The sequence below is a fragment of the Martes martes genome, assembly GCF_963455335.1.
Source record: "Martes martes genome assembly, chromosome: 11".
NCBI classification, from domain to species: Eukaryota; Metazoa; Chordata; class Mammalia; order Carnivora; family Mustelidae; genus Martes; species Martes martes.
In genome coordinates, this window is record NC_137899.1 from 19383836 (window position 1) to 19528014 (window position 144179).

At 44.2% G+C, this 144179-nt stretch overlaps 1 protein-coding gene across 1 annotated transcript; it reads left to right on the forward strand.

The window, feature by feature from the left end:
• Positions 1 to 40355: 40355 nt before the first annotated feature.
• On the forward strand, positions 40356 to 113265 carry NRCAM (neuronal cell adhesion molecule; the record flags this gene model as incomplete). The annotated part of the gene is made up of 30 exons (XM_080818182.1): positions 40356 to 40461; positions 42585 to 42602; positions 45357 to 45462; positions 47573 to 47769; positions 48887 to 49009; positions 53718 to 53888; positions 54396 to 54452; positions 56263 to 56374; positions 58994 to 59178; positions 60583 to 60714; positions 67391 to 67534; positions 69932 to 70043; positions 71534 to 71700; positions 71793 to 71940; positions 73935 to 74059; positions 74510 to 74539; positions 76100 to 76201; positions 80264 to 80461; positions 80561 to 80631; positions 82246 to 82471; positions 82850 to 82965; positions 84339 to 84543; positions 86778 to 86900; positions 87751 to 87927; positions 88758 to 88793; positions 94707 to 94826; positions 97881 to 98009; positions 100744 to 100875; positions 101622 to 101700; positions 110784 to 113265. 30 exons carry the CDS (start codon positions 40356 to 40358, stop codon positions 111019 to 111021), a joined length of 3885 nt encoding a protein of 1294 aa, XP_080674308.1. The 3' UTR covers positions 111022 to 113265.
• Between the last annotated feature and the right edge of the window lie 30914 nt (positions 113266 to 144179).

A 144179-nucleotide genomic window follows, 5' to 3' on the forward strand; every position in this document is an offset into this window, starting at 1 on the left:
GAAAATGTGAGATACGCAACCCCTCTACACCTAGCCCCCCACACTGGAATATTACTCAGCCATGAAAAAGAATGAAGTCTTACCATTTATAACAACCATAAGAGTATTATGATAAGTGAAAGGAATCAGGGAGAGAAAGACAAACGCTTTGCAGTTTCACTTATATGTAGAATCTAAAACCAAACAAAAAGCCAAAACAAAATGAAAACACCCAAGCTCACAGATAAAACGGAGAATAGACTGGTAGTTGTCAGAGGCAGAGGGCAGGTGGGGTGGGTCAAAATGGGGGAAGAGAGTCAAAAGGTACATACTTCCAAGTATAAAATAAATAAATCATGAGGATATAATGTACAGCATGGCAACTCTAGTTAATAATACTGTATTGCTTATTTTAAGGTTACTAAGAGAGTAGGTCTTAAAAGTTCTCATTACAAGAAGAAACTCTGGAACTAAGTGTGGTCACAGATGTTAACTAGACTTATTGTGGTGATCATTTTGCAATATATAAAGATATTAAATCATATGTTGTACACCTGAAACTCCTATAATACTGTATGTCAATTACATCTTAGTGAAAAAAAGACGAAACCAAAAACTCACCAAAAACAAGATACCACTCCACACCTATCAGAATGGCCAAACTCCAGAACATTGACAACATCAAATGCAGAAGAACATATGGAGGAAGAGGAATGCTCATGTGTTGCTGTTGGGAATACAAAATGGTACAGCTGCATCAAAAGACAGTTTGGAGGTTTTTAGAAAACTAAATATACCGTTACCATATGATCTGGCATATTCTGGTCTTTGGTATTTGCCCAAATAAGCTGAAAATTTATGTGCACACCAAAACCTCTCCACGGATGTTTATAGCAACTTATTCGTGATTGCCAAAACTTGGAAGCAACCAAGATGTCCTTCAGTAGGTGAATGGGTAAATAAACCATGGTCCATCCGGACAATGGAATATGATTCAGGGCTAAAAAGAAATGAGCTATGAAGTCATGAAAAGACATGAAGAAACCTTACATGTGTATTACTAAGTGAAAGAAGCCAATCTGAAGAAGCTATGTAGTGTATGATTCCAAGGATTCTGGGAAAGGCAGAACTATGGAGAGGTAAAAAGATCTGTGGTTGCCAAACGTTAGTATTGGTGGTGAGGAGGAGGAATGAACAGAGCACAGAAGACTTCTAGGGCAGTGAAAATACTCAGTTTATTATAATAATAGATACATCTTACTATCACATGTCCAGACCTCTAGAATGCACAACACTAAGAGCAAAGCCTAAGATGAACTATGAACTTCGCATGATTGTGATGTGTCGTTGTAGGTTCATCAGTGGTAACAAATGTTCCCTTCTGGTGGGGAATGTTCATAATGGGGGAGTCTGTGCATGTGTGGGGGCAGGGTGTACATGGAAAATCACTGTACCTTCCTCTGAATTTTGTTTTACTCTTAAAACTACTCTAAAAAAATATATAGCATTCGGGGGCACCTGGTTGGCTCAGTGGGTTGAGCATCTGCCTTCAGCTCAGGTCATGATCCCGGGGTCCTGTGATACAGCTGGGCATCAGGCTTCCTGCTCAGCGGGGATTCTGCTTCTCCCTCTCCCTCTGCTTCTCCCTCGTGCTAGTGTCTGAGCACACACACACACTTTCTCTCTCAAATAAATAAAATTTTAAAAAATCTTTTAAAAAAACATAGTGTTCAAAATTTAAAAAAAAAAATGACACTGGTGTTACTGTCATTTTCTAGTCCTTATGACTTAACTGTCAAAAAGACACAGTTGAGAAAGACAAACTATTTAGAATTGACTCGTCTTTCTCTATGTTGTTGTGCCAATCATTAGGTTGTATTAATTTCTGCTTTTCAAGTTGTGTATCATTGGCCTTATGACCTATGAGCATTTGCTTGCTATCTGGCTGTTTTTAATTCAAAAGTAAATTGCATAATGAAACTAATTCTATTTTCCATTGAGATAATGCATTTTTAATTACTCAGAAGGGACTCAAATTAAGTAGTATTTACCCCAAGTAAATGCAGGAGATAATAAAATATTTCCATGGCATGTTGAATTCCAAACACTCATGTATACAAATGAACTTGGTGTTGGATTAAAGGTATATGGAGAAAGGAGTTGCCCAGAAACACAGTTCTTCTCTTTTGACCTTGTGTATCCTTGTGTATCCGCCAGTCGCTAAGTGACTAGACTCGATTTACCAGTTTTCTCCGTGGAACCACTGGAAATGCGACTCATCCCGGGCGTTTTGCTCACACTCGAGTACAGATTGCTCTCTGAGAGTGCCCAGATGTGAGCACTGTAACTCCAGCTTTGTGATGTGGCTTATCTGGCACCAGGAGCCCCATTTGCAGTAGTTAACTATCTTGGCTACATTTGCTGTGGTCCAGTGGTATTGTAGAGCTTTGTGGCTTCTGTTGCGCATTGACAACAATCAGCAGATTTTTAAAGCCTTTTCAGAACGCTGAGAGAATAGATAATGATCACTCACAATGCTGAAATGACGAAAGGAATAATGGATATTCAGATGTTGATGCCATCGAGCTTCCAGAAAAACGATTACAGTTCATTTTCTTTGATTAGCTTTTTCAAGTTTCCAGTTTCATTCTTTATTGTTTAACTTCTGTAAGATGACATTCAGGAAAACATTACCACATGAAGTCTGTCAGAAATGTTTAGACAGTTTTAATCACAAAGGGTAGAGACGCCTGCTTTGTTCCGTGCTGTTGACCCTGCTCTGTCCTGAGCTGATTGTTGCTGATGCAACTTTTTGAGGCTAGAAATGATTGCTTTCTACATGTTTTTTGCTTCTGTCTCAGATAGGAACGGTGTTCAGCTGACGGAAACTTGGAAAAGAGTGATTTAAATGAAGTATAATGTGATTTTTACTCAGGACAAAGAAGTCTGACGGTTCGCGACTTGGGGAAATAATGGCACTCCATAGATTAGGTTCAAGATTTAACATCCTTCCTGCTCTCTGGTCTTCCCTCCTGAGATGGTGCCCCTTGTCCTCCCTCTTTCAGTATGACTGCTGGTGATGCCCGTGTTTTATGCCACAAGATGGGGAAGAGCAAAAAGGATACATACTGGGGCACTTGGGTGGCTCAGTCAGTTAAGCGGCTGCCTTCAGCTAGGTTCAGGATCCCAGGGTCATGGGATCGAGCCCCATATGGGTTCCCTGCTCAGCAGGGAGCCTGCTCCTCCCTCTTCAGCTCCCCTGTGCTTGTGTTCCCTCTCTCGCTCGCTCTCTGTCCTAAATAAATAAAATCTTTAAAAAAAAAAAAAAAGGATACTTACCTCCTGATAGTATTATTGTTCCATCTGATAAATTTGTTGGGTTCAGCACTGAATGTTGACCTTTGAGACAAAATAGAGCCCTTAAAATGTGAGGAGATTAATGAGTACATCTACGTATTACCTAAAATCTTCCACATTTATGTTTAGTAACGTTGTAAATTGACCCCGGATGTGGGAAATGCATCTCTCCTTCTTCACGGGCTTATTTTCAGGAAAGGAGGAATCCCACAATACTGTTTCTCACGAGGTCACAGTGGTTCACAGATTTCGCTGTGTTTCAGCGTCACCTGCAAGGTCATTGTGCTGCGCAGTCTTATCCTACCTCCGGGGTTTCTCATGTGCTGGGGCTGGGGTTGGACCCGAGTCGGTCTTTCTAACAAGTTCCCAGGTGACGCTGATGCTGCTGGTCTGGAAACCACTCAGGTAGAGTGGAGAACCACTCAGGCAGAAGACTTTTATCTATAATAGGTCAAAATTCCTGCTAGTGAGGAATTTTCAGATAAGGCTCTGAAGCCTTAACTTCTGGGAGGTAGCTATTGATTTGATGTAATTCAACAGTCATTTCTTGGGTGTTGCTGGCCTGGTCCTGACAGGCACTGCTGATCACCAGAAGAGAACCAAAGATGGGTTAGACCAAGCTTCGAAGCATGTGTCTGGTACCCAAATGCACCGAGAAGCAGGGAATCTGTACTTTGTCTGTGTATATGGTTGGCAGCCTGTATAGGATTTTTGGTGGATTGCCGACTTTCTTGGATCATGGCATTCCACTTACTGCTGTGGTTATCCTGCACTTTTATTTGGAACCGGGGATTCTGTCCTATAACCACCCTGAGTTCTAGATAACCTTTGTTTGGAGGACGTCCTAGCCTGATTCACTGCCCGTGCTGTTCCAAGCAAGCTGATCTCCCCTGCTGCACACCCATCATGCCCCACAAAAAAATAGAATTGGAGAAAAGCCATTGCAAGGAAAGAGAGAGACCCAAGGTCTGTGTCATGAACTTGGCTGAAGAGACAACTCCTGTCTTCTCCCGCAGAAGGCAAATTATGCCTGCATCAGAGATAAACATAAACAAATTCAGTAGTGATGGTCCATCCGGTGAGTTATGCGGCATCCTTTGGGAGAGAGAAACACTTTCCTTACTGCTACTGGGAACACTGATGGAGAGCTCTTCCTGGCTCCCCCTGGATGCTAAGTTGCCCCGAGAAGCATTTAGAGGCTGAGGTAGGAGTAGGGGACAGTTTCTAGTGTAATCTCAGCTGCCTACCAATGTGAGAAAGAATTCATGTCTCCGGTGAAATACGCTGTTGAGGGGCGCCTGGGTGGCTCAGTCTGCCTTCAGCTCAGGTCAGGATCCCAGGGTCCTAGGATACAGCCCCATATCAGGCTCCCTGCTTGGCAGGGGGCCTGCTTTTCCCTCTCCCTCTGCTGCTCCCCCTGCTTGTGCTCACTCTCTCTGTCTCTCTGTCAAATAAATAAATAAAATCTTTAAAAAATACATCTATGCTATTGAGCAGAGATAGGAGAATACAATAAACATGTGAATTTATGTAATGTAAGCTAAAAGTTAAAGTTTCTTATTGAACCTAAACTAATTGGCATATAGAGACCCACTTACATTAACTTACTTAGGGTTCTCAAATACTATACTGAGAAACATTCTCCGTGTGCCATTGAGCGCCCGCTGCTAATAAATGAATTTCAATGTCAGGAAACATATTTAGCAGAGATTTTGAATGAACAAACCCTTTTTCCTGTGGCTACAAAAATTTCCTATTTAGGATTTCTTAAGATTTAAAAACTCAGTGTCCTGGAACTTCACTATTTAAGACGTGCATAAAAATAATAGAAATGACATATCTGATTCTATAGACACCGGAGTGGAACGGAGGTGCGGGCCGCGGAGTGACACAGACCTGGCTTCGAAGCATTATCCTGCCATTTACAAATAACTCAGTGTTCGTAAAATGGGAGGAGTAAAGCCTACTTCACAGGATTTGGGAGGATGAAATAAAAGAAGGTACAGAGAGTGCTTAGGAGAATGTTTGATACATATTAACCACTCAATAAATACTTTCCCTTCTGCCTCCAGACTTTCTGTTTTTCCTCTTCCATCTCGTCCTCCTGCTCCTCTCCCTCCTCTTTCTTCTTCTGTCCCTTCTCCTGTTCTTTCCTGCTCTGCTTCTCCCTGTTCTCCCCATCCTCCTTCCTCCTCCCTTCCTTCTTCTACCCCCATGGCTTTCTTTGTCTCAGTGAATATTGTCCAGCTCAGAGGAGTCATCTCCCTGAACCCCTGTCATCGTTTTCACCAGTGAGGTTGAATTCGATTTCTGAAATGGTCCAGCGTCCTTCACAACCAACACTACACCCTGGGTAAGGCTGGCGGGCGCCACTATGAAACAGGGCTCTGGAAACGGTGGCTGCAAATCCGGCCCTCTCTTTGTATGCCCCCCAAATGGTTTTTACACTTCTGGTTTTTTTTATATATATATTTTATTCATTTGTTGGGGGGAGAGCACAAATGGAGAGGGGGAAGCAGACTCCTGCTGAGCACAGAGCCTGACATGGGACTCGATCCCAGGACTCCGGGATCATGACCTGAGCCAAGGGCAGACGCTTAACTGACTGACCTCTGTTCCGAAGGAGTGGACCATGCATGAACTTTAATGTCTGTGAAGCCAGCTCTGAAAGGGGAGCCTCAAAGCTGGACTGCCATTGCAGGGCTGGGATGAGTGTCGGGCTTCCCTAGCTGACTGGGTGGAAGAGGGAACAGGAGGAGACGGACGGGGAGTTCCCGAAGTTGTTTCTGGAGATTACCTGCACACGCAGAAGAAACCCATCTCTCTGCTCTTCTCATCGTGCCATTAACTCCTGGCAAAATTTAGTGAATGATAACTGTATACAAAAGGAGTTTTGTTCCTAACCCCTGATGCCTTTAGACAGGTGTATCTAAGAGGCCATCGGGGTGCTGGTACCTGGGAGAGATTGATACAGTAAGTTTCAGTGAAACAGCCCCCGGGAACAGCTTGGACCTGCATTTCGGAGGATATCTAATAACGATGTGAATTCCCCTCCTTCTCCCAGTTAGTCCATTATCCTTGGGAAATCCATTGTTTTCTCTGAGCAAGCTGGGAATTTTGTTGTATCTCTTTAGGAGGAGGACCGATCAGATCAAGTATCCACCTTGAAATCCGTTGTGAACTTTGTTTTTTTTAGAAACAGATTGAAACTGATTGACTGAAACTCATTCCTTGATAAGTAACCCCTGATGGAGCCAGTGCTGCCATTTGTGGACAAATGCACATTGTTTTTTCCAATTAAATGCAAACAGCTCTTCCTGGGAGGATTCATGGTATAGTGTTTTGCTCTAAAGGAACGGAACGGGGTGAATAGGAAAGGGTGGGAGGTTGGGGTGCTTCTGAAGCCACGTGATCAGGTATCCAGTGACTGGGACTCAGAGAAAAGGCAGAGGACTAAAGCCATTGGGTGGACTTAAGCTCAGGTGGTCCAGCCAGACAAACCAGTTCTTTTAATAATTTAATGAAACCCTCATCCACTGTACCAGCGCTTCTGGCTCCAGAGAAGCATCTAGATAGACCTCGGAGTCTGAATCTGAGTCTCCCCCTGCCCGTTGCTCGCACTGCTGCGTCGGTCCCAGGGAGCCCTTCCGCCAGCCACTCAGCCTCTCGAGCGCTAATTACGTGCCAGGCGCCGCGCTCACTGCCAGAGACACAAAGCAGAACGGGAAGTGTCGCCTGCCCTCCCCAGCGAGGCTCTTACAGGCTCCCAGCGAGAAGGACTTGTAAACAAGAGGAGCGATGTATGGACGGCTCCCAGTCGATGTCTGTCTGTGCGAGTCTGCATGTCCTCCTGGGGACAGACCGTGAACTAGCAGTTGCTGTTCTGTGTGAACCATGAGTTGAGCACCGAGGAAGGACGTCTGGACTCAGCAGGGGGTCTCCAAAGGGTTCCGGGAGGAATGACAAGGGCAGAGCGTGAGCCAGGCAGGAGAGACCAGGTGTAGGGTAGGCGCGAAGACCCCAGACAGCAGGAGGCCGCAACGGCGAGAACCCGGAGTATGTGCGGGTGGGGATCAGTTCGGAATTCGAGCAAGTGTTCCACCAGAAGGGGCCAGATGTGCTAAGTAGAGAGTCTGGACATTAACCTGGACCCCCTCCCACCGCCCCCCTCCCCGGGGCCAGAGCAGGACAGTCGCATGATCAGGATTTTGCAACAAAGCACAGAAAGCCATGTGGAAAGCGGAGAGGGAGATATTGATGTCGGAGGCAGGGAGCCTCAGCACAGCCAGCAGGGTACCCAGGCGGGTAGGTCCACCTGGAGAAGGTGAGCATTAGAGGGAGTTTAGAGACAGAGACCCACTGAACTTGATGCCTTCCTAAGGTGGTGGAGAAGGAGAAAGAACGGCAGGTGTCCCTAGGCTGCCCCTTGGAGTTCAGGCACGTGAAAGCTGTTCAGAACTGCACTGCTGTCCCGTGAGAAAGGAAGACAGGGTAGAGTGGAACTCTGGGACAGGAGGTGTTTACGAACTGTGAGAGAATTTTGGGAGCGAGAGACATGCAGGATGAGTGGAAGAAGGGAAGTCTAAAGGGGCTGCAAAGGGCATCAGGGGGTGGGACAGTGAAGGGCGGTGTCGGTCCTGAGGGAGGAGAGGGCAGGGAGGGACAGTGGGCCACACACTGCAGAACGGTCCAGAGAAACTCTCATTCCACATCCCGGAACCACATGTAGGCATGCAAGATCCTCCCAGACGTGGCCCCAATCTCCTTTTCCAACTGTATCACTTTTTACTTCATTTTGCTTCAGCCACATGGAACTGTTCTGTTTGCCATGGGCACCCCTCAATTTCTGTTTCCTGCTCCGCTTCCTTTCCTGGAATGAACACTTCCAAGACCACATCAAATGCCCTGACCTTCCACTTGGACTGAACTGGCTTCGATGTCCCTGTTCTCCCAGCAAGCACGGTTCTCTAGCTGTGCGTCTCGGTGTCACTAGTCACCTTTTGCCTACTGCTGTAATTACTCATGTAGTTGTCCTCTCTTTCCTCGGTTGCAAAGCACACACATCATAGTTGCAGGACACCTTGGGATTCGCTTATTGGGTCATACTACAGATATGTAATCGTCTTTCACTCATGAGTTAAAGAATCCTAAAATCCTAACTCCCCACCACCAAAATGTAGCTCTTCCCAGAAATGGAATGGTTTGTGTTCTAAAACCAGCAAAGCGGACTTCCTTGCAGTGTTTTTACATTGTTTGTTCGTTTTTACGGACAATTGTATGTTTGATTACAAAAGGACAACATATTTAGAGAGCAGGGTACAGAGAACCATTTTGAAGCATGGGCTCTCCGTCTCGTCTGCGGGCTGGAAACGCCTGGGGAGGTTTCTAAGCCACTGACGCTGAAGCCTGGTTTCCAGCCCCAGAGCTTCTGACGTCCTGGAGCGGGGAGAGGGAGGAGGGAAGTGGTCTTCAGATCATCTCAGGTGCTCTGATGTCCAGTGAGTTTGACAACCAGTCTTTCAACCTGGTTTGCGTTTGAACAGCTCATCTTTTGCTGGCGAGAACTAAAATTGTTCTGAGTTGGAATCACATATAGTTACAAAGAAGAAATTTGTCTTTAACTCTAAGAATTTCTTTCTCTCCCTCTCTTTCTCCTTTTCCCTTCTGCCCCCAACCCATGAGAGAGGAGTCCTCAAAGCATGACTGATGGGGTTCTTCTCTCTGCCAGGAGAAAAAAAAAAAAGATCTCGTCTCTGAATGCGTTGCCCTGGACCGTTGCCAACAAACAACAAAACCTTGACTATATAAACATGTTCGTGTCTAACTTGATAGAAAATACAGTTGATTTTTTATGGGAATTTTGAGGTGCGTAAAATGTCTTTAGCTGTACTAAGTCCCCCTGTTAGCATTATTCTTAACAAGTTCCAGCTAAAATTCCTCATAAAAATAGGTTGGTGAACGCTACCAATATATATTTCAATCTGTAACATGTAATCATGTCTCCAGGGGAAAAAAAAAGTATATAAAAAGATTTCTTCCCTTCAAGACAAATGAAGGAACACAAGAGAGAAACATTTAGGTATTGATCAGTCCATCTCAGGCATTAGTTAAGTCCTCCAGCTTGTTTCATGGCAGAAATGATTTCCTGATTATTTTCGCTGTTAAAAATCTCAATTTTGGTCATTTCACCGTATAGTAACATCTTTTGTTCCTCGTGCCATACCTTCTTACAGTATCAGTTTGAACTGATGAAGAGCCAGGTGTATTTAAACCACATCAATGATCGGCTGCTTGTTAATGAAGATATCTCCATAGTTAGGTGACAGTTAGGTCGCAGAAGCATGATTACGGTGATGTGACAGCTTGAATTTTCCCTGCGGATGTCCCTGCTCTCCTGCTTTATGGGGTCTTTTTTTCTCCTCCTGCAAGAGACCCCCAGATTTAGCCACTCACTTGTTTAATCAAAAGTTTTCCAGACACTCGAATCCCGGAAACACTGTCAGATCTGTCATTATTAGGTTCAGTTTACTTTATTCATCAAACCTGCCAACTTTATTCGAAACCCAGGCTCTGCTCTTTCCCCAGCTCCAGGCTGCCAGTGGGCAGAGTAGCCCCCGGCTGGGCAGCCCTGGCCTACGGATCTCCCCTGAGCTCCCTGCAGATGCCCCCCTCCCTCCTCCCAGCTGTCCCCCACTTACCTGCATTTTCTGGTGGGCGGATTACCTACCCCCTTCTGCAACCCCTCAGGGAGGCCAGCAGACACCTCCAGCATCCTTTCGAATCCTTGCCAATGTCCAATTCAAATAATTCCTACCCCATGAAGTCTTTTTGATTCGTTCATAATTCCCAAATACTGCCTTTGTCAGAAATCCCATGGCATGTCCTGCCATTCTGGGACCCCATACACTCTATGTCTTGTAGTTGAGCTTCCTGTCTTATCTCCCCGGCTAGACTTGGAGTTCGAGAAGGCCCATCATTCATTTTTATATTGCCCACCATGTGCAGGATGAAAAAATAAAATATTAACATTTAATGCAAGCATTCGTCAAATGTGAAGCTAGGCCATCATCATATATGAAGTTAGTACTCTATCTGTAAACAAGCGTGTCGTCGACAATGTGAGCAAATTGTTAACGAGTTTCTTTCGTTTTGTTCAGTCCATCAGGTTAAGGAGAAAAAGCGGATCTATGTTTTTTATAGTTTTCCACATATTTTAAAGTGGAAACATAGGCAGCCATTTAAAGCAATTTATCTAAAATAATTGAAGTTGTTCCATGAAATAATTATCATATTTATTGTGTTACACCAACAAGGAAGCAACAAATCACATCTTTTTCCTTAGCAAGGAACCCATTGCTAAAGATGGCTGAGATTTTAGGACAGGTTTTTCATCATTTACTTTTTAAGTATATTTAATGCCTCCATTTTAAGAGCTTTTAGCATAATAGACCCCTTGCTTTGCTGTCTACCTTCCCTGTCTTCATGCAGAGGATAATTTATTATTTCGTTATCTTTTTTTGACCTGATGTTAGTGAGCATACAGACCAGACTGAAACGCAGCTTATTAAATATTTAAGAAATCATATTAAGGTGGCATTTGTGTCTTCTTTATAACAGCTGCTAGCTGGATCGCCAGACCCTTGATTTCATTATGTAAAATACTGCATTGTTTGTCCCATCAATCTAGTCATGAATGGACAGGGGTCAAACTATTTCCAGTAGCACCAAAGGGACTCAACGTAGGAGTTCTAGATCAACCTCCCCATGACTTTTGAGACAGTTCAGTGAAAACCAGTGAGATAGAGAGCTGCGTATTTGTTATTGCTCTGTGGAAGGGCTCCATTTCAGCTCTTAACCTCTTGTGATTTCAGGACTTGTTTTTAAAAGGAGGTCGCAGCATAGCTACATGGGATAGGCGGATGGCATCCTGGGTATGCTGGTAGCTCTGGGCATCCCGCTAATTCTCCGTGGCAAGAAAAAAAAAAGGATTTTACACCTCCTACTAAATGTCTCATTTATGTCTGCTACGTGAAGCTGTGGCCTCCTCCCGTCTTTTGCAGATCGCCCTTCATCCTGCCGAAAGCAGCCCGAGCTGCTGGAACTTGAAAGCTTATTAGCCAAGTAGGAGGAATCATTGTATTTTGAGACACCAAAGGAGAGAGGTAATGCTGCATCCACTGACATCGAGGGAAGGTTTCACCCAGAAGGTTCCATGGCTGTCCTTTCATTCTGGTCTTTTATTATATTATTATTATTATTATTACTGCTACTACTACTACTATATTTGCTCTTAAGTTGTTTGACTATCAGAATTACCTGGACAGAAATAAGACTTTTGTTTTTGAGAGCAAATGTTTGCGTTCTCACTGCTGAGTGTGCAGCTAAAGATGCGAGACGTGTTCCATTCTATGTTGATGCTGGCGAAGCCCTCTTTAAAACACTCTCTGCCCAGCCATCCTGCTGCTGCATCCCAAATAAAACTCGTCTCCTTTAGGAGGCATAGAATGGCAGTGCGTAAGTCTCCCCCACCCCCAAATTCCCAGACAGAAAAAAACCAGAATGTTTTCTACATTTACTTATAAATACATGTATTTTTACCTTCTGGAAATAGAAGTATTTAAAAGAACGGGAAGCAAACTACAGCGCTTATGAAACAGAAGTCAGGGCTCTGTTCGATTTGTGAGTGTGGAAAATTTTCATCTTTTTTCATGAAGATAGGACATGCAAAGGAAATAAAATTGATCAAAACTATGATTGAGCTCAAGGAAAATCGTCACACTAGCACACTCAAGTCACCTGTGTCTGTCCAGATTTTTCAGTCATGCAACACTTAAGCCAGGAAGCCCAGCCCGTTACCTTCCGTTCCCTGTTCACATAGGTACTCACCTGTCGTCTGGGGTGGTGGCGGGCATACAGGCACTAGAAGCCCAGAGCCCTTAATACCTCTGCATCTTGCTCTAAGGCTGTGGCAAGATACTGCTATTCTCCAAAGCTCTGTTTCTTCCTTTGTAAAATGGGAATGCAAGTCTGTGATTCATTTCCTGGAATCTTGGGGCCAGGTGAGTTTTAGAATTTGGGACTTTCTTAGAATTTTTATTTTATTTTATAGGTTTCATTTATTCCTTTGAGAGAGAGAGTGAGTGAGAGAGAACATAACCCCGGGGAGGGGCAGAAGGAGAGGGAGGAGCAGACTCCCCGCTGAGCAGGGAGCTGGACAGACTCAGTACTCTATCCCAGGACCCCGGGATCATGACCTGAGCTGAAGGCAGGCACTTAACTGAGTCACCCAGGTGCCTTGGAATTTTTATCTTAGAACGATAACAGTACATATGCCAATGTAATGTGGCAGCCCCCAGTAATCAAACAGATTCATAATTCTGCAGTGAAACACGCACAGTCACACTTAATAGGATAAAGTGTATAAACTTGCATTTTTCAGAAGGATTTTAGATAAATGAACTTATGTTAAGCCCTACTTTGAAGATGTATTTTTTCAACAGACAGCAGCTGCTCCCCCCTTGATAGGTGTTTTTTATTTGAATCCATGGCAGATAATGTGACTCTCACATCTCACACACAACAGAATGTGAATAAAGGAATTTTGCTCAACCTACTTTCGGATCCCCATTGGATTTTTATAAAAGGCTATTACAGTATTTTTATAAAAAATGGTGACAAACTTCACTCTTCAGAAAATATTCACAGGACAGCATGAAGACATTCTTGGGTAATTTTAGATCCAGATATGCGACCCTGCTCAGAGGTTGATTGATAAGATCAGAATTATAGATATGGAACAGGAAATGAGATTTCCATGACGTACAGTTAAAATTAGCACCAGGACATTTTTAGCTTTTTCTCTCTTTTTTCTTTTTTGCCATCATTCTTACTTGAGGGGATACGATCGATCACCGCACCAGCTCAGCTCCTGTCTGAACATTCTGAAGTGATTTATGTTTATCTATGCTCAATTTTGCTGGCCAGCCTGTCTGTGCCTGATGCCACCCGAGCCCTGAAGCCTTCAGCTTTCGGGTGTGTCAGAATCAGTGTGTGGGGCAACTCACAAAAAGTTTTTCCAGCAGTTGGGTGCCACAGTTTGTAGGTCACCTGATTAAAAAGTGTATGTGTGATTATTTCAGACTGCCCTATGATAATCTCCCTGTCACTTTCTTAAACGGAAGAGGAGCAGAGGGCACTGTGCGTGAGTGCTTGCAGGAGAATGTTTTTTTCTTTTGCAAAACTCTTTTCAAGTGTCTCTGCCTGTTAATCAAAGTATGTAGATTTTCACCTTTTTTTATCTTTTATTTTTATTTATTTATTTTTATTTTATATTTTAAATAAATTTTATTTATTTAATTTATTTTTATTTATTTATTTATTATTTATTTTGGAGAAAGAGGACGAGTGCATGTGAGCGTGAGCAGTGTGGGGAGAGGCAGAGAGGCAGGGAGAATCTGAAGCAGACTCCTTGCTCAGCGTGGAGCCCCGTGTGGGGTTGGATCGCAAGACCCTGAGATCAAGAACTTGAGCTGAGACTTGAGCTGAAAATCAGGCAACCCCTGATTTTCATCTTTTTGAAGTATGTGTTTTATGTTACATTCGGAAAGAGTGATTTTTCAAAATTCTTACCAGTAACTGCTTGATGTTTTTCTTGTGGACTGTAAGTAACAAAGTTTGTCATTTTAACCATTTTTGAGTGGAGAGTTCTGTAGCATTCAGTACCATCCATCACCAGAACGATGACATCTTCCCCAACTGAAACTGCATACCCCCTCTTTTATTTTAGATTTGATTTATTTATTTGAGAGAGAGAGGGAGAGAGAGTACAAGTGAGCAAGCAGAGGGAGAGGGAGGGGGATGAGCAGACTTGCACTGACCTCCAGCCCAACACGAGGCTCCCTCTCACAACCCAGAGATCATGACCTGTGTTGAAGTCAAGGGTTGATTGCTGGACTGACTGAGCCACCCAGTTGCCCCTTAAACACTAACCCCCTAGTCCTCCCTCCTCCAGCCCCTGGCAACCACCATTCTACTTTCTGTCTCTAAGAATTTGACTCCTTGAGGTGCTGCCTATAAGCAGAACCACACAGCATTTGTCCTTTCGTGACTGGTTTGTTTCACTAAACCTCTAATATCTTCAAGAGGTATCCATGTCGTAGCATCTGTCAGGATTTCCTTCTGTTTAAGACTGAATACCTTTCCGATGTATGCATATATCCCCATTTTGTTTGTCCATTCATTCATTAACGAACATGTTCATTTCTTCCATTTTTCAGCTATTGTGAAGAGCATTGCTAAGAACATGGGTGTAGATAATGGCAGAGATGCTTGTTTCTTAAAAATACTTATTTCTTAGATAAAGATACTTAGATAAAAGATACTTATCTTTTATCTTATACTTATAGTATATAATTATATACTTTTATATATATATAAATGATACTTATCTTTTAATAAGTCTGTTAACATGCTAACTTATCTGTTTAGATTCTCAATAGCAGAAATTCAGCATAAATAGCAGTTTAAGATTTCATGGCCAAACCCTGATGTTTAACCTATTGTCTACCTGTGAATTATGAAGTCGCCAGCCTCTATGTGAAAAAGACCCTTACAAAGCGGGTGCTTGGTCTTTTCCAACAAAGGGGCCATTCTAGAGCATCACCACATAGTTCTCTTACGGCGGGTCCTGGAAGCCGGTTCTAACCTCGGAATCCGGGACCTACTGGGAAGAAATCTGTTGGTTTTCCTATTGCATTACGTTTGGGTCTCAAACTATCGCTCTTCTTATCTTGCTGTCTTTTTCCCTGTGACGATCCTTCAAGTAACTGACCAAACAGTCTCCTTGCAAGATAGGAATAGCGGAGATTTACAAAATAGGGAAAACTGTTATTCTCCAAGCTCATGACAGGTTGCAGAAATAAGGGAAGCCCTATCTGCTGAAACATTTTGAGCTCGGACGAACACAGAGTAGAGAACCAATGCCTCGCTCAGATGTAAAATCAGAAAACACAGTTAAGTCGAATGTGGTTGCTATCTCAGGAAAACTTGCAAAGATTTCCAGTGTGCTCCAAACCTTTATATGCCTACAGATGCTTATTGTTCCTTCCTACTCCTACAAAGGGTATAGTGATCCTGCAGGGTCCTATATATACAGGATCCTGTATCCTTAGCTATGGGATGAAATAACATGTGGGTCAGATTTTCACTTTTAATAAAAATGACCATTTGCTTTTAGCCTTATTTATTTTCAGCTGAATTTTTTTTTTTTAATGATTTGGGCACATAGGCCTTTGCTTATTTTACCTGACTGATTAATGGAATGTGTTATTACTCATTACAGTTCTGTCTAGCTTGGTATTCATGATGGTTTGGGTGGGTTCTTCCTGTCGGATACGTGATTGGGTCATGTCTGAGTGCGTGACCTGTAGGAGGTGTGTCCTTGCCTTCCTAGGACATCCAGACAGTCCCCCATCACACACTCCTAGTGCTCCGGTGAGATCCTTCCTACGGTCTGTCTGGGATAGAACAGTGACTCGAGACAGGCCCCTGCTCTGACGTTTGCCAACTTCTAAAGGGCAGAGGGACAAACAAGCACACAACGCTTGTGCAGTCTCAAGCTGAAATCAGAGCCATGAAGACAAAGGTGATGTTTCGAAAGAAAGTTGTAGACCATATAGTTTCAAACAGACCCTAAAAGCCATGTGGCGCCATGTTGGAGGCCGAGGCAATGGAGGAAATTGGTACTACTCATCCTGTGCTTACTGAAACTTTTGATACTTGTTTTGCCTTCGTTTGTTTTTGCAAACACTATATGAAGGTGTTGTGTGTCTGGGTAGCCGAGCGTGGGCGCCCCTTCAATCTTACACCAAAGCCACCGCCTCACTCCAGTCCCTGCCCTACTACCTGACCTTGAGCCCTGGTTTTTCCGCTTACTAGCTGCTTATACCATGTGCCTCAGTCTCTTCATCTGGAGAGTGGGGAGAATAGCAGTACTTCCAGAAGGTTGTTATAAGGATTGAAATAAATCCATATTTGTAAACCAGGGAAGCAATCCCTGGCACAAAGTGCTGTGTGTATTGAAGACGTATAATAAAAGAAGATGCCTCTAGGCTATTTCAGGGACCGAAGGAGTCATTATGAGTGGATCCCATATGGCTTCACCAGGCTGTCCTCAGCGAGTTTTCCCCTCTGCCATTTTGACCACATTTACACAGATACTCATGGAACAGTCTTGTCACTAACCTGGTGATAGACTTTAAAGGCGAAGCACTCACAAATAACCAGGAAGTTGTGGTCCACCATCAACCTCAGGCAACCGCATCTCTCAGTCACTTTCAGGAACATAGAACACCACATGAGTGTGTGTTTTTCTCCCTGCAAAGCCATGGCAGCCATCTTTGCACGGTTGCTGCTGAATCGAGTACAACCTTCAGATTCCTCCGCTCACTTACTGACGGATCTCTGTGTGGGCTTCTCGGAGGACTGTACACGAATGCACAGGCCGGTCCATTACCAGGATCCTCCCTCATAAAATCCACTGCTTCTGTTCCTGTCTGTGGGGAAATGCGCAGCTTTCTGCTAGCATTTATTTCTAGTGTCATTTAAAATTCCACTCATGGAGATTCTACAAAACCTAATATGCTTCTTTTTTTATTTGTATAAAAGCACTTTTTTAAAGACAATCGTGCACCCTTATTTCCTACAGCAAGGGTCTTGTGTTCACACTTTAACAGTAGGAGTAAGCAGGGAAAAAATTCCTAATTCAAAAAGTTAAAAAAAATGCAGTGTGGATTAATTTTACTTATTCAAGATATTAACGTGAACATGGCTAAATACAAGTTTTAATTAAAAAAAAAACTCTGATGTGCGCTAATTTATTCCATAAGACTGGGGCAATTGTGTGTGATAAGCAGGAATTTAATTATCTGTACAGATTTCTGGTTAAACAGGTAATATTTGTTCTCAAGTAGATTCTATGTGTGAATATAATAACTGCCCTAGGGAAAATAATGTTATACCATGGGAGAAACGAGCTTTATCTCAGAGTGAGTAAATGGATTCTTTCTTATTTTACCCTCAAGCTTTGAATTAACAATTTATAGAAAGAGGGCCACTGGGTTGGAGCTAGTATTCTCCTTTGATGAGTTTTTTTCATATTCTTTCTGAGAGTTTATGCAAATGTAAGTATCTTTCCATCTCCTACAAAGAACCCAAATAAGCTAAACTTTCAGTGCAGTATGCCAATTCAAATAATAAAACATCATGAAATGAAAATCTTTCCCCTTAAGGATGTATGTTTTGTGGTCACACTTACCAAATTTGGTTAAATTTAGAGCATTTGTAGTGAAACCCTATATTACCTTTTAAAGTAGCAAACTTTTGTATGGACAAATGTAACCAATAGTCATGATTTACATTTAACACTCTCTTTGGAAGCCATGGGAGCCTCGGGACCCAAAGCCAAGAGCCTTGCCTGAAAGCATGCGGGTGCCTGTGAAAGACTATTGCTAGTTACATGGCCACCCAATATGCCTTTCTGCCACATGAAGTAGCAGCAAATTACAGGGATTGCTGGGAGAAAATTTTCTGTTGCTCCCATATACATCTTGCAAGCAGAGGCTCAAGTGACCCTTTGTTCTAGCCTCTTTTTGATGATGTTCATACAATGAACAGCCCCAGAAGGCAGAGAAAGTGTTTCCCTCTAGAGCAAAGAGCACTCATGCTTACTGCCCATTATAAAAGATTTGGGTTCCCTAAGCTCAGAATTCCTCTCCTGTAGGGTACAAGTGTCCCCTGGCCTTCTTCCTATTACCCTGTAGGAACTGGGATGTTGGGAATGATGGTAAGAAAATGCTGGTACTCTGGATACTCTACTCTTGCTACTGCCACATGTAATAAAGTCTTTGCCTTTGACCGAGGAGTTGCATGTCCTCTGCCGGTATCTGTAAAATGGTAGCAAGCTATCTTGTTAGCTGGTGAATGAGGTGAACTCTCAGAACCATCACACTTACTGATAAGAATGTCTCTTAAAGGACCCGTAAAGATGATAGCGTTTTTCTTCTCTGTACATGATCTCAAGTGGATGGTGGTGGGTTTTAGGATAGCATGGTCTAAAGTGTAACATGTGGCTAGTGCACTGCATGGGATGGCCAGACAGCCAGTTCTAAACATAAAGGTGGTGTGAATCCCACACAAAAATTGATATTTCTCAAAGAGTATAGGAGATTATTTTTTTACGGGGACTTGGTGCACCTGGGGACAGAAAAGATGCTGGATCTGATTTGGGCTTTGCCTCTTTTGGCTCAGATTCTCAAGAAAAACATTATTTAAGTTTCCCTAGAGCACATGCCATGTGCAGTGACTCTTAGAGACAGCAGAAAACCCTAAGCCTCGTCTTGTAATGACAGCGCATTCTAGCCTTGTCCCCCACACCTTCCACCCCATGCCAGGATGCCAAAGTCAACATTGCGACAAGTGAAAGGATGGCAGCCTGTCTTCATATCCACCTTCCTAGTGTGGACGTGCTTTGAAGAAGTGACACCACTGCACTAGACAGAAACGTTTTGCTCTTCACACAGAATGGTTCAGTTGAGGCCATGCCATATGCTTAGAGGAGTCCCATGTGGCCTTGACGTGTAGCTTAAGAATTTTTACATGCCATTCAGGGAAAGGCCCAAACTGTCCATTTCTATGTCTTTTGCCAGAACAAATAATGGTAGAGACAAAGGGAACTCACGTCGGAGAGATACAAATGAAAAACATACAGGAGCCTTCATGATTTTGTTCTTTGCAAGCAGCCAAAGAGGTTTTCTCTTGCTACGGATGGCTTTGGCCAGCCTGTGAGGCTTAAGCTGCCACTGCCCCAACCCATCCTACCTGGAGAGTGAGAATAGCTTTTCTCCCCCTAAAAACCCATAGAATTAAAAACCTAGAAACTGAATGAGGGCCTGGTCCAATGAGTCAGATTTCAGACTCGGATTTCTGATTAAGAGAAGACAACCCAGAGAAAGAGAGATAGACATGTTTGTTACGGGAACAGAGATTTGGCATTTGTTTTTACTCCTGACTCTGGGGAAGACCTTAAGAAGCAATGGGTTGCCATTAGGATACTAACATGAACTTACTGTATAAACCATTTATGTCAGTTACAGTTAGACATATCATTCAGTATGGAGCATGAATGTCTCCAAAATGTCAGTTTATTACTGCCTTTGGGCCATTTTTGGAGTGATCATTTCAAGCAAAAGTAGAAGAATAATGCTGGTTCTGTCACACCTAAAAACCTTAAGGTCCTTGGGGTGCCTGGGTGGCTCAGTCGGTTGGGCAGCCGACTCTTGATTTCGGCTCAGATCATGATCTCGGGTTCCTGGGATTGAGCTCTGCATGGGGCTCTGCGCTCAGTGGGGTGTCTGCTCGAGGATTCTCCTTCCCCGTCCCTTCTACCCTTCCCCCATTCATGTGCTTGCTCTCTAAAATAAATAAATAAATCTTTAAAAAAAAAAAAAAAGACCTCAGGGGAGTGTGCCTGGGTGGCTCAGTCATTAGGCATCTGCCCTCAGCTCAGGTCATGATCTCGGGGTCGTGGGATCAAGCCCCACATCGGGCTCCCTGCTGGGCGGGAAGCCTGCTTCTCCCTCTCCTACTCCTCCTGTTTGTGTTCCTTCTCTCGCTGTGTCTCTTTCCATCAAATAAATAAATAAAATCTTAAAAAAAAAAAAGACCTTAAGGTCCTTGTGATTTTCCCAAGAGTCACGATTGTGTTTTATCTTTCTAAATTAAATGAAAAAAAAACCCACGTCAGTCAGTTTGTACAGAATATAAGCATAATTAGAAAGGAAAGAATGCAGCATTAAATGTGTCTTCCTAGATAAATGAAAGGAGAGCTTTACATAGACAGTAGAAAAGATGCTAAGCCATATCATATTTTCATAAACATAGCATTAAATGCAGTAGTAATATTATGATATGTTTGAGAAACAGCAGGCAACGCAATATGGAAAGACCACTTAAGCCCGCATGTCTTAAGAGGTAAATAAAGTTCAGGAACTCTTCAAACTGCCAGGCTGATATGAGGTCTGGCCCAGGTCACTTTCAGCTGTCTAACATGTGTTCCTCACTGATGGCACCCACCCAACACGAAAATGAGCTTTCCTGATTAAGTCATCCCATAAGCCCGGGAGCCGAGCTCTGTGGAGTAGGTCATTTGCCGAGATGAATGACTTCTAGCTTCCTAAGAGGTTTCTGTGCGACAGTTGTGCTCATGGCAGGGGTAAGGACTTCAGAGAAACACCCCAGGATTGGAGGCAATTACACAGCCCGGTTCACGGCTGGGAAATGCTGGCACCTGGCAGATGGTGCTGGCAGGAAGTGGGCACCGGGCAGGCCCCGTTTCAGCACCGCCTGAGGGAGGTTCAGAGTTGGGGCGAGGCACTGCACTTGGCTCCTCGGCCACTTTGCACCTGTTAGTGAGGAGGTCACACGATCTTGTCACCCAGGCGCCAGGGATTTGTCTTTCTCTAACCTTCGGAGTTAGTGTTATTGTCTTGTCCCTACACTTGAGGAGAAAGGACATCAGTTCTCATTTCCACCACACACACGCACACACACACACACACACACAAAAGCAAACAAAGTGATAAAATTCTTTTCTGTGAAGAAGTTGAGTGAACAGAATGCAATGAGATAAAAGAATATCATTTAGTTATTCCTCCTGGAGTGTAGAGTCTGAGAAAAAATTTGGGGTTTGGTGCCACAGGGCACCAAGGTTGCTCCTGAGAGGGCCCGAGAGAAGAGGTGTTTGCTCTAACTGAGCACCTTGGAAGATGAGAGCTCATTCTGTGGTCCACACAGGCTGTGTTATGTTCACCTTCCTTCCAGGCTTCTGGTAGCTGAGCCTGAGGGACAGTTGAAGATGGCTAAGAAATGCCTCTCCAAGCTGTGACTCATGCACCAGGGGAGTCTGCGGTTGTGTTTCCAGTGAGGCAAAGGAGAATAAGAAGCTAAGGCAGGAAGCTTCATGGTGAAAGAATGTGAAGAAGAAGAAAAGGGGAGAAAATTCTAGGCAGTGAAGCAAAAAGACTCTTTACACTGGGAGGGTCAGGAACTACGACTGAGCGGACATCTTGTGCTCCCTGACGTGATGGAAAGCCAGATATAGCTTTGTGTAAAGAGGATAAATAAGGAAACCCCAGCAAGTCTGGGCACACAAGTGTCAAGGGCACAGCTGTGCCTGTTTCTGCTGTTGGCTTTGGGAAGAAGACAAAAATTACTGCACTTGAGGGGCCCTGTGTAGACCAAGGTGTTGCGCTCCTGGAGTGAAAATCCTGTGTGTGAGACTTTGCAAATCCAATCTAAGGCTGCCACCCAGTTGTCTTCACGTAGGGTCCCCCAAAAGCTGAGCCAGACACCAAAACTTGTGCAGAGGTAGTTTGTATAGAAATGTCATCTCAGGGAGCAGAAGGCAGGACGGGAGAGTGACATGGAGAAAGAGGAAAAGTCAACACAAGAATGCACGATGGCATCGTCTCTTTGATTCCCCTGGAACCTTTGAGGGAGTTTACAAAGTGCATCTCAGAACCGTCTGCCCCGGGTGACATGGGGAGGCATTTATGCACTGGTTCCAGATTCCCGTTGGTCAAGAGGGACCCCGTAGCACTAACTCCCGAGCCCTGCTGGGCTGTGCATGTCCGAGTGCACAGTGGATTCCTGGGACGGTTGATCCAGAGATCTGAGATGCCCAGGGCAGGAAGCAAGGGATCCCTTTTGAAGGGCAAGTTGAGGCCACATCCAGGTGCACCTGTGTAGATCTTCTCCCAGCCTGCGGGGAACAGGATCCGAGCAGCTGGGGCTGAAAACTGAGGAGCAGCTGAGAGGGTTTGGGTGTGAGTCAGGAGACGGGTGAATACGCCAGCTCTTACCGGAAGGCCTTTTGTGCCCTTCTGCCTAGAAGGAAAGTGATGAAATAATGTCTTGGGGTGTCTTTGGCCTTTCATGTCTATGGTTCTTGAAGAGGAACAAAAAACTTGCTGAAACTGTCTGGATTAATTAAACCTGAATGGACACAGCAAATCACAATAAGAGCGTTTTTCTCCAGAAGACATCTGCCAGCTGTAGACAAGGTGGAGAGCAAAACAGAGCTACTCCTGGTGTCTCCTTCGAGAAAAACAGACCTAACGTGGGTGGTTGTGATATACTCTGAAAACAAAGAAATCGATGCTTGGGCTCTGAGGAAAGTCTGGTGAAGAGTCAAGTTTACCGATCCTTAGTACCGAGACCATTGTCGAGGTCTGTGATAGTTTTTGGGATGACTTAGGAGATCTTATTAAGAATGAAACTCCAGAGGGGCTGCCTGCGCCGCTTTCTTAGCTTGAGAATCAGAACCCAGGAGAAGACGTGGGGAATCTTTCAAAGGAGACTTGGCTTCGGACAAAATGTTGAGGTGGGTCAGGTTTTCTTAGCCCTTCTCTGCCCCCAGTCCCTGCTGACATCCCCACACTCACTCCTCCTGCATCACATTCCACCTCCGGGGACCCAGGACCCTAGCCCAAATGGCTCAGGTGCCCCTAGGCTGTCCTCTGGGCAGTTTTTAGTGATGCTTACCGTGTTCCTAGACGCTAGGCAGGAATCGCGTGTGAGAACACCCCACTCTGTAAATCTTCCCCTCCTGTCACCCTCTGGGGTCCAGGACGCACCATGAGGGCTGGATGATTTGAAAGTGTAACTTCCATCCATTGTACCAGACGCCTCTTATGTTCTGCTTCAGGGCCTGTCAGCTTCCTGGTGTCCTGCTCTGGGTCCCCATGGGCTCTGACCAGCTCCCAGCCAGGCTCCTGTGTCGACACCACTGCGGGACCCACGAGGTGCCCACGCTTTGGAATGCACAACCCGCAAACGCAGGAGGCGAGCCTTTGACTGAGTGGAGCCTGCGATAAATTCTTCCTGCCTTCCCGGCTCCGTCCCAGGCCTGGTTCTGAGCTGGTTCGTCCAGCTTCTCGGAGGAGCGGTCTGTGGGTCCAACGGTCACACCCCGCTGCAAAACGGTCTTGTCCATGTTGGCTCTTGTCCTCCTCAGCCTCATTCCCCTTGTACCTCATGCCTTCCTGTGATTGTGTTTCATGATAAAATAATGGCTCATTCATTCTTTCAACGAAGATTTCCATAAGCTACCTACTGTGTCAGGAACTGCCGAAGACACTACAGATAGGAAGATATTTTATTTTCGGTGACTTAGCCCGCGTCCAGTATTTTCCCAGAAGCCCTGAGGCTTCATACCCATTCTTGGAGGCCAAGAAATCCTGGCCCCCGTGGTCTAGAGCTGGGCTTGCCGGAGCTGGGCATTGGGGGGTGCGTACCCAGAGGGGCTGGAAGCAAATCAGTCCCACCAAAGAGCACAGTGAAGAGACAGGGGAGGGAAGCCAGGGACAGAGCTCCACGAGCAGGAGACAGCCGCCAGCGTGGGAAGAGACACGTCTGAGAGGAGGAAACAGGTCACGTCAAGAAGGTCGGGAACTGGATTAAGAAGGATTAGCGTGGATTGAGACATGGAAAAGGAGGCAAAACAAGGCAAAAAACATTCAGGACCAACTCTGGAAATGGTATCAGGAGCTCCTTCCTCGTGGGTCCGGGGCCTCCAGAAAATTAAAAGATTTTATTTTAAGGCTTTGTCATCCCTCAGTAATTCATTTAGCACGCTATTATGGATTGGGGTTGGAACTTCAGAAAACTCACAGTTCTTGGAGGAAAACAAAGACTCCACACCAACATGTGAAGCGACGAGAGCGTTCACATGTGGGCTGGCCAAGATGCTTTCCCCCAGAGCCGCTGCGTCCGGCCGCACTTGCTGTGGTGAGGAGAGCAGCCTGTCCCGCTGCCACAGCCAGCCACATGTGGCTGCTGGGCGCTCGACATGTGGTTAGCGTGACTGGGGGACTGGATTTTTAATTATAGCTCGTTCTACTTAATTTCAATCTAAATAACCATATGTGGCTGGTGGCTAATGTTTCAGACGGTGCAGTCCTAGAGGACCCACGAGCCGAGTCTCCGGGAAGGAGAAGGCGCCGTCCAGGCCATGAGGACGGTGGACAAAGGGTCCGGGGCGAACAACAGCAGAGGCGTGGAGATCGGTGTGTCTGTTCATTAGGCTTGTGGTAGAGCAAGTGACACAGAAAGAGGCTAGAAATGCATGCGAGGCTGTGTGTGACAGGCCCTGTCCCACGTACTTGTCACCATCTACGAAGGGTGCACTAAGGTCCTGGCAGGTTGCCGTGCACACTACCTGCTTATCTCACCGGTCCCCTCGACAGCCCCGGGGCTAGGTGAATTCACCCCAGGTGCAGTGACTAAGGCACAGAGAGTTTACTTAACATAACCAGCGAAACACAACTTCTAAGCGGCACAGTCAGGATTCGAACCAGGGGCTGCCTCCACTTTGTCCCTTTACCCCACTTGTGTGCACAACACAGGGAATCCTGCTTTATGTCACTGTAGGCAAGACTGCTGGATCGGGCTTATTCCTGGGAGAAAGGAGTTGAGAGGACAGACCAGGAAAATGAAGGGAAGGGTGACCCGTGGGACCTAGGCTGGAAAGAGAGGGAAGTAACCATAAGGGAGTTCTTGGTGGGGGGATAGGTAGAGAGAGCAGGAATAATTGAGACCGAGAGCTGCAGGCAGAGAGAACATGGTGAGCAGAGGGGATTAAGGCTGTTTCAGCCGGCTCTTGGCCAGAGGACCGCCGTGAGCATTTTCAGCCCTGGAGCGGAGGGTGCTAATTGGTGGAGAGAACCTCTTGGAAGAGCTCCCATCCAGCACACAGACGACCTCCTGCTTCTCCAGCAGCCAGAGGCCCGGGGCTCCTCCTCCGGGTAAGGAAATGGATTTCTTGGAGACTGAGTCTGCATTTGAGCAGTTCTATTTTTTTAATCTCTGCTGTTGGTGCCTTATTTTTGCTCAGCGAGATAGAAATAAACGCCACTGACATTTAAAAGTGTTGGTAAAAAAAAAAAAAAGTGTTGGTAATCCTCAGGCTGAGCCACATGGAGACGAGGAGGAGGAGGGATGGCGGCGCGTGAAGAAGGCGGACTGCGCCTTCATCTGAGACTCCCGACGAGACCTCTCTCGGCCTCCCGGGAGATGAAGTGCACGTGAGACCAAAGTAATTCTGATGTGAAATCAAAGTTACGTACAAGTGAGTCTTATATCCTAAACACAGTCCTGAGAAATGCTGGAAGTTGTCCTGAGCTCTTGTTAAGGAAACTGATTTACATATGGTGATAGAAATACCATTTTCAGGGTACCTGGATGGCTCAGTCCTTAAGCATCTGCCTTTGGCTCAAGTCATGATCCCAGGGTCCTGGGATCGAGTCCCGCATCCGGCTCCCTGCTCAGTGGGGAGCCTGCTTCTCCCTCTCCCACTCCCCCTGCTTGTGTTCCCTTGCTCACGCTCACTGTGTCTCTCTCTGTCTAATAAAATAAATAAATAAAATGAATGAATGAATGAATGAATAAATAAATAATAAACCAAAAAGGAAAGAAAGAAAGAAAGAAATACCATTTTGATGAAAATGACCAGTGTAGCTTCTTTCCTCTGGCCTTGTCTAATTTAGTCAGGATCGTCCCCTCTACATTTCTCTCTACATTCCTCCTCTTGAAATCACCCCTTCAATAATTCAGTTAGCCTCATAAACTAACATATTGTTTGTCATCCCTCTCAGTCTTGCTTAGTTTTCTTTATTCGCAAGTAGACGTTTTTAACTCGTACAGGGCCTAGTGAGAGAATTATCCATGAGAGCACATGCCAGGGGAGAATAGACCCCTGGAATGGGTCTTTATTTGGAAAACACAGATGTTCGCGTTATTTTTCTCTTTTTATAGCTTTTTTGAGATACTATTTACATCCCACAAAATTTACTCATTTTAAATGTAGTTTGGTGAGTTGTAGTAAATTAATACAGTTGTGCGAACTGCACTCCAGCCTAGTTTAGAATACTACCATCACCTCCCCGCAAATCCCTTTCTACCCCGCCTCATCCCCCACCCCACGGCCTCAGGCAGCCTCCGATCTGTTTTCTGATTCTATCGCTTTACCCTTCTGGAAAGTTCATAGAAATGGAATTGTATATAGATTTTTTTGTGTCTGGCTTCTTTCTTTCATGTAGCATGATTTCAAGGTTTTACCCCTGTCATGCATCTATCAGCTGCACATTCTTTGTTATTACTGAGTTCTCTATTATGTAAATACACCTCATTGTGTTTATCTTTTCACCAGTTGGTGGGTTGTTTCAGATTGCTGATTATCATAGGAAAGGCTGCCGTGTACCTTTGCATGCAAGTCTTTTTTGTAGTTATATTTCATTAGTCTTAGGTGAATACCTTGAGATAGAATTGCTGGGTTGGTGATTAAGTGTGCATTTGTCTTTTTTTTTTTTTAAGATTTTATTTATTATTTGTCAGAGAGAGAGAGAGAAAGAGCCAGTGAACACAAGCAGGGGGAGCAGCAGGTTCCCCACTGAGCACGGAGCCAGATGTGGGACTTGATCCCAGGACCCTGGGATCACTACCTGAGCCAAAGGCAGAAACTTAACAGACTGAGCCACCCAGGCATCCCAAGTATGCATTTATCTTTTAAGAAATTGCCAAACTTTTTTTCCAAAGTGGCAATACCGTTGCACATTCCCATAGCAATGTACAAAAATTTCAGTCACTCCCCGTCTTCACTGACCCTTGATATGATCAGCCTTTTTTAATATAGCTTTTCAGGTGGGTGCGTGGTGGTATCTTGTTTGTAATTTTCATTTCCCTAATGATAAATTGTATCGGACATCTTTTCATATGTTTATCAGGCATGTGTATATCTTTGGGAAAGTGTCTATCCATATCTTTTGCCCATATTTAAAGATTAAATTGTCTTCTTATTTTTGAGTTGTAAGAGCTTTCTGTATGTTGTGGATGCAAGTCTTTTATTAGATGTGTGATTGTAAGTATTTTTCTCCAAGTCTGTGGCCTGTCTTTGCATTTTCTTATTGCTGTCTTTTAAAGACCAAGTGTTTTTAATTTTGAAGATGTCCAATTTGTTATTTTTTTTCTCTCCTGGATCATATTTTTAGTATAATATTTAAGAAATCTACTTAATTAAGGTCAAAAAGCCATTCTCTTATTTTACATCAAGGGTAGAAAATTATTGACTTTTATTTCTTTAAAAATGACCAAGATTCATCCAGATGCCGCAGCTAGGGCCTGGCGGTCTGTTAGTTTTCCGGTTTGGTGGTTGTGGTAATGATGGGCTCAGGGGGCCAGGTGTATCATTGTCACTTTAAATAATTATAACTTGGCTTCATGCGCCTTCTATCATCCATTCTGCTGAGCACTGTACTCAAAACAGTGCTCCTGCTGTTTTGCACCCCCCTCCTCTCTGACCACCCCCAGGCAGCCATTGATCTGCACATAATTGATTCTCAGATTATTGAGTTAAATTTAATTGAATCCTCTAAAATTCTGTGCACTTGTTTTTTTGGGTTTTTTGTTTGTTTTGTTTTTTTTACTCTGTGCATGAGAAAATGGTGGTGTTTTTAATTGAGGTATAATTGACATACAACATTATATTAGTTTCAGGTGTACAACATGATTTGGTATTTGTATGTATTGTGAAGTGATATCACTGTAAGTCTAGATAACATTTGACACCATACGTGGTTATAGGATAGGTGTCTTGTGATGAGAACTTTTAAAATTGAGTCTCTTAGCGAATGTCAAATAGACAATACGGCATTATTAACTGCAGTCGTCATGTTGGATGTTATATCCCATGACTGATTTATTTTATAACTGGAAGTATGTACCTGTTAACTCCCTTCACTCATTTTGCCTGACCCACCACCCCCTGCCTCTGACAACTCTACTCTCTGTACTTAGGAGCTTGTTTGTTTGGTTTTGCTTTGCTTAGAGTCCACATATAATGAGATCATATGGTATTTGTCTTTCTCTGTCTGACTTATTTCACTTAGCATTATGCCCTCCAAGTCCATCCATGTTGTCACAAATGGCAAGATTTCATTTGTGAATGGCTGAATCGTATTCCAGTGTGTGTCTGTGTATGTGTGTATGTGTAAAATATCACATCTTGGCTGCACCTATTTATATGTGTGTGTGTGTGTGTATTTTTTGAAGTAATCTCTACTCCCAACATGGGGTTTGAACTCATGACCCTGAGACCATGAGTAGCATGCTCTTCCTCTGAGCCAGCCAGGTGCCACCCCACTTTTTAAGTAAATGGCTGCATCAGTTTACATTCTACCAACAGTGTATGAGGATTCCCTTTTCTCCTCATCCTCACAACACTTATTTCTTGTCTTTTTGGTAAGATTCATTCTGACAGTTGTGAGGTGATGTCTTACTGTGGTTTTGTTTTACATTTCCTCGATGATTAGTGATATTGAGCATCTCTTCATGTGTTTTTTGGCCACCTGTAGATCTTTATAGAAATGTGTATTCAGATCTTCTGTGTGTGGGTTTTGTTTTTTTTTTTTTAAATCGGGTTGTTTATTTGCTCTTAAGTTGTGTGAGCTCTTCATTTACTTTGGATACTAATCCCTTGTAAAATATATGATATGCAAATGTTTTTTACCTTTCAGTGGTTTGCCTTTTTATTTCATTGATGGTTTCCTTTGCTGTACAAAAGCTTTTTAGTTTGACATAGTCCCACTTGTTTATTTTGGCTTTTGTTGCCTTTGCTTTTGGTGTCAAATGTTTACCGGCTGAATACTGAGCCAGCTGACCAGGAGGGAGAAAGGACCTTCAGTGCTTCCTTCCCACCCACGCCTGAGAAATCCCTACACTCACACCGAATACCCTCTTGAAGCCATTTGCAGTTGTCCTTTTCAGCTCTGGGACTGTGTTTGGGTTCTGTCTCACATACATCCCTTGGTCTCAGACGTTCTTAATGGTCTCCCTTGGAATCCTTTCTGCTGCCTCTTGCTTTCTGCTGGCTTTGTTCTTCCCCCACCCTTTTCACTTCTAGGTTCTGTTGGCTGCTCTTCCAGACTTTTGAATCCCCTTCTCCACAGATGTTGCCTCTGTTTTTGCTCAAGTGGCATCTGTTGGACACAGAGATGCAGCAAGTGGTACCTGGATCCAGAAACCATGACTCAGCCACAGTTGGGAGCCTCACTCCTCCACTTCTCTGAGGAGCTGGGCACAGACTTGCCTCTCCTGCCCACATCATTCTGCCCATTGTTGAGATAGTTAACATGTGCCTGAGACTCATGTCTCCATCTCTACTTGCTGAGCCTCATCAGATGTAATAACCAGCAGCCTTGCAGAATCTGATGCTTGGTTTTATTTTTCTGTTATGGCAGCTCAGTGGCTGTCCTGTTGGTGGCTGCTTTACTTGGCTCAATTTACATTAAAGCAGGTGCAGCACTCATATCCCAAAACACAGGGCTGGAGGAGACCTTAGAGATGTAAGCATGAGCCCCTACAGATGTTTTCCTAGAAATCTTTGTGATTCTTTTCATAGGCTTAAAAATTTTATTTTTCACAGATACTTTTCTGCCCAATTTCTTGTTAATTGCCATAATTTCAAAACCAAAAAAAAAAGTGATAATAATAATGTAACTCAGAAATTTCTGACATCTATGGCATTTCTTCTTTCGTGGCTGTGCCTTTGTCCTCCTGTCTCACCTTTCCTTCTCATTTTCCAGTTCTCTTTCCAGAAAGGCAGGCACAGGTGTTTCTCTTTAGGAAATAAATGCTCAGATTACCCACAAACATTTTTCCATGAAAATGCAAGTGAAGAGATACAAAGAGGAAGTAATTCTAGGTATAATGTTCTTATCAACCCCTTTGTATAAAAACCAGAGGCTTGGGGCGCCTGGATGGCCCAGACAGTTAAGCATCTGCCTTCAGCTCAGGTCATGATCTGGGGTCCGAGCTCCAGCCCTGCTCGGCAGGGAGTCTGCTTCTCTCTCACTCTCCCTCTGTCCCTCCTCAGTGCTCATCCCACCCCCCTCTCTCAAATGAATAAATACAAAATGCTCAAAACAAAACAAAACAAAAAACAGAGGCTTTTCTGTCCTGACTTTCTCCCGGCAGCAGGACACTTGAACCAGAAATACTCTCCTCTTGCTGGCGTTCCTGATCAGCTCTTTGATTTACCATTTCTTTTGCCCCATCGCAGCAGAATATATTCTTTCTGGGGAGCCCATTTAAAAAATAAACAAACAAAAGAACAAATATTAGTACAAATAGAATGTGGCCTTCTCATAGAGTAAGTGGTTCCTGAGAAGTCAGTGTCTTTTAGCACACACAGCAGAGTATTCTAAAGCTTTGACTGATGGGTTGCTTAAATCTCAGGTCACCGAGAAAGTTGTCTCCAATATTCATGCTTTTGTGTGCTTAGTACAGAATATGGACTCCTGAGGAGCCAACTTTTTACATCCTGGGAACTGAATTATAGTCTAAATGCATAGGACAAGGATGCTCTTTGGAGTAAATCTGACATATTCGTTCAGCAGCAAATGGTCACTTACTGATTTATTTTTTTTATATAAATGCAGATTTCTACATGGCGTGTTTGCAGAAAATTAAATGCACTGGGAGTTAAATATTTCATGAGTGACTCCCCTGTTTTGCTGGTAAATCCTTTGTAGTGCAAAATGCATATCAGCAAGTAACTGAGATTTGTTCTTTACATGAAATCACCTCCAGCTGGAATGAAGGATTCCCAGCTATTTAGTTTATGATAATATACCTTACCCGGCACTGATAACAAGTGGAGAACACAATTCTTCATGTCACATTGGTCTCCATTTGTCATTTTCATGGTCCTGTTGTGATTATACAGAGCCTGGATACTTTAGCAAAATACATTTTAAATATTTCCTGTGTAGGTGATTGTCATCTGTGACATGGCAGGAGTTGATGTCCCTCGGATTGGATAAATCTGGGCCTTCTGCCTCCTCGCCCCCATACCCAGGCTCATGTTTGGGGAAGGCCCACGCTATAGGAAAGAGTGACTCAGAAATGCAGCAAGGAGGAAGGCAGAGGCGGCGGCTGTGGGCCTCCAGCACCCATCCCGGTGGTGGGCCTCACCTCCAGCCTCCTGCACCCTGGCTCGTCCCCGATATGAAACAATAAGACGGCCCTCCCATAGAATGTCGCTTTTGACAGTCCTCCCAGATCTGCTGTGCACCTTCAGATCGGCTGTGACTCACGCATGCTCTCTGCGGCAGAGCCCTTAGTGCTCACGAGGCTTCCCGGGAGTCGTTGACTACTTCTGGTTAATGGGTTAATGAGCAAGAGACACGTGTGTGTCACCTCTGAATGGAAGCAGTTCAGAGCAGGAGAATCCGGGAACTGTGGAAGTCACCTGCTGAGATGGCAACATCACAAAATGGTGGAGCAGAAGCCCCTGCAGGTCACCCTGGATATTAACACAAGTGAAGGATAAATTGTACTGTGCCAAGGACTGAGACCTCTGGGTTAGTTACTCCCTGAAGTCAGGCTAATTCTCTTTCCCATTCTTCTCCCAGACTCACCTCCAGGCCCGAGAGAAGGAGAGCACACACTGAAATTTTGACCCATGCCTTGCATCTCCACTCGGAATGGTTCTTACCATTTAACAAGAATTTCATTTTATAGAGGGCGCCTGGGTTAGGGTTAAGCCTCTGCCTTCGGCTCAGGTCATGATCTCAGGGTCCTGGGATCGAGCCCCGCATTGGGCTCTCTGCTCAGCAGGGAGCCTGCTTCCTCCTCTCTGCCTGCCTCTCTGCCTGCTTGTGATCTCTGTCTGTCAAATAAATAAACAAAATCTTAAAAAAAAAAAAAAGAATATTGTTTTATAAATCCTGGCTTCTTGTCTTTGAAATGTGACTTTTTTTTAAAAGCGAGTAGCCTGCCGGGCATCCAAAATGTTATTATCTACCATTAAATGGCTGCCATTTTGCCATGTGTTGTTTACTTGACAAATGGATAAGGCATAGCCCATTTAGAATACGAATATCCCATAAGGCCTTTTATGCTGTAGGTTTTAATGAACCGTTTCTGATCCTTACATCTTCTCAGTGATACTTGTAAAAAACCTCAGTTTACAAGAAGGTAAATAGAGCTGGAGCGTGTCTCAGCAGCTTGACGAATGTTGCCAAATAGATTACTGTCGAGACCTGTGTTCAGAATGAAATTTCCATTTCTCAGGCTTCACCTTTAGAACAGTTCCCTATTTTCAATTCTTTAAAATTGGAACTTTCTCTTTCCTAATCTGAAGGTAACCACCTGGGAGGAGAACCTTGCAGTGGAGGTGTAGACTTGTCTTGGCTTCCCTCTTTCTCCTCCCCGCTTTCCTCATGTTCCCTGTTTGCTAGGAGAGTGAGTGGATCCAAGCTGAAGCCACGACTGAGCTCAGAGTTCTGGTCTGATTCATGAAGATGGGAAGGTAGGAGGGATAGACTAAGAACATTGACTTCCTCTCACCCTGCTTGCTAGCTCCATTTTTGCTTTTCTGCATTAGAAATCAACGGATATATTGTCTAAGACCCTAAATTAGGCATAATCCACCATTACTGTAGTGTAAAGAAATTTGTTTGGTGTCAGTGGTAACCATCTTCAGTATAAGTGTGGCATGAGAAGTGGGCCTTTCGGCTGTACCAGTATGCATACAACTAAGCATATCCAGGAAAAGAGAGAACGCTAGATCATTTTAGGCGGAAAGCCTGCATACCAGACAATTCATTTAAAATTCCTGTGGTTGCAGCCATAATCTCATAAGGGGACATGTGCAATGGAATCATCAGTCCCTTAAATGTGCATATGAAGGTCTTTCTGGTTACAAGAAACAGCCTACCTCAGTTTACCCTATTGATTATTTCAGATATCTATGGCTGTGTAACAAATCGCCCCCAAATTTTGCCGCTTGAAACAACAATGTATTGGTTTTCATAATTCCGAGGGTTTGTTACCCCTCAGATGGTTAACATCTGGTTCTCTGTTCTCAGATGTTTCTTCTGCTACATGTGGTTTAAGAAGCCACTTGCTCAGCTTATCTGGGAGTTCGGTTGGGCCCAGCAAGTCCGGGATGGTTTTTCGTCTCCCTAGGGCCTCCTCCCACTGGTTTCCCATCATGCAGTAGCACAGCTCAAGCTTCCCAGAGGGAACTTACGAGCACCTGAGCCCCAGTGTGCAAATGCTCACCACACCTGTGGTTGTGTAATTCTTGCTAGAATCCCATTGGCCAAAGTACCTGACACGGCCAAACCCAGAGTCATCGTGAGAGGGGATGACGGGGTATGGATGCCATGAGGAGCGCCTCCCGTGGGCCACCCACGGAACAGTCCACCTAGCACACTAATGCAGGATTGTTTTAGTCCACAAGACGGAAGACGCTTCAACCACAACCACTATTCTGGTCAACCTCACGGAGAACTGGACCACTGCCTGGGATACTAGGAGTTGTAGAGGCCTGGTTAGCACAGTACAGGAGGAGTGGGTTCTCGTTCTCACCTGTCGGGTGTTCCATGATGCTGCAGTCACTGGGCAATAGTCTGTTCCTGTTTCTACTGGTTTTCTTGCTACGCACTGGCTTCCTTCTGCTCTTGACACCTCGTCTCCTCTGCTGACTCACGGTTCCTCAGGCCGCCTTGCTTCGGTGGTCTTCGGCCTTTGTTCTCACTCCAAATTATTGACTCACTCTCCCTCTCTGCCTCATATCTACCCTCTCCCTGAGAAACGAGTCTGTCACCACTCTGTGGGTCACTCCTCGGGCCTTTAAAACAGCCTCGTCATCTCAACAGGCTCAAACATGGCTGCTCCCTTGTTCACACACCCACCCCTGACTCTTCTCGCCTCCGTCAGGGTGATGGGGTCAGTGCAGAAGGGCATGCTGACCAGAGCAAGCATTCGGAGAGGAATGGTGCCCCCTCCATTCATAGTTCACTGTGATCGGATTTGGAGGTGGGAGCAGAAGCACGGTGTGAGAAGCGCGTGTCCCTTTGTCACTTACTGCACCCGTCCTTCCGTCCGCAGTCAGCTCTGTCACCCCTGGGGCTGAGCATGCCGGCTGTCGTCACAGTGTGGGACAGTTGCGTCCCTGGTCAGGGTCGCTGGTAGTCTCAGCCCTATGGACTTTGCATTAAGCGTGCTTTATCCTTTGTCTTAGGTCTTTCAATTAGATCATTGTCTACTACTTCTTTTCTGGTCATTGGCTGTGCTGAACAGAGGAAGTGTGAAAAAGCAAGTATCCAAATAATTCCATGTGATGCAAAAAGCTAGATCACGTTAAAAGGGGTTGGTATTTTTGATGCTCTAACTTCAGTGACTTATAAAGGTTTATAAAAGGCTTTTCTAAATTCAAGAGATCCTTAAAATATTGTTTTATATATGTCTATACTTCTTACGCATGTACTATCTCTAGAAGGATGTGCAAAACCTGGTAGTAATACTCCTCTCAGAGAGAAATGGGGTTGCTAGGGTTGCATATGTTGAATGTATGGTCTTTTGTACCTTACGAATGTTGTATGGGCACATAGTGGGCATATAGTGCCTGCTTTTAATTTAAAGTTAACTTTTAATTTAAAATTAATGAGCAGCTCCTTTGGAAGGCCAGGGCCGGCATGTGGTACAGTTCCAGCTGACAGTAGTCATGCAGGATGCCCCCTGAAGAGGCCCCTGAAGTCATGCTCTGAGCGACACCGTGAAGATCTTCTGTGGATATTCAGAATCCATTAGTGATGTGGTTTTTTCCAACATTAGTGGTAAACCCGGTGATTGTATTTGTTTATTAGCTACAGTGCCAGACAAGAACCTATGAGGGGGAGAGAAATGCTAGGGGCTCTTCAGGGTGTGGCAATATGAGAGGGCTGGAAGCTCCAGAACTTTCCAGAATGGGAACTCTGGGTATGGCACTTCACACACCGGTGTGTGCCCTTAAGCAGGTGACTTTACCATTCTGCATCTCATAAATTGGGAATCGTAATAGGATTTACCTTTTGGGGTTGTTGGTGAGATGAGATAAGGGAATGCATGGAGCCAACTCAGTGCCATTCCTGGTACCTGGACGGTGCTCAGTGAATAACAGCCATTGTGATTGGATTTCTCCCCCCTTCTCATCTACTAAATGGGCACAGTGCCTGCTTTCCTATCTTCTGAGGTTTTTATGAATATCAAAGAAGATGATCAGTTAAAGTGCTCTGAGGAATCAAGATTTGAACTATTACCAAGATGTGTTCTATCGTTGATTATTTGGATAAAAACACCTGCTAACTGTTCACCTTTCCTTACATACTATTCTAGGTTCTAGCTACCAGATTCCTTGTTGAAACTCTCTGGGACATCCCTCTGGGCTTGCGCCAAATTAGAAACATGTTCCTTGGTGTTCCATAAAGTTTGGCTTGTTATCTGAAGAGACACAATCCCAGACCACTTTTCCTGAAGTGTTTTCATGGTGATGTAGCTGTGTAGATTTAAGTGCGACTTCGCAGTTAAGCAAAGCCGTTGCCCATTTCTCACTGACCTTCCTTCCGTAGTCTCAGACTCGAAATCTGTGGTTGAGAAGCGAAAGCATGGGCTAGAATGGACATCATTCTGATGGCAAATATTTAACAAAATATAAAAAGTAACCATCCCCAAGTTGACAGCTGAAAAAAACGCCTTTCATAGCCAAAATAATGTCACACCCAGTTAGTGAGGCCAGACACTGATGGGTCACCAGAGCAATAATGAATGTGTCCAAGGGCATCCAGTCACATAAGCATATTTGTTTATTGGCTTAGAGAATAGATCGTGTTACAGTCGGCATCGAACCACCCATGTTGGGATGGGGAAAAGCACAAACAGACCAGAATGAAATTGTGAGTGGAGCATGGCCCTCCAGTTCTGGAAAAGAGCTGATATGTTTTCTTAATTAAAATAATTTTATCTTTTACTTGAGAGGAAAAAACAAAGATTTTGTCTTCTTTCGAATGACAAGACTTCATAAGTAAACAACAGGAGAGCTATGTTTTTTGGGTTTAATATGAAACCTTTGTCAAAACTTCACGTTTTTCTTTTTAAATGTATGGCAAATAATGCAGGGAAACATTTGCTCTGTGATTAATATGAGTTTTAGGCCAAAAGAAGTAAGGGAACCTTGACTTGTATTTCTTGTCTAATGAAGAAAAGTTTACCGAAGAAGAGAGATGTTCCTTTCCTTCTGTTTCGGAGATTCTGTAGGTAATTTGTAAAGAGTTGCTCTGAGTGGAGTTAAATGAAGGGAAATATTAAAAGGCCTTTCTGTTTATCAATACTCTGGGGTCTTTTTAACAATATATGTGGTTTTAAGTGTCAGCATGAATTATATTCTGAACTTGGACCTGCCATTTGTCTTGTTTGATCATGCTTTAAAATATCTGTGCAGAGGCATCTGGGTGGCACAGTTAGGCCTCTAGCCCTTGGTTTCAGCTCAGGTCATGATCTCAGGGTCCTGGGATCGAGCCCTGGGGGGGGGGGGGTCCCTGCTCAGTGGGGGGTCTCCTTGAGATTCTCTCTCTCCTTCTCCCTCGCCCCCTCCCGTTCATGTGCATGCTCTCTCTCTCTCTGAAATAGATAGATAAAATCTTTAAAAAGTAAAAATGTAAAAATAATAAAATGTCCATGCAAGTAGTTTTTGTAAATTTCAAGCTATGTGGCACTAACATACTCTTCAGCCCTGACTAAACACGAGGCTGCTATTTCAAATTGGGGTTTCATTCATTTAATGGACTTGCATAAACAGTTTGGTTTTAACTCATGATTCTCAGGTAAGAGAGAATGACCAGCATTTTGTGAGGCAAACCACCAGACAGATGGGCTCCTAGCTGGGCAGGGCGTTGACATCAATACTGAGAGCTTAGGAGCGGTGGTTTTTTTCTTTGTGAGACATGCATAGCACATCACTCTTACAGAGAGAGAGAGCTCAATTTTCTGTAGCTGTATTTGATTTTCACTTTGCCTGAGTGCTGGGGACCTAATGCTGTCCTTAGGCACTGAGTTTTTCACCTCTGATGGCATACGTAGGAGGAGTGGGTGATTTTCCACGGGCAGGAGTCAGAGGCTGGGCAGGACAGTCTCTCTGTCCTCCCCAAACAGAACCCACACTGGAGACAGATTTGTGGCTATCGGTGCAGTTAGCGCACGACTTCTGAAGAAAGACTACATTTAGTTCATGACCTCCTCTCGTTGTGAGGATTTACTCATGTCTCCTTAAGTAAGTACCTTCTCAATTTTTCTTAAAATTTGAATTTCTTTCTTTAGGCAACACTGAGATTTAATGGCAATATCTTATTCCCTATAGACTCTGAAAAGGTAAAGCAGGTGGAAGGATGCTTGTTTTTTAATGAAACTAACAGTTTTCTCTGTTGGGAGGATGGCTGGTTAAGGCATGCAGGCAAAGTAAATCATCAGTTAAGGACTTGGAAATTGTGGGTAGCTGCTTAAGATCTCATGGGCATTGCAATTTTTCCATACGTCTTTTAGAAAGTATTTCAGTTCTCCTGCACCCCTCCGGAGAGCTAGGCACATACATGGGATGCACTTGACTAGGTTGACAGAAATCAGGCAGGTGAGCCGTTCATTTACTCAGTGTTTGAGTCTGGAGTTCTGTCTCCATATGCCTCGTATGTAGCTTCAACCTGTCTTAGTGCCATTTATTTGCATTTTCCGTGAAGCTCATGTGTAAATTCAGAATTCACATTTCAACAGAAAAATCACGAGAGACCTAAATAAATCTGGTTAAATGATAGAGATACAGTTTGCACACATGGTTAAATGATAGAGGTATGGTTTGCACATATAGAAAGACTGCCTAGTGTATATTTTGGTTAGAAATAGTTAGATGAGGGATGCCAGGGTGGCTCAGTTGGTGAAGCGTCTGTCTTCAGCTCAGTCCATGATCTTGAGGTCCTGGGATTGAGCCCTGCATCAGGGCTTCCTGCTCGGCAGGGAGTCTGCTTCTCCCTCTGCCTGCTGCTCCCCCTACTTGTGCTCTCTCTCTGACAAATAAATAAACGAAATCTTTTTTTTTTTTTTTAAAGAGATAGTTAGAAGAGCTTCTGTATCAGCCTCTCGAAATTGTAATGGACATGATTGCTTTATATATTGTAATGTGAAAACACAAATTTCTTAGATCTTAAACAAAACCACAGAATATGGATGTTTCATTCAGAAAACAATATTTGTGTACGTGTAATGTCTATGTTTAGCTTAGTGTTAGTCCTTTTTTCTGTATTTGTTTACCAAGAAGTGTCCCAACTGTAGTTGTCATCAGGTTCAAATCAGAACCTCAATTGCTAGCAAAACACGTTATTAGCATTGTTTCCCTTTCCTTTTAAACATGTAAGCTCTCTTCCACACACAGACATGATATGATAGCTAATTTGACCATATAGACAAGGGTTTGGTTTTCAAACCCAGTAGTAAAATATAAACACAACTTTAGGTAGACTGTGCTCGGACAGCCTATCTGAATATAGCCTTGTCTTCAACAATCTTTAATCTCCATTTCTTTTCCCATTCCCCCTTTCTTCTTTTTTTTCTCCTATAAATATTTATGTACAGCCTACAGTGTGCCAGGCACTGCGATGGCCTCTGGGAAAACAATAAACAGTGAACAGTAAAGACCACCGTCCCTGCCTTTAGGAGGCTTTCAATTTAGTGGGAAAGATGGATATTATCAAACTACAAAATTGTACAAATAATAAAAATCACACAAATCATTCAGTAATTAAGCTGTGGGAGCAGCCCTCTGTCCTCTCGAGAGAGCCACTGGTCACCCCTACCTGTCTTCATAAATGAGAAGTCATGATTAGACGCTTCCTTCCAGGGAGGAGGTGGCCATGGGACAGAGGTCTACAGTTGGTTTGTGCTGATCCTCTTCTGTGTGGGGCAAACTACATTAGTGCTATGAAGGGATACATAAATGTAAGAGACATCACCTTCGCCTGAAGGAGTAGGGGAGAGAGCATGCATACCCCAAAAAAGAAAAAAAAAATCCTTTTATCTCTGTATCTGTCTATATATATACATCGTGATTAAAACTAGGAATTTAGGAATTCTTGGAGGGAGGGTAAAAGGACTTCTAGTTTGATTGGTCGGCTAGTGTTTCCGTTTAAACTGATCTGTAAAGAAATAAATTAGACTTTGATAGGGAAATATGGTGGAGAGGGCATTCCAGGTAAAAGGAACCGAGGAGACAAAAGCATGACGGTGGGAGAATTCAGGGCATTTTGAAGGCCTGACCCAAGAGAGAGAAGCAGAAACAGACCAGCAAACCGAAAAATAGCTTTATGCAAATAGGAGGGGATAAGGCTGTAGGATAAATTGAGGCCAGATCACTGAGGTTTTTCTATTATCTATTTAAAGATATACTGAATTTCATTGGATAGATCCCACTGCTTCGGAGGGTGACTGGTAAGAAAAGCCCAGAACTGGGCACCCCGGCATGTCTGCTCTCCTGGTCCAAGTGAGAGATAGGAAAGGCCTTCGTTGCTGGTGGTTCAGCTGGTAAACCAGTGTTTGGGGTTTGAAGCAAATGTGCAACAGCACCTTGGACTTTCCCAAAGACAGTTTCTAGAACGGAGAAGCCATTAGGCCTTCCCTAAACTCACACTTTCTAACCCATTTATATGCCAAGTTTTTCCTGCTGGGAATGACATGGTAACCTCTGGCATAGACGCCGATAGTTAAAATGGGAAAACCGTAAGGATGGCAGTGTGGACAGATTTTGCTTGACATCCCTACAAATACTTCTGACCTGATTTTAGCTGATTTATGAATAAATGATTATTCCAGTCTTGAGACTTAAATATTTAAAAAGTTAGCTCCGTTTTAGAGTTCATGTATAATAGAGAACTGATTTTCCGGGCAGCGGACTTCCTCTCATTTCCTTCTTTTTAATACGCTATAATTCTTATTCTCTCCTTTTTTCAGTTCCCTGCATGAAAACTATTTAAACGTTGCACGCAGATCTTTTGCGAAAGAAGAAAAGGAAATTCAGTTTGTGGGTCTCCGCAGGAGCTCAGCTAATGCAGCTTGAAATAATGCCGAGGAAGAAGCGCTTACCTGCAGGCAGAGCGCCCCTACTTCTCCTCCTGTGCCAGCTGGTGAGGGCGCTGGACGTCCCTCTTGATCGTAAGTATTAACGTTGTAGAGCCGTTGCGCCCGGGAGTCAAAGCCGCCCCAGCGGTCCCCATCCCTGTGAGCTGCGTGAATGGAGAAGGTGTCTGTGTGATGCGGGAAAGCTAATCACAATTAATTTGGCTTTTACCTACAGCACCTGGTGTTTCCAAAGAGTCTCGCCACAGAAATGGCCATTGAACCGGTCAGACCATTGTCCCCTCCCTGTCATTATCTTTCTTCCTCCTCAGGTGCCTTTTGTGTACCACAGGGTGGGGGGACGGTGGAGAAGGAGCGAACTGTGGGCTCCCCCGATCCTCCCAACGGGTGACTCTGGATAGAAGGGGTCCTGCAAGAAAACTGTATGAATCACTTTGAAACAGTCATGGAAACTTCCCCACTTGTCCCCTCCCCACTACTCCACACTCCCCCACCCCATCCCCCTCACGTGCTCAGAATGCTCTGGAAAGATTGGGGGATGGTTTCTCAGCCAACCTCACGCCCCTCTGTAGCCCCAGACTCCTCATAATTCATCTCTCTTGATTCCAAGGGCAAAATTCACTTGACATATGAGTCTGGATCTAGGACATGTATCTTAGTAAAGCCTAGAGAAAGATCTTTGGTTTAAAAAAACACAATTTAAAACGTAATGAGCAACAGCTACTGTATCAGAGCCCACCCCTTTTCCTAACAGGAATGATAATGCTGCACTCCGCCTGCCCTGGGTGGCCTGGTTGTGAGAAAGAAAGAGAATGCTGGGTTCCGACGGGTCGCTTCTCTTGCAGTGGAAAGCAGAATTTCAGATTTGGACAATGACTGTAATCCAGATTCATCCTTTATTCTTGATCTGCCTGACCCCTTTAGATCCATTAGCTTCCTGAATCGAACATCTGTTTGGCAGGCTTTCCAAGGTGCAAGGAGGATAGCACTTCCCTGGGGCTATTCGATTGTCGGGGATGTCATTTTTTGCCAAAGAAGGTTGCAAGTCCCAGTGGGAAGACATTAAGAAAAGATGTGGTTTACCCCACCCTCGGTTGACTTCCTTTGCTGTGCATCTACAGTCTAAAGGACCATAAAATGCAAGATTTTACTTCCTTTCAAAAAATATTCATTGACCTTAATTTCAATTAGAAAAAAAATGTATGTAACCAACCCGTTGGAGGCGGAATGCCCAAGTAAGCATCTGCCCCAGCAGATTACAGAAGAGAGACGAAAGCACTTGAGAGAAATGGGCTTTTGTTCTCTCTTGTGTTAAATATATTCTCCCTTAATCTGACGGCTCAATCTAACAATCAGGGGGAAACAGTCACCTACGGCTAACTCAATTATCGCTGCTAATGGAGAAGAGGCATAACCATGATGAAAAGAAAGTCACGGACAACCCAGGCGCTCCTGCATTAACCTTTACAAGTAATAATGACAGGCAGCGCTGCACAATCATTTGAATTGCATGCGAATGTAATTTCTTCCCCGCCCCTATTCCTTACACCCTGTCCATCTGAGCTGCTCCTTGGTGCCCCTACCAGCAACCCCTGGGTGAGGAGGAATTCTGAAGCAGAAGTAGGCTAACGGCCGAAAAGTTCAATTACTGACTTGCAGATGAACCACAGAAATGTAAGAACCTAAAACCAGTGTTGCATTTGGCTCTGAGGAAGCCCCGTCACTGTAGTGATGTCCCATTGTTAGGTATCATTACCGGGGGCCTAGTGATGTCTGGGATAATAGGATCAGACACGACACAGTATGTGACAACTCAGATTAATTGTAGATTTCAGCTATTTTTCAAATTGAACATAATTACTTGTCCAGCACATGTATGGAATGGAATTAGCCATTCCTAGTCCTGGAAGAATTTTTTTTTTTTTTTTTTTTTTTTTTTTTTTTTTTTTTTGCCGAAAGCCTTCCTTTTGTGCTTCCGTATGTAGGATGGCTGATGCAGGAGTAGACAAAACCATCATTGGGAGCGTCTTTCTTTTACAACCTCATGACTTCCACATTCACTGTTCTGGTTTTTTAGGTCAGACCAAATAGACAGAGATGCCCCTTTGATCTCCAGGGTTCTAACGTTCTCAGTACTAACATCTGGTTTTCTTTAATCCTGTTTGCCCACTCACCTGCTGATATTGATGGGGAAAAAGCAAAACTTCTTGAAGACTGTAAGTGTCTTTCTATAATCACTCGGCAGTGTGAGCACTTGACCGTGTCTTTGTTTTTGAATTAATACTGTGAATGGAACGCACAGCTTTAGGAATCGTGCCTAACGTCCTTTTGAGCATGTGCATTTCCTCTGGCTAAACGTTGCATTTAAATACCAAGAAGCAAGTTTAATAGATGCCTTGCATGAATTCCGAAGACTCCGGTGTTACTCTTTCTTTTACCGCAATGCCGCTTGACTAACTTCCAGGCTTTATTCGCATCTGATGTAACTCAATGAGAAAATTCACAAAATTTAAAGAAAATGGCTGTCTGGATCTACATGCCATTAAATGCTTGCTGGCCTCGAGGTGTGTCTTTCTCTATCTTTCAGAAGGCGAGCGCAAGCCAACGTTTTACCCACGTCAGCCGCGCTGTGCCTCACCATACTTCTTCGGGACCGTGTAGGCTCCCGTCCCAGCAACGCAACAGCCCCGTGAATCTGAATATTGTTTTGCAGCATGCAAAAGACAATTAAGCGGCCCCCACGTAACTCGTTTCTAAGCAAAAACCTCTGCAGTTGGACAGCTCCTAGATTCTACCTCGAACATAGTTTTCGGGCATTTGAAAAAATCCTGTGAGATTGGATTAACCAGGAAAATCACGTAAAATCAGCTTTCTCCCTATAAGTGTTTGTTAGTTGCCAGGTGACCTAAGCACTGTTCAAAGAGGACCTTACAGACCTTAGACTCCTGACAGTTGGGCGGGGGCGGGGGGGGGGGTGCATCTAACCAGCGCTGCGGCAGACTGTGAACAGAAGTGCTGGGTTTGAAGCCACCAGACTCGCACCTCTGTCACTCGCAGAAAAATACAAGGAATTGGATTGAGGCCCACCTCACAGTCCCTGCCCCCATCTGCCACCTAGGTATCTACTGTTGGGATATGAAATTCCAGGCTTCTTTCCATCATCCCAAACTCTATGCTCCCAGAGCATAAAGGACCACTCAAAGATGAAGCTGGTCCAAATAAAAATGATTATGACAATAATTTGCGCAGAGCTCACACTGAACCATTACGGTTGTGGCATGTACTAAGAACTTTACCCAGATTCTTTTACTTCCTCCTTCCAGTGACCCTAGGAGGTAGATACCAATTTTAAGCCCCATTTTCCCTCTAAGGAAAGTGAGGCTTACAGAAGGTAAGAAACTTGCTGGAAGTCTCACAGTTGGTAAGAAGGAATCAGACAGATTCTAGACCCCCAGCCCAAGGTGCTACCCAGCACGGGGAACTGAGATGGGGTTGACTCTCGCTAAAGGAAAGGGAAAATTTTACTGGTGAGTATCCAGCAGTTATTAGGTTCATAATAAATGATGACAGGAACGAGCTCTGCTTTTGATCTGGGCTTTAGCTGTTATTCGGATGGCCAGAGCCCGCATTTCAGTGTCCATTGTAGGGGACAGCAAGAAGACTGGAGACCAGACAAGAGAAGAGAACCATGTTGGCTGCTTCATAGGACATCAGACATGGAAATGATCAATTTAACCCTGGCAACTGCTAATCACAGTAAAGAAAGACAAGAGCAGAGAGGGCAATTAGTAGTAAGCTTTGGGAAACGCTTGGTTGGCTGGTGAAGGAGGTTTCACAAAGCATAGAGCATGGGTAGAAAGGGAAAAGCCAGAATATGAAAAGCTTAAATGATCTAGATAAGTCCCTGTGGAGGCAAAGGGGAGGGCTGTCCTGTAAGATGTTTAGCAGCATCTCTGGCTTCTGCCCAGCAGATGCCACTACCACCTCTGGCCCCAGGAGCCACAACGAGCGTTGTCTCCAGAAATGGCCTGACGTCCTCCAAGGGGACCCTAGGTGGAGAACCCCTCGTCTGTGTGAACCGTTCTCCCTGGAGTTGTACAAGGCAGTGGCTTCTACTGGGAGAGTTTGGATCTCTGCTTGTGTCTTCTTCCGTTGTGGGCAACAACGGAAGTGGAAATGGATGGTTTCTCCAGTTCCTGTTCTAACATTCTGTGATTCTGGTTTCACAAGAAGGACATGGTGATCTTTGAGTGGCTTGAGCACTGGATGTCCGGAAACCAGCTTCCTTCCGATTAAATTGTTCTGGGTCAGAGCGATTGCCCCATAGGATTTGAAAATAAATGATCAGATAGCACTTTGAAGAGCAAAACAGAAATGTTGTCTTCTGTAACCGAGCACTTCCCAGTTCCACTGATCTTTTAAACAAGACTGTTTTATCTTTGTTGCTCGTAGCCACCTACCTCCTGGCTCTAATAAGACTGCCAAGTCTCTAATTTACCCATATTTTTAACACTAACTTCTCAAATTGATTTGTTCCCAACATATATTAATTTACATTAGCACACTAATGAACTATAAGTCAGTTAGTCTTTCTAAAGAAGTGCCCATTTACCTCATAACTGAAATGTTATTGAAAAGCATCACTGGAACCAAAAAAATCACAAGAATTTCTCATTGTTACATCAGAAGAGAAATGGTCTTCATATTAAACTTGTGTTGGTAATTATCTTCCCGAACTGGTAGTGCTCTGCGAATCCCTATAAACTTACCAAAAGGAAGTTGTGCCTTGACTTCAAAGTTTTAGGAGACTTTTAGTTAAAAATCTAGTAACGTATGTGCTGCCACCGTAGAGATTGCTAAAAACATTTGGAGCATCGTTAGTCTAGGGCAAGTGATTTTGACATGGAAAGAGTGATTTTTATTATGATCTTAAATGACTTCTTTACATTGTTCTTCTTTCTACAATTAAGTGGTACAGCCTCCAACCATTACTCAGCAGTCTCCAAAAGATTACATTATTGACCCTCGAGAGAATATCGTAATCCAGTGTGAGGCCAAAGGGAAACCTCCTCCAAGGTGGGTGTGCGTTCTGCTCTGTTATAGAACCGAACATAAACATCGGTGTTAATATTAAGTCAATTTCAGGTCCTGCCTATGTCTGAAGTATCATGTATCAGTTCTTTCGTTTTGTCTTTCTGATGAATGGGAGTCGGATTGTTCCTCTCGGACACCCAGATAATTGCATTTCTGTACTCACACACTCCCTTCTGCAAAATGGGAGATGTGGAGGAAAGCGTTCTAAGGGCTCTACTGCCCTTATGGCGTGGGCAAACCTATTTTCTCTGGGCCTCAGTTTCTTCTTCTGTAAAATGAAGAAGCTGAATTTGATTGATGGCTTCAAAGATCCGTCCTTACCCGGTAGAGGTCTATAAAATAGTCGTGAGTGGGTTTTCAGACTTGGCAGGGCTCAGTACTCAGAGTCTCCATGTGGATCTTGGCATGAGCCCTGCACAGCGTTTCAGAGGTGGGAGAGGCATGAAAGGTTATCCGGTCCACCCAGCAGATGTTATAGATGGGAAACTGACGCCTGGCAGTGCTCCTCCAGTAGTCAAGTCCCGAAGCTGATCAGCAGATGCTCTGTCACCTGCAGTGATGTATGGGGAGTTTGGAGAGTTGGATGATTATTATTAAAACGTAATGTGGATTTTGGGGGCACCTGGGTGGCTCAGTCGTTAAGCGGCTGCCCTCGGCTCATGTCATGATCCCAGGGTGCTGAGATCGAGCCCCACCTCGGGCTCCCTGTTCAGCAGGAAGCCTGCTTCTCTCCCCCTGCTTGTGTTCCCTCTCTCGCTGTGTCTCTTCCTGTCAAATAAATAAATACAGTCTTTAAAAAAAAAAAAAAAAAAAAGGTATGTTCTGCCATATCGTTAGAAACCTCTAGCACCCAAGCCCGAAGATGTTGTCATTTCATGGAGTCCCCCTTCGGGTTCACACTGACATGCCACTTGCCGCCACTCTCTGTAGGGCAGGATTGCTATTTGGGGCCAGATAGTTTTTTGTTGTGGGAATGGGGATATTTACCAGCATCCCTGGCCTTTACCCCCTTCATCCATAGCTCCCACTTCACACCCCCTCCCACCCTGAGATGATGGGACCACGACTGCCGTAAGGGTAAGCAGTGGGAAGGGAAATCCCAGTGGGCCTGCAAAACAAGTGAGGTCCGGAGCTTTGTGGCTCCGTATGAGCCTGGCCACGGTTGATTTATGACTAGTTATAAAGTATTTAATTACAGGAGAACCACGACTTCTGTACAAGGCAATCTTTTCTATAAATAACACGGAAAAAGAAGAATTGCAGCTGACCATTTGAAATACCTCCTGAAAAATTTACAAAGTCATTCCGTCCTAGAATTGAAATCCCTCAAAATGTGTTTGAGAGAGAATTACCACTTTTAATAGCCAACATTTAAAACCCCTCTGAATTCGTTCTTGCCCCCTCACCCCAGCTTTGCATTTTGGTAACTTGAAGCCACTCTGACCCATTTCAGATGCACACATGTACCTGGGAAGGCCTTTCTGGTCACATTTCAGCCCAGGGCAAAATTTTATTGACAGGTTATCAACTCTGTGAACAGTGCAGTTTACAATAAAAATGCTAATAAAGCTCTAAAGGAACATGCCTCAGAGACCTACTTTCTGTGTTTTCTTTGAAAAATGAAAGCCAATTTGTGTGCCTGATTTCCTTGAGACAGTTTCCAGCTCATTCTAAATGAAGACAAGTGCCTTAAGACGTACTTATTCTAAGTCCCGATTCAATGAAACACTTTCGTGAGTCTGGAGCCTGTTGTTCTTTCACTGAGTATTAAAATGTAATCCTTGGGGTGCCTGGGTGGCTCAGTGGGTTAAGCCTCAGCCTTCAGCTCAGGTCATGATCCCGCGGTCCTGGGATCAAGCCCTGCATGGGGCTCTCTACTCAGCGGGGAGCCTGCTTCCCTCTCTCTCTCTGCCTGCCTCTCTGCCTACTTGTGATCTCTCTCTCTCTGTCAAATAAGTAAATATATAAATAAAATCTTTAAAATGTAATCCTTACTTCTAGAAACCTACAAAATGGCTAGGAATTTGTGAAAGAGGATGTAACGCTGTCTTTCTGGACCGTTAACAAGCTTAATCCTTTATGTGTTGGGCAGCTTCTCCTGGACCCGCAATGGGACGCATTTTGACATAGAAAAGGACCCTCTCGTCACCATGAAGCCAGGCTCAGGAACCCTCACGATCAACATCATGAGTGAAGGGAAGGCGGAGACCTACGAAGGGGTCTATCAGTGCACAGCCCGGAATGAGCGCGGAGCAGCAATTTCTAATAATATCGTTGTCCGTCCTTCCAGTAAGTGGGACTCGTCCGCCAAACAGGACCCGATTTTTAAGGTTGGCTCTAAGACCCAACATCTGTGAGCTCGATAGTATTACAAGAAGGCAATGCCGTTGCTTCCAGTGCTGTCATTTCGCTGTGCCTAAAAATTCTTGCTCCTTTCCACTCTACCCTGAGTGCTGTGCCAACCCCGTGTGTCTTTTATGCAAGTCCAGAATAAAACACTGGTTGTAAGAAAAGCACATCTTCCCAGAATTGATCAAACAATTAATTTCTCATGTATCTCATGTATGAGCGAACTTCCAACAGCCGGACGGAAATAAATTCAGTATGAAATGGATAGTGGGTAATTAACATTTTTGTTTCCCTGGAAATAGAGGGACATCACTACCTGCAGCTCTGTGGCTCTTCTGGCAGAACTCACTACCCCCGTTCTCTCAACTGCTTATATTTAAGAGCTTGTATTTAAAGAACGGTAGCCATTTGCAGTTATGGTCCTTTCAAAAACTCGTTCTTACCTGTGTTCATTCTTGGGAAAAAATTACAAATAACAAAAAAGAAATGGAAAAATGTACTCATGACTTTCCACTAGAGCGAGTAACCACCACTCTTTCCACCTTCTCTAGGCAGATAGGAACGTATGTGTGCCAGCCAAGCTCATTCTGAAGTACTATTTTGTAACCTTTTCTGACTTATCTACATATCACCCATATTCTCATATCAATCTTCTGCATAAGTATATGCTTCTTAATATATAATAGTGTATGACACTCTAAAGTGTGGGTGCACAATTATTTGTTTAAACAAGCTTTTTGACACCTAGTGCTTTCCATTCTTTCATGAAGAACATGCTTGTAGTGAAATTACGTATCTTTTTAACAATGTATTTAATAATACAGATTTTTTTTAGACATGGAATTGCTGAGTCAGCATTTATACTATTAATGGCAGTGAATGAAAATCATCACTTTTTTTATCTTTAACCTTGGATTTTAAAATTATTTTCTTGTTATCTTAGTGTACATGAACTCAGAGTTACTCTTCGCCCCCAAAGTGTATCTTGTCTACCTTTCTGTGCTCTTCTTATTGTCCAATGCAGAAATAACTTAGAAGTTATTACTTTATATCATAGGGTCACCGTTGTGGACCAAAGAAAAACTTGAGCCAATAACACTTCGAAATGGCCAGTCTCTGATCCTTCCTTGCAGGCCCCCGCTTGGATTACCACCACCTATAATATTCTGGATGGATAATTGTAAGTTTTAAAAATATGAACTTTCTGTCTTCAATATACTTACGATTACTTCAAGACTCTTATGATTCTTATGATTATAAGATTCTATGTTACCTTCCATGATTCATAAAATGTTTGAAAGATGTTTTAGAGATTCTCAAAGAAAAGAAATGCTCATTGAAATAAATAATGTGTCATGAAATAAGCAACATGATTTTCTCGAGCGCCTACTGTATACCAGGCACCTAAAGAGACCAGATTTCCTGCTTCCACCGAGCTCATATCCTATGCAGTGAGAATAGATGGGGGGCGGAGACAGAAGCAAAAATCAGCGCATTTATAAAGTAGGTGTCAGTTGGCAACAAGTGCTATGAAGAAAAATGAGCAGGGACACCTGGGTGGCTCAACTGGTGAAGCGTCTGCCTTCGGTTCAGGTCATGATCCCAGCATCCTGGGATCGAGCCCCTCATTGTGCTCCCTACTCAGCAGGGAGCCTGCTTCTCCCTCTGCCCCTCACTCCCCCTCTTGTGTTCTCTCTCCCAAATAAATAAAATACTTTTAAAAGGAAAAAAAAATAAGCAGCATTTTGAACAGAGACTTAGAGGAATGAGAGAGCGAGGCAAGCCCCTAAATGTCCCAGTGGAAAGGAAACAGGCCCCTGAGACAGGAGCATCCTGGTGCCTGGAAAAGCCCCAGCTGGTAGCATGGCCAGACCACCGGGAGCCCAGGGAGAGGGTCACAGATGATGTCGGAAAAGTCCAGGGCTCAGTACAGAGGTCTTTGGCTTTTGCTCTGAATGAAGCGGGGAGACACGGAAGCAGGGACTGTACCTGAACCTAGCCAGCTAGCAATAGCCCTCCTTCAGTTCCTGTGCGGGTTGCAGAGGGGACAAAGGCAGGGTAGGGACACCCGCCAGGGGGGATCCTGCTGAAATCCAGGCAGGAGCTGACGGTGACAGGGACTCGGGTCGTGGCTGTTGTCAGGTGGGAACAAATGGTCAGCTTCTGGATATATTTTGGACATAGAGCCTCCAGGATTTATTGGGATCGGGCTGGGGGTGTGAGAGGGAGCGACCAAAGATAACTCCAGAGTTGAACAGAGAGCCGCTGGTGACACGGAAGCACCATTTCCTGAAACAGCAGAAGCCTGCAGGTGGGGACAGCAGGGAATCAGGCTATTTGGGATGTGTTACATTTTGTCATTCAGGTTTGTTTGTTTGTTTGTTTTTTAATCTCCAACAACAGCTAATACCTCCTGAGCATCTATTAAGTGCCAGTCCCTTTGCTGAGAACTTTACGTGGGGTTATCGTATCAATTTCTTACAACTCTGCGGGGCATGTCCGATTATTCCTTCTACCTGTAATCGACAATGTTCTGTTGGCTGTAGGTGTACATCATAGTGATTTCATACTTTTACACATCACGAAATGCTCCCCACAACAAGTCTAGTTACCATCTCTCACTATACAGAGTTATTACAATATGACTTATCCCCTGTGCTGTACAGTACCTCCTGTGACTTACTCATTTTATTACTGGAAGTTTGTACTTCTTATTCCCATTCACCTATTTCGCCCATCCCCCAACGCCTCCTCAATGCTGATAACCAGCAGTTTGTTTCTTGTATCCATGTCTGTCCTCTTTTGTTTGTTTGCTTGTCTTAGATTTAGAGGTAGTTAAACCTGTGGGTTCCATTTGCATTTCTCTAGCGATGTCCAGCATCTTGTTGTCTGTCCACATTTTAGATGAGGAAACCGAGGCACAGAGAATGAAGTCATCCATTAGGCCATTTCACATCTGCCTACCCCAGCCCTGCCCTTGAGGGGACTGTTTGTTGCTGCCTTTCCTCCCTCCAGAACCTCCTGTGCTAATGCTCCCTTAGAGGTGACATGGGGCTCCGCTTGGGGACCAAGAAATGAGGGTTATGGAGGTGAGAGGCCTGTAAAACAGCCATGAGGAGAAGCCCGGAAGGAGTTGGAAGGCAGAGGTCAGGCTCTGGTCAGCAAAGTAGGCATCGTGGTGCAGAGGTGCTCCTAGAGCGGGGGCTGGGTGAGAGCACTGGGGGCGGGGAGAGGTCAAAGCCTGTGGTGTGGAGACCAGGAGCCCCCCCCCCCCCGAGGGACTTAGGGAGAGACCAGCAAAGCAGATGAGAAGGGCCGTCCCTGAGGGAGGAAGAGAGCAGAGACAGAGCAGTGTCCTTGGGGTAAGGGGAAGCCAAGTGTCCAGAAGACAGAACTTTTGATCAGCTGTTTCCAAAGATCAGATAACTTCTGATCTGACCGAAAACAACTATTCAATTTGGCAACATCAGGATCACTGTTGACCTTGACAAGAGTCTTTTAGGTGGGATGGTGGGGATGAATGGAAAATATTTATAGGGAACACAGTCTATTCTCAGTGACATGATTTCCCCTGAATTCATAGACTGTTCACATTTCCAAAGAGAAAATTTAGCTGGAATATTTCATTTCCATTTGTGACTCTTGTATGGAAAAATATTCAGAGAAAATATCACAAAGAAATGAAAAATAAATATATAAATGAATCAATGAGCAGACATATTTTCCTGTGAATGCATAACAGCTTTCGAACAGATTTTGAAAGAATACATAATGAGTCAGATGTAAATGGGAGGTGTATCCAAATGTCACCACCCAAATGAGGTTGTGTTCGGTCCTTGGTTCTTATTCAGAAACGATGACCTTTTCACTTAATAAATAGACGAATACACGTAAAGTTTCAGAATCATCTGAGTATGTGACTTTGTTTTCCATGTTGCACTTCTGGGCTATGTCAAGAACCTACTTTTAGGCTGTTGGCAAAGCATCTGGACCTTTCAAATGAAATTGCATCTGGAATATGGAAAAAATTTCAGATTTGTATAGCCGTCTTCTTGCAAGGTGACATTATCAAGTTCTTCCTGCCTGTGTATATTTTTTTCCCAAGTGTAAGGCAAAGAACTCATGGGGCGAAGTGTTACTACCCTCTTAAAGTCTCATTTCCTTTAACTTGACTTACCAACACCAATCAATAATAAAATACAACATGGGAATCAGAAGAGAATAAATGAATGCTTATCTTTAACTCTTCGTATTCATTAAATAAATGTACATTATTTTCCTGAGTTTTAGATATAGATATAGATATAGATATGGTGGGTTGTTTGTTTGTTTGTTTTTGAGAGAGAGAGAGAGAGAGAGAGGGTAGGAGCAGAGGCAAGGAGGAGGAGCAAATGGAGAGGGAGAAAGAATCCCAAGCAGGTTCCAAACCCAGCACGGAGCCCAACGTGGGGCTCAAACTCACGACCCTGAGATCAAGAGTCGAGCTGATATCAAGAGCCGGACGCTTAACTGACTGAGCCACCCAGGCACCGCTCCTGAGTTATTCTTAAAACGACACTTTCCTAGGCATTCCTGGCTTATAATCATGAATTTACAACCACCAACCAAACCCCCATCTTGGCCAAGAGCTCAGCTCACGTGGCTAACCTGCATTCTGTGAGGCTCTGCCTCCACATTTCCCTGCCCCAAGAAGCTGCAGCCTTTTGACCCTTATTTTGCATTTCGTGTGATGTTAGATGGAGCGCCTTTTGCAGAAGGAGCGCATCGCATGGCTCAGACTGGAGAATCCTCCAGAAGACAGAATACCTAGCCCCAAGGCTGCTGGAAAGTGCAGGTTTCCTGGTTCTCTCGCTTCAGAGGCACCGAATGCTCAGTTAGGGCTCCGGGAACTGAGTCAGAAGCTTCAAACAATGCCTGTTAGCCCTCCAAGTGCAAATTCCTGCACAGGTCCGCGGCCCCGCCTCCCCAAGTCCTCCGTCCACTTAGAAAGGCTTCCTTCAGCGCCTGAGGCTCAGCAGTCCTTAACTGGACCCGAGGGGAAGTAAGCTGTGAGGCATGAACCTGGGAAGTCAGAGTGCTGACTTTCATTTCATTTCATCACAGAGCCTCTGGCAAGGGCCCTGCGAGGGTTCAAGGCTACGACAGACCATCTCTATCGTCCTGGAACCTAAATTCCCAGTGCAGGGAGACAGGCAATAAAGCACACACGGGACAAGTAAAAATACCTTGTATGTTAGAAGGAAAGAGAAAACTCGTGGAGGGGTGGGGGGCTGGAGGCTCGGCTGGGGGGCCTCTGAGGGGCTCATCTGCAACATTCCAACGTCATCACACGCTGTTGTGAATGCCGCGCCCCCTCCCCCTGCCGTGTGCTTCCGGATTCCTCAGTGAGGTCACGGGCTCAGGCAGGGAGGGAGTCTGGGATGCCGGGTGCCTTGTGCGGGGCCAAGCTCAGGCTTAGATGCTCTCACAGAATCCGGTGTCTGACCAAGCACGTGGAGGCAAGCCAACTTAACATCCTTACAAGCTTTTTAAATGCATTTTCTAAGATACATGTGTACACGTGTTTAACAGTTAATACTAAATATTAGGGAAAGTCTTGCAAACTCATTTGTAAAGCCTTTTTTTTTTTTTTTTTGGTTTACACTTGCTTAATACGACACTTGACTGTATGATTCTAGTCTTCTCTTTGCCCCCACTCCAGAGAAATTGGGCTCTGGCGGGCACAGTTAGAGTTTTCCTGTGTGCTGCCGTTGTTTCTGCAATGACTTGCTTTTACTCGAAGAGCTTTACAGGGGAAAAAAAATTCGAGGGAAGTTTACCGAACTATGAGTAGTTGTTGGGAGAGCTTTGGGATGGCATCATCTGGATATCTCTCTGCCTTTCTCCAGCCTTTCAGAGACTTCCACAAAGTGAGAGGGTTTCTCAGGGTCTGAACGGAGACCTTTACTTCTCCAATGTTCTCCCAGAGGACACCCGCGAGGACTATATCTGTTATGCCAGATTTAATCACACCCAAACCATACAGCAGAAGCAACCTATTTCCGTGAAGGTGATTTCAGGTAAGAGCTTGGCCTCCTGACTCTCTCTTTCAATGATGTTTCCAAGTGTGCCTAAAATATATTAACTAGTAAACACCACTGACGTTGAACTACATGGGTTCATTGATCAGGAAAGTGCCCGTGACTAGCTACTGACGTGTTGGCAGATAAAAGCACACGTAACCCAGATACTGTATTGTACGTTCTTTGCTGATATCACCGTGGCTGTTTCCACGATAACTTTCGGAGTCTCCTTGGTCCCTGGAGCATCTGCGCGTGCGTTCTGCCCCAGCGTGCCTGGACTTAGCAGCCCCGCAGCTTCAGTTGCGTGTCCCTGTATTACTGGCTGGGGTGGCTGAGGGACGTAATCAATCAGTGAGTCATGAACGATGTAAAAGCCTGTGTTTCCTTGGTAGGGATGGCACCTGGTCAGCATGGCTGTATACGTTTACTTTTGTTGCCCGAGACTTTTTTGTAGTACCTGCTCCCCTGCTTTTTGCATTCTTCATCATATTCTGTTTATTTCAGTGGATGAACTGAATGACACCATAGCTGCTAATTTGAATGACTCTGAGTTTTATAGTGGTGAGTTCTGGTGACTGCAACTGGTGCTTCTCTCCCTCATCGTAGAATCGGTTCACTAACTCCACCTCCATAGCTATTAAACCTGGTTTCTTCATGAGAGTCCTAGTTCCGTGTTTAATACCGCTAGAACAAATGTGTGTTTTCTACGAAACTTAGCTACACGCTTACGTCATGTCACTAAAACATGCTGCACGTTGTATGTATAATAATAAAAATTATTATCACTGTTTTCATGTGAAGCACCATTTCCCATGATCTGGGGGAAAAAATCTTTCATATATGTTTAGAATTATATTTTTCATTTTTTTGTCTTGTTCACAAGCTTTTCTCATTAACCAAAAAAGGGGGCATTAACCTGCTAGAATACTAACTCGTCAGTCTTAGCAACCGTTAGCAACTAACATCAAGTGGATTTTGATAGTAAATCATCACATTTCCCATCTGTTCTCACATGACATTATCAGTGTCATATAATTAGCAATAGCATTTCTCATAGTTTTGTTCAAAACCAAGTCACTCTCTTCAGTGGAAATAACCTTTTTAAATATAGAGCATTTAACTTCATTCTTATAAAAAGAGAATTCGATTTCCTTAAGGGAAATGTGACTGTCGGGTCTAGAGTCTATTAGTGAAAATTGTGGTTTCTGGTATGGGGGTCCTCTTAATGATCTCTGAGGCAGAATTTTTGCGGTATTAGTTTTTTACCCTTGAGATATAAAGTAAAAAAACGCATTAAGGAACCATCAATGATCAGAGTAGGAAAACCACAACTTCTGCCTTGTTATTTTATTTTAATATATCCTGAAAATGATGGGTCTCAAAACCATTCCCAAAGTGATTTCAGGGAGGTGAGGTTTCCTCCACAATTTCTAAAGTCTTAAGAAAATTCTCATTTCTCTCAATTAAAACCTTCCCTGGTATCCAGTTTTTTTTCTTCTGAGGAATGAGAACAATTCATATATTACCTTTTCACTCACTTTTGTTGAGCATCAAAGTGATAATGCATTTAAGTGTTGAAAACTACAAAGGGCGATAGAATCTTAAGTTGGTATATTCCTACTTCACAGTTTTCTGAGAGGCCATTAGAAGATAAGACCACATTTAAATGAGGTTTCCATGAAACCGAAGATGGCCTTTGTGGGCCTCCCTGAGATCTCCGACTTGAGGCCTCTTTATTTTTTCATTGAGGAAACCAAGTTCAATTTCTTTACCATTCATTATTCTTAATGTATGGCACACAATTTGCCAGACCTCTGTCAGTAACTTGCTAGTTTTGTTTGTTTTGTTTTCCATAAACCTTGCAGTTTGGGGGTCTTGATACTTAGACATCCACCACAGATTTATGTCCATGATTAATCAATGAAATGGGCTATGATGTTGTCCCTAGTGTAAACCAAACTACCCCCTTCCATAGTCACAGCTTCCAGAAAAATCTAACATCTTCCGCAGTATAGTTAATTTTCTTTTTGACCCAAACACTAATTGTAAGGGATGGATAGTTTGATAATGTGACTTTCCTCTTTATATCTACATTTTAAAAATTTGCCAACACACCAAAAATTCATAAAAACCTAACCCATATTAAGGGAATGTACAAGAGTGAAATAGTCCTTCGTGTTAATGGTTACGTAACCAACATCGTTTCTGTTCCCAGCTGAGTGAGCAATGTTTATAAGGCAGAGAGTGTGGATGTGCAGTTTAATTTCAGTGTTTAGTGGTTTTGAAAAGGGATTAGATTTTTAGGCAGTGAACCGTGTTTTGAGAAATACATGTGCATAACTTTTAATCCATATGATTTTATTGTTTGCAGCAAAATCAAATAGAGAGAGGCCACCAACCTTTTTAACTCCAGAAGGCAATGCCAGTCACAAGGAAGAATTAAGAGGGAATGTCCTTTCGCTGGAATGCATTGCAGAGGGACTGTGAGTTCCCACTTTCTGTCTTTTTTTAAAAAGATTTTATTTAATTATTAATTAATTAATTAATTTGAGATGCAGGGAGCAGCAGAAGAGAGCACGAGCCTGTGGGCAGGGGAGGGGAGGGCAACGAGGGGAGGGGTAGGTGAGGGAGGGGAGAAGGAGAAGCAGACTCCCTGCTGAGCAGGGAGGCCAACTGGGGGCTTGATCCCAATCCCAGGACCCCGGGCCTGAAGGCAGACCCTTAAACAACTGAGCCATCCAGGCACCCCTGCGCTTTCTGTCTTAGTGTGCATTTCTTTTTGTTTGTTTTGTTTGTTTGTTTTTGCAGGTTCCGTAGCATTTCTTACAAAAACCTAGTGGGTCCATAGAAAGGCATTGATGTCACAGCAACAGTCATTGTCTTATACTAATCTCAGCAAGCATTAAGAAAAATTTGATAATTGTTTTCCAAAATAAGCCATATGAATCTCATATTATTGAAATATTCTCTTAATATAATAGCTTTCCTCTTGAAATAAGTATCAGGAATCCCTTTGTGGTTGCTATAGTTACAATTAGGGTGTCTTATTTCACTACTGTTACGTAACAAACAACCTCAAAACTTAGCGGGTTAAAAACAATAGCTATTTGTTGTTAATCATTCGCCCACAGGTCGCAGGGCGGTTGCTGTAATGGGCTAGAGCGGAATGTTTTAGGTGAGCCTGCTCATGCCTCTGCTGGGCAGCTCCACTCTGGGTTCATGGTTCTGGGGGTCTTCTCGGCAGCTCTTGGCCTTGAGTGACTCCTGTCCCTCTAGCCGTCTAGCCCCGGCTTATTCTCCTAACAGCAGAAGTACACACACCGCCTCTTAGGCCTCTTACGGTCTGGCCTCAGAACGAACACCCTGTCCCTTACACTCCTTCCTCTAGGCAGATCACAAGCCTAGCTTCTTTGCAGATGACTCATCCGTGCATAGCTCAGATGCAAGGACAACTGTTATGTTAGGTGCCCGTCAGAAGCAAGTTCCTACATCGTCCCCTCTTAACCCTGGCACCGAGCAAGTACTGTTGATGTGGGCACATTTACTGGAAACATTGCATGGAATCTCAGAAACATTGTTATGATCCCATGTTCTGATCTGCACTGTCCTTGACCTGGTAATGCAACAATTTTGAGTTCCTTCCCAGAATTGACTTCTAGGAATGGCTTTACTGCAGGAGACACGTGGAGGCCTCTGCTGGTCCCATCAGGAAATCACAGCACACGCTACTCTGTTCAAGTGACTGAAACTAGCAAAACTCCCCTTTAAAGATATATTAAGGATGTATCTTTCCCATTAGAATTAAAAGCAAACCCCCAACCCCTTGCAATTTTCATTCATCATGGTGTTAGAAAGTGGTTTAATCTACTAACCTCCAACCTTCGGGGAGCAGGGATACCCATTCTCACAATTTTATGATTCCCCTTCCCACGAAGGGTCTCTTATGTAAAAACTAAAATACGGTTGGTATTTGGAAATTGCATTAAACTTCCAAAAGAATTTTTAAAACCACGGGATGGTGTAAAACTAAGATTGAAGAGTTTATCATTTACAAACCAGTAGCTGTAGGACTCACAGAATCGTAATATTTCTAATTCTTAATAACTACTCAGTGGAGAAGTAAGCAGGTTTCCAGAACAATCCATGGCTTCATTTGACCTCATGCCTCTATCCCCGTGATCCTCTCACCCTCAGATCATGTGAGGTGCAGACTATCTGACTAAAAAGAAACACCAGAATATGGTATCAGATGCCACATTGGTCTCGTATCTTCCATTTTTGAAAATGACTTTACATTTTCTACCTCTTTTTATATTCCCAGCAGGTTTCATTTTAGAAGGTATTTCATCAAAGAAATATGTTCAATTATTTCTGTTCAGCTACACAAACCAGAGGCAATTCTACAATCAACCAATTAACCCCACTTGAATTTCTAAGGACAAATATTGTGATCTTCCTGAGGTTCTTAGGCCAAATATTTTTTTTTGGTCTTTGTCTTCCCAACATACAACTCAGTGCTTGGTCCATAGTTCAGTGCTTAATAAACATTTGTGTCCAGTGAAGTTTTATTTCACTCTCCTGAAAATCTTCTAAAGTCACTAGATCAAAATTCTTCCATTTGTTAGGGAAATGTGTGCAAACGTTCATGGGCACAAATTCGTACATCAGCACTTTCTCTGCATTTTTAACTCTAGCTGATTTTTTAAAAAACTCAGTATCATTAATTTCATAGTAAGCCTTTTGATTGACATATTCGTTTATGTACAATTTTCTAGGCGTGCCTCACTGATCAGAACTTTGAAGACAATAATGAGGTCCCTTCAGCAAAGTCACCTAGGCTAGCCTGCTCATTGCATCAGGGAAGTCCAAGGTCACGGTGTGCCACGCATTAACCCGGCGCTGCTTTTGTGGCGGTGCTGGCTCACAGACTTCAACACAGGGGTCTGAGCATTATTTATAAAAGTGTGATGCTAGTTACAATGTCTTTCTGTTCCTCAGGATCTTTAGACAAAGAAGTTGTTACCAACTTGCATGAAGATTCACCCTCAAAAGCAGAAAGGTGAACTTCTTTTTTTAATAATATCATTTATTTATCTTATCAGGCCTACCCCAATTATTTACTGGATAAAAGAAGATGGAACACTGCCCATCAACCGGACATTTTATAAGAACTTCAAGAAAACTCTGCAGATCATTCAGGTTTCAGAAGCAGACTCTGGAAATTACCAGTGTATAGCCAAAAACCCACTGGGAGCTATCTATCATACCATTTCTGTCACAGTTAAAGGTATACAATGGTTTCAAATGCATGGCTCTTGCCTTTATGAGAAGTCATAAATCTTCAATTAAATACGCCTTCGATTTAAACTTCAATTAATAACAAATGTAAATTTTTATCAACAATCCTGACACCTTGGATCTTTTCTCGTTGCTCTTTAGAACGCATCTAAATCAGGTCAAAAATTCTCTCTTTCAAACCTTCCTCATAGAATTCCAATTAATAATTGTAAGAAGAAGGAGGGAAACCAGAAATCACCATGAGCATCCCACAGTTATAACTCCTGCAGGCAAGAGCCAGTGAGGAAAGATAGATGAAGGTTTAAGGAGAAACAGAGGATCCCCTTAGCCTCAACGTACTTCTCGTACACACATACACAGCCCCCAAAATTAATTATGGAAGCAGGTTTAACATATTTTCACAAAGGCTTCACCTTTCCTCTGGGAAGGAGAGGGAGCTGAATTTCCCTACCCTTGAGTCTGGGCTGGACTTAGTGACTCACTTCTGGGGAATAGACTATGGAAAGCAGGTAAATAGCAACTTTACAGAGAAACCTGGCAGATACCTTGAACCTGTGTTCAAGGTTAGCATAAGCAGTCGTAAGTCATATTGGTATCGTGTATCCCCCAAAATGATCCAGTAAGAGGGATTCATCACCCAAAACCTCAGTGTAATCATGAGAAAACACCAGACAAACCCAAGTTGAAAGACATTCTATGAAATAACGGAAAAGTACTCTTTAAGTGTGTCAAGGTCATAAAAGATGAGGAAAGACCAAGAAACTGTCAGATTGGAGGAGACTCATAAGGAGACAAGACAAGTAAAGACAATGCAGTAGCCAGGAGATGGTCCTGGGACAGAAAGAAGGCATGGGTAGAAGAAGAAGATGTAGTTTAGCTAGTGGTATTGTACCTGTGTTAATTTCTTGTGTTGATAACTGTACCATGGTTATGTAAGGGAACATTGGAGAGAGCTGGCTGAGGGGCTCATGGGAATTCTCCATACTAACTTCGCAACTTCTCAAAAAAGTGAAGTTTCTTAACTTCCTTCCCAGTTTTATAATTATGTGTATTCTATAGGGCTCAGAATTTAAATTCATGTTCCTTAGCCTATGTGTATTGTAACTCACTCTACAACCTTAGCGAAATCTGTTGCCTTTTTAACGTCTGATTAATTTAATGTAAAACGAGATGGTCTTTGTATCAAAAGGCTCTAGAAACAGTCTTTTGAAAGTCTGAAGTGTTCTTTGAGGCATCACTTACAATACTATTCACTCTTTAAAAAAACGAGGCTAACACATGTTTTGCTAAATATTTACTTCGATATTAAAAGAGTTCAGTATACTGAATTTGCTAGAGTGCTTGTATGATTCATATGTTTGTGGGGGGTTTTTTCTTCCTTTCGTTCATAAAGCGGCTCCATACTGGATCATGGCACCTCAAAACCTTGTGCTGTCCCCAGGAGAGGACGGGAGGCTGATCTGCAGAGCTAACGGCAACCCCAAGCCCAGAATTAGCTGGTTATCGAATGGAGTCCCAATAGAAAGTAAGTTGCCTTGACAGGCTCTGTGGTTGCAATGTGTTTTACAAGCATAGCTTTGTCTCGATGGGGAACAAATGGAATAAAATCACTGGGGGTGAGGAAGGAAGCCATGTGTGAGCTAAAAAGAGGTGCCAAATTACCTTCGGATGTTTATTTTATTACCTCTCGATGTTCCTGATGACAGAATAGTTTGTGCCCTTCAACGTGATGGTATGTGTTGATTAGGACTTGGCAATATTTCCGGTCTTTTTACATGGATCCTAGGAAGAATGACAGGGTCAGAAAGAAACATTTCTGGAGAGTTCAGATCTTCTCCGTTCCAAATGTCAAGTGTTTTGTGGAAATGTCACAGGAGTCGGAGGAGACATGCTGGGGAGGCTAGGGATAGAGCCAGTGGCTGTGATGGGAGTAAGAGACACAGCTGTGGTCATTTAAAGAGTTTTCATTCCTAAGCACAGCCCAGATGTCCCCAAGTTCTCTGGTCTTCAGAGGTCACCATCCCTTTTTTTTTTTTTTTAAGATTTTATTTATTTATTTGACAGAGAGATCGAGAGCAGAAGTAGGCAGAACAGCAGGCAGAGGGAGAGGGAGAAGCAGACTCCCCACTGAGCAGAGAGCCCGATGCAGGGCTCGACTGGAGGACCCTGGGATCATGACCTGAGCCAAAGGCAGACGCTTAACCAACTGAGCCACCCTGGCACCCTCACCATCCCTTTTAATGCCCACAGAAGAAGGTAGCCTCATGATTGTATTGCAGGACCGTTGGTCTTTGATTAGTTTTCCCTCCCCAGGTATGCCGAGCTCACCTGGAGCAGCACTGACCCAGGCCCGGCTGCTGTGGGCCACCTCTTCGGCCACCTTCCCTGGACCACTCACGGCTCTCTCTCTCCCAGCCAGCTTCTCCAGCCTGCCACCACGCTGCCCATAACAGCCCCTGAAGTGTGGCCACAGGCCCATCCATTAATCTTCTAAGTCACAGCAAAGCCCAGCTTTACAAAACCTGGTTAAAGGCCTGAGGACAGTGGAGTCTTGAGGATTATGGCAAAGCAAAACAAACTTAAAACCAGATATTGCCCCTCCCTGCTTCCGGATTCCTGAGAGAGAGAGAACCCACCAGCTCTCCTTTTCCCCGCCTCACCCACCACCTGCTGCTGCCTGCAGGAGACTCTGCCCATTTTCTCCTTCTTGGAGTTCACACCTTCTCTTAGACCCAGAGAGAGAAAATTGGCTTTCGTTTAAAACCTAGACTCAGGCTCACCCTCCAGCCAGTAACATAATAATCAACAAAGGTATTCTTGACTCACAATAAAGACAGCCTTCAGGTTGACAAAGTAGAGCAGCTTCACTCTTCATTGCCTCCAAGCCAGAATCAAAAATGGATTCTAATTCTACATAACTGAAATCCCCTTTAATCTGACTTTTCTGAAATAGTCTTCACGCTAAGATGGATCTGAGAACCGCTGGCAGATTTCAGTGGCTCGGCCCCTGTGTCTCACCATCCGGGTCTCACAATGGCAGGTCTAGACCAAGGAAGAGCTCCCCATCCCATGAATTTTATTAGGAGTTTGTTTGTGTCACACTGTACAATAGTCATCAGATACTCTAAAACAGGCAGCCTGTGTCTACTGTAAAAGGAAATTATGTTCGTGGGAGAATACAGATTGCAAAGAGGCCAGCAATTGGGGCTTGGGTAATTCTGCTCCCAATTTTAACCATGATTGAGATCAGGAAGAAGTGCAGAGAGTACCCTGTGGTTGTGCATTGGGAAGCTGTTGCCGTGAGTGGAAACAGAGAGAAGAGGATACGACCCAGTCCTACAGAAGAAGTTTTATGGTGCACTGTCTAATTTTCCCAGGAACACATTCAGAATGGCAGGAAAGGGTCTGGGCCCTTTAGGGAGGGTTAACCGTGCACCGGAGATCTGGCTTCCATTGGACTAACAAGTGGGAGGGGCCACCCACCTTACCCCCTAATGGGGAAAACCCAGGAGCCAGGGAAGGTTGAAAAAGATAAACCCCTGGGGCTCCATGGCCAGAATGCAGTCCAGTCCGAAGTAGGGGAAATTGAGACCAAGTTGGGTCAACGACACAAGTAGACTCGGAGATGAGATGATGAAGCTGATCTTCTGTCTTGATCCCCTCGGCTTGTGACCCAACCAAACCAGGCACCAGCGGCGCCTCCCAGGAAGCCTTGTTGCTCAGCTGTGTGAAGGGCTCTGAAGTGCACTCAGAGACACTCCCCATTAAATGAAATATCTGGGGGCGGAACCAACTGGGAAAGGCCTGCCTGGTAGAGGGGTACGCAGGACAGTGGTCCTGGGATACAAGTTAGGCCCTTCCACTGCAATCCCAAATCATCTGACTAGGTCCCAAGCAGAAAGTTAGAACAAAATCTCCCAAATCGTGTTCCAAATTCGTTCATATACCAAGGTGATGTGCAGCATCTGCGAGTGGTGGTTTCCTCCGCATCTGGCGGCCTGGCTCAGAGTTCATGGGTTCATGTGGGGGATCTCATTGCTAACAGGTGATGGGCTTTGGCAGCTGGTGGGGACCCTCAGAGCTCTCTGCACAGTGGTCCTGCAGACCGTGGGGCTGCAGACCATAGGGGCGGGTCCTGTGCCCTGCCCCACCCCCAGCAGCTGATCTATCTACAGACTCTGCCGAGCCTTGATTAGCTAAGTTCAAAGTGAAGCCTCTCTGCCTCCACCTCATATTGACCTCCCTGCTCCAACCTAAGGAGTGAATGTGGAAGAAAACGGTGAAAAAATCGTTAGGAGTTTGAAGAGCTTTGCACCTCTCCCCTTTCCATCCTTTTTGATAATTAGCCTGTGAATCTGGAGACCCCAAAACCGAATTGCCTTTGAGGTTTGGGGGCCGCTCTAGACACGGGAGATGGGCTTGTTTCTCCTCTGTGGCTTGTTGAGCTGTGGACCCCACAGATGCCTCCAGTAGCAATGGAGCGCTGGGGCTGGGGGAGGCGGAGAGGCAGGCTAGGCGAGGGACGGCACAGTCGCCACAGGACGCGGTGGATGGAATTGGCATGGCGAGGGTTCCTAACCTTCAGGAGGGCTTCATGTAAACCCCAGAAGTTAGCTGGGAGCACCAGCTGTGTGGACACCACACCTTTCCCTAAGAAGCTGCAGAAACTTTGAGGGGACAGCTGCTGAGGCGAGGGTCAGGGAACAGCCACGTTTCTGCAGCCGGGAGGATGGAGGCACGGTCCAGAACATTCCCAAGATTCCACCAAGGCATCTCCCTTCTGCCTTTTCTCCAAAGCAGAGGGCTCCATGGGCATCCCTTTATGAGGGATGGAATAAGTAGACAAAGGAGATTCATCTCTGCACCTAGAGATGTGTTCTACACCACGGTCAAACGTCCAGATTTCAAGGAGATGTTTTTAAAATGGACTGCCTCAGAAAATCTGAGCGTTCTTCTCATGTCGTACCACTGTGTGCTCCAGTCTCTGGTTTCTCTTCTCCGCACAGCAACACTTTCTAATTACTCCATTGCACCCCGACCCCCAAACCCATCGCACAAAGTTCTTTGGAAATAAAATGGCGTGATAAATATAAAATTGTTTTTTAAACGGATCGTGCTCTATACAAATTAAGTGGCACTCATTATTACTCTCATTATCTGAATGTTGGAAGCATTTCCAGGTCTGGCCAGGTGTGTCAGGACAGTTAGAATAGAAGAATGTCTTGCTGGAAGGCTCTCACCCCAGTTCTGAACCTTACCCTTGGAGCTTTAAATTGGATGTGATGACTCCACGCTCAGATTTCTTTCTCTGTTGTTCATTTACAGCAAACGGAGTTGCTATTCCCAGAAGTAATCATTATTCCTTTGGATACCTGGGGCTGGGTTGCTGGCCAGTCACTCCTACCCAGCGGCCAGCACACAGAATTGAGGGACTTCCAGTAGCTCTACACTAGTAATTTTCGTCTTTGTCTACTCCCAGCTGAGCTGTCACTGTGGGTGCCTGGGTTTGTTTGTGTTTCTTTAGTAAAAGTACTTAAGGAAAATGTAGCCCCAGCCCCCATGGAGAAATATTAGCTTTTTCACTATTACCTAAAGGGTTTATTTTTTTCCTAAACACCTTGCCAAAAAATAAATATTTGAAGACTGCTCCATTAAGCAGCAATAAGACAGACACAGTCTGATGCCCTTTAGGTAACGAATAACATTAAAAAGAGTTGATGGCAAGGAAAAATGCACGGGTGGGCCACATAAAAGCTCCTTAGAATGGTGTATGTTGTGATTCACAACTCCCACTGAGAGAAGATTGTCCTACTGGCCTCATTCGTAGAGCTGGTCTTGCAAGTTCATGGTGAGGTATTTTGATTGTAGTTAAATATAAAAAAACACGTAACACGAAATGTACCATCTTACTCATTTTTGAGTGTATAGTTCAGCAGTTTAAGTATATTCATACTGCAGTTGAGTAGATGTCCAGAACTTTCTCATCGTACAAACCCAGAGCTCTCTACCCATTACACCGCACGTGGGTTGTGACTTCTAAGAGTTCCATGTACTCAAGGAATGTGAGGAGTTGTCCTCACATACCCAGAGAGACTCAGGCTCACACTCTGCCTGGGCATTGCCCTCCCTCCCTCCACTGTCTAGCGTGTCTGCAGAGGTGCAGTCAGAATTCTGGGCACCGAGAGTCCTTCAAAGCAACCCAGCAACGAATGCCCAAGTGCTAGGTCCCAAACTGCTGAGAGTAACTGACAGAGAAAGAGATTCTGGAAACCCTGCTCTTTTCCATCAGCCTTGCTTGGATGGTCATCACTGAGAGTGGGTGAGTCAGACCCAGGGATAGTAGATTTGGGGTCTGGGAAAAGGGATGTGGGTGGCCCCCCAGTATACCACATTCTTGGGGTACCTGGCTGTCTGCCGCAGCTGTGGCTCACTTCCCAGGCCAGTGAGACATCTCTGTCCTCTGCCGTCATGCACGGATGGAATCTTTACCCTGTTAAAGGAATCAGAACTTGTATTTGTTTCTGGTTGGAAGAACATGTTTCTTTTTTTTTTTTAACTTTTTTTTTAAACTTTATTAATTTATTTGACAGAGATCACAAGTAGGCAGAGAGGCAGAGAGAGAGAGGAAGGAAAGCAGGCTCCTTGCCAAGTAGAGAGCCTGATGCGGGGCTCGATCCCAGGACCCGGGGATCATGACCTGAGCTGAGAGCAAAGGCTTTAACTCACTGAGCCACCCAGGCGCCCCGGAAGAACATGTTTCTTAAGGCATTCTGAAACGTTTAGAGTCCCAAACAGCAGAGATGAGTTAAGAAGCCGACCCAAAGGATCCCAGCGTTCCCCTACTACTAGACGAACTAACCGGAGTGTCTAAGGCGACGTTAGAAATTAGCTATTGATTCGATTGGAGCATGGAACAGCTACATACAGAACTGTCGGACAGGAAATTGATGCAGTTTTAAGCACTAACTCTGTACCTTGTTCCAGCAGCCAGAGAAAACGGGACTACTAAGACAAGGCTGAATGACTATAGTTTGGTTTACCGGTAGGTCTTCAAGGGAGTTAATTAGTCACAGAGGAACCAAATATTTGAGATCTGCAAGGGATAAAGGCATCTAAATGCAGTGATAACGATGTCTTAGATGTACCTCCCTTTCCTGGCATCAAAGAGACAAGTACGGTGTTTGGAATGGAAGCAAAGCCTTCTTAAGTGGGTCAAGTTGCAAGCAGAGATTTGAGGGAAAGGGTGCGATTATGGCGTGTTGATTTTGAGCCTCGTGCTGAGGCAGATACCTCTCGCCCCTCTGAGTGTGCTTTTAAAGCAAGGTGAGGTCACAGCCTGCAGTTTAGCACTCGCAGACGGGAATTCATTTCCAGGAACTCGGCACTTCCACACCGCTGGGTGTGACCTGGACTAAATTCGCACATATCACGCTGCTTGCCCTGTTCCTTTCCACTTTGGTAAGGATCAGTCCTCGTCCTGACTTTTTTTTTTTTTTTTCATGTACTTGAGAGATTTAGCTGAAAAATACATAATTTCACATGATTTGTTTCTGCCTCAGCCTCAGGAATTTCTGATACAGAAAAATAAATATTTTCACATTTGATGATTGGCCCCCTAGACATCTTTACGTACTTATTTGTTTATCTGTTTATTTCAAAAACGGGCTCATTAAGGACACAGGTTCGTTTGAGCTAAAGGGTTTCTCTGTTTCGGACTAGCGTTTGCTGTCTCCTCTCAAGAATTAACTCGCCTCCTCGTGAAGAATCATGGTTTCATTGTGAACAGGCAACACTTTCCCGAATGTGTACTTCTGTTTTCACCTACCTTGTGCTTTTTCCCCTGGTTCTCTCAAAATAATACTCAGTTTTACAGAATCAGTCCACTTAGGACCGAATGTGTACTTCTGTTTTCACCTACCTTGTGCTTTTTCCCCTGGTTCTCTCAAAATAATACTCAGTTTTACAGAATCAGTCCACTTAGGACTCAGTTTTACAGAATCAGTCCACTTAGGACTGAATGTGCTGAGAAGTGATAACCAAAGTCAGAGGAGGAAAAACTGGGATTTCTGCCTGGGTTCTCTGTCTCCTCCTTCTTACTACATATACCTCAGTCGGCATGTGTGTTTCTGTTCTACCTACTAGCTTGTAGACCTCACACAGAGAAGAATAAACAGAGGCCTTATATTTTTGCACCCAAACAGTTGCTCCCGATGACCCCAGCAGAAACATAGACGGCGATACCATTATCTTTTCAAATGTTCAAGAAAGATCGAGTGCGGTGTATCAGTGCAATGCCTCTAATGAATATGGATATTTACTGGCGAACGCATTTGTAAACGTGCTGGGTAAGCTCTCCCTTTATTAAAGACATGGCAGGTTCAGTTAGTGACTGCTGCTGTTCTCAGCAAAAACGTAGCGAGCCTCTACTGTGTGCGATGTACTGAGGCCTGGTTGCTGCATGGGGTATAGGAAGAGGGGTAAGACACAGACCTTACCCTAAAGGGGATGGCACTCTGGCCTCCCTGTTCTTTCAGAACGCAATTTTTATAGCGGCCAATTATTTACCGTAGATATAATCAAAAAGACTGCTTGGTCCACATAGGGTTAGGCTAATTGTTCAACCCTCAAAAGGAAAATAACATTAATCTGCTATTAGTAACCAAATGTTTCTGCCATTCCATCCTGAAAAACTGTAAGTTCAACAATGTCATTCTGATTTTTAAAAAATAAATCATTAGTCATAACATTCGGCCTTTATCCTCATCACATATGTACGTTTATTTATTAATTCTTTTTTTTAAAGATTTTATTTATTTATTTGACAGAGAGAGACACAGCAAGAGAGGGAACACCAACAGGGAGAGTGGGTGAGGGGGAAGCAGGCTCCCCACCTAGCAGGGAGCCTGATGTGGGACTCGATCCCAGGACCCTGGGATCATGACCTGAGCCGAAGGCAGATGCTTAACAGACTGAGCCACCCAGGCGCCTCTATTTATTAATTCTTAATAATGTGTTTAGAATGCTATGGTAGACTCAAGCATCTTCTGAAACGTTTGGTGTTTTGTTTTGGTTTTTTGAGTGTAGTTGACACACAATGTTACGCTAGTTTCAGGTGTACAGCTTAGTGATCTGACAAGTATATATGTGACGCTTGTATTCACCACAAGTGTAACTGCTGGCTGTCCTGATACGACACGATTCCAGTGTCATTGACTGCGTTCCTGATGCCCTGCTTTATTCCCGGGACTTAGACATTCCATAACTGGAGGTCTGTCTTTCCCCCTCCCCTTCAACCATTTTGCCCAACTCCTAAACCCCATCTCCTCTGGCCACCATCATTATTTAGAGTTCCGATCCTGCTTTTTGTTTGTTTATTTATTTATTTATTTTTTAGGTTCCATTTATGGTCTATGAGTGGAATCACATAGGTTTTGTCTTTCTCCATCTGACTAATTTCACTTATCATGATACTATCTAGGTTTATCGGTGTTATCTGAAATGGAGCAGTCTCATCCTTTTTATGGCTGTGTAGTATCTCACACACACACACACACACACACACACACACACACACCCCTTCCTTATTCATTCGTCTATTGATGGACACTGAGGTTACTTCCGTGTCTTGGCGATTGTACACAATGCCACAGTAAACACAGTTTTACTGAGTTAGTGTTTTTGTTTCCCTGGGTAAATACCCCATAGTGGAATTGTTGGATCAGATGACATTTCTATTTTTAATTTTTTGAGGAAACCCCATGCTGTTTTCCACCATGGCTGCACCAGTTTACATTCCCACCAACAGGACACGAGGGTTCCTTTTCCTCTATGTCCTCACCAACACCTGTTGTTTCTTGTCTTCTTGACTTTGCCCATTCTCAGAGGCGTGAGGGGACATCTCATTGTGGTTTTGATTTGCATTTCCCTGATGATGAGTGATGCAGACCCTCCCTTGTGTCTCTTGGCCGTCTGTAGGTCTTGGGAGAAATGTTTATTCAGGTCCTCTGTTTGAAATGGTTGGATTATGTCAACATTCCATTTCTCATACTGGACAAAACCACCAAAACATCAAAAGTATTAAAATTGTATGTGAGACTTGTTTTTGTGGTGCCAGGGAATTAAATGCCAACTCTTTAAGTGTAGTAGACTCCCTTTCGAATGAAATCCTAGTCGGGAAGCCAACCAGTCCTTGGCATGTTTCCTTCATGCTCGAAATGGAGGTCAGTGACTCCCACGCCTCGCTGAGCACACTTCCCGTGTAGCTGGGGTTTGGGGAGGCGGTTTTGATTTCTGGTTCTGTGTTTCTGTTTTCTGCCAGCTGTGTGCTTGTCACCACTCTTACCCCCACCCCCCTCAGAACCCCGGGGTGAGGATGAGCCCATCACCAAACAAAGAAGTACTCGGCCATTATTTTTGTGCCAGACCCTAACCTAGTTTCTGGGAAGAAGACAATAAAAGTCCCCTTCCCTGCCTGCAAGGGACTCACAGGGTAGTAGGACATCTAGATAAATAAATCATGAAAACAGCACGCCTGAGCAAGATGAGATGTGGGGTATGAGACAGAAGGAGAAAACTTGAATTTCTCCAGCCTGTTGGCTGGTGGTGTCGTACCTGACAGAGAACATAAGGGGAGAGGCCTATGGGTTGTGTGGAATGTGAACTTGAACGGCCTTCGAATGCAGGGTGGGCCTAAATGTTGGTTTTATTTTAACATTTACTTTATGTTTTTCCACTTTTTTTAGCTGAGCCACCACGAATCCTTACATCTGCAAATACACTCTATCAGGTCATCACAGACAGGCCTGCTTTACTAGACTGTGCCTTCTTTGGGTCCCCTCTGCCGACCGTTGAGTGGTAAGCCACGGCTCTGTTTGTCTTTAATACTTACATTTGCTAAAGCCTTCAATTTCTCCGACAGTGCAGATTCCATCATACTATTGTGATTAAATTCACTCATAGAGATGTATTCACTCCTCGCTCGGTGCTGCATACTTCCCCATCTACAATGTACGCAGCCGCACACTTGTCAGGCATGGGGGGTGGGGGGCATGGGAAAGTATGTTTTTTGAAAATTTAAGGGATCCGGCCAAGCTCCCTCATGTCTTTTCAGTCCTCGCATCAAACCATCCCCGCTCAGGATCGAGGTGCTTGCTTAGTTTAGCCTGAGCTGGGAGGCACAAGGCGAGGACGGGCAGCAGCTCGGAAGGAAGGAGCGAAAGAAAATCAGAACATTCAGTTACTGGTCGTCCATCAGGGACCAGACATGGAGCTTGGCTCATGTGAGAACCAAACCAGGTGTGGGATTAAGGACAGTCTCCCCAGGTCTCCACTTCAGGGGCAGAGAAGAGAAGCACAGTGGTTGGGCAGCTGGTGTCCTAGTCAGGTCACGAGGTTCCCATTTAGCCGGTTTTATCCATGCCCTCTTCTGTCTGACAGTAACCAGGAAGCTAAGCAGACGCATACTTTACATACATGCGTGGTTGGTTTTCTCCCCTGGATATTTTCCTATTCATATGAATTAAAAATCTCTTTAGAATTCAAATCAAACATCTTCATATCGAGTCGGCTTTAGAACTTTGGCCTGCAGATGGACTTACGAATATGTCCCAGGAGGAAGCAAAAGACCAAAAAGATCTGTCGTCTTTTTGCCTGTTTTATCACCCATGTGGAGATAGAATAGGTAGTAATGTGTGTACTAAATATGAATCTGATACAGAAAATTATAATTGAAGTATTTCATATTGTCATCCTAATGCTTCAAGCACCATTTCTTTTTTTTTATTTTTTAAAAGAATTTTTTAATTAACTTCTAATGTGTTATTTGCTTCAGGGATACAAGGATATGAATCATCAGTTTTACACACTTCACAGCACTCACCATAGCGCATACCCTCCCCAATGTCCATAACCCAGCCACCCCATCCCTACCTCCCCACCCCCACCCCCCAGCAACCCTCAGTTTGCTTCCTGAGATTAAGAGTCTCTTATGGTTTGTCTCCCTCCCTGGTCCCATCTTGTTTCATCCTCTCCCCAGCCCCCATGGCCCCCCGCCCTGCCTCTCAAATTCCTCATATCAGAGAGATCGTATGATAATACTCTTTCTCTGATTGGCTTATTTTATCAAGCACCATTTCTCATGAAATGTCCCAGTTTTACCTCCTGCCTTTCATGGATCCCACTGACTTATAGGCATCCAATCTGGGAGGTCTTTTGCAGATTCTAACGTCTCTGAACTTGATACTATGACGCAGATGACCGCGTGTTGATCTCCAATGTGGCATTCTATGTCTGACTTCAAATTACGATTTTTTTCTATTCCCATTGTGATAATTTCTGTAATGAAGGTTCAAGGGAGCTAAAGGTAGTGCCCTTCGTGAAGATATTTATGTTTTGCATGAAAATGGCACTTTGGAAATTCCTGTGGCCCAAAAGGACAGTACGGGAACTTACACATGTGTTGCAAGGAATAAATTAGGGATGGCAAAGAATGAAGTTCACTTAGAAATCAAAGGTAAGGTGGAGGTAACGAAGTTCTTTCAGGTATGACGTGACTTTGAGCAAATTCCTCACCTTTGGCAATGGATAACAATAGCTAAATTTCAGATGCAACAAGGATCATTAAACAGCCCGAATATGCAGTTGTGCAAAGGGGGGGCACGGTGTCCTTCGAATGCAAGGTGAAGCACGATCATACCTTAATCCCCACCATCACGTGGCTGAAGGACAACGGTGAGCTGCCCAATGATGGAAGGTATTTGAAGACCATTACTCTTTTTTTTTTAAGATTTTATTTATTTATTTGACACAGAAAGAGAGAGACAGCGAGAGAGGGAACACAAGCAGGGGCAGTGGGAGAGGGAGAAGCAGGCTTCCGGCTGAGCAGGGAGCCTGATGCAGGGCTCGATCCCAGGACCTTGGGATCATGACCTGAGCTGAAGGCAGACACTTAACAACTGAGCCACCCAGGCTCCCCTTGAAGACCATTTCTTCCCTTTCTCCTCTCTGCCTCTTTAAGCTGCTCAGAACTAAAAGTTTATTGTAGAGTGACTTTTCGGTTGTGTTTTTAAAGTTTGTGAAATCTGGTCTCCCCGCCCCCCCCCAAAAGTGCATTTTCTCCCAAAATGTGCGGACCCTAAAAAGGTATCGAGTTATTGAAATCAGACCCTGAGAATGTTTGTCTGTCTTTGTGTGCTGGGCTCCTATGTAATTCAGGATGGGAAAAAAACCTTTCAGGCCTTGGATGACTTCCATTGTTTTCTACCTTGTACAGTGAAGTCTCGACAGATGTTTTCATTACCAGTCTACAAATAAGCAGAAATGCGATCACTTTAATCAGCAGAGTGCACCTAAATCCTTGTCGGTATTTTAAAGGACACTGGTTTTCATTCAAATAGGGAATTTTCTTTTGATTTCACTTAAAGCCAGTAGAAAGGGGGCGGGGGAGACAGGTAAAAATTTAAAAGAGCGTAAACATGTTGCGGTCCTTGAACTTGGAATGGAAGAAAAGTCATATCCATTATCTGGGTGAGGCCTCAATTTGAAGGAATAGGTTTGGAGCTGACTGCCGGAAGCTTAACTGTCACGGAGGCTACCAACATCGCCCCCTAGTGGAAGAAATGTCCTGTGCTGGTGGAAATGGCCCCTGTGGTTTGCTTGCAAGTGTGCCTAAGCAGTGTGTGTAGTTTAACCACCCCTAAACAAAACAAAACAAAAAACAACTATGTGACCTTCTCCTCTATACCCAGGACTTTCATCTAATTCTGTGCTTCCCACTGGCCAGGTTTTTTTTTTTTAAGATTTTATTTATTTACTTGAGGGAGAACAGGAGAGAGCACAAGCAGAGGGAGAGGGAAGAGCAGGGGGGGAAGAAGAAGCAGGCTCCCCGCTGAGCAGGGGGCAGGATGTGGACCCTGAGATCATGACCTGAGCTGAAGGCAGATGCTTAACTGACTGAGCCACCCAGGTGCCCCCCAGCTGGCCAGTTTTATTTGTAGCATCAGAGCTGGTAACGATGAAAAGGAAATAGGAAGAAATGACCATGGAGTGAAGGTGGCTAAAGCTCTAACTTGGAAATTCCCTGCAAAGACAGTGAGTGATTTATGCATCCTCATTAAAATCATGCACGAATCCTATTTACATGGATTTTTGACCTACTGAGTAATTTCTCCTGCCGGGTAGTGACCCCTAGAGAACTCTCCATGGTGCTTGCCGATCTAAATCATCCTGTTGCTTGTGCTAAAGTCGATAATATTCTTTGCATTCACTTTCTCCCATGAGAGATTATGCATGCGGCCAAAATGACACAAAATTTCCACAGTCAGTGATAAATTATTTTAAAATAAACACTTTGTTAGAAATGGAGCTGGATGAGTGCTCTTCAGATGTTTCTTAGCAGCAGAAGCCACAGGAAAGCCTACTGGTGAGGGTGACTACAGCCTCCCCCACACCCCCTCTGGGTGCCCCCCTGGTCTTCAGGGAAGCTCCTGACCTTCCAAGGGCATGCTTGAAATGACTTGACATCCCTTCTAACCCAAGCTTCTAGTCCATTCTAATTGTCTTCCAGCTTTCATCATGATCGAAGTGAGACGTATTTTTTGGATTTCTGCTCTAACGAGCCACAAATGTTTGTCCTCTCTCTCTCTGTTTCGAATTCACAGAGTTTCTTTCATGCCAGGAAAGCAAGCATCCGTCGTCATGTGTGGTCGGGTGTCCGTTTCAGCTGCTCTGAACCTGTTCTCTTGACAGGTTCACTGTGGACAAAGACCACTTGGTGGTGGCTGATGTATGGGACGACGATGGCGGGACCTACACGTGTGTGGCCAACACAACTCTCGACAACGTTTCTGCCAGTGCCGTGCTGAGCGTTGTTGGTAAGAATGCAAACGCACCCAGCACCCTGGCTGTCTTGTGTTAGGTCGGAAAGAAAACCGTCCAGAGTAAATGTTTCCTTGTTACAGTTCCACAGTTCTGTAGGGGGGTTAAATACCTGCATTTTTCTTCTTCATGAGAAGCCTTTGAGGCAGTCATTTCAGTGTCAATATACTATTGTAGTAGCGCTGGAATAAAATGATGGCTGTGCGTAATAGCGATATTTTTTATAAGAAAATCGGGAGAAATAGTGTACTTTGATTTAAGATTGAAGGATTCCCCCAACCCCCCACCACATTGTTATTGCGTGTTTATCAGTACCGTGTCCCACAGCTAAGCATACAGCTTGGTTTTAGAATCTTAATCACTGTTGGTCTTTGTCTTCTTGTGCTATCTTATATCTTTCCATGACTAATTTTGATTAAAATCCTTTATATTAATGTCCTTTCTAGCTCCTACTCCAACTCCAGCTCCTACTTACGGTAAACTAATATGAGTCTTCTTTCTCTGTTTTCTGTCAAAAAAGTTCACATGTGCAAAAAGAAAAAAAATTTAATTCCTCTCTTTTCTCTACCATATCACTGATTGTGTTGCCTTAAGGATGAGGGCTCTGTCCAGCATTCGGTTCTGTTGCTCATTTACTGCCATAAATCATTTCTTCATTAGAGCTCGGGAATGTTTCACTGAATGCAGTACCACTCATTGCTAAATATTTCATGTGTTATTATAAAGTAATTTCATTTGATAAAAGTCCTCTTTGGTATAATTTCCTTGTATAGCATCATGCTTTTTCAAAAGCTGTCCTCCATGGTTTCCAGAATTTTAAAAAAAAAAAAAAAAAGAATCTCAAAGATCATTCCGCAGAGTAGTTTTTAATTTCAGTCTATTAAAAGTTGTCTCGGAAACATAAACATTTGGGGATCCCATTTTCCATAAATTTACATAGGAAAACAATGGATGTTTAGAACATGTGGCCTTTGTATTAGAGAAAAACAACTCATTGCATTAAAAAAAACATAAATCACTAAAGGAGAGCACTTCCAGGTTGTGTGATTTTTCTGAGCCTGGAAAATAAATCAGAAATTATTTCCAGAACTCTTTTTGACTAAAGAACCCTCATCTTTATTCAGCTTGTAAGTACAAAAATTAAAATTAATTTTATGGTATAAAACTCAGCTGGATTTTACATGGTATCATTAGTCAGGGTATAGAAGAGCTGTCCCTTGGTAGACATTTACTCCTTCTTTTCTGATAGGGAAGAAGTGCCCGTATTTTCATATGGGCTCTGATTCCCCAAGAGCCACAATCACTCCCAAGAGCAAGGTCAGGAAAGAGCCCGGAGGGAAATGTTAACTCTCTGGATCTCAGATGTACCATTAGAAGAGGCAGACATGCTCCTGGGACACCTTTGTCTCAACAGGTGTCTGTCCCCTAGTGTCCTCTGAGAATAAACACACCATGTCCCCATGTGCCCTGCCGACTGTTGTACTGAGCATCTGCATGAGGTGTGCATGCGGAGGGCTACTCAGTCTTAGAATTTGCCTAAAAATATAAATGTTCTCCAGGAGCTCCAAACTCTGTAATTGCATGCATTTCAGAAAGAACGAAGTCTTCTTGAGCAGTACATTATATTTGCCTGTATCGGTCTTCTGGCATCTGCTATTCTCTGTCTCTCATTTATTAGAAATAAAGCTTCCGTATTATTTCCTCTGTCTGCACTCCTTCATGACTATGAGAAGGCACATTGAGGGTGCTGGTGAACCACGCATGCCCACCTCACTGGTTTTGGTCACAAGGGATTTGGTTTCATTTGAAAAAGGAACAAGCAGAAGTCATTGGTGGTTTGTCTTGGGTGTGCTCGTGTGTCCCCAGCAACCTCAGTGTCTCCCGTTTCATTTCAGATGCATGCTCATTGCCCATTAAAAGTGTGCTGTGTCTTTAAGATGCTCCCCCACCGACCCCCCCCCACCCCTGTGAAGAGTATCATTAGTAAGTATCATAAGGATGGATGGTTAACTGTGGTGTGTGTGTTCCATCTACAGATGTCCCAAATCCTCCCTTTGATTTAGAATTGACAGATCAACTTGACAAAAGTGTTCAGCTGTCGTGGACGCCAGGCAACGACAACAACAGCCCTATCACAAGTACGTCATAGCCTTGTCTTGGTCACTGATAAATTTCAGGACCATTTCCGAAGCACTTTATCACATGCAATTGAAAGTCCTCACAGAGAGATTTTCTGGCATTCTCTGTTTCATTACTAATAGAACAAAAATGTTGATCTATCGCGGTCTTCTCTTCGGAGCCTGAGTTATTCCCGGTTACAGCCTCTGGGATAGGACACCACTTAGTTGCCTAAGATGTTAACTAAGCAAATACACTTGAATTTTCTGTGTGCGATCGGTCAGAATCACCTTAAATCTCTACCATAGTTGGATGACTCATTGTGAGCTGTTCGTTTTGCCCATTAATGCGGGAGGAACTGGCACCATTCTGCCAGCATGTATGTTAGGAAACAGAGATTTGGTGACTAAAGTGATTTTGCGGACCCACAATTGGTCACAGAAGTGGGTGTGGACAGTAGGTATGTTACCTTCCAGAGTGGGCCTCTTTCCTCTGATCAGCCCCTGTGAAAAGAGGCACATTCCACAGTTTCCGCTCCTGGCCATCAGGACGCTAGCCTAGGGAGCAGAGTAGGGGGAGGGGCGCCACCATAAGGATGCTGGAAGAGCTCCATAGAATTAGACTCCCAAGGTACTTAGGTGTTTGAAAAGTGAAAAGCTTCTTGAGAGAGTATCACATGCCTGTAATATATTATGAGCTCATTCCTGTGCTGCAGGGAAGCTACATTCCTTTCTGACGAGTACCTCAGATTACTCCAAAGTGATATGTGTGTTGGTTTTTTGCACCCACAGGCAAAGCGGAATACTTCCAATGAAATTCAACAAAAACCTCCTCTCCATCTTGTGTTATTAAGAGGTGTTCCTGCCTCAACTGTTTTCAGTCCTTGATCAGAACCCTCATTCATTCGTGCTGAATCTTCCAGTCAATTCAATATAATAGCCAGATTTAGCTGGTTAGGACGTGTCGAGACTCTTTGCACCTATACTAAAATGACACCATTAGATTGCAAAGCATTTCTACTCATTCATTCATTCATTCAACAGATATTTACGGAGTGCCTATTATGTAGTAGGCATTGTTCTAAAACAAAACAGTCAAAACTCTCTGCCCATATGGAGCTTATATTTGAGCTGAGGCCACAAATAAAATAAAATTAATAATAATATATTATGCTGTTGTCTATAATATCATTGTATGTGGGTACATATGTAAAACACAATACACATTGTATATGCGTATGTATATGTAGAACACACACACAAGCACGCACACACGCACTGCTCAGATCTCCCTTCAGAAGAGAACCCTCCACAAGGAGTGCTCACAGCAGGCTCCTTCTGCGGCACCTTTCAGAAGGATCTGCTCAGTGTGCACGTGAGACCACGCTCCTCCTGAGCTCCTGCAGCTACCAAGGGCTGGAGTGTGAACTGGGCAGGCCTTGGAGGCCACGGTAAGGGTTGGAAGTCACTGGAGGGATTTAAGTAGAGGAGTGATTAATGGATCACTCTGGCTATTCTATTGAAAATGGTCTAGGGCGCCTGGCTGGCGCAGTCAGTTGAGTGTCAGACCCTTGGTTTCGGTTCAGGTCATGATCTCAGGGTTGTGAGATCGAGCTCCAAGTCGGGCTTTGCGCTGAGTGCAGAGTCTGCTTGAGATTCTCTCTCCCCTCCCTTTACCTCTCCCACTCACGTGCACTCTTTCTCTCCCAAATAAGTAAGTAAATCTTTAATAAAAAAAAAATGAAAATGATCTCTAGAAGAACAAGAGGGGAACAGGGAGACTGGGTAGGACCACAGTTCTCTGTGAAGTATCTTAGCAAACTCACAAGGGTGAGTTTGGACATATTTTCAGTTTTTGACTTTTAAATGCTGATGTTTAAAAAACAGTCACCTCTGTCAGATGCCACATGAAATACAAGCTCGAGGCAATTTTCTGTTCCCACATGCTATTGTGGTACTGTATGGAGATGATGCCGTTCCTGCAAAGCCTTTGCTGTGGTAAAAAGCAAGGACCACGTGAACATCAGTGTGTGACAGGGAATGGGGAACGTGGCGTCCGATCTCTTCACGAGGTTCGAGAAGTCGTGCAGTGCTAAAGAGGTCGTAAGTTGTGAAGACATGAGTATTTATTAAGTTGTATGGACCTAACTACTTACTTGAAAATGTTAGATATTTCTTTTGGCCTAATGGAACCATGAAGAAAATTACTGAGACACTGAGAAAATCTGGGAACTCATGAGTTGGGAGGCTTTGCAGTGATTCACAGGAGAGACAGAGAACAGTGGCCTGACATAGCGCCGACAGGGACGGAGGTACCTCGCTCAACTGTGGTCAGATTTTGTGTGTTCTAAAGGTATAGCCAACAGAACCCCAGAGAGTATGAATCAAAGAGGGGCTCCAAGACGGGCTTCAGGGTTCGGAGCTGAGTCATCAGGGCCAGCCGGGGAGGAAGCTCAGGACCACTTCTGGCCGAAACCAGTGTGTCATGCCATCAGAGAGAAGCAGATGGAGTGCTTGAGTCAATGAACTGTCCAAGTGAGCCAGTCAAGGGCGAGGCAGCAGCTGCAGATAGAAGTGCCCAAGTCCCCTTCTACGGGACTGGAGATCACCAGTCAGTGAACGGAGACTGGAAGGCGGACTCGAGCTACTTAGCTTCGAAGCACCGCAACACAGAGCATTCTACTTCATCTTTGTGTCTGTAATTCACATCACTGCACATGGGCACATTATAGGCAATTAGTAAATATCTAAATACCTGGGTTTTTTTAACCAGGGTAAAACAGGTACATGCCACAAATTTTTAGTAGATGCAAAAGGCATGCACTGAAAAGTAAGTCTTCCTCCCACCTCTCACTCCCACTTTCTCCAAGACCCCAGTGCTGTCAGTGTGTATACTCTGGGATGAATACATGTATATTCAAGCATACAGATAGGTGTGTACTTTACGGTCCATCTTTGTCCTCTTACCCAAGTGTTCTACACTGTTCTGCACCCTACTTGGTTACACTGAACAATGAAGCTCAGAAATCTTTCCATTTCAGAGGCATATGGAGGAGCCCCCTTCAGTTTTTACAGCTGCAGGATATCCCACTGTGTGGATACACCATAATTTATGTGATCAGTGTCCTGGTGATGAACACTTACATTGCTGGCAATTAGCTTGTTTCAGCTGCAAACAGTGCTGTAATGTGCATTCTTCCTCCTGTGCCTCTGAGCGTATGCATGAGCGCATGTATTCGAAATACATTGGTAGGAGTATCATTCCTCAGTCAAAGGCTATCTGAGTTGACTATCGTGAGATGTTCTAAATTGTCCTCTATAGAAGTTGTGTCGATTTACGCTTCCCAGAAAGAAGTAGGAGAATGCTTGTTTCTCTGTGTAATAGTCAACAAGCTATGTTAAACTTTTGATTGCTGCCAGTCTGTTTAATGGAAGTAGTATCTCACGATCTTTAATTTCTCCTGTTATTAAAAAACACAACAAACAAACAAAAATCCCTGACCATCTTTTCATATATTGAAACTTTCCTAAGGATCTGGAGACCACATCTAAATAGAATTTTAGCAATGAATTTTGGAACACTGAAAAAATTAAAATAAAATAAAATTCAAAAAAATAAAAATAGAGTTTTAAGTAACTCAACTCAGCATTCCAGAGAAAGAATACTAAATATTACTGGGCGTGCTTAAATACTGAGGATACTGATGGAACTCTTTTTTTTTTTTTAAGATTTTATTTATTTATTTGACAGAGGGAGATCACAAGTAGGCGGAGAGGCAGGCAGAGAGAGAGAGGAGGAAGCAGGCTCCATGCTGAGCAGAGAGCCCGACACGGGGCTCGATCCCAGGACCCTGAGATCATGACCTGAGCCGAAGGCAGAGGCTTTAACCCACTGAGTAACCCAGGCGCCCCGATAGATACTGATAGAACTCTTAAATCAAAATGCTCTTACAGAATTTTTCTTGAAGGTTAAATATTTCCTGTTTGGCCACTCTTGTTGGATCGTTGTGTTCGGTATCCTCGAACCTGCCCTCGGTGGCTGACCTCACTGTCTTGGTTTGTGTGTGTGTGTGTCGTGGCCAGAATTCATCATCGAATATGAAGATGCAATGCACGAGGCGGGGCTGTGGCACCACCAAACCGAGGTTTCTGGAATGCAGACCACAGCCCAGCTGAAGCTGTCGCCTTACGTGAACTACTCCTTCCGAGTGATGGCCGTGAACAGCCTCGGGAGGAGCCTGCCCAGTGAGGCATCGGAACAGTATCTGACTAAAGCCGCAGGTAAAGTGGGGCTTCTGTGACAGGAAATGAAATAGAGATGTTTTCCACTGTTTAGAGAAAAGACCGAAACTTACACACATGTGGCTGCTTAACTTCCAGAACCTGATACAAATCCCACGGCTGTGGAAGGGCTAGGATCCGAGCCTGATAATTTGGTGATCACCTGGAAGGTGAGCTCAGCATGAAGCCTTCAACTTTCCTCACTTACCTTAGAGTTGGAGGGGGGGGCTGTTTTTAAACACTGTGTGTATTGGGGCCACTGGATGGCTCAGTCAGTGAAGCGTCTGACTCTTGATTTCGGCTCAAGTCATGGTTTCAAGGACATGATATCAAGCCCTGCATTGGGGGCTGCTTGGGGATTCTCCCTCTCCCTCTGTCCTCCACCCCCGCCCCCCACGCTTGCATGCTCGCTCACTCTCTCTTTCCAAACAAACAATGTCTGTATTAAAATCCCATTTCATCCATTCTGGGGAAAAATATGCATTACATATCTTTCTTTAAGAGACGTTATTGTGTAGCAGTTAAAAGCTTGATGCTTGGAGCCCAAATGAATGGGTGCAAATCCCAGCTTTGCCACTTACTGTGTGACTTTTAAGTCAGTTGCTTACTACCAACATTATGTATCCATATGATGGGACTAGTCATAGAACCGATCTCACACAATTAAAGGAATTAATGCATATAAGGCCTTTAGAACAGTGCCTAGCGCATATATTAAAAAATGCTAGCTGGTATTATCATCATTTTAGAGAACCTTCTAGAAGACATGTACCAAGTTATTCCAAGTAGTCAACTTCTTTTGCTGCTTCTGCTTCTCTCTCTCTCTCTCCTTTTTCTGGTTTATCCGTATTTTCTGGATTTGGAAAATTAACATATATTCACTTTTGCAATTTTAAAACTTATTGTAAGAAACCTATGCGTGCACATTTATATGCATACATACTTGTACGTGTTTAGATAAATACAGATGTGTAAAACAGGATAGACTGACAAGCCAACTTTTTTTAAGATTTTATTTTTAAGTAATCTCTACTAGACCCACTGTGGGGCTCGAATCCACAACCCTGAGATCAAAGCAGCAAAGTAGCACGCTCCTCCAACTTATTATTGGACATCCTGACAAGCATCCTGACAAGCCAACTTATTATTATTTTTTTTTTAAATAAAGAAAGAAGCAGGGGCGCCTGGGTGGCTCAGTGGGTTAAAGCCTCTGCTTTCGGCTCAGGTCATGATCTCAGGGTCCTGGGATGGAACCCCACATCGCATCGGGTTCTCTGCTCAGTGGGGAGCCTGCTTCCTCCTCTCTCTCTGCCTGACTCTCTCCCTGCTTGTGATCTCTGTCTGTCAAATAAATAAATAAAATCTTAAAAAGAAAGAAAAATAAAAGAAAGAATGAAGCAGTTCACAAGTTTCTGGCTCTGAGCAAAATAGACAATGATGTACTGTCACACAAACAGAAATGTATAAAGGAAACTATGTAACTGAAATGCTTTAAGTCACCCACCCTTGACTGTGGAGCCCAAGTTTGAGAGGCTTATGTGGTATTTACAACTTCAAGATAGAAATTAACAACCTTTGAAATGTTGATCCCAAACAAGCTTTGAATCTCATCACTAATGGAAAAAAAAAAAAATGAAAGTTCCCTGGAGGACATTGTTTATAGCTGGCATTTTAGCATTTCAGTGCTCACTTTCCTTAAGTCTGGGAATTGAATTTGGTGTTCCAGGAAAAGGTTGCTCAGTCTATCTGTTTTATAAGCTCTGATTATTTGGCTTTTCTTCTAGCCCTTGAATGGTTTCGAATCTAATGGGCCAGGCCTTCAGTACAAAGTGAGCTGGCGCCAGAAAGATGGCGACGATGAATGGACGTCTGTGGTGGTGGCAAACGTATCCAAATATATTGTCTCGGGCACACCGACCTTCGTTCCGTACCTAATAAAGGTGCAGGCTCTGAATGACGTGGGCTTTGCTCCGGAACCAGCCGTGGTCATGGGGCATTCTGGAGAAGACCGTAAGTGTTTGATCTTGTTTCATTGCTACTTTCGTTGATACCAGCGAAACAGACTTACCAAGATGCAAGCCAAGGCCATTTCTAGAAGGTGCTTAGATTGGGAGGGACACAGGCGGCCATTATTTTGCTCAACGTTCCTGCATGCAGACAGCCTGCTATGTTAAAAAACATGTTCAGAATGCCAAGTGTCGATTCTTTTGAAAAAGATTCATAATTCTCACCAAGTCAGATGAGCAGATACCAAAAAATCTACTCTCGATCCTTGGTAGTCCATAGAATAAAGCTGGATCATACTTAAAGCCAAAATTGTTAGTGGCATTTTTACATGAAATTCAAAATAACGTTGATGCTTCTGCCCCCTTTCCTGTTTTTCCCTAGTCCCCATGGTGGCTCCCGGAAACGTGCGTGTCAACGTGGTGAACAGTACCTTAGCTGAGGTGCACTGGGACCCCGTACCTCTGAAAAGTATCCGAGGACACCTACAAGGCTATCGGGCAAGTGAAGGGGGCTTTTTCTGCATTCTTTCTGTAGGAACAGGCCCTCAGCAAATGCTGGATGCACTTCTCTTGGTCGTAGGCCTGGAGAATTCATCTGGCTTATTATCTCGGACCAGCCAGGTCTCAAGAACCCCAGCCAGAGCAGAGGCAAAACCTCACTGCATCCAAAGTGGGGGCAAAAAAAGAACCCGTTTTCTCCATTTTTCCCACGGGTGACCTAAAATTCTTCCAACTAAACAATAACAGAGGCACAAAATGGGGAAAACTAGTGTTTAAGAAACGAAAATACAACCAAATGCTCGTACACTGGTACTGACCACGTGTGTTAAACACACAAAATTGTTCTGAAAATAATAGGCATTTTTTAAAAATCATACAGATTATACGTCAAACTCATATAGTCCCAACAGGGTCATTCTTATGACCATCATTTATCTTTATTCTTGGGAAGCCCAGAAAGACTAATGCGAATAGATTTGAGCCCAGGAACTGGTTTTGCACCCAGGAAAAAAGTCACAGCTTGATTCATTAACACTGACCCCTAGAGATCACTTTAGGCACTGCATCGTAGTCCACGTTGGGTTTTTCCTCTCACATTGCTGGATTCTGTATATATGTTGACTTCTCTTTAAAATTCTAAGAAGAATTTAAGAGGACTTATTAAGCAGCAGTTCTGGATTTTTGGCCAATGTTAATCAACCCTTCGCTTACCCATTTTTCCAAAACCTGTGCCTGCCATTTAATACCAAAAAAAAAAAAAAAAAAAAGGATTTTTAACAAAGTGATGCAGTTTGGCTTAGTGAGAAAGCCCTAGGACTTGGAGTGGAGGATCCACGGCGGCTTTGGATTCCAGTGACTGGGGGCAAGCCACTCGGTGGTCCTGGGGTTCATCTGTGCTAAAAGCATAATAATAATAAAAGCTTCACCGTGGCTTTTAGGATTAAATTAAATGATCTATTGCACGTGACACCGTATTAGCTCTGGAGAAGTATGTAAATACCGGCCAGTAATTTTGTTTTTAGAATACTTGATACAAGAGAGACACTTCAAGCCTCCCATCATCTTCCCTTCCCGTATGTTCTAGAGAGATCTGTATGGGTGTCATCCTGTTCCATTTACTTCCCTCACACTCCTCCAACCCAGTAGTCTACAGCCCAGCTACCTCACATGTTCTCAGTTCCATCTCCTTCAGGAGGTTTGGGTTTCTACTGTCTCGCCTCATAATCAGTATCTCTCAGTTTTGCCAGGAATCTTCTTCTAACATGCACCAGGGACCTTTCCTAGGACACAGCATAAGCCTTGAATTTCGTGAGCGGGGAGAATCTCGTTTGCTCCCTTATCCATGCTGACATTTGCCCCTGCCCTCTCAGATTTACTACTGGAAGGCACAGAGTTCGTCTAAGAGAAACAGACGCCATCTTGAGAAAAAGATCCTCACTTTCCAGGGAAGCAAGACTCACGGCATGCTGCCTGGCCTGGAGCCCTTCAGCCACTACACGCTGAACGTCCGCGTGGTCAACGGGAAAGGGGAGGGCCCGGCTAGCCCCGACAGAGTCTTTAATACTCCAGAAGGAGGTAGGGGGCCGACGTGACTCTGAGATCCTAGGACATTCGGCGCCTCCTGAGAGGCTTTGCCTGACAGAAGGAGCCCCACAAAGCTGGTGTAGTTCAGCTCATATGTGGCCCGAGGGTACGTGGGAGGCTTCACAAAACAAAACGCTGCCCCGAGCTCCCCTCTCCTGACTTAAAGTTTTTCTACACACTCAGTCAGATGGCCCCAAACCTTGCTACTTCGATGTTTGTTTGGGTCATTAACTTTCTGACCTGAAGGGAGTTCTGCAACTTCTCTAAGCCTCGGTTCCTTCATCTGAAAAGCATGAGCACTGATGTGCTAACCTAAGAAAAGCACTGGGAAGACAAGTAAGCCTGTCCGTCGTAGCTGACTTCTTTCCCGGTGCACCTTCATCATTGCTGCTGAAGTTGGGCTGAGGTAGAAGGTTGGAAGTCTTGACAAAATGGGTTGGGAAGAGAAGGAAAAGCTTTGCAAGAAGGGGCCATTGCAAGGGGAGGGGGAGGGAGGATCAAATATCCATGGATGCAGGGGTAGGGCACGAGGAGTTTGGGCACAGGGACGCGGGAGCCTAGCAGATGAGGGAGAGAGGGACAGCGGAGTAAGAAAGGCAAGGATTCCCTCATTTGAATTTTGCTTCAAGCTCATAATTTAAAATGAGCCACATAACTTCTGTGGATTCCTTAGGTCTTTTTGATACAAGTAGTTCACAGCAAAATGGGTCCTGGCTCCTTTGAAGGGCTCACGATGTTGGCACCTGACCAACATTCTCTGAGGGTCATCCTGCATCCCAGCTCCCGTCCTATGACAATCGCTTGTCCTCGGGCCATTGCTCCTTCAGAGGTTAAAGACCTTTTCCTCTCGAGGCTTTCTTAGTGAGACCTCACACGGCTCCTTGAGATGGTTCAGGGAAGGTGTCATGGTAGAGATGACCAGTGAGTTAAGGGATAAAGAAGAAAAGAGGTCCACCAGTCACAATGGTATGAAGCAGCATGGCTCCTTCAGGGGACTGGAAGTTGTGCAGCCAGGAACGGTGAGCAAAGAGAGGAAGGTCCGCGAAGGAGGACCCATACCATGGATGGTCTTACATGCTATGGACATTAACGTGTAAGCCAGAGGCTCTTCACCTGAAGACTGTAGTCTCCTGGGAGGGGTCAATGGGTTTAAGGAGCTCCACAGACCCCCAACCTTATATACAGTATGTGTTTATTTCTCTGCAGAGGGTTTTTGGCTGTCATCAGATTCTGAGATGAGGGGCTTGGTGAACCTGAGAACTATGTGCTAGGACTCTTCTAGGCCCAGGCAAAGGCCACCAAGGGCCTGAAGTGGGGAAGTGGTAGAGAAGAGAGTAGGGAATGGATGTGGTTGAGACATACGAGGTAGAACTGACAGGATGTAGTGTCCCGGGAGATGGAAGAAATGAGGCACAGGGGGAAGTTCGGGTTGACTCCTTGGTTTCTGGCTAAGGTGACGGGAGAGACAGGGGTGCCATTAAGGGACCTAGGGAATATGGTGGGTGCATAGAGGAGCGTGAGGGAGAGCTGCCTCCATCCATCACCCTCATGAGGAAGTAGATAAAAGAAGACCCGGCACATGTCCTCTGGTCATCTGCCAGCCTTTGCCATAGAGAACCTGACACCCTGCGGGTCGTCCCCAGAGCCAAGGGGGATGGGGAGCCGTCTGCCAGCGCCCGGCTTTTGTCCATCGCCGCGAGATTCTGGGCGTCTGTCAGCTCTCTGGATAAGAACCACTCTGCACCTGGGCAGGCTGGCTCATGCCCAGAGCCCAGCAGGCAAGGCGTTCTGGCTGTTCAGAGACACCTGGTTTGTCGGAGAAAACAGTTCTTAATAGCCCAGAACACAGCTGTGTCTACTCAAAGGTCTGGTTAGAATAGATTCATTTAGTCACCAGTTTGCTTTTATTAAGACACCATTCACGAAACAAGTACCATCTCCTTTAAAAATACCGGTTTGGATCCATCTAAAGGCAAAGTCTTTATGTATTTTGGAGGATGACTTGAATGAGTCTAAATGGAAATGATGAGAAAAAAGAGGAAGAGAATAGCCGGATGGGTTCCCGCCGTGGGTTTCCGGTGGTGGAGTGAGTGTTGGCTGAATCGGGAGCGAGAGTGAGTGACAGAAAACCTCGATGACTGAGGCGAGCGTGTTGCAGCGCGTCCCCTGAGTACATTTTGAAACACCCAAAAACCCTTTTGTTGACTCTGTGTTCTCACTCTAAGTCCCCAGTGCTCCGTCCTCTTTGAAGATTGTTAACCCGACACTAGACTCCCTCACTCTGGAATGGGACCCACCGAGCCGCCCGAATGGCATTTTGACTGAATACACCTTAAAATATCAGCCCAGTAAGTTATTGGGAGAAGGAGAGGGGGAAGTATGGTTTCAAAAGAAAGAAACGTAGCTGTTTTCTTAAAAGACAAACTGGTTATTTCTTTAGCATTGTAGAATATATGCATATACCTTCACGTGATGTTTCTAGAAGGAACTTCACATCAGATTTTCTAAAGACATACATGCTGTTGAAAATCAAGCAGCTGTAGAATCCTACAGACCTTTGAGCGTGGGGTGGATGCTGTTGTTAGATTAGGTAGGCATTAGTTATCTGTAACTGGAAAATGGTAAAAAGAAAGGAAGGGAGGGAGGAAAGTGGGAAGGAAGGAAGGAAAGGAAGAGGTTCCTTTGGCACAAGGCCTCTGAGGACAAGGTTTGGGATTATCAGTACCTGACACCACCTGCCAAAACACAGAGAAAAGGAATGCTATTGGAATTCAGCCATAAAATGCCCCTCGCTTATAAACGGGTGGGGAATCTATTTCCCCCTGTTTGCGATCGTGTCGGAGTTGTAAACGGCTAATGACAGTTACGTTAGGCAAGGAGTGAAGAGGATTATACAGGGAATGTAATCCAAGTTCTACCTTTTTGCTTGACACATTCATTTATAATAGTATTCCTATAGAAGGGGCGCCCAGGTGGCTCAGTGGGTTAAGCCGCTGCTTTCAGCTCGGGTCGTGCTCTCAGGGTCCTGGGATCGAGTCCCTCACCGGGCTCTCTGCTCGGAGGGGAGCCTGCTTCCTACCCTCTCTCTCTGCCTGCCTCTCTGCCTACTTGTGATCTCTATCAAATAAATTTTTTAAAAAATAGTGTTCCTATAGCAATTAATGAGGGATGCACTTCTCTTTTACTTCTTGTTGTCAGTTAACAGCACCCACGAGCTGGGACCACTGGTGGATCTGAAAATTCCTGCCAACAAGACACGCTGGATTTTAAAAAATTTAAATTTCAGCACGCGGTATAAGTTTTATTTCTATGCACAAACGGCAGCAGGATCAGGAAGTCAAATAACAGAGGAGGCAGTGACAAACGTGGACGAAGGTAAGATGGGTATGTATAAAATTCACGTAACTCTAAGTGTCGCGAGACCCGAGTCCTCCCCCCGAGTGTACGCCTTCTCTTTCCTTCTTCCCGTGGAGGATGCATCTTACCCAACTGATGCAAACACTTGTTTGTAAACTCCATCCTGACATCGAGAGAGTCAAGCACATGCACACATCCACGCACATCCATATGCAAATAGATAGATGTCATTCTGGTTCTGGTCTTAGGTCACCAGAAGATAGTTTGCTAGGCCACACACTGGCTGAGGATTTCTAGCGAGGAATACGAAACCGTTACAAAATAGTGCATTCACTTTGTGTTTGAACACGGGACTTTGTATTTTGGTATGCTGCCTGGTACCGGGAAAGCAAAACAGTCCCATCAGAGTACCAAGAAAAGGAATTAATACTTCCTTTCCAACTTGAAAAAAATTATTTTGAAAAGAATTTTGGTTCAGTGAAAATGTCCAGAAATTTTATAGAAGATTTTCTGATTTTGCATGTCGCCAAATCGTAGAATTACTTGAGGGTATGTGTTTGGTTATTTTCCCTAGCATGAGGAATTGACATTTCTACCCAAAAATGGGTTTGACATACCCTAAGCCTTGTTCCATAAGAGGAAAATATGAATAATGCACCTTAAGGCATGTGTGGATTTGGTTGCTGAGTAAGCTTGGGGACACCAGCGTATCTCGGTCCCCGTACCTGTCCCTTCATTCTTCTTGCATGCTTTGGCATTTTAATAAGTGTTTTTATATCGCTTTACATGCTCATGGGTGTGTTACATCTAACTATATAGTGTCCTATTTCTGTTTCCCTTCATTAAAGCTGGTATTCCTCCACCTGATGTAGGTGCAGGCAAAGGTAAAATCATTCATCTGCATGACTTTATACATGTGTGAAATTTGCAATGTTAAACATGGCGAAGTGCAGCATGGGTTAAAAAAAAGATACAAAATGAGCTTTCAAACACCAAACGGAAGGGAAGATCTTGGTAGATCTTGGCTCGAAAATTCACATCTAGTCTTTTCCACAAGGAGAAAGCCACACACTGAATTCTGCTAACCCTTCTTCACAAGACCCAGCCCCAGTGCAGACCCCCATCTTCGCTTTTAATGACGGGATTGGGGCTGGATCAGACAGGACCCAAACCGTGGATCGTCACAGATCCTCTCTCTGGCCACACCACGTGCTCAGGGTTCAGAAATATGCGTCCCGTGCTGCAAACAACCTGTAAGAACTAGGATCAGCCTAGCGCTCCGTTCTCGTCTGATTGAGCCCTGCTCCTTGTAGACACAGTGTCCTCTTTGCTGACGCAACACCACACCGTCCGTTGGGCGTTTCGGCTTAGTGATGCCCTCTAACTGGCCTGGGACCCACAGTCTGCGCCCCCAGGATCCCTCCCACCAAGCCTTGCTGCCAGCCTACATGTTCTACCTAGTTGTGTGAATCCATCCTGTCTTCACCATGAGGGCACCCGTCTCTTTCCTTGGGGCATAGTGGAGTAGTACGTTTGTTCTCCTTTGTTTTTCTCAGCTCGCTGGGTGAGGAAGGTGTGTTGGGAGAGCAGTGCTTGAATCCCCTGGGATAGGTCTTCCCCTGTGGCAGTCCCCAAGATCTCCCTCCATCTTTGGCCCTTGGCTATTGGTTGATCTGTTAGCTTTTTCAAGAGCTGTGAGACACGGCACAGGGCACTGTCTCCCTGTGGAGCGCCCCTGGCCAGGGGTGGTCTTGGACTTTGACAGACAGGGTACAAACAGGCATGAAGAAGAAAACCAAGAGAAAGAAGTGCCTTGCCCGAAATTCCTCAGATATTGTGCGGGGAGGTCTAATTCAGATCTTTATTTATTTATTAATTTTTTTAAAGAAATCTGCTTATATTCATAGCTTTGGTAAATGATAAGCTGTAGGTCAGCTAGATTTTGAAGAACGATAGCCACGTTCAATAATCTTAATAATGTGATCTGTGTGCATTTAACTTGAGAGAACGAGGCTGTGGAAATTCCCAATTTCCACAGTGTTGTAGAAAGATCGATGCCTCCCCTTTCCATGTGTGCGCCTTGCCTGGCTTAATTAGATCTCAATTAAAGTCCTTGGTTGTGTTACAATAATTCCCTGCTCTGTTCCCCTGGTAACCTTTCACTGAAGCATTCCACAGAAAGCCTAGCCTCCTTCCCCAAGCCGTGGACGTGCCCCCGGGCTCCGCCCGGAGTCAGTAGCCCCCATTCATTGTGCTGTAAGAGGGCGGTCCGTGAGGGAGCCTGCGTTTCCCACTGACTCGCCGCCTTAGAAGATGGCATGCATTCACCGGGAAAAAAAAAAAAATTACCCACTGATGTTAATGAATTAAAACCAATTAAGAGAAATCCTTATTAAAATAGTTTAGGTTGTACCATTTAATGTTACTAAATTGGATTGCGAGTTACTTATGAGGAAGAGATAAGCAAAAATGGACTGTCGGAAGGTTCACGAAGCCCCTGACGCTGAATTCGGGCATCTCAGATAAGAAGAGAAATAGGGTTTAAGTGGTTTTTAAAAACCTGACCCTAACCTTATTTTCTACATTGCTTCTTTTAATAGTGCACTAGCCGTTGAACATCGCTTGTATAAAGTGAGGGCAAATGCCTGAAGACTTTTTTACTGCTCAAGAAATAATTTGTTTTCCTGGGTTTTCTTTCCTTAAAAGTATCTCTTTTTTGGAGCACAGAATGATTTCTGTTCTCTTTCTTTTTCTTCTCCATGAAGTTTATAGATACTCCCTGAGAGAGGAGAAAAAGGAACGTTCTCTATGATCCTGCTAAATTTTTCCATTTTTATGATTTTTCACTTTTTCTTTGTAAGAGGATGAAAGAATCCGAGATGGCTCGCTGAGAAAAAACAGGTGTGATATCCTCAGCTCTGGGTACATCGGCCCCTCGTGGCTTCAGTTCACCTCTGATCGGAGGGGGAAAGAGATGCATCCGAGTGTACATTTTTTTTTTAATTTTCTTACAGATTTTAAGAAATGTTAATGAAACCCAAACTTACAAATATGGAATTGTAAAAGGAGCATTTAAACCGCTAAGTAGAATCCAGAACAATCCGGTGGCTGTCCTGGGCCATACTCACCCCCTCCCTTGCCACGCCTCAGTTGGGCATGGACACACTCCTGAGATCCTTAGGAATCACTTATCTGGATCCATGTCCTCGTTCGGGTAAAGCCTTCAGTGTCTGTGTAGGAATCGTAGTTGTTTAGGGGCATCTGCGCAATTTTTGTGTCCCTTTAAATAATTTCAGCGTCTGGGATTCTAGAGAATCAACCTGTGAAGGCATCTATAGAAATGATCTGAAAACACATAGCCAATGGATTTGCGTTCTGGGCCAGTGTTGCTGATGGATGGACACTGCTTTACCCAAGCCTTTACTTGGTACCAGCCATCAGAACACTCTTGGGAGGTGACCAGTTGGGGTACAGGAATGGGGAGAGACTAACAGGTCAAGGGCAGAGCAGAGCTGGGCACCAAGGGGCTGGTGAAGAACCGTCTCCATGGTGTAATTACCACACCAGAGTTGTCCCACCACTACAGATGCAGTCAAGAAACAAGGAACAGCTGAAGAAGGTGTAAACAAAAATCAAGTTTTAAGTTTGACTGGAACAACAGCAACAAAATGACTATAATGAATTCCATCAGTTCAACAGCTAATGTCTATCTACCCCATAAAATGCACCAGCCTTCGTTAAGGCACTGTGTACCAAGACAGTAAGACAGACCTTGCTTAAAATGGGACCGCTGAGACCAACACATTAAAAATAAAGAATAAAATAAAGAGTAAAAATAGGGGCACCTGGATGGCTCAGTTGGTTGAGAAATCAAGTCTTGGTTTCGGCTCAAGTTGTGATCTCATGGGTTGTGGGATCGAGACCCATGTCAGGCTCGCTGATCTTGCTCTGCCCCTCCTCCCACTCACCCTCTCTTGCTCTCTCTCAAATACATAAATAAAAAGAAGGGTAAAACTAGATGCTAAACTGGTAATTTGAACAATATTTTATCTAAGTATAGAGGAGTGAACTCTTTGTTTTGCCCAAAAGGATCAGGAAAAATTTCACGAAAATAGTAATACTGAACTGGCCCTTGATAGATATATTTGGACAGATGAGTCAGAGGACTGAGGTGCCTAAATTCTTGGTAGGAGGCATAAGCAAAGGCATGGGCTATGAAAATCCACAGGATGTTTCAGTTTTCCCCAGAGATGTGACCAAAGAGGAAGATGAAGCCAGATGTGAATGATCATTAAGGACCACGAATGTCTTGCTAAGGAAAGAGTGTTTACCTGTGGGCAGAGGTGAGCCATCCATGATTCAAACATGGAGATATAGGATCACATACTTAGTTCAGGAAGCTAAAATGCAGGTGGCTACACGGACGGGATCTACAAAGAAAGACTTAGGGTAAGGAGAGAGATGAGAGGCAGCTTTTGCAGAAAGCCCCAATGAGAAATGACACTCATAGTCTCTGGGCTGGCACGTCCAGAAAGTGGATGAGTGGAGGGTAAAACAAGGAACACTGGAATTCTCCATGATAAAAGTACGGTATCTTCTCTGGCTGGCTTTAAGAATAAGCTAAATGCTCTTCTGTTGGAAGCATCTCACTGTGCTTCTGCCTTGACATCTCCCATCAATACAAATTCCTCAGCTTTGTGATTCCAGAATTTCTTAAAAGAAAATGAATGTTTTGCCTGGGATCTTTACCACTGATGTTTTACTTATGTGTTTGTATTTACTGTCTCTGTTGACTGATCATATTCCTCTTATTATGTACTCCTTTAAGAGGAAAACCTCAGACAATAAAATCAAATAGGTCCACAGAAAAGGACCCTACATAATTCCACAACCAGCTTCGCTCTCTGCTGTTTCCCACCCTTCGCACAGGGGGGTACCTGTACACATAGGATGGTGAATTATATCTCAGAGGTCAAGTGCATTATTTCATTTCTTTACTAGAACTCACTCATCTTACTTTTTTTAAGAATTTATTTGAGAGAGCAAGCGAGCATGATCAGGGGGAGCAGCAGAGGGAGAGGGAGAAGCAGACTCCCCACTGAGCAGGGAGCCCGATGTGGGGCTCTATCCAAGAATCATGACCTGAGCCGAAGGCAGATGCCTAACTGAGCCACCCAGGTGCCCAGAACTTACTCAACCTATGATAGGGTTACATCCCCATAAACCCATATTAGTCAAAAATACTCGAAGTAGTAAATGCATTCAGTGCATCTAACTTACCGAAACTGGCTTATTAGCCCAGCCTACCTTACAACCTTCCTCAGAACACTTACATTAGCCTACAGTTGGGCAAAATCATCTAACACAAAGCCTATTTGATGAGGAAATGTTAATTGTCCCATGTAATTCATTGAATACTGCACTGAAAGTGCAAACAGAATGGTTGTGTGGGTACAGGATGGTTGTGAGCGTGCAGGTTGTTTGTTCTTGTGATCATAGGGCTGAGGGGAGAGCAGTGGCTGGCTCCCCATCCAGCATCGTGAGAGTCTCATCCCACAAATCCACTAGCCCCAGAAGAGATCAGATTTCACAGTGTGGTTTCTACTGAACACTTCCTGCTTTCACATCATTATAAAGTAAAAAAATCCAAAGTCAAATGATCGTTAAGTCAGGGACCGTCTATATCTCTCTTTCTGATCCTAAGAAATTCTATTTCATTAAGTTAATTCCAGGAGAGACCTTTAGCTTCCAAATTCTATAACATAATTGGGAATTTAATCTTAGAGTCTAAGTCAGCCCTTGGACACCTGATTTACTATCTGAGGACATTTTCTCTGGGATAATACACTGATCTTGTTTTTGTGACTACCCAAGTTAATGTATCCGTAAATAGGTCATTTTTAGTTGAAACCGTTGTGAGAAGGTTGAGAGAATGGTCAGCCTCAGAGAGCCAAGTAATGTCCTTTATTGGCTATAGGTGTCACCTTTACTCAGTAGTAGGCATAGGGTGTCCCATCATGTCCATAATTTGGTGTTTAAAGAAGCCATTTAGGTTGTACTACGATTTTCCAGAATGTGACATGTAATAAACACTTAGGTAAGATCATCTGACTCTCTGGGGTGTGTCACACTTCTTTGATTTCTTCTTTTCGAGTTTCTGATAAGCATGTTTGACAGGTCTTTTTGCAGCTTCTCTTCCAGTGTGTTCTAACCATCCAACAGTCTCAAAAGCAGGTGTTCCTCCCCAGGAGTTCCTGAACTCCCCACGGGCAGGCTCTTAGAGAAGTCTGTGACTCACAACAGGTCAGAAGCCACTGTTCAAGTAGCATAACACAAAGTCTTTAAAGACCCACCCTGGGCTGATCAGTAGAACTAAGAAACAGCTGCCTAGTATTGGGGTTGACCTTGCAGGAAGATTCTGCTATCTCTGCCCCCAGCATTGCTCAGCCACTCCCCTCCCTGCCCCACATCAGTAAGTGAGGGCTCAGGATTCCTGGGACTGTATCTAATGGACAACAGTTTACATCATTTGGGACCCATAGCACAGAACTCATTGATCTGGACATTGTACATCATTATTCCTGATTATTCATTCACATCCTATCACTGCTTTTATAAATGACGACTCTTTCTGGCACGGAAGTGAAATACGAGTGAGCCCTAAATTTCGGCAATAAATCTAATTCAGTTTTATTTGCACAATCTCAGAGGACTTCCTCTTAGTTTATATTCGTGTGTTGGACGCTGCAGATCGATTGCTTGTTTGTTTTATTCCTCTGTCGTGTGTTTATCTTAAGCCGTAAATCCCGGGATCGGGAAACTTACTACCACAGCAGCGGAGACCAGGGCCGGTGTCAGCTGGGAGTCGGAGGGGCCAGAGCCCGTGAACTTTTATCTTGAATACGATGTGGCTGGCAGTAAGAAGAAATTTCATTGCCTGGTTGTTAATTTGGGGGCTGCATTTTAAAAGAGTAAGAATATTTTTAAGACTTTACTGTGGGTCATTCTGAAAAATAACTTGATCCAATTAAATGAATCCTGTTTATCTAAAAAAATTCTAGTGAACTGAACCATCAAACTGTATGTTTTATACATCACTGGAAGTCTCTTTTGTTCCTTTTATTCAAAACAAGGGCGTACTATGTTCTGTTGCATATGTTATTTTCATGTCATGGTACTTAAAACTGCTCTATACCCACAACATATAAACAAGAGTAAGGCAGCCAAAATTGTGTTTGTCGGTACAAGTAGGAAGGAAGAACAGTCTGTTCAAATTGGACTTTGAGGTAGCAACAATCAAACTGACTAGTCATTATACCTGTACTACCCAACAGAATTTTATCAGAAATTGCAGAACAATAACACTTGGAGGGAGCATCCATTACGTCTCCATGTTTAATGCATTCCCTAGTCTGGCACCAGTGTATACCCTGTGCACGCCCACCAGGAGGTGGGGCAGCTTTAATTTTCAGGGGTTGATGAAAACCCGCGGCCCCTCCCCAGTGCAGCACGCTCTGCACGGAATAAACTGGGTGGCCAATGAATGTTTGAGACAACATGTTGAATGTTGCCCAACTTTCTGTTCAGGCCTTTATCATGCAAATAAATATTTTTAGAAGTAACTATTCCTTTAGGAAAGTGAATACTCGGGAGAGGTTGTATCTATGACTTGGACAAACTTGAAAGCATTTAAGTGGGGCGCCTGCGTGGCTCAGTCTTTAAGTGTCTGCAGCCGGGTCAGGTCATGATTGCAGTGATTGAACCCTATGGCAGGCTCCCTGCTCAGCGGGGAGTCTGCTTCTCCCTCTGACCCTCCCCCACTCATACTCCTCTCTCTGTCAAATAAATAAAATCTTAAAAAAAAAAATGAAAGCATTTAAGTTTACCAAAAGATTCATCTTGTGAGCCTCAAAAAACAATTCTTTCCATAGCTCACTTAAACTATTTAATGTAGAACAATTCTTTTTATAAAGATCATTAGAGAAACAATAATATCTAAGGCAAAGTGCAGAGAAAGAAGTTTCCTTTGCATTAAAAAGAAGATTTAATGCAATGGGAATGTCTACAATTAATGTGCAATTTCTATATCCAGTCAGTTTTTCTTTGAGGATGTTTTCATGTCGTTTTCATTTCAGTTGATTTATCTGGCATGGCTAGATTTATAACCATCTAAAAAGATAAACCTAAGCAGTCTAGATTTTGTCTTTAGCATATGAAGATTTTTTCTTGTTTAAAATGTTAAGCGACTTCCGGTTCCTCAAAATATTCAAATTTGTTGTTTTTGCAAAGTTCCCATAGACAGAGAAGAGTGGAGGAAAGAAATTGTAAATGTTCTCAGAGCTTCTTTGAGTGGAGTCATCCAATGCTTCAGTGGAGCATAGAAGGTTTGAGTTGGTGCCGGGGGAACTCGGGTTTTGTGAGTTCAGGGGATGTGTTTGAGAGAGCCCCAGCTGGAGGCAGGGGCCTAGTGGAGTTGGGTTATGGATAGGACCATGAATGTCTTTCTGTGGGGCCCAGTTGGGTTGGGACTTGGGGTTTTTAATTGTCTTTGGCTCTTATATCAAATAGATTACAGAATCGGGCTGATCACCTTCTAATCACGGCATAGACTAAAACCATTACAAAAACAGAGATAGAAATGATTCTTCACTTACATTATTTCAGTAATTCAATTTTTCACGTCCTTTATCCATGTGAACTTTCTCTTGGAGTTAGGATAATTTTCAAGATGCTTTTGAAGCTAGAATGACTCCTTGATAGAGTCACAATTTTTTATGTCACAAGGGACTATAATGGGGCACAACCCTGCCAGTCTGTTTAGAGGACTGACGTAAAGATTATTATACTTAAATAAATGAGAAATTGTTCAAAGCACGTATCTCACTGTAACCGCACCAAATCTGCCTGCCTGCCTAATTTTTGTTCTTTGAACAGTATCATACTATGCGACAAGTGATTGAAGTTTCTAAAATAAAGATACTGTTCATGTAAGATGCAAGAATATTCACACTAACTCACGAGATGGAGAATAATCCCTGCTTCCCCAAATTAAAGAAGGGCGCGTGGCACAGGCTCATTCTATGATTCATCCGTCTGTGTTACTTCCGTTCTGTCGCCCCATGTGTTCTTGAGAAGATGCTGCATTCGCTCTAGAAACCACAGGCAAAATGCTTTTTGTGTGTGTCTTTCATGACACAAGACTTATGATTTTCAAAGTCGCTTAAAGCCATGCGTCATATATAAGATCTACATCACCAGTGGTTTTAAAACAAGAAAGCAAAAGTAATCCTCAGTAACGTATCCAACCACATTTTAAGCTATTCGTGAGTGAAAATTATTATGTTTAAAGAGAAAATCACTTCTCCGTAATTTTGTTCCTTGTGTTTTCACAACCGCGTGTGGACAGAACTCTAGGAAAACACTCCATTTGGCTGAGAAGAGGAATCATCAAGTCCGAGTTAGGATTAGGTGTTTTTTGTTAGCGATGGCTTTTCATTCCAAAATACGAAGAGCTCAGGGAGACGTTGTGTCCACTGATAGCTGGCAGGTTGACAACAGTCCCAGCGCCAGCATTTCATCAGCTCGAATCTCAACCAGGCAACTGGCTTCCAATGGCTGCTCTTGTTCAGTCCGTCCCACAATCCTACGGCGAGGGGGCGGGGGGGCAGTGTTCGTTCCTACCCAGGCGTCAGGTCAGTGCATGTCACCCGGCTGGAACGTGACGGAGCTGGAGTTGGAGGCTCAGCCTTCCAACACTGGAGGAGAGGCTCTCACGACACCCTCCACCCCCGACGAGGGTCACCGAGCCCACGCCCTGGGGGAAAGTGACCACTTTGTTTGCCACTCGGTGTGTCTGTCCAGCTGTTCTGGACCCCTGAAGGCTCCAGTGTTCATCTAGCCTGCAGCTCAAGCTCGAATTGGATTCTATCTATGACTTCAAATGTGGCATTTTTTGTCCTTTTATGGGACAGAAGGCAAACCCTTTAGAAAAATTTTGTCCTCCAGTGTCGTTATACCTACAATGCCAGCTGCAGCTGGCAGCTGGTTCAAGGAGGACCATCGTCACGGGCGGGCCGTTCTTATGTGCCAGCAATGGAGAGGTAGGACGAGGCCACAACCAGTTACTGTCACCTTTGACATATAAACATAACGATGAAAAAGAGTAAGTCTTGATTAAATCCTTAGTTAACATATGACTTCCAGGAGCAAATAGTGTTAATTCAATACTGGCTCCAAACTTTGGCCAAGGGAATGTTTTGCTCTTTCTATACATTTATAACTATTTTGATTCAACAGGACATTTTTAGACTTAACGGATTCTTCATCAATAGCCATTTATTCACTCTGTCCCTTCCACATTACTCTGTTATTCTAAGCATTTCTTCGGAGACCTACGACCACAGAGCACAGGTTAGCCAGTAGACAGCAAGCAATGTGCTGGCGGAACACTGGTTAAAACTGACTTCTAGGAAACAAAGCAGATTTTATTCCTTGGGCTTATTTCCTTTTTTCGTATTCTTTATATTTTTCTATTTGTTTAATTTATCACTTTATGGATTACTCAAGAAATATATGAACATAATTTTATTATAAAGGTTTAAGTAAAGTGAAAATCCTCTTTAACTCTGCTACTCTATCCTATAAGTACCTGACCAGTGAAACCCGAATTCAAGAAGAAAAAAACCCCACAGGCTTCCGTGTGCGTGTGTGTCTGCGTGCACATGTGTGCGCACATGCATGTGCGTATGAGGCACAATGGTGGCCATGACTTGGGTTTGAATGTGTATCTGCAGTTAAGGTGGCTTCAGAGTGTCCTGGGAAGAGTTGAAGTCTCTCATAGTCATTCTGGGCTTTAGGTCCCTTCTTCTATGGATGAGAAGTTAAGAAAAGTTATTTTACCCCGATGCTTTTCTGGCTCAGTTTTGGCAAAAAGGCACACAACCAAAGACCATGTACAAATTTGAAGGGGGAAAAATGTATTGCCAAGGAGTATGTAATGATGGACTTTTAAAATCCTTTGCCTGTCTCAGGATGGAGAGTCCCTCTAGCCTTCTGTTTTTCCCAAAGACTTCTGCAGATCTGAGGTCTGGGCTTGTTTTCCGGAATCTGTGAGAGGGGTAGAGTGTAATGGCTAGTATCTCGGGAGTCAGACAGACTCCGTCCAACGCCAGCCGTGGGGCAAGTTCTTTCTGTTCCCGGGGCATGGGTTTGTTCCTGCTGCCCACCTCAAAGCATTGCTGTGAAGATTAAATCAGATGTTGCCCTCAGCACAGTGCCCAGCACACGGTAGGAGTTTCGGGATGTTAGCTCTCATTATCTCTGTCTTCCATCTCCATCATCATTGACATGATCAGGGTGTGTGTGTGCAGGAGAGCAGCATCTAGTCAGGATACAACTCAAAACCCTTGAATCAACGAGGCACCCATGGCCATCGAGAGCAAGGCTACTGACCCTTGATCAATAATCCAGAGGATGTATTTCCACTTCTCGTGTTATTTCTTAAACACACACACACACATTCTTCACATCCTTCTTCATGCTTGATTTTAAGCATTTCACTTTTCTCCCTCTGCTTTGTGTGGAGGAAAATAAGGCAACGCGGTGCGATATTGGCCACCGAGGGCGGAAGCTGGGGTCTTTGTAGCCATGTGTTTCTGCATCCAGAGATCACATATAGCCAACCCAACGTGTTAAATGCACGCAGAAGAAACTCAGTCAAATTAAAAGCATGATATAGACATGCTTGTGAATCTAAAGAAGAAAACCTTTTACTTTGATCACGGTCAAAAGAAAAAAATAGAGTCTTTTTAAAAAAAAAGTTTCATACTAATTTATTTAATTTATTTAAACAAATCCTCATGGGCATGTCTGAATAGCCATTGATGCTGCACTTTGTCCCATTTGATTGATACTTTAGAATAATACCAGAAATGCTAATTACTCTGTTTTTCTTAGGAGATTTGCATACGGGGACTAGTTGAATAAGGGGCTTCACGTTTATTGACTCAAAGAGAATAGATGAAGACAAAGACTATGTATACATGTGAATGAGTATTTTCTCTTTAAGCTGGTCATTTATTCTAATAATGATTCCGCTGATTAAGATACCTTTCAAAGTCTTTTAAATGGATCCAAAGCAATATTGAATATCGAATATTGATCCTTTCAGGGCAAATTGGATTTTTCAGAAATTTCCAAAAATATTTTAGAACCAACTCTTGTAAATGAGATGAATAACAAATCTAAGTCATGATTTAGGTGCAAATTGAGATGTTATATAAAATAATAAGGCTGGCTATCTTATGCAGACAGGTTTCTTGGGTGGAAAGTTTTCTGTTTTAAAAGAAGATTTCCAAAACATTTTGAAAAATGGCAACATCGTTGCAATGATATGTTAGCCTCCAAAAGCAGTTCCTTTGAAGGAAAAATACTCCATGAGATGTATACATTCTGTTCTGTTTAAAATTGGTCTTACATTCTTATCATTTTACTTAATGGACAGTTTATTTGTAGACAGAACTTTTAAATCTGACTTGGGACTATGTTTCTACTGAGAATATATAGTGAAAATTGCTGTGAACACAGTGTTTAGCAGGATTTGTTAGCATTTGATGGTATTAGGGTTCAGATTTCGCTACTTGAATTTTTTTGATTAATGAAGATTTTTCAAAGTTTTTATGTAACTCCTGATTGATGACTGGCAGATTTCAATTGGGGGCCACGTGTAAAGTGTATAAAAGCTCACATACTATGGTAGTTTTTTACTTCAAGAGACTATGACAGTTCTCATCTCCCCCTTAAGCCATGCCCCTGACGCCCTGATCTGTTTTCCAGCAATGGCGAGCCGGCAGGTGGATATTGCGACTCAGGGCTGGTTCATTGGTCTAATGTGTGCTGTCGCTCTCCTGATCTTAATTTTGCTGATTGTTTGCTTCATCAGAAGAAACAAGGGTGGTAAATATCCAGGTAAGAAAGAAAGAAAGAAAAATTAAAATTGCCTTACAATGCTGCATAATTATTCAAAACTATAAAGAAATAATGAGAGTGATCATGCAGATTGCAATAAGCATATTTTCCCAGAGCCAGAAATGTGGACTTTCTGTCCCAACTAGTTTTGATGCCTTTTTTTTTGTCTTTTTTTGTAATGGGAACCTAAACGTTGTCATGATCCGAAGGTATTTGGGGGAGTAAATTAACCTGTTCTCTGAAGATATTAGTGACTCTGCTTACTTAGGCTCCACCTAAGTCCCAGGTGCTACACATAAAACCAACAGGCAAAGGGTGAAGGTATGTGGCATCTTCTAGAGGAAGTACTGCATGGGCTGAGTCTTTATATCATAATGTGTAACATTGCTGTTCCTCTATGGCTAATGGTTTTGTTCAATCCAGCGGATCCAATGAATTTATATTTTCTTTCCCTGGCCATTTCCCGTTCAGTGGCCAGAAAAAAAAATCCGCCAAAGAAGAGATGTGCTGAAACCATTTGTAACCTTGAATGTAAGTAATAAATAGATGGGCCAAATAGGTTGTCTCGAAGAGACTAAAACAGCAAAGTATATGCAGGGCCACATAACCCATCTGCTGGGGTAGGACGGCTGCTGGGTATTAGAATCGTTTTCTACCACGATACATCTCAGACAGTGCACTCTTTAAAACTTTGAATAAGGAAACAAGGAATCAATAGGTAATATTATCCCTTTGAAATTTTTTAGTCAAAGAGAAGGAAGATGCTCATGCGGATCCTGAAATCCAGCCCATGAAGGAAGACGATGGCACTTTTGGAGAATACAGGTGAGCTGTTGCTTCTCAGCCTCCCCTCCCCTGCCCCGCGCGGCACACGCCCCGCGCTCATGCCAACTCCCGCTTATAGGATGGGGCCAGAAACAGGTTCTGTGGCATTTCCTATTTTCCTCAAATAACCGTTTAGAAACACTTCCATGTCTACATGGCTACACATCCCCAATGAAAATATTCTCACTTTTCATTAAAAAATAAATTTCCATCTTAGTCCCAGGTTTGGGGACAGAGTGCCTTCCACTCTGCCATATTTCTCCAGAAGCGTTGTTGTATTGCTCAACCTAGGAAGAGCTGGTGTGTTATAATAAGAGTTAAAACAACACTAAAGACACTACACGGCTTGCATTGTGACGGAAACTACACCCGTCACTTTCTAAGTAATGAGTTTATAAAATTGGTGGTACTCTTTTTAATCCTGGATTTGATGCTTGTTTTTCCAAAAGAAATACCTATATCCCATCCATTAATCATGAAAGGACGGCAAGGCTCTTTCAGAAGCTATAAATTGTTAAGACTGCCATAGCCCTCTAAGGCAGTGTGCTAAGTCACAGAACTTTGATTATACATTCTTGGCTTGGCTCCATCATTAAGGATAAATTTTAACATAACCTAGTGCTAAGTAATGAAAGAGAAGGGGGGAGACCGAGGGAGACTCTCTAAATAAAGATATTCTCGCCTAGGATTTATATGTCTTTTTAAAAAGAGAGAGTTGATTATTTTGGATATGTTTAAAATCAGAAACAAGCTCTATATTTATTCCTTTAAAAAGTTGGGATTTGGGTGTTCCAAAGGAATTCTTCTATTTGTAAAATGCTTTTATTCCTTGTTTTTTTCTATCAGCCTCTTAATTATAAAAATACGGTCTTTTAAATATGCCCTGAGCCCAGATTGAGCCTTTTTTGGCAGAAAAAATGCTTTTAGGTGAAATGAAATATCTCCTTATTGTGATTGCCAGATGACATTTATAGATATTTGTGCTAATTTTTATCCATCTTGGAGCTCATTTTTCGTATTTCCACATCAATATCATGAGGGGCTAAGAATGTCAAGGATAAGAAACATGATACCTGATTGAGAAAAACCATATATTTTAGATACATTTGGTGTCATATCAGTTTCCACGCAGATACAAGTGTTTGGGCTTCGTGCCTCAGCACCTACCCCTTCAGGAACTCTGACCTTCAACAGAGATTATTATGATTTATAAAACTTCTCAGAATTTCTGTACCTTGTGATGCAGAAGGATGTCTAGTGAGGGTTGTCTGGACGTCCCATGTTGACTCTGGGACTCAAAATCTGTGGAAGGTTCCTGGGCCACCCTCTCCCCTCCACTCTCCACAGCCGTGGTAGTCAGTGTGCAGACGGCCATAGTCTAGGGAGGCCATGTGTGACGCTGGGTGAGGAGCAGTCTTCGCTGGTTTAATTCACTCTTCTACCTGTTCTTCCCGTAATGCAGGTGAGGCAGTAATGACTAAATAGCTTCTTAGGGTTCCTGCAGCTACAATGTTACACAAGATAGGCACACCACTCCCTTCTTTATGGCGATGAAGCTACGTCTTCAGCGTAGCCTGAAACACCAATATTGGCATGAACTGGAAAGAAAGCATGGTGCCTCCTGCATTCCCCATGTGGCGATGGATTCCTGTTGTCCATCATCACGCTTAAATCAATCTGGCGATGTGCTGCTCGCCTCGTGCCTCTCAAATGTCAACTTGCTTTTCTGGTGGTGTGAAACCAGGGTCTGACGTAACCTGACCGTCTCAGGGCAGCCATGCTGCCTACTCCATTGAAATGTGATGGAAATCAAGGTGGAACCGGAACTAGCTCCCAATCCAGGAACTTCATTTTACCGTCAACCCAGCCCTACCCTTGATTCCTTTAGATAAGGCACTCAATGTATCTGGGGTCTCCATCTCTTTCATCTGTAAAATAATACAGTTGCTCAAATATTAGATGATCACTGAAGGCTTCTAGTTTCTGTGATTTCTAACCTCCTCCACAAGATGTCTACTAACTACCTTTAATTCAATCTGGGGTTCCAGAGCAGTACCCGAGCAGTACATGGCAAGGATTTGGCAACTGGCCTCATTATCACTATGTTTACATTTCTTTGGCCATATTTCTTTGTCTTGGTGTTCATTCATATGTGATATTTTTGTGAAGCGTTTTCACATGGTTGTCTTTAACTCATGCCTTGAGTTCCTCAGAAGAGAAAGACTTTTCTTTGGGCCTATCAGGTACAGACCCATTGGTTCATGTCACACATGTCACACATGTCACACATGCAATTACACTGATGTGGGAGGTACCAAGGGAAGGTTCTGACCGGTGTCTAAAGCTTAATACACAACCCAGTAATTCTTTTACTTTAACCAAAGCTGTCAGTCCATGAGGACAGTCAATCCCACAAGTGAAATCACTTTCCCAAATACCCAACTACCCTTTGCTATGGCTGTGGCTTCATCTTGTCACTTCTTGACACTACCTCAGAAGTTTTCCGCTGTGGATTCTTTTCTAACTTAAAAACAAAAACAAAAACAAAAACTTTTTAGTTTCTTATATGTTACAATGAATGAAAACGGTTCCAACTGTTTATTCCAACAGATTTTTTTTTTAAATAATACATTGAATTCATTAAAGTGTCATTCCCCTTCCTAAATCACCAAGGTCCCTTCTTTGTTTTGCACCTTCTGGAAGTTTTGAGCTCTGTATTATTTATTGATGCTTATTCTTTTTCATTCTGAAAATAAATTAATATGTGGATCACACACCGACACAGACAAAATTGAGGCTGTTACTAAATGTACATCAATTCTGTTTATGATTTGCTCATTCTCCAGCTTGAGGATGGAACAGTTTCTACATTGTTGGCTCTGAGCCAGAGGATATTTCATAGTGCCAAGAAGGATGGAACTTCAATGGCTAAATTTGATTTTTTTTTTCCATAAGCTGTAACCTTGTGCCCTCCCTCCAACTCCCACCCCCCAAGCAGGGACCCTCTGGTGGAAGCCTGCAGTTTTCTTTGTTTGTTTCTTTAATTATACAGACAGTAGGATCTGCATCCTTACTAGCATATAGAAAAATCAGAGAAACAATGCAACCAACCGTGTAAGTATTTTTTTTTTTTTTATTCTCTAGATCCATTCCTTCAGATACCAGAATGAACCTAGGTCATAAATCCTGTGGCCATGGTACTTGAACCCATAGCATATGTGGAGGGTCTGGGCACAGGAGTCTTGTCCTTCCAGTGAACATGGTCCTGTTCCAAGCATGCTAACCCATGCTCGTTGGGCTTGAATGATGTGACGATGGGTCACGTGTGCTGTCTACTTTAGATTTATTCTGCTCACAAACATAGACTGGTATGTGAACAGTATAAATAATGATGGACCTTGGGGCGCCTGGGTGGCTCAGTGGGTTAAAGCCTCTGCCTTCGGCTCAGGTCATGATCCCAGGGTCCTGGGATCGAGCCCTGCATCGGGCTCTCTGCTCAGCGGGAAGTCTGCTTCCCCCTCTCTCTCTGCCTGCCTCTCTGCCTACTTGTGATCTCTCTCTGTCAAATAAATAAATAAAATCTTAAAAAAAAATAATGATGGACCTTTAGAAGGAGTGTTTGGGTCGTGAAGGTCACTCGAACTGCAGCAGGGTTTGGTGGGTTTGGTGGTGGGATGGTGACCACAGGAGAGTCAGACTGAATGATCACAGATTTGTCTGTCACTCCTGGACTTTGGTCAGTAGACGTTCAATGGGTATGACCTGTGTGCATAACACCGAATGAAGGGCTGCTGCAAAAAAGAACTCCTTAAAATTTACCCTGAGGGTAAGGCAAAGGGAAAAAAATACCTATACTTCGATGCTTTGTCAGACATCATGAAATTCACAAGGAATGAAAATTTGCTGATGCTAGAATTCTGAAAAATTTCAAAAAATGTCCACCATCTCTTCGATTGTGGTATTACAATGAATTCATTCATTCAACCCGTATTTATTGAGTGCCTACTTTATGCCAGGCTGTGGGGATCTTAAAAATGATAGAATGTTATCTCACTAGATTATAGTCTAGCGAGGGACACAGGGAAGTAAACGGACAGTCAGCATCGTGTGAAAAGTGCTATGAAAGAGGTACGACTCAGGCTGGAAGCCAAAGTCTACGGGGTGGGTGGAAGGAGGGTGATGAGGGAAGTCCTCCCAGAGGATGCGGCACAGGGACTGTTTCTACGCCATGATGTGAACTTTCCTTTACGCTACAAAACTATCTTCATTCATGGCTATGAGGGTCAAAAAGAAAATTTGGAGCCATATTACTATTTTATGACTTATTTTGAAATTTGTTGAATCTTTGTCCTTAACTGTTCTCGTCAAAGGCAGGGCTGAATATTTTTAATCTTTGAATACCGTGTAACTAAATAAGTGTATGACTCTTCAGTCATCCTCCGTAACTTCTCAATTCCTCTCGTTTGGGAGGCTTCTCTTTCACAATGAAACTTGACTGAGCGACTTCCCTTGGCACGATGTCAAAAGCGAGTTTGTTTACTATTTCATTAAGAAATTCATCTTTGAGTTGAAAAAAGCCAAGCATTAATACACAGGCTTATAACCAGGCCTCACCTCTGGAAAGTTCTAAGTAAGTGTGTTACACAGAGTATTTGTGAGAAAAAGAATGTCCCTGAGGTGGGGACTTGGGGTGGTGCGAGGAGGTGCGATGGTAGAGTGATGAGTGCTTCTATCTGTTGGGCACAAGTCACGTGCCACGCACTGTGCTGGTGTCTCATGTGAGTTTTTTTTTTTCCCATTTAACCTGATTCTAATGGAAGTGTGACATTATGTTGCACCGCTTTTTAAAAACCAATCTTAGAAAGACAAGTTTTCCTGGAAAGATTCCATGTATGGGTAGAACACCCCTCTTCCTTCTCTTCTTTCAAACGCAGCCAACTTTTCTCTCTCATCCACTATGATCTTTAAGATGGAACGGATGTGGGGTGCCTGGGTGGCTCAGTTGGTTAAGCATCCCACTCTTGATCTCAGCTCAGGTCTTGATCTCAGAGTGGTGAGTTCGAGCCCCGCCTAATGTGGAGCCTACTTTAAAAAAAAAACCTAGAATGGATGCTTCTAGGGAGCCCCTTCTTGACTGGTCATTATTCATAACTAATAGGATTGTGTATGTAAAAATCCAAAGGAATCAGGAAAATATTAGAATTCATAAAAGAATTTAGTGATGCTGCTTGATGCAAAATTAACATGAAGTCAATTTTATTTCTATGTACCAGCAAAGAGTTGGAAAATAAGATTTTAAAAATAATCCCAGCTACCATAGGATAGAAATATGATGTAGGAATAAAGCCAACAGAATGAGTTCCCAAATATTTCATGATCCTTTGTTTGATTTGTCTATCTTTGCACCAAAACTATATTATCTTAATGCTGTAGCTTTTAGTAGGTCTTGATATCTGATAAATCAAGACACACGCCCCCAACTTTGTTATTCTTCCTCAAGAATTTTTTAGGTATTCCTGGCCCTTTTGTTTACACATGTGGCTGAGAACCAGCTTGCCAAGATCCATGTAAAATCCTGCTGGGTTCTTATTGGAAATAAATTGAATTTAAGGCTAATGTAAAGAAGGTTAACCTACTTACGATATTTGAGCCTGCCCATGCACACTTATGGCATGTTCCTCCATTTATTTAGTTCTTCTTTAATAACTGAATTAAACTTTCATTTTCTTCATAGAGACTTAAAACATTTTTATTGGTTTTGTTCTTATATACTTCATATTTATATGATGTAACTGGAATCATTTTTTAAAATTTCGTTTTCCAATTATTTGCAAGTATGGGGATAAAATTGACTTTATGCTAATATAGTATTCAGCAATATTACCAAACTCTCTTTTTATTCTAATGTTTGCCTGTAGATCCTTATGAGTGTTTTACTTACGTGTAACCTTATCGGTTATGAATAACGACATATGCCTCCTATTTCTTTTTGCACATTGCTTAGTACTTTCAATGCAGTTTTGGTTAGAAGTAATGATTGCAGGCATCCCTACTGTGATTTCTGACAGGAAACAGAAGTCTGTCAACATTCACCATCAAAGATGATGTTTACTGCAAGTTTCTTGTGAATATCCTTAATCAGGTCAATTAAGACCCTTTATATTCCTAGAGTATTGAAGTTTTTATTGTGAATGGGTGTTGAATTTTACCAAATAACCTTTTTCTGGATCTACTAAAATAATCATTACATGTTTTTTCTTCTGCTAAAGTGGAAAAACATCAATTGATGTTTTAATGCTGAAACAAAATTGTATTCCTTGGAATAAACCCAATTGGTCATGCTATGGTATCCTTTTAGTAGATTACTAAATTCCACGGGTTTCCTTGGGATTTGCACATCTAGGTTCCTGAATGAGATTTGCCTGTGATTTCACTTTCTCAAAGTGTTCTGGTTGGGTTTAGGTGGCATTGTCATATTCGATTCACAAAATGATGGAGGAGTGGTTCCTCTGACGTAGCAAACGTAGCATGTCCACAACTGAACTACTCACCTTCCACCCCAAATATGCTGCCCTCTATAGTAAGGGTAATTCCCTCCTTTCTGTTGCTCAAACCGAAAATCTTGGTGTCATCTTTTTCTCTATTATTCCACATCCAACCTATCAGAAAATCCTTCCTGTGCTGCTTTTAGTAGGTCCATAATCTAACCACTGTCTGTGACCCTGGCGTTCCACTCTTGTCCACGTCCCAGTCATCTGACTCCTGTGTTTTTGCACTAATCCCCCTGATCTAGCCCTGCTACCTCCTACTTTAATTTGGCTCTCTCTCCCCTTCAGTTCCAGCCACACAAGCTCCATTCCTAGAACACTCCAGGCTTGTGGTCACCTCAGGGCATTTGCACTGCTCGCTGCAACTGCAGGAATGGCTCTCCCTCCAGCTATCCACCTGGCTATCTCAACTCTTTTAAGTCTTTTCTCAGATGTCATCTCTACTGAGGCATTCCATGGACACCCTATTTCAATGTCAGCTTCTACACCATCCCCTGACACCTCCCATCCCCTTTACGGAGTTCCGTATTTTCCATAGCACTAATCACCTTCTGACACACTAGCGAGCTAATGTTTTCATACGTTGGTTGTTTATTTTCTGTATTTGCTCCCATTAGAAGTAAGCTTAATGAATTCGGGGTTTCATTCTGTTTTGCTTGCTGCTATATTCCCAGCAACTAGAATGGTATAAGTGTAGGCACTCAATAAACATGTATTAGATGTGTGAATGGTTGAATGTGTGGATAGATGGCTGGCTCAAAGAACCGCCACGGACTAGAGTTTCCTGTAGTGTGTCCCTTGGAACACTGGTCCTGTACAGTAAAATGAGTAAGTGGAATCCAGGTGACAAAAATCTGCTCATTACTGAACACTTCGATGGAATTTAGGGCTCACCAAGTCAAGAGCAATGTTTTACAGAAAGTATTCAAGCACAGCCTAGAGGTTAATGATCAAAGATGTGCACTTTATACTCACAGCAGGTTGGGGATTAGATGATTAGACGCTCTGCTCCCCAAAGGGCCCCAAACACAAGTCACTTCAAGGTCCTGTGGTCCTATGATCCCTCCCGGGTTGTCAATTAGCAGAGCTGATCATCTTGTTTATTGGGCCTGTGACGAGAGCTTGGGTCTTGTTGTGACTGGTAATTTCTAGAAGCAGACCGTGGTGTCCTGTTAAGCGAGTATCATATTTGCAGTGTTGAGATTTTCTTCTTGGAGAAAAATTGAAAACCCTGGTAGGATTATTGGCCAAAGAGCCAGAATATTTGTGCATCTCAAAATGTGTGTATCTTGGCTAGAACAAAGTCACTGTCAGAGACAGAGGGAGCAGTAAAACCCTGGCACAAACTGCCAGGGGAAATATGGCCGCTGACGCAACCCCTTTTTGACATTATGCGTTTTCGCTTTTTACTGATATTGCTTTATGTTTCCTATTCTGCCTTGCATTTTTTGGCCTTCGGAAGGAAACAGAATGCTCTCGTGACCTTTTTTTTTTCTTTTTTAAAACCGAATGTCACCTTTTCAAGAGTCCGTCAGCGTGCATGCCTAGTGACACGACCATGTGGGGGGTGTTCTAAAACATGCTCCCACTCCTGGATATTGTGCTAAGGGATTTCGTAGAGAAATAACAGGGGAAAATTGAATTCTATCACATTTTTAAAATTCTTCTCCTCGGATTCCCATCCAACACAGATAGGCCACATACCACACTGGGAGAAGAGAGCAAGGAGATAAAATTTCCTCTGACATTTTTTGATTTACTCATGTTCTTTAGAATTATATGGACATGACATTAATAGTACAAAGGTAGTGCTTGGAAGTTCAACTGTGTCTCTTTCCAAAATTAATCAATCTTGACCCATTAACTAAAATTCTGACAGAAAAAAAATATTGTTTACTATCAGTATAAGGATTTTGCTTTTCTTCTTAGGCTGTTTTCATTTGTTTCTTCTGCATCCTTTTAACGGAATTTCTAGGTCTCTTGAAAGGTAAGGTCAAAGTTTAGAGCCTGGCCTGCACTCAATAACAAAATTATTTGAAAAGTAGGATTTTGCTTCCTCTTGCTCAGAAAACAGAACTCCTCATGTTTCATACTTAAACAAAATCATTCTCCATTCATATCCAAGGAATCCGAGAATCTCACACAGTTTAACATACTAACTTCTCTCCTTGCCATAAGCTTTTCCCTCCTTTTGAATTCAAAGTAGTGATGATTTTCAACTCTCCTCAAGTCTTCCTTTTCGAATGCCTGTGGCCACCTCTCAGTCGCTTCTAAATCGGGAGTGGGAATCAGTCACTGACACTGACACATGCGGTGAGAAGCCATCCACCTACTGAAGACTTCATGATTAAACCATTCCTGCACCTGATTTTCATGCCAACCACATACCAGCCATCAGAGTCCATGTGACGATTAGATTTGGCTCGCGAGGCTTGGGTCTCCACCCGCTTTATCGTAACCCGCATGCATGGTCTTTAAGAAACAACACTTGACCTAAATGCCGATCCCGACGAAAACGTTTTCTCTTTCTTCCAGTGATGCCGAAGACCACAAGCCCTTGAAAAAAGGCAGTCGGACGCCTTCAGACAGGACAGTGAAGAAAGAAGACAGTGATGACAGCCTCGTTGACTATGGAGAGGGAGTGAATGGCCAGTTCAATGAGGACGGCTCCTTTATTGGACAATACAGTGGTAAGAAAGAGAAAGAACCGGCGGAAGGAAACGAGAGCTCCGAGGCACCTTCTCCTGTCAATGCCATGAACTCCTTTGTTTAATCTGTAAACTCTCTGCCAATATCCCATTTCTCTAGAATGTGTCTCTTACGCACTTGGTCTGCCTTCTCATGCTAGGAACACAGAGGCAGGAAGGGTTGTGTTCTGCCGTACCTTAATATTATGAGAGCGGTGCAAATATATACATAACTCAGATGATTTGTTCATGTGAACGGCAGTGCAAAGTGCATCCTTTTTCATTCGAAATAGGTATTCTTGTTCAGAACTGATAAAAATACTACAACACCATCAACCGATCACGTTATTTGCTCTTTGGGTACAGTTCAATACGCTGCATGAAAATTGCTACTCATGAAGGAATACCTGTGTACCTTGTTAAACATGGTTTGATACTTTGTGGATACTCTCCTCCGCTGAACCCCCTGAAATACCAATTCCGTTTTCATTGTCAAGAGTGTTACTGTAGTATTCTCTAGAACTCCAATGTCTTTGTGGACATTGTGGTGACATTGGTGACTCTATGTCTAGCTGTCGTTAGTCTTTTTGGGAGACTGTTAGCAACAGTATGTACAGGATATCCTTGCTACATGAGTTCACGACGATGGTCGCATTTGCAGATGCCTTTTGCTGAGGCTCTGTGACCGGCCTCTGCCCCTGTCACTCCGTAGCCTCCTTATTTCTCCGGGTACTACCGCAGCACAGTGTTCAACTTCTCACACCTTTCCTACAGTCAGTTGTTCTTAGGCATAAACGATGTGTATTGCAATGCGTTTTGGCACAGAACGCCAGACCGGAAAAATCGAAAACGAATCACTTCACTTCCAAAAACGACTCCAGAAAGCACAGGGCAAGACACGTGCAGTGCCTTCGGACCAGAAGCATTCCATAACACGCTGCCTTCCGTGGCGGCCAGCCTGGCCGACGCGGAGCCCTAGCTTCCTGTCGTGCTCCACAAGTAACTTCTAGAAAGCAGAGGTCCTAGAAGCGGCCAATGCTGAAAGAAAGGAAATGTGAACATAAAGTCAATTAGACAGTGGATGGAAAGGAGCATTTCCCCCATACATATAAAAAGAAGCCTTAGCCCCACCTGGAGGGCATGCTGGTTTTGTGGGCTTTTGTGATTTCTGTTCAAACAAGCCAATTGGTTCAGAAGGCTGTTGATTTGAGAGGGAATTTGGGGGGAGGGGGAGGTATTCCCAAACTGGAAGCAGACAACAGCATGCCAACAGGAAAGCTTTTCTCCAAGCCTTTTGAAACTCTCCGCAGCATTAAACAGCGTGTACGCAAATTGCCATGGACACATTTCCGACACTCAGAAATCTGATGAGTGCTAACAAGGCCAACAGTCCAAGGGATTGCATCCGCAGTTTCCAGAACATACACACACGTCCTACCGTAACCACCAACGATATCTGTCAAATGGTTTACCTCCAAATAGGAAATCCTCTAACAACCTATGGTTGAAGGAATGCTCAGTTTCATTTGCCAATAAATTGGTTTCTCATAACTTGCATCAAGTTTAATTTTAAGTAAAGCTTTTTATATGTAGATATTTTGTTGAATCTGTAAATACACTGAAAGTGTAGATGCTACATGCTTCAAGGTGTTGCCTACGAATAAACACGCAACCGATGTTGACGTCGTACTATCTAAGAAGTTAGCTCATGAATACAGTGCACGGGATTGGAAAGCATTTCCTTAAATGCCTTTTGGGTTTTTATTTTCCCTTTTTTGCTGTGAAACTGAAATAGTGAATGCTCTGAGATATTAACAGTGAGTTTCTAGATGGACTCCTCGGAGCTTTGCCTGTGGGGCTCAGTAGGCATCTTCGCTCTATGTAGGCAAAGCCCAGTCTGAAGTCATCCCAGGTCATGATGGCCCTAACTATGTCCACGGCTCCATATTCCCTTTTCACAGACCAGCCGTGTTAATGGAAATACGGAAAGACAAGACAGGCTTGCCTGGACAGCAGTGAGCACAAAGATAAAAGTGACTTTAAGTTTGCTGGTGTTTGTTGGGGGAGGGGACAGTCAAAGTACAGTTTTTACTCTTCCGTAACGGTAGACACTAGAGTTATCTGTGCATGAAGGGGTCACCTCTGTAATAGTGCAACAGATTTTGTATTAAAAATTAAATGTGGTTTTAAACATCCCTCTCTCTTTTGTAATAAGTCATGTTCCTAGTGGAGTGTGAATGTCCAAAGTAACGGTGTATTTAAACGTACAGGCAGATATGACTGGATTTCCATAAAAAAAATCACTATTAAACCATCTTGATCTCTTTGTGATCTTGAACTTTTTCCATCTTTCTCCTAATGTTTTCAAATAGTGCCGATTTTTATTTTTGCCTTCGAAAGACATGCAGAGAAAATTTAACACAAAACTGAGAACAGTAGACTACGGAGCTAATAAAACAGGGGACGTGCCAAGAAATTTGTAATGAAAAGCAGGTGGAGATATGGCCAGCCTTTTGAGAAACGGTCGGAGAAATAAGGTGCTGCTGCCTTGGCTGAAGTGGGACCTCCATGGGCCTGGTTCCCAGGTGCCCTCGGTCAGCCTGTCCGCGTGGCCGGACTTCGCCCTCCTCAGCCCCGGGCAACGTGGATTCCTTCCCCTCTCCACTCAGTGCGGCAGTTTGCACATTTGCAATGATACGGGTCTGTCACCCACTCCCTCCTCTCCAGCCCTGTCGTTCCCAGTGTCTCAGACACCACACCGTCACTCCCAGCTGTGTGGCACGGAGGGCCTGGCTCATTGGAAGCCTGACCACAAAAAGCAGCGGTCCACTGGGGCCTTCCCGCTCGGACAGCTTATAACGGCCCTGATCTACTTTTAGTGCCGGATTCTGGAAATGGCTTGTGGAGGCAAGGGAGAGAGATACAAAGAATTCTCACCCAGACTAAGCCGATCTCTGTCTCATGGGATCTTTTTCTACAAGCTACCACCAGAGGGCTCCCGTGCTTTAGTCAGCGCAAAAGAAACTGCAGGAAAATGAAGCCTCTGGAGAAAGCAGCGCAAATCACTTTTCATGATCAGACTGTGGTCTGGCAGGGCAGAGGATGAGTGCCTGCTGCGCCTGGAGAAGATGGGGATTTGCAACCTTCTCTGACTGGTTCACACCTTCCGGGGAGCCGGTATGAGTCGCTGTGATCCTTGTGCCTCTTCTTCCTCTTTCTGATTGCTGGTGGCTGATCAGCAGGAGGACGGGGAGGAGGAGCGAGCCCCTGGCTCCCACGAGGCCCCCCATCACTGCCACAGGCTGGTGGGGGTCAGGATGGCAGCAGGTCTTTAAAATGGTGTCCCCTCTTCCCCGAGAGCCACCAGTGGTCCGATGTTTTGCGATTGGATAACACAAAAGGCACAGTTTAAGGACAGTTTTTATTTCTCACTAAAAAAAAAAAAGGCAGGCAAGGGAGAGAATACAAACAAATGGTTCTCAGGTTGAGCTAGAAAGAGACCAGGATGGACATTCCGGCTCTGCCATCAACCGTGACCGTGTAGAGGTCCCCCCCACCACCACGACCACCAGTCTCCCACTTCTTCAGGTCTAAGTTTCTCCAACTTCAAAACGTCAGAGAGCAGATGATTTCTAGCATCCTTTTGTTTAAATCCTACGGTGCCCAATTCCCCCTCCCCCCAAAACACTTCTAGCACTCACTATAGCCACGTATTTTGCTAAGTGGGGAGGGAACAAGATGAGCAAAACCAGATGTGGTTCCTGTGCTCTCCAGCGCCTGTTGTGAGAAGACAGACAGGAACCAAATAATCACCCAAACGAATGTGTTAATTCCAAACCAAGATGAGCCCTATGAAAAGAAGGCACAGGTTCCATGAGAGCAAGCAGTAGAAGGAGCTCACTGGTGCCCCTTCTGACTGGAGTGGTCGGAAAGTCTTCCCTAAGAAAGCAGGAGCTGGGTGTTGGGCACAGGAAGGATCCAGAAGGAGAATGTAGGACGTAGGTCTGTACAACAAAGACCCTTGTGCCTGGAACAAAGGTGGGGCCCTGGCCAAGCTGGGTCCCAAGGACCACAGGACAGGTTTTCATCTTTATTCAAGGAGCAGTGTCAAGTGTGGAGTAATTGAAGGGGTTGAAGCAAAGTGTTGTATGATTGGATTTGTGTTCGGGCTGGAGGCAGAATTCAGGAGATTGAGCGTGAGGAATGCGCTGGAAGAGGAGAGCTGGAGAGACTGACAGCCACTGGGGAGCTTCACAGAAGTTTAGACAACAGGTGATGGGGGTTGGACCCGGATTATCCCACTGGAGATGGGGAGAAGTGGGCGGGTCCCAAAGCCATTTAGGAAGAAAACTGAGGGAGCAAGAGATTCGATGTCGAAGGTTGAGGAACAGGGAGGTATCAAAGACAGCTCTTCGGTGTCTGACTTCTAACCAGATGTGAAGGTCACTGAAAGGGAACATCGGGAAGGAACCAGATTTGGGGGTAAATCATGAGTTCAAGTTAATAAATTAGCTTGAAAAACCTCTGAGACATCCAAGTAGAAAGGACTAGTAGAAATTGGATGCATGGGCTTAATGTTCCTAAGAAACTTCTAAGATGAGGAGTAGTAACGAAGCCGTGAGGCAGGGATGAGGTTGCCTAAGGAGGAAATACAGGCAAGAAGGCTAAGGAGTCCAGCCTATTGAGAAACTCCCACGTACAATGGACAGGCAGAGGCGGACGGAGCTCTAAAGCAGACCAGGAAGCAGAAGCCAGAATGCGAAGAAATACGAAGAGTATGTTGTTCTGGAACCCAGTGAGAGACCACTTCAAGAATGGTGTCACGTAATGCTGAGACATCAAACACTTCTTGGATTTGAAGGCAGGGAGGCCATCTGATTGCTAGACTGTGGTGACGGTTGCGGAGAGGAGTGAGTGGAAAGGGGAGGAAACAGATGTGCCATTATCCGTGTGGATAGCCCACATGTACCTGGGCTCAGTTCCTTCTTTCTTCCTTACTTTAAAAAAAAATATGTTTTTTTTTTAATTTTTAAAGATTTTATCTATTTATTTGAAGGAGAAAGAGGGAGAGAAATGCAAGCGGGGGAAGGGGCGGAGGGAGAGGGAGAAGCAGGCTCCCTGCTCAGCAGGGAGCCCAATGCAGGACTCGAACCCGGGACTGTGACCTGAGGCGAAGGTAGATGCCTAGCCACCTGAGCCACCCATTCATCCTGGCTCCTTTCCTTGGCATCTCTACCTGCACAGTCACATAATCTAAGCATCCCGCTCCCTGCCCTCAACCTTTCCCCCAACCCAGTGCCCCTCTACTTTCTCTCAATCCTTCGGCTTATCCTTTATTTCATTTTTTAAAAGATTTTTTATTTATTTGACAGAGAGAGACAGCGAGAGAGGGAACACAAGCAGGGGGAGTGAGAGAGGGAGAAACAGGCTCCCTGCTCGATCCCAACACCCTCGGATCATGACCCGAGCCGAAGGCAGACACTTAACAACTGAGCCCCCCAGACCCCCCACCTTCAGCTTATTCTTTTTACATCCCTAAACCAGCATGGATTTTAAGGGCCATTCTTTCTGAAACACCCCTGCTTTACCCCAAGGCCCTTTGCCCTTCTGTCTTTTCTAAAGCCCAGTGGAGCTGTCGTGTTACTCGGGATCAAGTCCACTGCCCGCCGTCTCCTGCCTGCTCCCTGGGGCTGAGAACTAGAACGGAGGTCGGCGTTCTCGCAATCAGAAGGATCGGCACTGGTGGCACGCGCCACCCTGCCCAGCAGCCCTGCTTATTTTTCTCAGGTGAACATAGATTCTCACACCCTGAGAGGACTATTTCACATCTTTTCCACTCTCCCCACCCAGCCTCACGCACACTCTCTACAAGATGGCCTCACCTCGCAATTCACCAAGAAAAGCAAAGGCAAACGCAGAGATGGGAATCCCCTCGTCTTCCCGCCGGCAAACCAAACGCCTGCCTCCGTGAGCTCCCCTCCCCCACCTCCTGTTGCCGCGGAGGAGCCTGCCTGCCCTTCCTCCTGTCCTCCTGCCGGAGACCGGTGGCTGCGGAGCTGCCCTCCGCCCTGCGGAATCCTCGCCCCCGCCGTTGTCCCGTTGTCCCATCTCCTGCTCACCCGGATTCTCTGGTGCCGCTTACACACATTCCTGTTCTCGCGCATTGAGAACAAACAGACCTTTGCACCCTTGGATTCCCACCCGTCCACCACCTTCAGTTACCATTAACTCTCCTCCATGGTCAAAAAGGCTGGAAAAGTTGAAATAACACCAAGAGACAATCATCGCTATTTGCCAGAGCACGTTCTCTGTTCTTCTAGAGCCATGAAATTCAGTTTGTGCAACGGACAGTCTGCAGCTGTAGCTGTGCAACTATTAGTTCAGCGAGTGACTCAGTCTTTTTTTTTTTTAATTTATTTTTTATTTTATTTATTTAAGGGGTACCTGGGTGGCTCAGTTGGTTAAGCATCTGCCTTCGGCTCAGGTCATGATCCCAGGGTCCCGGGGTCGAGCTGGCATTGGGTTCCCTGCTCAGCGGGGAGCCTGCTTCCCTCCTCTACCTCTCCCCCTGCTCGTTTTCTCTCTCTCTCTGATACGGGGCTCGATCCCTGGCCCCTGAGATCATGACCTGGGCCAAAACCAAGAGTCAGACGCTTAACCAACTGGGCCACCCAGGTGCTCCTTTTCTTTCTTCCTTCCTTCCTTCCTTTCTTTCTTCCTTTCTTTCTTTCTTTCTTTCTTTCTTTCTTTCTTTCTTTCTTTCTTTTTTATTTTAAATATCAGAGGGGCTCAGCCTGCACATTGGAATTGCCTGGGAGCTTTGAAGCCCCACCGCCCGCCCCCTCTGTTCTACTGTTGTTCTTGTCTGAGTAGTAGCCTGGCAGCAGGATTGTTTAAAACTGTCCAGATGGTTCTAATGGGCAGCCAAGACTGAAACCAGTGCAAAGAAACATATCGCCACCCTGTTGTGTGTGCACTTCAGGTACTTAATGGAAAGTATTCTTAATACATTTCTTCACAAAAGTTAATCTCAAATTCTCTTATATTCCTCTAATTAAAAAAAAAGAGAGAGGGAAAACAGACAGAGGCACCTGTGGGGGGTTAGTCAGTTAAGCATCTGCCTTCGGCTCAGGTCATGATCTTGGGGTCCTGGGTTCAAGCCCCAAATCAGGCTCCCTGCTCAGCAGAGAGTCTGCTTCTCTCTCTGTCTGCCTGTGTTTGCGAGCTCTCTCTCTCTGTGTCAGATGAATAAATAAAATCTTTTAAAAATAATAAACTAAAATAAATTTAAAAATTTTAAAAACAAACATATCTAAGGAAAATGGCCCCCACATTGCTGGTGGGAATAGAAAATGGTACAGCCACACTGGGAAAGTTTGGCTGTTTCTTTAAATGTTAAATATAAATTTACCATATGACCCAGAAATTGTACTGTTAGTATATATTCAAACGAAGTGAAAAAATATGTCCCCACGGAGACTTTTACATGAACATTCATAGAAGGATTAATCATAATGGCCAATAAGTAACCCAAATGTCCATAAATTGATGAACAGGTAAACAAAATGTGGTCTCTCATACAATTAGACAGTATATCCATGACAATTAAATGGGACACTATTTGGTAATTTTTTTAAGTGCTAACAATACACGCTGCAACATAGAGGACCCTGGATAATGTTACACTAAATTAAAGAAGCCAGACACAAAATTGCATCTTGCATGATTCCATTTACTGGAAACGTCCAGAAAAGCAAACCCGTAAAGACAGAAAGCAGAGGAGTGGCTGTCTGGTCCTGGGCTGGGAACAAGGATTCACTGTAGATTGGAAGGAAGGATCTGACTGGAATGATGGAAATTTTCTAGAACTGGATTGTTTTGAGGATTGCCCAGCTTGGGACATTTACTAAGACGTATCAAATTATATACTTAAAACAAGTGAACTTGTGGTAGATAAGTTATACCTCAATAAAGCTGTTAAGAGAAAACCTCCTAGGCTTATAGACATCTGAGAATCCATCAGGACTGTGTATAAATGAGGCTTAGGATGTGTACAGCACCCCGTGACAGGCTGTGTCACCTCCCTGGCCTCCCAGGGGCCCAAGACCAGTAGTTCTCCAAGTGTGTTCCCTAGAACAGCAGCTTCAGAGCGAAATAAGTCAATCAGAGAAAGACAATTATCATATGATCTCCCTGATATGAGGAAGTTGAGAGGCAAAGTGGGGAGTTTGGGGGGTAGGGAAGGAGAAAATGAATCAAGATGGGATCGGGAAGGAGACAAACCCTAAGAGACTCTTAATCTCACAAAACAAACTGAGTGTTGCGGGGAAGGGAGTGGGGAGTAGGGAGAGGGTGGTGGGGTTATGGACATTGGGGAAAGTATGTGCTATGGTGAGTGCTGTGAAGTGTGTAAGCCTGACGATTCACAGACCTGTACCCCTGGGGCTAATAATACATTATATGTTAATAAAAAATTAAAAATTAAAAAAAAAAAAAAGAACAGCAGCTTCAGCGTGCCTTGTCAGAAATGCAGATTCTGGGCTCACCCCAGATCCACCAAATTAGAAACTCTGGGCGGGGGGGTGGTAGAGACCAGCCCCGGAGCTTCATTTAGCAAGTGCTCTAACTTAGAACATTTAGCAGGATTCTGACGAACTGATGTGTGAGAAACACTGCGCTCAGTCCGCACGCCAACCTCTCTCCTCTCCCACCTGGAGGCAAGGAAGGGAGTCTTTGTTGGGATGAAGAAAAAAAAAACTAGGCTTCTTTTGTACAGCCCCAAAAAACAAAAACCAAAAACCCAAAACTTGAAATAACCCAAACTGTCTGTCCATCAACAGGTAAATGAAGAAACAAACTTTGGTGTACATACTAATATTCATGCCAATGAAATATTAACCCACAATAAGAAGGAAAAAACTCCTGATAAAGTTATCTCACTCCGCTGAGTGAAAGCAGCCAAAGTTTCATTTATGAGAAACTCTGGAAGAGGCAGAAACAATCTACAATGAGGGAAGGCCTATGGGGGACTGCCTGGGGCTGAGGGAGGGGTGGGGATTTACTACTAAGGGACTGAAGGAACTTTTAGGGTTGAGGGAGATGGTCTAGATTTTGACTGTGGTTCTGTTTACAGGGGTGTGTGCATTTGTTAGGACTCAAAACTATATACTTAAAATGGATATGTTTTATTGTTATAAGTTATATCTCAATAAAATTGGTTTTAAACGGAAAAAAAATATAAAAGGCGCTGGGCCTAAGTGAGTCCTTTCTTGGTTCTCTCTTTCTCTCTGGATAACTCGCCCAAACGGAAGTGGGGCGTGCGGGGGCGGGGGGCGGCATTTGGCTCTGCACCTGTCTGCGTGTGACAAATGGAGGAGGTCAGGCTCCTGGCTTGCTTTCTGGAGAAAGGTCTGCTGGATGCCGTCCCTCTCCCACCCCACTGGTTGTGGGGTTAATGGCTGCCCGTCAGACATTTGAGCATGTCTGTCAGCTCTAGAACACACCCAGACCTTCCCGGGGCTGGGGGTCCCCGAGATCTGGGAGACAGCCCCTTCTAACTTCTGTCTCTGGGTGACGAGGCTACCTTTGGGGCTTTTCAGAAACCCTGGCTTGTTTCATCCCCAGCTGGGCGCTTGCTGCCATCCCTCCATCCCTCTTCTCTCTTACTTTTTCTTTCAGGGACTCTGCATGTTCCTTACTCCTAGTGTCTCTCTTTGCTCTCCAGGCTTAAATGACATCCTGCTTTCTAACTTCTCCTTTCAAATGAGGCCGAATCGACATTCCAGAATTAACCGTGAACTTAAATCCTGAGCTGTTTCATGCCCTATAACCTTCCCTCCCCCAGGGCACCCCTTCTGGTCAATGTTACCACCCCCCCCCACTTCAGACAGACCCCCTAGGAGCCATTGTATTTCAACAAAACCAACAGCCAATTCCCACTCTCTCTCTCTTTTTTTTTCCACCCAAAATATATGTTGAATATATCCACAACTATCTATCTGCAGTCTCCCAACTGCCTGTCCCTTGTTAGAAAATGACTGAAGGCAAGTTAGGGGACACAAACTTTAACACCTCACGAAGTGGACAGTCTCCTTTCGGAGGACCGCAGAATGGGGTGGCAGGCACGAAGCTTTCATAGGATAAAAGAAGAACAATGAAGAAACAAAGAGAAAAGGTCTGATTGGCCCGGACCATGCGGTCAACCTTGTTGGGGTGAGAAAGCCCACAGTGGGCTTCGCTTTGGGGCCTGGCTGGCTGGATATGCTGATTTCTGATCAAGGGCAGCATTTACTGGGACGTGGAAGTTGGCTAGGTCCCGGTTTGCTGACGTGGACCCCGGGGCAGGAGGATGCCTTCTGGGGCCTAAAAGGTTATTTCAATACCTTCTCGCCCTCCTGCAAGCCAAATTCCACCCAATAGAGCAGGGTTGGCAAGCTTTGTCTTTAAAGGACCAGACAACAAATAATCGAGGCTTTGCAGACCATATGATCTCTATTACAGCTGCTCAGCTCTGCGGCTGCAGAGGAAAGCAGCCACAGACTTCAGAACTGAGATGGGTATGATCCTAAAATAAATGGGTGTGCCTGTGTTCCAATAAACCTTTATTTACAATAACTGGTGTGTTTTGTGCTGATCTCAGCATATCTGTGGTGCTGCTATCAGCTAGAAATGCCTGGGGCAGGAGATCAATACATTTTGGTGATTGAAATTAATTGCCTGAAAATAATTTAAGGAGTGTCTCTTTAAGAAGAAGGTGCTGGCATGAAAGTCATTGAAGGAGCGTGTCTTTAAGATGCTCAGTGGCGCCAGATGCCAGGGGGCGGTAATCCAGATGGAAGTTCCAAAGAATATGATGTTGGCGAGCCCACTGCCGAATCTGCTGAGAGGTAAAGTGGGTGCCTCGGTCAGAGTCAGTAACGGCTGGTGATCCATGGGAACAGGAATAAATTTAGGAAGGAAAGAGATGACCTGTTCTGGAGAGGAATTCCAGGTGGGGGTCACCAAGAGGAGTCCTGGGTAAGTATTAGTGATTGTCATGCCGTATCTGGAAGCCCAACAGAAAGGGGCCATGCGCCAATGAAATCAGTCCACCAGTGGGAGCATGTTGGTCTCCCCGGGGAGACTCCCCATCCAGACCACCTCTGTTTGGGAGCAGAGAACTCACTTGTCTATCAAAACCGCAGCTGCCCCACGCAGGGCGTCCCTTCCCTGAGCTCAGTATGTTCAGGGACAAATTCCCCGGTGACTGAGGTTGTGTGGGTCTATTTTCTGAGTTGGTGGGAAGGGTCGGAACCCCCAGGAGTCTCTACCAGCCTGCCATGTTGTTGCAAATGGCTCCTAGTGCAGAGAATTCAGTAGCAACAGCAGGAACTCTGCTCCTTACTTCCGGATCTCAGCACCGCAGATCAATTGGCCTTGTGTGAGAAAATTGTCCCTTGCCATTGGCCAGACCAACCAGAAGGAATCTGTGAAAATGTGACACCATGCAAGAAACCATTTTACGGCCACCTTCAGGGCTCGGTGAGTGGCTCCACATTCTGCCAGCTGGGCTGAACTGGACAGGCCATCCTGCCTACAAAAGGTGCCTGAGATCGGGCAAAATGTCCCTCCACCAAACTGCATAGTGTAGAAATGGTGGCGGTGCAATTTGGTGAAGAACACCGACGGCATGTCCACCTCAGACGGCTGGTCCCATGGGGCTCCCCAAGAAGCCAGAGAAGGAGGTAGCTGAGTGTGTTATCCCGTCCTCAACCTCTCGTGCCAGGGGCTGAGCATGGGGGAAGCTACGTCCTCCTGTAATTCAGAAAGGCCTTTGACCAGGTTACTCCCTCTTGCAGAGGTACTGTTTCCATTTTACCAAAGTGGCATCCCCTACCCTGGGCATTATAGGAACTCGGGTATGGAGTCGTGCTGGGTGGGTGCTGGTTAGGGCCTTGGTTTCCTTGAGAGCCCAATAAGGTGGTGCTCAAAGAAGGTGTTTGGGGCTGGGGGTAGGCGCTTAGTCCAAAACCCCATAGAAAGCCAGGTAGACTCCTGTTTGGTCCAGAGACTCCAGAAGGCATAGTCAGGTGTGGCCAAAGACTCAAGTCGGAATGTGGGGTGGTGGGGATTCAGGTGAAGCTTGTTGGACCCCTGGACAGCTTCCAAAGTGCCCTGTTGGGTGTCATCCCAGTAAGTGGGATTACACCATCCCAGTGGCATAATCCCACTTACATCCCAGTAAGTGGCAGACTTACGTGGGCTTACATATATAGGGCAAAGAATTATCGAGACATGGAGAATGTGTTGTCTCCAGAACATGAGAAGACCTAGTGTGTGTTGTGCCTGTCCGAGGTAGCGGGTGGTGTAATGGTAAGTAATTGATGTTTGACTGTTGGGGAATTTCTCAGCCCTCGGAGGACCAGATGATGGCCAGAAACTTGGCCAGTGAGGCTAGGCCTTGGATCTCGTGAGGGGCGGTTGTCCAGCCACGCTGGTAAAAGGGGTCTATGAAGGTGTGCAAATCTGCCCGGATTCCACTTCTTCAGAGGGACCGCTCAGCGTAACGTCATCAGTGGGATGTGAAAAGCCATGCCTTCCAGCTGAAGGTATTTGAATCCCGGTGGCAGAGGACACGTACAATTTCCGGGCTGTCTAAATACCCCACTGGGAGCATAAACGTACACTGAGCCCCTTCCAAAGGGAAAGCAGTTGGGTCTGGGATTCCTCACAAGAAGAGCAGAACAGAACATATTAGCTAGGTCAGCAACCTCAAAGGACTCTATTGGGTCTGTTGAACCTCCTCTATCAATTCTAGAAGATTAGAAATTGGAGCTTTAATCAGGGGAAGCTGAGCCTTGAGGTTTCAGTGGTCAAGAGTGAGGCACTATTTAAGTGGGTAGTTTAAGTACTGTCCAAATGGGATTGTTGGAAGGAGAGATTGTGGGTTGAATGACTCCTGTCTCAAGCATATCATTGATGACAGGGTACAGGCACTAGTTGCCCTGCTTGAGGAAATGCTGGGGGAGGTTGCCATCCTGAATTGAGGAGGAAGAGTCAGCAGTGTCCATCTGGTGACTTCCACCAGGAAGGCCAAGAACTTGGGCTTGTCCCCTGGGGCGTGGCATCATGTCCATGCATCCAGGCCTACAACAGGGGAAGAAAGGGCCAGGGACCCCCACCAGAGGAAGCCATTTGAGGTGAATGGTCCCAATAGTTAATACAGATGGGTTACACACCTTTGATTGGTTTACCGATGATGCCTTTTAGGAATTTTGAGGGATCTCCCCAAATGACAATGACTTGGGTCCTGGTGTCTGAAAGGGCCAAAAAGAATGGTGCATTTTTATTGTCCCAGTCAGGGGCCCGGAGTGGTATAGGGAGCTGCGACAAGTCTGGGGAGCTGTCCCTTTCCTGGGGTAGGGTTTAGGTGGCTGCTAGTCCTGGGGGGTGGGGGGCAGAGGAAGTGTCAGGGACAGGCTGGTGGGTGGGCTTTGTCCAGGGGGCTAGAGGGTAGCTGTGTAAAGCAAGCGGACAGAAGGGGCCTGTGATGGGGAGAATGCTGGTTTGAGGGCCTAGGGTTTAGAGATGGGCTGTGCAAAGATTAAGGGGCAGGATCCCTGGCTTCTCATGACTCCCAGTAGAGGCTTTCTTGTGCATTCGCATAAGGGGTGAAACGAGGTTGGGAGGAAGTAGGGAACCCTTTCCACTGAGGGAAATTGGTTTGAGGCAGACTCCCTGGGGCAGTGGGAGTCTGAAGCGTCTGGGCGTGTGGGTGGGAACGTCTTTCACGTCTAGCAACCATGTCAATACCTTCTGGTGCCTTTTGGATGGTTTCAGCAGCCCCAATAAAATGTACGAGCACTGCCCTGTAACTGGGGGGAACAGAAAGAATTCCCTGGATTCAGGGTTGGAAATGGAGTGGTCATTTGTGTCACTACGTCATGGAAACATAGACCCATTGGGCCAGGCCAGATCTACACAAGGGGAGATGGATGGACCTCATCTCCTGCATTCCACTCCCTGTGAGGTTCAGCCTTGATCACCCAGATGGTCGGAGGGCCACAGCCCCAGGCAATACATACTGAAATAAGGAGAGGGTGGGCTCTGATATGAATGTGGGAGGCTCCAGCAACCTTGCCTTCCCTTCCCCCTCCCCAGGGACCTCCTCCTGAGGTGTGTTCCTTGCTTCGGCCCCACGAGGAGGCTAGTGTCTATAGTATCTCGAAGGAAACGAATGTTGTCTGGGTGGATGGTAAGAAGTTTATAGGCTTTAGGTCTTTAGAGATCCTGGCCAGTTAACACAGTTTGGCAGCCAAGAGTCACAATCAGCTCCCCTCTCCCCTTCCTGCTGCACAAAATTTTGAAGGACGCCTTGAATTGCAATTAAGGTATAGTTCTTTATCTCAGTTACTACTTCTTGATTCTTCTGTTAATGCATGTGTTGTTCCGGGAAAATTTTCTGGATGACGTCACTGTAAGCCCTCTTCCCAGGCAGCTGCTTTCCTTGCCAAGATATCCCAAGAGACCTCTCTGGGATTGGGGTCTGCCTCCACTAGCATGCTATGCACAGGGGCTTTGGGGGAAAAGCTCCCAGGCTTCTGGACCTTAATACCAGAGTCTTGGCCTCTTGCTATGCATGGCACCGAGCAATGTCCAGGGAGGCCTTGGGGTTTAATTTTTCAAGGAGTTGGTGTACCTCCTTGGCATTCTTAGAAGACATTAGCATCAGATGTTTAGGACGCTTATATTTGTCCATTAATTTTTTAGCAATACCATGTCAAGGATGGACCCATGATAGCTCATCAGTTCAGGGATGAGAAGCAACAGCAGAGAGTTAAGCGGTGATGTAGGGTTGTTGGCCTTTGGTGAGTCTTTCCTCTGGTGGTGCACTTGGATTCCTGTTGCAAGGCGATTTCCCTTCTCTGGGTTAGGACACCTAGACCAGGCACGACCCACGGAGTCAGTAGTCTCAGGTGGGGGTCTCCCATCCTCCTCACCTATGGGGAATTCCCTCCCTGGGCCTTTAGCCCAGAGCCTCTCCTTGCGTGGTCATCATGGCCTTGAGATCCAGTCCACCCTCCTTAACCCTCTTTGGCCTCAAGGCATGGAGGACCCTCACCTATAGAAATGTCAGCTAAGGCCTTTGTAATTAGTGGTCTAATTGTTGTGTTAGATCCTATGCCCTTGATCACGTGGCTCAGAACTCTTATGACACCAGTGATATTTCTGGGATAGGTTCAGCAGGTGACTCACAACAGAGGCAACATGCCAGAGCACATAGCGTGACAGACCTCCAGAAAGCAGTGTTTCCTTCCCAGATGGAGTTCCCCACCTGGGTTAGCCAGTTGCTGCAAAAGGGCATTTCCCTGTGTTATTACAATGGCAGTGACGCATCCCTGCTGATTACACCGATTGTCTGGGGTCCATCCCGGCCAATCCATAGTACTGTTCTGGCTAGAAATGCCTGGGACGCTCAGCAGGGCCCATGGCCAACTCCTCCAGCCATCTCCACTGGAGCCAGTCTTGTGGACAGACTGGCCCTTGTGGCTCTTAGTATGATGGTGAGATGTATCTCAGCAGTAACCCTCATGGAACTTTGCAAGACAAGGCTTATTGCTCACAAGTCCCGGAGATACACAACATACCCAGGGCCACACCGTGAGGTCAAGGACAGAACAAAAGAGAGAGAGCATGGACTTGGGGTTTCGTTTTTACTGAGGTGAAGGTTGGGGTGCCTAGGGTTTCAAGGGTTCACTCATTATTGGTAAATATAAAACCTTTGAGTAGGAACTAAAGCTCCAGAAAGGAAAAGCAAGCGGTCAGTGTCAGTTACAAAAATCAGCCAGAGCTCTCTAAAAAGGGATGTATGGGTTCAAGGGCCTGGCTCTTATCTGGCACTGTATTCCCTTGAGATGGATGTCTTTGGAGTGGCTACCTCAGCCATCAGAAACGTCACGCCAGGCACTCACATTACAATCAGAAAAAGCTGATGTTAGGTGCTTACACCACAGGAGACTGGCCGGGCTTGGCCCTCTGGCCTTGGTTTGCTCATCTCTGCACTCCACTCCAAGCGTCCCGCCACAGCCCCTCCCACCTTCCCTTCCACTGTGCTCCAGTCACACTGGCCCCCTCGCTTTTCCAGCACCCCCTTTGCTCTTGGCCTTGCTGCCCCAGAGCCTTTGTACTTGCTGTTCCCTTTCCTGGAAGCACCTCTTCCAGGTACCTGGCTGGTCTGCCGGCTCATTCTCCAGGCTGCAGCAGAAACGGAACCTTCTCTCCATCCTACAAGAAGCCCCTCCCTTCTGTTCTCTCTCTCGTGCACGAATCACCATTTGCTTTCTTTACAGGCCCCCTCCCCCACTCAAATCCACCTGTGTATTGATCTGGTGACTTGCCGAGTGTCTGCAGTCCCCAGCTACAGTTCTAGGAAGGCAGGGGCTGGGCTCTCACGGTCATCACGTGTCCCTCATGCCTAGAATAAGATGCCAAAGACTCGTGTGTCCTCTGACTCGTTTACAAATACTTCTTCAGTCTCCAGGACATGTCAGACGCTGCTCTAGGCTCAAAGTTGACACACAATACATAGTGATCGAGTGAATTAGGGAAAGAATGCGTGAAAGGTGCCATTTCCAGATTCTTTCTACAGGCCTCACTGGGCTAAGCATGCGGCCATCTATCCACATACTTCCACGCTTTTAGAGTGATTCCTTTACATCTTCACCCCCCCCCCCGGGTTATGGGCATGTGTGCGCTCTGTGGATGTTTGAACAGAGGCCTGCCTCTAACCGCCAAGCCCCTCTGTGAAGACGCGGATCCGCCCGTGCAGGCTGGGGCTGCTGCACTCCCACTTGGGTTCCAGAAGCCCCAGGAAGCTGTGAGCTCATGCTGAACTCTCTGGCAGGGGGAGGACAGGTCTTCAGCTAACCTGGGAACGTCTCTGTTTGAAGGGATGACTCTTCTCCTTTCTCCCTCCGCCCAGACAATAGAGCTCACAGCCTCAGGGACGAATAAGCACTCAGGGGTGGGTGTCACTAAGGAAAGTGACGAGCCTACTTCCCCAGATCACCGGGGCAAACCTGGATGTCCCTCCCTCTGTGGCATCCCCCCGCTCTTTGCCACTCCCACTTGTGGCTTTCCCTGCCATCCTTTCTGGGTTCTCTAGCTAAAAGGAAAAAAAAGGGTTAAAATCTCCTAAAAAGTGAAGATACAATTTTATATAATACTGCTGGATCCGATGTACGGAAACAGGCACGGAGCCACTTTTCACAGGCACACAGTGATCGCGTGTATTTTCAGAACAAAGCACGGCAGCCCTGAGTTATCAAAAGAATCGATGCCAATCGAGGCTGCAGCAACTGACATCTTGGTGCTGTCAGCGGACGCCTGCCTAGGGAGGGGGACAGGGACGGGGCAACAGGTGCAGAGAGCACGCAGTCTTCAGTAGGGCGGGATGTGGGGCTCAAGGTCCGTTGTCTCTCTCACCGCTCCACCCTCTGCCTGTCTCTCCAAAGGCACAAGGGCTAAAACCTATCACGGAGGTGGCATTAGGAGTCCCGCTTTGGTTGCAGGGAGCCATGGGGCTGCTCGCGCAGCAGGGGCCTCCGGAGACCTGTGAGAAGACCCCATTCATCTCCAGAGCTGTGGGGAAATGCCAAAGCTCGAGGGAGGCTGCCACGGCCTCCGCTTTCCCTTCCGGTCACGTCCAGAAACAGAGAAGTGGGGAGGGAAGCAGTTTTGTAGGTCTTCACACATTTTAAAATGCACAGTGCAAAATCAGAAATAAAAGGAGATGCCAAGTGTAAGCCTGACCGCGGAATGTATTAGGGATTCAATTATGTCTTCCCCCCAAATTCTTATGTTGAAGCCCAACCCCCAATATCCCTGTATTTGGAGACAGACCTTTACAGAGGTAATTAAGGTCCAATGAGGTCATGACGGTCCAGTCCTAATCGGCTAAGACTAGGGTCCTTACCGGAAGGGACCCCAGAGGGCTCGCTAGCTCACGTGCACTTCCCACCTCCCAGCACACGTGAAGATGTGGGGACAGGGCGGGCATCTGTGAGCCGGGAAGCGGCGGCCCGCCAGGAGCCAGTGTGTCTGGCGCCAGGACCTGGGACTTCCAGAGCTGTGAAGAATACGTGTCTGTTGTTCCAGCCACACGGTCTGTGGCATTTTGCTACGGCAGCCTAAGCTAAGCGATCATCCTTTGCAAATTACTTGATATCACATTCTGTCACCTCAGTGCAAACGATCTTCGTGGTGTTTTCCTACTTTTTATGGGTTTTCAGCATTCAATCCTCTTGAGTTAGTAAGAATTTGTGCTAAAGTGAGGATGGAAAAGAAAAGGACTAATACATCTGCGGTGCCCATGAAGTGCCAGGTACTCCGCAAAGCACCGCAAAACAGCACTTACTGTTCTCACCAGTCCTGTGAGGTGGCACCGCTTTTCTGTCCAGAGATCCCTCGGCTGTAGGAGGGATCTGGTGTGTGGACTCAAGCATGGCTGCCTCCTAAATATAAGCTCCTCCCTCCTTTACATTCTTTCTTCTTGTACTTAAACTACATAAGGTAAAACTCCAGTGTTCAGACCGGGAGGAGAGTAGGGCTAAGATGGGAGATGCAACCAGTTGTGAAAGACCAGTATTTAAAAATGAAAAGCGGGGCGCCTGGGTGGCTCAGTGGGTTAAGCGCCTGCGTTTGGCTCAGGTCATAATCCCAGGGTCCTGGGATCGAGTCCTGCATTGGGCTCCCTGCTCAGTGGAGAGCCCACTTCTCCCTCTGTCTGCTGCTCTCCCTACTTGTGCTCTCTTTCTCTGACAATTTAATAAATCTTTTTAAAACAATTTTTTTAAAGATTTTATTTATTTATTTGACAGACAGAGATCTGGACGTTAGCCTGATGACCCTGACTCTGAACTTCCAAACTCCTAATTGTGAGGTGATCCTTTTGTGCTGTTTCAAGACACCAAAATTTATGGCAATTGGTTATGGCAGCAATAGGAACGGAATATAGCAGGTCATTCAATTTGGAAATAAAGCAAGATTGAGAAATCCAAAAGGCAGTGACTTCTAAGTGATGATAAACCCCCAGTCCCAATACTGGACTTATGGAGAAGATGGAAGTATGATGCCAAGATGTGTTCGCCAAGGCACAGAGCACCACCAACCAGGCAGCTTAAACAACAGAAAAGTATTGTCTCATAGTTCTAGGAACTAGAAGTCCAAGGTCAAGATGTTGGCAGGGCCGTGCTCGAGAAGAATGTGTTCCCGGCCTCTCTCCCCAGCTTCTCATAGGGCTTTGGCTTGCAGCAAAATAACTCCAGTCTTCACATGGTGTTCCCCTTGGGTGCACCCCTCCGTATGTCCCAATCTCTCCTTTTTGTAAGGACACCAGTCCTATTGTGTCAGGGCTCCCACCCCAGGATGACCTTAACTGCTGACATCAGCAGTGACCCCATTCCCAAATACAGTCATTCTGAAGTATGGGGAGCTAGGACTTCAGATGAATTCAGGGATTGGGGGGACACACTTCCACCCATACCACATGGTAAATGAGAACTTAGTCCTGCCAAGCTAACACGTCCTGTGGCTCCCACGATATGCAAGAGGTATGACACCTACTAAAGGAAGGAAAGAGACTCTGCCCTCAAGGAACTGACATTTGTGCCTTGGCTTACAGGAGGGGCAGATGGCATCAAACTCCATGTGGTCTCAGGTTTGAGACCAGAGAATTCGTAGGTCAATCAAGTGATGACAAATCCTGTAATGGGACAAGTTGAACCGTTCAGGCCAGAAGACTGAGGAAGGGAATCAGCAGATTCAGGGAAGAATGTCTGCCAGTGTTGGGGACACTTGCAGCAACACAATGCTTAGCTCCTTAGAAGGGCTTAGAGTTTTCTGCAAACCATGTTCCTGACCGTGTCATCATTCCCTATGCTGTTTATTGACTTGACTCCAAATTAATTCTTGAACACGACCCCTTGGCTCTTATCACCCATAGTGCCTTCTGAAAGTGGAAATTCAGAGCATTGGAAAGAACTACCAGAAAAAAACCAGAATGCTGGACTCCAGGGAGTGGATAGCTCAAACACTTGGAGTCATAGAGGATGCCACGGAGATGAGGGAGAAATTTCTTGACATGGCAAGGAGAAAGCAGAAAAACACCAATGAAGTCATGGACATGGGAAGACTAGGAGAGGCTTTGAATCCCATGGATAAGACGAGATGCAGAAAGCAAGAAAGGTATTCTAAGGAGCTGTGCCACCTGCTTCGCCCTGCCCGACTTGGGAGGTGGGTCACAGCTGGCCTGGCCCCCAAAGCTTCTTCAGCCGGTGCTCTCACCACATGCCCCCTTCGTGGAGCGCAGTCACCTGCGTGAGACCACGACAAGCTCATCTTCATTACTTCTGCCTCCACTGCTGCCAGGCTATGTCATTTCTTTTCAGGGGAATTCAAAGAAATAGTGATTTCTGTCATTTTAAAATGGGTTAGTTCTTATTGCTTTAACCACCCCCCCCAAAATAAAAAATAGAAATAGGTTGGCTGCTGGTTGTTAAAACTTACTCAGAAAGTTGAGATGCGTTTGCTCAGAGGATGAGAGAAGCATTCATTCAACACATGTTGAGTGACTGTTTGGGCCGGGCACTCTCTTGGGCACTGGGCATGCAGGGGCAGACAGAACACAGGCCACATCCTCAAGCAATGGGTGTGAAGGCATAGAGGAGCCATAAGCACCACCCAGAGGGTGACTGCAGAATAGAAACAAGTGCAGCATTTTCCCGGCACCCCAGGGGGGGAAGCCAGCCCAGACAGGAGAGTGAGGGAGGGTCCTGCAGGACACGCCGAGACCTTAGGGACGTCATGTAGTTCACAGGTGTCTTAGTCCATTCGGGCTGTGGTAACAAAATACCAGAGACTGGGTGACTCACAAACAACAAATTAATTTTTCACAGTTCTGGAGGCTGGAAGTCCGAGATCAGGGTGCCCTCATGGTCGGCTTCTGGTGAAAACCCTCTTCCTGACTGCGGGTTGCCCACTTCTGTGCCCTCCTGTGGTGGAAGGGTCCAGTGATCTCTGTGGGGTCTCTAATATGGTCACTGATTACATTCATGAAGGTTCTAGCTTTATGACCTAAGCACCTCCCCAAAGCCCCACCTCCTGATGCTATCTATCAATTTGGGGGGTTAGGATTTTAACTTGTGAATTTGGGGGAACTCAAAGATTCATTGTTAACCATAGCAATAGGTTAACAGACGTTTTCTGGAAAGGGCCAGATTGTAACTATTTTTGGTTTTGTGGGCAGTGTGTTTTCTTTCACCACTTCTGAGCTCTGTCATCGGAGTGAGACTCCGCAGCTGTGTGTAAACAAGTCAATATGGCTGTTTCCCTCCAGCTTTAAGTATGAACACGAAAATGGGCATTCTGTCTCATTGCCTCCTTCCACAAATTCTTCTTCCTCTGTTATGATTCTTTTGACTTAGTATTCTTCTTCTGAGAATTTTTTTCATCTTAATCATGTAAAAGCACATCTAAACTTGCAGGTCATTAAAAAAGCAGCTGGTGGGACAGACAGGGCCTGTGGCCTGGGGATTGTCAGCCCCTAACCAGGATGAAGAAGAGAACACAGCGATCACATGAAGAAGAGATCGCTCCTGGGGACAGGTAGGGCACGTTCAGGAACTACAAGCTGTTGTTAAGATTAATTTTTTGCAACAATTAAATGATGGCTCGCATACAAATGTAAAACAAATGTGCCAGAGATTTTATTTAATTCATTAATTAGGGAACTAGTACAAAGTGACAACCAGTTCAAAGGAAAATTTCTTTTAATAAACCATATCTATAAGCTATCAGAAGTGCTGAAATCAGGGTGCCTGGGTGGCTCAGTGGGTCTTTGGGCTCTGGGCTCAACAGAGAGTCTGCTAGAAGATTCTCTCCCTCTGCCCCTCCCTCAACTCACCTGTGCTCACCCTCTGTCTCTAAAGTAAATAAATCTTAAAAAAAAAAAAGTGCTGAAATCAAATGGTCAATATCTATAAGCAATAATCAATTGCACCTCTGGCAGAACACAGTTTGCATTTCTATGCACAAAAAATCATTTGCATTTGCATTACCATCAGTATTCAGTTGTAAAATAGCTCAAAGACAAAGGATGTACTATTGGGGACACCAGGAATCTTTTTCCTCATTTCACAATTTTTCTTGGCACAGTTCAGTGTGATTGCAGGGATTGGTTCTCTTTCTTTCTTTTCTCTCTTTCTTTCTTTCTTTTCTTTCTTCTTTTTTTTTTTTTGGTCCAGAATGTTCCACAGCTGGCCGACTTTAGAACGTTTTGGCTATTGACATTCAGGTTTAAGGCACAGGATAGTCAGGATATTTACCCATGCTAGGCCTCAACATCCTGGCCCTAATTACTTCTACTTCCTCTCACTTCCTTGTTGAATCAGTCCATTTCAAAAGAATGAAAGGCAATGCTGCTGTAGGTGTAGCAGAGGGCAAGTTACTTCGTGCCTCAGCTTCCCCGTCGGCAAAATGAGAATAATTTAATGGCCACAGGGTTGTGGTGGAAATTAAATGATTCAGTATTCCTTGCTCTCCTGTAAAACACTCCCATTTCTCTGGATTCATTGAAACCTTAACATGAGCAAGCATGACGCTGTATCAAAGCCACCACACTGAAGGCCGAAATAAAAGAAACATGGCCGTCCACCGTGAGTGTTAGGGTGGGGAAAATGGAGGATGGCTGTGGACCAGGGTTTGGCATTGGCCGAGTCATTTAACTCTCTAGACTTAGTTTCCTTATCCTGAAGGCAAAGAGTTAGAACTAAAATTATCCATGACTCTGCGTTAACGTAGAAACGACACAGCTTTTACACAGATTACAAACAACTGAAAATTTGGTATGTTTCAACATTTTCCTCTAAGTATGGGAAAGCATTTTAAAATTCTGCTGGGAATTATAAAAACTCTTCAATGGACCTGAGTCCCCTGGTTCGCTCTTAAAGGCCCTATGAGCTCCTGTGAGTTACCTCAGTTTGCTACGGAGCATTTCAGGGCAGATTCTGAGGTGGGAGTCACCACCTCAGACCCAGGCCCCTGCAGGCTTAAGGATCTTCTCATCTTCTTTGGGGGGAAGTTGGTTCTAAAAGAAAACAAAGGGTAAATCTGCCTGAGGTCACTCTGAGGTAACACACCGTGGCTGACATCAGTCCTGTCAGGGAGGGCTTTGCGGTTTCCTCACTGCCTGCGTAGGCAGGCCCACACAGATCTGCACTTTCAGAGTTTGCGCAGCTTTCCTCAGCTCCATTAAGCACTGCCATGTGAGCTTCATTCAGATCCACCGAATCTTATTACAGGCTGATCAGCTGTCTGGTGTCCCCTGAGATTTGGTCATCCTCCCCACATCCCGTCAGGGCATCCAGGCCTCCTTGCGATTTAGAAGAAGACTTCTGAGCCCTTGTGAAATCTTGAGTTGGGGCAAATTTGTGTCGGTGCTCAGCCCCACAGTTTTGGTGGACCACCATCCAAAAAGCTCATCGAGCAATCCTGGTTGAGATGAGGCTGCCCTGAGGAATTTCTTCCTAGGCTGCCTTCCGAGAAAACACCCTGTCCTAGAGCTATGAAATATTCACTTCCCTCACATTTTTTTTTTAATTGCATGATTCCATTTATCATACAAGGTCCAGGAGAGGCAAATTTCTGGAAAAGACCATTTCTGGTCAGAAAGGTCCAGAATAGGCAAATGTATGGAGTAGAAAGTAGATTAGTGGTTACTTGGGGCTGAGGGAAGGGTTAGAGGAACAATGTGACCAATGGCTACTGGGTATGGAATACCCTTTGTGGTGGGGACAAAATATTCTAAAATTACATTGTGGTGATAGTTGTATAACCTTGTGATATATTTTTAAAAAGTGATTTGTACATGTTAAATGGGTGAATTATAACACATATGAATAAAGTTGTTTTTGTTTTTCCTTTATATTCTTTATTTTTTCCAATTTTTTTAAAGTTTTAATTGTAATGCCCATTAGTCAACATACAGAGTTATATTAGTTTCAGGTATACAAAACAGTGGTTTGACAATTCCATACATCACCCAGTGCTCATCATGACAGGTGCACATCTTAATCCCCATCTCTTATTTCCCCCATCCCCCCAAGTAACTCCCTCCTGGTAACCATCAGTTTGTTCTCTTCAGTTAAGGGTCTGTTTTTTTATTTGTCTCTCTCTCTCTTTCTCTTTCCCTTTGCTCATTTGCTTTGTTTCTTAAATTCCACATATGAGTGAAATCATATAGTAGTTGTCTTTCTCTGACTGATTTCACTTACCATTATACTCTCTAGCTCCATCCATGTCCTTGCAAATGGCAAATTTCATTCTTTTTATGGCTAAATAATATCCCATTGTACATATACACATATACCACCTCTTCTTTATCCCTTCATCAGTTGATGGGTACTTGGACTCCTTCCATATCTTGGCTATTGAATATGAGTCTGCTATAAACATAGGGGTGCAGGTATCCCTTTGATTTAGTGTTTTTGTATTCTTCACATAAATATCCAGTAGTGCAGTTGCTGGACTATGGAGTAGTTCAGTTTTTTACTTTTTGAGGAAAATCCCTACTGTTTTCTACAGTGGCTTCACCAGTTTGCATTCCCACCAACAGAGCATGAACGAGGATTCCCGTTTCTCCACACCCTTGCCAACACCTATTGTTTCTTGTGTTGTTGACTTTAGCCATTCTAACAGGTGTGAGGTGATACCTCATGTGGTTCTCATTTGCATTTTCCTGGTGGTGAGTGATGATGAGTATCTTTTCATGTGTCGGCCATCTGGATGCCTTCTTTGGAGAAATGTCTGTTCATGTCTTATGCCCATTTTTTCCCGTTTCTTTCCTTTTTTTTTTCCTTTCTTTTCTTTTTTTTTTTTTTTTTTTAAGAAAGAATGCACATGTGTGTGTCAGCAGGGGAGGGACAGAGGGAGAGGAAAAGAAAGAATCTTAAGGCAGGCTCTACACCCAGTGGGGGACCATATGCTGGGCTTAATCTCATGACCATGAGATCATGACATGAGCCAAAATCAAGAGTCGGACGCTCAACTGACTGAGTCACCCAGGCGCCACATTTTCTTAATTTCTCTTTCTGCTGCTTCATTATTGGTGTATGGAAGTGCAACAGGTTTCTGCACATTGATCCTATAACTTTACTAAATTCATTTACCAGTTCTAGTAGTTCTTTGATGGCATCTTTTGGGTTTTCTATATATCATATCATGTCATCTGCAAAAAGTGAAACTTTTATTTTTTCCTTGCCAACTTGGATGCCTTTTATTTCTTTTTGTTGTCTGATTGCTATGGGAAGGATTCCAGTACTATGTTGAATAGAAGTGATGAGAGTGGACATCTTTTCTTATTTCTGACCTTAGTGAAAAGTTTTTCCCCATTGAGGATGAGGATCCCCACCTCCTAGCTAGCTGTGAGTTTTTCCATATATGGCCTTTATTATGTTGAAGTGTGTTCCCTCCAACCTACTTTGTCGAGGGTTTTTATCTTTGGATATTGTACTTTGTCAAATGCTTTTTCTGCATCTGTTGAAATAATCATATGGTTCTTCTCCTTTCTCTCATTGATGTCATGTATCATACTGATTGCTTTGTGAATATTGAACTACCCTTGTAACCCAGGAATAAATCCCACTTGATCGTGGTGAATGATTTTTTTAATGTATTATTGAATTCAGCTTCCTAGTGTTTTATTGAGGATTTTTGCATCTATGTTCATGAGGGGTATTGGCCTGTAGTTCTCCTTTTTTAGTGGAGTCTTTGGTTTTGTAATCGGCATAATCCTGAACTTATAGAATGAATTTGGAAGTTTCCCTTCCTTTTTTGTTTTTTGGAACAATTTGAGAAGAATAGGTAGTCTTCTTTAAATGTTTGGTGGACTTTGCCTGTGCAGCCATATGATCACGGACTTTTGCTTATTGGGAGTTCTTTGATTACTGAGTCAATTTCTTTGCTGGTTATCAGTCTGTTCAAATTTTCTATTTCTTCCTGTTTCAGTTATGGGAGTTTATATGTTTCTGGGAATTTATCCGTTTCTTCTAGGCTGTCCATTTTGCTGGCATACACTTTTTCATAATATTCTCTTATGATTTTCTGTATTTCTGTGGTCTTAGTTGTTACTTCTCCTCTCTTATTTGTGACTTTATTTGTTGAGTCCTTTCTCTTTTTTCCTTGATGAGTATGGCAGCCAGAGGTTTATAAATGTTATTGACTTTTTTCAAAGAAGCAGTTCCTGGTTTCATTAATCTGTCCTATTGTTTTTGTTTGCTTGTTTGTTTGTTTTTTTGTTTAGTTTCTATATTTATTTTTATTCTTTCCTTCCTTCTGCTGGTTTTAGAGTTTGTTGTTCTTTTCCTAACTCCTCTAGATATAAAGTTAGGTTGTTTATCTAAGATTTTTCTTGCTTTTTTAGGTCGGCATTGCTATAAATTCCCTTTTAGAACTGCTTTTGCTGCATCCCAGAGGTTTTGGATCATTCTGTTTTCATTTTCATTTGTTTCCCTGTACTTATAAATTCTTCTTTTTATTTCCTGGTTGGCCCATTCATTGTTTAGTAGCATATTATTTAACCTGTATATATTTATAGTCTCTCCAAATTTTTTCTTGTGGTCATAGTGTTGTGGTCAGAAAACATGCATGGTATGACTTTGATCTTCTTGAATTTGTTGAGGCATTTTGTGGGGCTACTGTGTGACCTATTCTGAAGAATGTTCTGTGTGCCCTTGAAAAGAATGTATAGTCTGCTGTTTTAGGATGGAATGTTTGAATTTATCTGTTAAATCTATCTGTTCCAGTGTGTCACTGAAAGCCATTGTTTCCTTCTTGATTTTCCATTTAGGCGATCTGTCCATGAATGTAAGTGGGATGTTAAAGTCCCCTACTATTTTATTACTATTTACTTCTCCCATGTATAACTTGAGTTCAACCGAATGCATTGAACTGCACACTTAAAACAAGTGCTGTATGGCATGCAAATTATACCTAATGAAATTTCCCAGTTTTGATGGTTTTGCAACTAAAGAAATCAGGCTAAGATTCCACAATGCTGAGTCTGGAACTTGCTTCTACCCTTCAGTCTGCCCTATGTCTTTTTCTGAGAGATGACAGGGCAAGCAAGAACAGGAGAATGAGAGAGAGGAGTTATCTGGAATGATCTTTACTAAAAAATTTTAGGATTTCACCATAATCAAGTGGGATTTATTCCAGGGATGCCAGGGGTTCAATATTTGCAAATCAATCAACATGATACATCACATTAACAAAAGAAAGGATAAAAATTATATTACCATCTCATATGGTCATATATGACCATATATGATGCAGAAAAAACATTTGACAAAGTGTAACATCTGTTCATGACAAAAGATGTCAACAAGGTAAGTTCAGAGGCGACATACCTCAACATAATAAAGGCCATATATGAAAAACCCACAGCTAACATCATACTCCATAGGGAAAACTCTCATCTTCTCCTCTAAGGTCAGGAACAAGACAAGGATGTCCACTCTAACATTTCCATTCAACATAGTACCGGCAGCATAGTACCTAACCACAGCACTCAAACAAGAAAAAGAAATAAAAGGCATCCAAATTGATAAAGTAAAACTGTCACTATTTACAGATTACATGATACCATGTATAGAACACCCTGAAGATTCCACCAAAAAATTAGTAGAACTGATAAATGAACTCAGTTAAGTTGCAAAATGCAAAATTAATATACAGAAATCTGTTGAATTTCTTTAAACTAGTAAAGAAATAGCAGAAAGAGAAATTCAGAAAACAATACCATTTACAATTGCACGAAAGAATAAAATATCTAGGAATAAACTTAACCAAAGGAATGAAAGACCTACACTCTGAAAACTATAAAAACACCGATGAAAGACATCGAAGCTGTTACAAACAAATGGAAAGACAGTCCATGCTTATGAATAGGGAGGACCAATATTGTTCTAAAGTCCATACCACCCAAAGCAATTCTACAGATTTAATATGCAATCCTCAGCAAAATTCCAACAACAATTTTCACAAAACTAGAACAAAAAATATTAACATTGGTATGGAACCACAAAAGACCCTAAAAAGTGATATTGAGAAATAAGACCAAAGCTGAAGGTATCACAATCCCAGATTTCAAAATATACTACAAATCTGTAGTAATAAAAACCAGTATGGTACTGACACAAAAATAGACACATAGATCAATGGAACAGACTAGAAAGCCCAGAAATAAACCCACAACTATATGGTCAATTAATCATTTGACAAAGCAGGCAAGAATACACAATGGGGAAGGACAACCTCTTCAACAAAAAATAATGGGAAAACTGGACAGCCACATGCAAAAGAAAGAAACAGGCCCACTTTCTTACACCACACACAAAAACAGACTCAGGATGGATGAAGACCTAAATGTGAGACTTGAAACCATAAAAATCCTAGAAGAAAACATCGTTCTTTGACATCAACTTTTTCCCTAGATCTGTCTCCTCCTCAGTCAAAAGAAACACAAGCAAAAATAAACTATTGGGACTATACCAAAATAAAAAGCTTTTGCACAGGGAAGGAAATCATCCACAAAACAAGATTGCAACCTAATGAATGGGAGAAGATATTTGCAAATGATATATTCAGTAGAGGTGAGTATCCAAAATATGTAAAGAACTTCTACAACTCAACACCAAAAAATAAATAATCGAATTAAAAATGGGCACAGGATCTGAATAGACATTTTTCTCAAAGAAGACATATCTATAGGCAATAGACACATGAAAAGATGCTCAGTACCACTAATCATCAGGGAAATGCAAATCAAAACCATAATGAGATCTCACCTCTCAGGTGTCAAAATGGCTAAAACAAAAACACAATAAACAACAAGCGTTGGCCAGGATGTGGAGCAAAAGGAACACCCCCATGCCCTGTTGGTGGGAATGCAAACTGGTGTAGCCTCTGTGGAAAACAGTATGGAGGTTCATCAAAAAATTAAAAATATGGGATGCCTGGGTGGCTCAGTTGGTTAAGCCGCTGCCTTCGGCTCAGGTCATGATCCCAGGGTCCTGGAATCGAGTCCCACATCAGACTCCTTGCTGGGCAGGGAGCCTGCTTCCCCCTCCCTCTCTGCCTGCCTCTCTGCCTACTTGTGATCTCTCTGTCAAATAAGTAAATAAAATCTTTAAAAAAAACTTAAAAATAGAATTTCCATATGATCCAGTAATTCCACTGCTGGGTATGAACCCAAAGGATACAAAAAACAACTAATTCAAAGGGATACATGCATCCCATGTTTATAGCCGCATTATTTACAATAACCAAATTATGGAAGCAATACTAGTATCTATTGATAGATGAATGGATAAAGAAGATATGGTATATTGGAATATTACTCTATCATTAAAAAAATGAAATCTTACCATTTGGAATAACATGGATGGATCTAAAGGATATAAAGCTAATAGAAATAAGTCGGAGAGAGGGAAATAGCATATGATTTCACTCATACATGGAAGTTAACAAAAAAATAAAAGAGCCTCGAGAACAAACTGATGGTTACTAGAGGGGAGATGGGTGAGCATTGGGAGAAACAGGTGAAGGAGATGGAGAGTACATTTATGGTGAGCAGTGAGTAATGCCTAGAATTGTTGAATCGCTCTACTGTACACCTGAAACTAATATAACACTGCTTGTTCATTACACTTCAAAAAGTTAATTAAAAACAAAGTGAAGGGGTGCCTGGGTGGCTCAATGGGTTAAAGCCTCTGCCTTCGGCTCAGGTCATGATCCCAGGGTCCTGGAATCGAGCCCCATGTCAGGCTCTCTGCTCGGCGGGGAGCCTGCTTCCTCCTTTCTCTCTGCCTGTCTCTCTGCCTACTTATGATCTCTATCTGTCAAATAAATAAATAAAATCTTTTAAAAAAATAAAATTAAAAAAACAAAAACAAAGTGAAAATGTGATGATTTGAAGAAAATTTAGGCTTCCTCATGATTTTTTGTTTTCTTTTCCAAATTCTTTATATTGTCTGATAAGGGGTAAATGAGCACACATTGTTTTTTTAGGAAAAGCAACAAAGTTGTTTTCTTTTTGGAAACGAAAACAACCAAAGGCCAGATCTTTGCTTAAGAACTATACTATGAGACTGTTTCTGATTAACTAATGGAACTTTTGGTTCAGTGGGCAAATTAGTTTTCTTGAAAAATCTCTCCTGGCTGACAACATTATAACCCTGGCCTTAATCCTAAGAGGTAAATAATTAAGCCATTCTGAGATGAAGGCAGATATTGTAAGAACCTGGCACCGATTTCTCAGAAGAACAGCCATGGTCACCTGTTATTTGAAAGCAAGTTTCTGAAATCTGAGTGATTGGTCATTTCAATTTTCATGATAAAACTGGAGATAAATAATATCCAGGGATACACCCTCAAGATACAGTAGAAATCACCCAAGAATGCAGCAAACCCTTTAAATTTATGTATTTCAAAAAGAAAAAATATTTTTATGGGATTCAGAAGTTTCCAGAAATGTTAAAATAGGCATACATATTTAGCGTCCAGGGCTTTATGTTTTTATTTTTTTGAGACAGCAAGAGTAGGGGTGAGGGGAGGGGTGCAGGGAGAGGGAGAGAGAGAATCTTAAGCAGGCTCTATGTCCAGCTCAGAGCCCAATGCAGGGCTCAGTCTCACAACTCCGGGATCATGACGTGCGCTGAAATCAGGAGCAGGATGATTAACCGATTGAGCCACCCAGGCCCCCCTAGGGCTTTATGTTTTGTACAATAAGTTAAAGGACTACAGGGAAAAATAGTATTAGACTAATAAAACCAGTCAAACAAACAAGCAGAGAAGTCCCTCTGTTTCATCCAAACCTCCTGCTGAAGCGTCTGCCTAAAACCAAATGCTAGGTTTGTGTCCCCTGCCACGTGCTGCTTGGTGGAACTTGATGGTTTGTAGAAGCACATGAACCAAATTAATGCAGCATCTCTTGGCTGCAAGCTTCCTCTGGGCTTAGTCATCTAGTCTTCTAGGAGTTGCTTTCCAGGATGTCCGAAGTGAACACATAATCTGATCTCAAGGGAACCCATTAAAAACAAAGGGCATCGATTTAAAGTACAGCAGTAAATAGAAACACAGAAATAACAGGTAAGAAACGTTGGTAAACTCTTCTAAAAGCACTTACAGGTCTATAAAATTAATGGTGGAGGAAAGTTGGTTGAATCTTTTCTCTCACTAGTCGATATTGTATAAAAAATGATTATCAGGTATTGCTCAGTTCACAGCCATTGCCTTCCACGAGCCGGTAGGCATCCCAAAGGTGTCTTTGCGAGCCACCAGCAAGCATACCCAGCTGACACTGCAGAGCACAAGTGTCACGGATTCTTTACTATACAGGTGAGTAAAATTGCAGACTCTGTCTTAGTTTCATTTTTGCCCTGGAGATCTTTGTAGGACAATGGAATAAACATGGCGTCCGGAGCCATTTACACCTGTAATTCCTGCAATGGTTATACTTGGCCGCTCACAAGGCAAACAGAAGATGTTGACACTTAAGACGATCCCTAAGAGTCGGGACTTGACAGAGCACTGAGAAGCAAGAAGAAAATATTGCACCTGATCCCCTGGAAGTAGATTAGGGTGAGTTTGGCTCCCTCATTTCTAAGAAACAAGCCCCTGGAGTTCAGCACATGTAACAGCTGGTAAGTATCAAGCTGCCTGAAAATGACAACAGAATCATGAACCAGAAAAAAAATGAAAAAACAAAACAGGGAACAAGATATTCCTGCCTTATCCCTGGCAATTTGGATTGGCTTCAGAGAAAAGGAGAAGCTCTAAGAGGGGGAAACAAAGGAAGTCTAAGAGATGAGGAAGAAAAAAAATGAAACAAAAGAGAATGACATTTTGTGGAAGAGGCAGACCGTGACCGATAGAAGAAACAACAGTTGCTTTAAATTACCACAGGGCGTTATGAGGGACGGAAGAATTTTCCCGCCATTCTAAATTACTAGACACTAGAGAAAATTGTCGCTCTCTTGCCTTGAATGTTTTACTCAATGCAAATTCCCTTGGATGACTTTTCTGTGCCATCCACTCAGCTAACTTATCATGCCTGTTGAAAATCCAACAGAAAGCAGTTCAGATCCCATGGCCCCAAATATTAGACCATATGTTCCAAACCTAAATTCAGGGGTTTCAATTTTTCTGATGTAAAGGTGTCTCCATATAATTTTGTTAGCAGTTTCTGCAGCTTAATGATGTCTCATTCAAAAGGCCAGCGCCTCCTGTGTGCCCTGGGCGCAGCCTGGCATTTGGGAATACTGTGTGGTATAGTTTAAATCCCTGGCCCAAACACCTGTGGGGAGGAGGGTCATGCTCGAGGGAATTTACCACAGGAGGGTACATGACAGGCTCTGTTAGCTGCAAAGACTGGCCAAGAGAGCAGTTTAAGTTTTAATTTAAAGTCCAGCTAGTTAGGGGCTTCTGAGTGGCTCAGTGGGTTAAAGCCTCTGCCTTCGGCTCGGGTCATGATCCCAGGGTCCTGGGATCGAGCCCTGCATCAGGCTCTCTGCTCAGCAGGGAGCCTGCTTCCCCCTCCCTCTCTCCCTGCCTGCCTCTCTGCCTACTTGTGATCTCTGTCTGTCAAATAAATAAATAAAATCTAAAAATATATATATATAAAGTCCAGCTAGTTAACATACGGTGTAATATTAGTTTCAGGCGTGCAATAGAGCGATTCGACACTTCCATACAACACCTGTTGAGTACATCATCACGATGTACTCCTTAACCTTAATCCCCATCACCTGTTCAACCCATCCCCCACCCACCTCCCCTCCGGTAACCATTAGTTTGTTCTCTATGTGAAGAGTAAGAGAGCAGAGGGAGAGAGAGAATCTCCAGCAGATTCCCCACTGGACACGGACCCCAACGCGGGGCTCAATCTCACGACCCTGATATCATGACCTGAGCCAAAATCAAGAGTCGGATGCTTAAAAGGGACCCCCAGCAGAAGCCCAGTCTTACAGAACAGGCCAACACAGGTGGAAGGGAAGTGTGCGTTGCACGGCAGAAGTGCTGCCCCCTGGTGGGCATTAGAATTTCCAGCACAAGGCCCCAGAGCACTGGACCTTGAGTCTGTGGATGATGAAGATCCCGGGGTACACAGGACTTTACCTCTGGGACTGAGCCCCTGGCTTCTGGGCAAGGC